Here is a 144,179-nt window from a genome sequence, read left to right on the forward strand (position 1 = left end):
TTGGCAGTATTCACATATTATTTGCATGCATATTTAGGGACATACATGTGTATCAAAATCCGTGGTGTTATAGCTGTGGAAAACTTTTCAAACACCTCATGGTGAAATTATTCAACCTATCTAAAAAGCTTTCTTTATCAAAATGTAGACAGTTTTCCTTTATTTTTACACTATTTTTTGCCTGTGTGATCCAAAAATACAGTTGTCCCAAATATTTTCACCAACTAGTCTATTCCTTTAAGTACCTAGGAGACATATCAATAACATTTAAATGTTAGGGCTCACAAGTTCTTCTTTTCAGATTTCTGGTGGAATTGTGCAGAATGAGGAAGATATTATTCAACTCCATCCTTAAACAGGCAACAAATTATGCCTAGATCATATCATGTTCCATATCTGAATATATACCACGCACAAATCTCCTATATTAGCAACCTGAAAAATAAATGTTAGGCAAATGTCCTTCACAAATTAGCAGAAGCAGAGAGCCTAAAATCTGCTATATTTTTATAAAGTAAATAGCCCAATCTAGTAAAAAAAAAAAACTTTTAATGTCATTTATGCTTTAATTCCTTTAATTACGTTATAATTCCTTTTTGAAATGATAGTGATATAGAAATTTGATCTGTCTGAATGTACTGACAAATGAAAGTCTTATGTAACTAAGTATCTCCATTTGGACTGGAGCTCTGTTCTCATCAGGACTGATTTATATGTTCACATCAGAGAAGTCTCCAATGCACTTGGAATAATGTGTTGTCTCTTTTTGCTGCATGAGCACATATGGTGTTTTACAAAAATCCAAGATGAAAAAAGTGTTTTACTACAGTGCATCACCAATAACCCATCTGTTCATAGAAAAAATGTGGCAAAGAGATTACACACCCAAACCAACTATTCTGAGTAGACTACATTCGAAATGTTGGTTGATGGGAACAAAACAAAACGTAACAAAACAACTTGTAGAACGGAAAAATGCCTAATATAGTGGTCAGCACCATTTACTGTCACTCAGTAATGAAGTGTATGACAGGCCATGATACCTTCCTCTGAATAAGGGAAAGATAAGGATTGCTTTTGGGATTACTTCCAAGCTCTATCAAGAGCTTTGGGGGGGGGTGGGAGAAATGTGAAAAGGAAATGTGACCATGAGATGGTGGAGTTCAGGATCCTGTGAGGAGGGAGCAGGGCAGTGAGTAGGATTGCAATGCTGGACTTCAGGAGAGCTGACTCTGGCCTCTTCAGGGACCTACTTAGGGGAATCTCATGGGGTAGGGCCCTAGAAGGAAGAGGGGTCCAAGAAAGCTGGTTAATATTCAAGCATCACCTCCTCCAGGCTCAAGATGGGTGCATCCCTCTGAGGAAGAAGTCGAGCAAAGTGGGCAGGAGACCTGCATGGATGAGCAAGGAACTGCTGGCAAAACTCCAGCAGAAGAAGGAAGTCTACAGAATGTGGCAAAGGGGACAGGCCACTTGGGAGGAATAGAGGGACGTTGTCAGAGTGTGCAGGGGATGCCACAAGGAAGGCTAAGGCCCAGTTGGAATTAAATCTGGCAAGGGATGTCAAGGACAACAAGAAGGGCTTCTTCAAATACATCAACAGCAAAAGGAAGACTAGGGAAAAGGTGGGCCCGCTGCTGAATGGGGCGGGTGCCCTGGTAACAAAGGATACAGAGAAGGCAGAGTTACTGAATGCCTTCTTTGCTTCAGTCTTCACTGCTAAGGCCAGTCCTCAGGAATTCCAGACCCTGGGGACAAGAGAGGAAGTCTGGAGAAAGGAAGACCCTCCCTTGGTGGAGGAGGATCGGGTTAGAGATCTTTTGTCCAAACTTGACATCCACAAATCCATGGGCCCCGATGGGATGCACCCACGAGTGCTGAGGGAGCTGGTGGATGTTATTGCTAGGCCACTCTCCATCAAATTGGAAAGGTCCTGGAGATCAGGAGAGGTGCCTGAGGACTGAAAGCAAGCCAGTGTCACCCCAGTCTTCAAACAGGGCAAGGAGGAGGAGCCAGGACACTCCGGGCCTGTCAGCCTCACCTCAGTCCCTGGAAAGGTGATGGAGCAGCTCCTCCTGGAGGTCCTCACTAAGCGTGTGGAGGACAAGAAGGTGATCAGGAGTAGTCAGCACGGATTCACCAAAGGGAAATCATGCTGGACCGGTCTGATAGCCTTCTATGACGGGATGACTGGCTGGGTAGAGGAGGGGAGAGCAGTGGATGTTGTCTGCCTGGACTTCAGCAAGGCTTTTGACACTGTCTCCCACCACATCCTCCTAGGGAAGCTCAGGCAGTGTGGGTTGAATGAGTGGACGGTGAGGTGGATTGAGAACTGTCTGGATGGCCGAGCTCAGAGGGTTGTGGTGAGTGGCGCAGAGTCTAGTTGGAGACCTGTAGCTGGCGGTGTCCCCCAGGGCTCAGTCCTGGGTCCAGTCTTGTTCAACATATTCATGGATGACCTGGAGGAAGGGACAGAGTGCACCCTCAGCAAGTTTGCTGATGATACTAAACTGGGAGGAGTGGCTGACACACCAGAAGGCTGCGCTGCCATTCCGAGGGACCTGGGCAGGCTGGAGAGGTGGGCCGAGAGGGACCTCCTGGAGTTCAGCAAAGGCAAGTGCAGGGTCCTGCACCTCGGGAGGAATAACCCCAGGTGGCAGTACGGGCTGGGGGTTGACCTGCTGGAAAGTAGCTCTGCCGAGAAGGAGCTGGGAGTGCTGGTGGACAACCAGTTAAGCATGAGCCAGCCGTGTGCCCTTGTGGCCAAGAAGGCCAATGGGATCGTGGGGTGCATTAGGCAGAGTGTGGCCAGCAGGTGGAGGGAGGTGATCCTGCCCCTCTGCTCAGCCCTGGGGAGGCCTCACCTGGAGTACTGTGTCCAGTTCTGGGCTCCCCAGGACAAGAGAGACATGGCAGTACTGCTGGAGAGAGTCCAGGGGAGGGTTGCAAAGATGATGAGGGGACTGGAGCATCTCTCCTCTGAAGAGGGGCTGCGAGAGCTGGGCCTGTTCAGCCTGGGGAAGAGAAGACTGAGGGGCGATCTGATCAACGTGTACAAGTATCTGAAGCGGGGGGGGAGTGTCAAGAGGATGAGGCCAGCCTCTTCTCCGTGGTGCCCAGTGACAGGACAAGAGGCAATGGGCAGAAACTGAACCACAGGAAGTTCCATCTGAACCTGAGGAAAAACTTTTTTACTGTGAGGGTGACAGAGCAGTGGAACAGGTTGCCCGGAGAGGTGGTGGAGTCTCCTTCGCTGGAGATATTCAAAAGCCGTCTGGATGCGATCCTGGGCAATATGCTGTAGAGGACCCTGCTGGAGCAGGGAGGTTGGACTAGATGATCTCCAGAGGTCCCTTCCAACCTCAACCATTCTGTGATTCTACGATTCTGTGAAATCTCAGGGCTGGCAGAACCTCCATTATTCTTTGTTTCCATCCTTAGGGCACCACAAGGTGATCTCCAGAGCTGACGTGAATCTAGGTTCTTTTGTACTTTGTCTGTGTTTCCTCTTAAGAACATTTAGGACCACTTTATTTACTGATGACTGTAGGCACTTTGGAAAGCCTGACATCATCAGCTTGAGAACCTTTCAAATATTAGCAGGTTGAAACTTCAAGTAGACCACAGAACTCCTAAAGGATGATAAGAAAAGTTACAATGAATAGCAAGTAAAAAGTTAGCTAAAAATCAGGAAAAATTTCTTGATCCTTCAGCCAAGTGCAGCTGTGAATTAGGTAGCCAAGGAAAACAGTGAAAACTCCTTTGACTACAAAAACTTAAAAACAAGCCAAAGAAAGCATGAGTAAATAAAATCTGTTTGACAATTTGCTAGATACCCCACATCTCAATGTCTTACGGTACTTTGGTTGAGGGTCAGTCTATACTCAGAAAGTTCTGCTGATACTGTCATGTCGACTCAAGATGCGGAAACTGGACCTCTTCTGAACACGGCTGTGGACATAGATGTTCCAAAAGAAGAGATCTGCTATTGCTTTATGTAATTCAGGGAGCTGCCAGGTAAAGTAAGCCAACTGAAAACATCTCCTATCTGCCTGATCTGGGTCTACAGGAGAAGCTCTGTCAGCGAAGGTAAACAAGCATAGCTGTTATATATAAAGTCTACAGAGAAGGCTTTACACACATATTTTTTGCTATCTAGTACTTAACCTTCCAGGGTAGGTGAGCTGTTCACAGGTGGTGATGCTGACCACAGATGGACTAACTAACCTAACCATAGGGGTACAGCATGGTACAGTGTGTATTGTGTTGGTGCACTAAATTTCACCTTACTTGTTAACACAGTAAAAATGTAGGTATTATTTTGTCTAGTGTTGTAATTCATCTTCAGCAGAACTACAGGTTAGTTTTTGTACATGAATGAACTTCTAGCCCTGGCATTTTAACATAATCATTTCTATCTAGTGGTGATTCTAGCAAAACTGGGAAAAGTATACATATTTTACACATAAGCAGTGAAACACTGGTGAGAGTTTATGAACAGAATGATGAATTTATAATCTACAGCCAAGTTATGATATACTAATGTAACAAAAGTTCAAAATTCTTTCTGCAGGCTAATGTATGTCAATAAACTGCTTCATAAAGTAATGAATGTTTGTAGTAATAATTTCATGGGTTGACTGCAATTTAATAGCCTTTATTTCTAATACAAGTTCATGAAGGGTATCAGTGGTAAACAGGTTGCTATATGAAATATGTGCTGTCAGAATTACTATTAAGCTGTTGTTGGTGTACTTGCGGCAGCTTTTTACATACTATTGCTGTGTATGTGAGGATCCATTTTTGTAAAACTTTATGCACGAATTAGAAGCTGGACAACTGAGATAGCTTTATTGAATCTTCTCATTGATCAGTTAAAAACTGCCATGATTCTGGGTTGCGTCAGTTTTTTGCCTGTCCAACACAAGTTGCTTCTGAGTCACTTTTGATTTACACAGTATGAATCTACAGATACTCACTTTGTATTCTTTCCCTCCCTTTGCCTTTGTGAACTTGGGGTGCTGAAAGGTGTCATATGCACTACCCAAGGGATTAATTTTCTATTTATTCATCAGGGATAAAGCAAGCAACATCTTCTTACACATAGACTTGCCAATGTGCCCTCTGCTCTAGGGCAGAGAGGATAATTCATTCCCCACGCTGTTGCTTCTTTAATAAGACCACTGATAAGAGTGAAAATCAGTGCTATTAGCACCCTTCTACTAAGAAATGGACTACAGATTTTTTGCCTGTGATTTGAACTAGTGACTTAAAGACAAAAGCATTGTATGCTGTTATTGAACCTTTGAGATATCCAAGTCAGTACTTAAAATACATACTAGTTTTGTATTCAGTTTGTTTAGGACACAGAGGAGTAGATGATAAATTAATGGATTTTTTTTTCAGTAGCAAAGCTGGTCAGAGCCGTTGCCACTGCCTGTTGCTGCTCGCTCCCTCCACCCCACTCCATCCATTGTGTATCAACAACTATTTGTGCAGTGAACCAAATTAAAAAACAGATTGCCATGAAAAATTATGGATGACAGCAAAGTGAGAGAGCTACTTAAACCAGTGCTGATGCCAAAGGAAAAATACTTGTAACCATGCTCTTGGTTCATCCTCTACAAGTTCAGAGAATATGGGCCTGAATGTTTATAAATTAAGTATACTGGACGTTACAATAATTATTCTTATATTCCAAAGCTTGTAAGATAAATCTATATAATGAAATAAGACATCATTCTACAACTGTTGTAGACTTTTCTGTATGAAAACAACACTAGCAAACAATAAACTGTTAAACTGGTAGTGAGGAGGAGGCAGCAATGTACGACAGTTAGAGCAGGAGACTGACCTGAGTTCTGACTCAGCTCTTTGTGCAAGTCATTTACGAGTGCTTCAATTTTTCCTTTAAAAATGTAAGTAAAGAAAAAATCACTTTTCACTGTTAAGAAGCTCTGAGCTGCAGAGAAGATGAAGGGAGTTATGTAAGTGCAAATTACTGTGCTTACTCATTTATATTAAGAAAACATCAGTTTTTCATTAGATGTTTTGCTTTATTCAGAAGAATGAGATCCATATCTTGATGTAGCAAGCCTTATTCAGCCCACTTAAATGACCAGAACGTGTGATTCATTCGCTGTGTGCAGCCAGTCTAGCTATGCAATGGCTTTATCTGTGCCCCACGGTGAGCTGCACTATGATCTCAGTCTGGCAGCCTAGGACATGATTCGTGCTTGGATGGGACACCTTTATAAATGCAAGCTACAGTCTTTTTGCTTCAGCAGGTGTCACATATCCCTGAGTCAGTATTGAATTAAGACCTTAATTCGGCATTAGAAAGCAGTGTGCTTTGGGAGGTATTCTCTACTCAATAATAAAGTAATACTGGGAACTCAGCCACGTGGTGTCCATTTTTTGTGGTGTTGCTTTATCAGAGATACACTTATTAGCTGCATAGCTATATCTAGTGATTGTTTTCTTTTAGGGAAACTGCACGTATTACAAGCTTTTAATTATATTATCTTGTCTTAATCCCTTTGGGAAGATGTATTGGGTTTCTACAGGTCCTGGCTATAAGACTATCCAGGCTGCTAATTCTTACACCGTGTGCCTGGCCAGCTTGTTTCAGAGGTTTGCATCCATTCCCTTGGTCTGTTCCATTTTTGTTACCATTTCACATCTCCATTCCTAGCAGTAAACCTGTTGGTTTACTCCTTTCTAATCCACTTTGATGTAACACTGTCCACTAACTGATCTATGAGTTAGCAACAACTGTCAGATAAGGTCTTGTTTTCAGGGCAGCTGTTGCCAGCTGTCTGAAGTGGGATTATCTATAGCGCCAATCCAGAACCATTTATCGCCTGTCTGTTTCAGGTAGTGACATATTGCCTGCAACATGTATATATTTTTTTTTAATTTACTATTCCGCATCCTCTGTAAAGTCATGGCTAGTAATAGCTGTCAACAGTAAAAATGAGTTGCACTTAATAGTATGTAGATAAGAGAGAGAAAAATGAGCAGAGAACCATACTAGTTAGGAAGGGGAAAGTGGTTTGAACTTACTTTGTGACCTGCCCCATCCAGACCGTATCTCAATCCTAATATATCAGAATAGCTTCAGAGCTGCTAATATCAGCTGGTCAAGGCTGAGAGGAGTGAGTCTACCCTTGCTGGTGACATCCCATTGACTTAAGATGTGTTCACTAGCTGGTGACAGAAAAACAATTTAGAAGCTCGAGTGAAAGCTCTGGCTTACCTAGGAATCCAGCAGTGGAGGGAGATGCTCTATAGAGACACTCAATGCAGGAGTGTAATAAGTAGATGAATGTAAAGCAGCATATATCTGGCCTATAAATCTCTAACACACGTGTTTCAGAAAAAGGGTTATATAAATGTGATGTGTTATCAGATTTCATCTAGTGTTATTTGATATCTTGTTTTTCAGTTGTTTATAATATAGAAGGTATTAGATGTGCTCAGTATGCTAACAAGAATAAGTAATGCTTACTTGTCATTTCCAGTGACTTTATTTCGGCATCCAAAAGTACATCTGGTTCTATGAATTATCAGCTCTTTCCCTATATAAAGCTTGTTGATCAGAGCAAATAACTTTCCTGCTTAATGCTTGCTGTGTAAGTTGTTGAACTTGCTAGCTCTTTCATAGCAAGCCTGGAAAAGTTTTAAAATCCAACCTAACAAAGGTCAAACACCTGTAAAATGCTCAGTGTTTGTTAACCTGGTAGCATTGAGATAACCTTGTTTGGGTTCACTGGTAAGGCTTTTGCAAAGATATCAGAAAGATGGCACTCCTTACGTTTCCTTTTGTAGTCTTGGGAAGCATTTATGTGTTATAAATACAGGTAGGAGCAGGAGCCAAGGGTCCTGATGGCTGCATTGGCGTGGTTACATGAAAATTAACAAAACCATCCATGATGGGATTCTCTGAATTTTGCATGACTCTATTTCTCACTTCTAGGACTGGGGAGGGGATTTATGTTTGAGTTTGGAACCCAGGTATAGGCAATTGCATTTGACTGTGTTAGTATAACAGAGAGTTTTGAACATGAATTAAGGCAGTGTGGAATTAAACAAATCTTTCAAATATTAATGCAGATAAATACACAAAGGAACCATGCATCTTATTTTCATAGATATTGTGGTCAGAAGTTACAAATGAAGTTCTGTATCACTCACCATCTGAAGTGGATTATGAATTGAATCCAAATCTGAGAGAAGGTTTTGTCTTGTCCTCCCTCATGTCTGCATTCGTGTCTGAGATTTTGTGAAGTCAGTCAGTTAACGAGTTTCAGTTCAGGAGGGTAATACAGGAGTGAGAAAATCTAAGTGAGTCCTAGGAAGAGCTCCATCCCAGGGGATACCAGTAGGTCTTCACAGGCCAAATGATCCACTGTGCAAGAAACTGTTCCTGACTGACATTGCTGAACACATTTGCAGTTGTTAGGCACAGTTGTAAGTTGTGAGGCTATTAAGTTGATCCCTTCTGCCAAACCTTTTGGACACATTTGGGGAGAAAAAAACAGTCTTCCTCAGAAGAGAAGCCTGAGGCCATCTGTCAAGGTTAAAAAATTGTAAGCACATGCACATGCCATTTCACTGACTTCTCTTTCATTTTTACTGGCAGCAGGAACATGTCAAATCAATATGATTCAAACATATCAGGCCACAGATTTTTGAGATTTATATTTTTGTTAGGCATACATATGTGTGCTCCTTTGTCCTCTTCCTAGCTCATTTTTTTCACAGTGGGAATTCTCTCAGCATATTTGGCGTGGAGGCACATCAGCACAGTACCACCTCCAGTGAGCATCAAGAGGCTTTCCAACATGAAGCTGTTGAATCTGCATGCCTGGAAAAAATAAATACAAGAGGGGAAGCACTATTCTGTTTCATCGTGCTGCTCGCTTTGGAGATCATTTCCCAGGCAGCTGTTTCCAAGAGGCTGATTGCCCCATCTCCCACACTACCATAGAGCCAAGCTGGCTCTGCAGCTCCCATGGCACCAGTTTGCCATGTCCTGGCACCCCGTGCCGGGGCATCGTGGCAGACTGTGACAGTGGGCCAGGGGTGGTCAGGAGGAAAGGGATTAGCAGTTAGGTAAATGCCCACAGAGAGACTGCTTTGTAGCAATTCTTTGCCTTGGGGGTGTCCTGGAGCAGCCACTGCACTGGAGGCCTAATTTATTGCTGCCCTTAGGATAAGTATTTCTGCCACCAGAAAGATGTTTGCTCCCTGCGGCTCTTAAGAGAAAATAGATAGGCACCAACTTCTTCTTTAGTCAGTTTTGTTATGCGTTAGTACACTTAAAGTGTATTTCTCTGCTGAAATAGCTCATGAGGACTTCTGAACATTTCAGTCAGTCATCTCCTTGTGTTTTGCTATTTTGTTTGCATTCTTGTATTGCTGTTTCTTTTTTTTATTGTTTTCTGTAGTGAGTGAAAGAGGTGTGTTACTTTGCACGCTAAAGTGGGTGCAGGCTGTTCTCAAAAGCATCACTTCAACATATTCTATGTTGAAGGTTTCCTTATTTTGTTTTATGTTGCAGCAAATTTTCCTAGTTTTACTGCTGCCAAATATTCAGCTATCCAAAATGCCTGTCTGCCTGTTAGAAGCTTACTTTGCGAAGAAGAGAACTGGCACTTAGCATTCATTCCAGCACAGACTTAAAAAAAAAAAAAAAAAAGGTGCTTTTTATTTTCATTTTCACATACAGCTTTCTGTTCTTTCTCTCAACCTAAAGAAAAGGTTAACTTTAGACAGCTGCAAGACAAATGTGCCACTTCACTTGAATGATTGCTGTATTATGCTTCCATCACTTAAAACAGACATTTTTCTGTTGACCACTTCATGTGAAGACCTACTTGAAAATAAATGAAAGGGCTTTTTTGACTAGAATTGTCTTTTTTTCCCCTCACTTTTCTTTTAATAGGGAAAGGAGGATAGAAAGTGGGAATAAAAATGAAGTAGAAAATGACAAACGACATCTAAATGAGTTGCATAGGAAAGTTAGCAAGTTCCAGGAGCAGGAGTACTGAATTAGGATCACGTGTTAAGAAGTAGGTATAACAGAATTAAAGCAAGATGTAGATTGGAAGTTCACATTTCTGAGGTATAACACAAAGGAAATGATTAGTGAAACAAAGAATTGAGGAGGTAGCAATCTAAGTTAAAGTTAATATCGGTTCAAGAGAGAGAAAATGAATAGCTAGGCTACGTCTGCTTGGACGGAGGTAGAGAAAGAAAGTGGTTTCTGATTGTGGTATGCCTTCCACAGGAACGCAGACAAACGAGGATCTGAAAAAGCTGCTACACTGATCGCAAGGCAGGAGGATTTTAAAAGTGCCTGTATTCTACTTTCCTGTCTTTGCCACCGAGTGCATAGACCCTGACTGATCCCTTGACAGCACAGGTTCAATGCAGGTATGAAAGGTGCAGGAGGAAAACAAGCCTGGGCTCTGAAACACGTGAACTGCTCGGGAGGCACACACAAAACAATGAATCAGATCTTTTGTGAGTAACAAAAAGCAACATTGGTCAGGGAAGGGAATGATTTCATTTACTTTTGCGGCTGCCTGGTGGTTCTGTTTAATCTATGGTTAAAGTAAAACCTTTGGACAATATTTCCAATGTTAGGTGCTTAAATGAAGGCATTTTAGACACAGAAATAAAGGAGGCCTGGTTTTGAAAGGCGATGACCTCAGTGAGGTTTACTGGTGCTATGTCAGTTCCCAGCTAGCTGCCAAAGTATGGATTTAGGAGCCCAGCCTTAGTCAGCCAAGTATGGAAAGTTTGGCCACAAAATCTGCTGTTGTAATCCGGGTGCTTTAAGAGTTTAGAACAAAGTTTTGGAGAAAAACATGATACAGGAGTGACTTTTCAACTGCTGTTGAACTAGCTGGGCTGATTTACCAGGTAATTCTGTAAGTGTATTATAACACTGTATCAGTATGTGGGTGCCTGACATGACTCTGATCGTTCACAGTTGCTTTAATACGCTCACCCTCCACTGAAGTGACTACCATGTAGTGATCCCAGCCCAGCAGTTAGTCTCAGGGTGGTGGGTGTAAGGCAGACAACTGAGCAATGCCATGTGAAAAAGGCAAGCCTCGAACTGGTGTTCTCCACTGCAGTGCTCTATCCCCAACCCAGCCTGCTTCTCACTCTACTTTTATTTCCCTGTCATCATGTGAAGCCAGCTGAGGTGTGTCAGCAGGAAAGAGATAAAGTAAAAAGCAATAAACCTTTTCCCCCAAGAGGTGGTCAAAATGACTTACTTATTCACTGCCCTTGCTCTGTATGGTATCTAGCATAGGCAGACATATTGGGGGGCAGAAGAAGGGAGGGGTGGTGAAGCAAAGGGACCGTTAATCTTTTTATCTGTTTGAAATCTGTGACCTTAGGAACACAATATGTGGCAATTTCTAGGTTTGCCTTCATTGCTTCTCTTTCGTATATTTCCTCAAATATTCTTTTATTTGTCTATACACGGTCATGGTATAAACAGCCCAGAGGGTAAATTAAATTGTTGTTTCATTCCTTGAATTTCATTTTATTTGCATTTTGCATTTATTTGCATTTTGCATTTATTTGCATTTTGCATTTATTTGCATTTTTTCCTCTGGAAAATAAAAGTTCCTGTAGGTTTCCCTTCTAATCAGAAGGAAAATGTCTGTTGACCTCTCTCTTTTGACAATATTGAATCATTAACAAATTAAGTGAAAAGATTAGAAAAAAAGAGTAGGGGATGTAACATTTAATTATTATGAGCTGGTACCATTAATTTACTCTACTCCATTAAACTTTGGCTTGTTAAAAACGTAAGATGCATCTATTTGTGAAAAAAGATTATAAAACCTTGTTGACTCATGCTGTTTTTTACATCATCATTGCAAACTTAAGTTGCAAAAAGTTTATGAAGCTTTTTAATAGGTGTTTCTGAGTTTTATGTGCAAGTAGAGTCCAGTTCTACACTTTTTAATATTTTTCAGTCTGAAAATCATCCAAGAATACTCAGCCAGTTAAAGTCAGCAATAGGTATGCTGGTGACCTAAGCAAAAAAAGAATTTGGTCCTTGGTAGACAATGAGCTATCTACACACTGCAATTCTTTGGCAGTTCTTTCTCCTTATAGGTTTCTAGCAGCACTATAAAATGACCTCACAGGAGTTATGAGGCCAGCTGCAGAATTGCCGTATTGAGCATGATATATTTGATCAATGAAAACTTGCAGTTGTCGTGCGATTACATTGGTGCTGCTGCATCTGGGCATGTTTTCCCTGACCCTTTAAATGTCCAGATTAACATGCTGCTTTCACATAGCAGCAATTGAACATCTCTGTGTGAAAGGGACTCGAGAAGGTAGAGAGCACTGGAAAAAGAGACCAAAGAAGTCTGAAGAGCAAATATGATTGTCATGTAAATAGCTGACAGGCTTCTGAGGGAGACATCCATACAAATGCATTAGCAGCCACACTGAATATCCTTCAGAGTAACTGGCTGCAGGATGTATTTAAGTACCAGTTGAACAGGCAGTTAGCCAGGATATGATATCCGTGGATGATCCCCAGGTTAGTCCTGTGATTTACAAGAGACAATCCCTGAGGTCCCATTTTGTAGCTGTTTCTCATCATCCAGGGATTTCCTTTGGATTAATTAAAAGATTAATCTCTGGAAATCCTTTGGATTTTCTTTCAGCAGCGTAAGGAAACAGTGAAGTTATTTGCCCAATTAAAAGTCTCTGTTTGACCTTCCACCTTGCTTTTAAAGTGGTGACTTGGCAATGCAAATATATGAATACTAATGATAGTTGTCATTCCTTCGCAGGCTCATCTATGTTTCATCCTCAGCTGCTGCTGCTGTGATTGAGATTGCATTTGTATTTAAGGTTATGTAAATACAGGTACAAATTGCGTACAGTGTTACAGTCCCTCATACCTCACCTACAAAACCCTCGTTCTGGAGAGCCTTCTTGTTAAACATACATGTATGAACAGCTTTCTTTTCACAAAGTCCTTCCTAGACAGTGAAGTACTGCTCTCCTTCACAGATTCCTATCAGAGAACCTTTCAAACAGCTGGCCACTTTAAAATCCTGCTATTGTCCCTACCTGCTACAGACAGCTTAGCTAACTTGGAACAAAAATGAGAGTCTTTTCGCTGGATTATGTGTTGCAAAAGGCTTTGGATTATTTTGTATGACTAGACCCCTTATTTATAACAAAGAAGATTATGGTATTAAGCAATAAAGAATTTTTGGACTTGTGGGGGTTCAAATCTTTTAATTAACTCACTAAAAACTTCAGGATAGAAGGGTCTTTGTAATATTCTACTGCAATTGATATTATAATAATTTAATTATACAATAATTATTGTAATAATTATTATAATAATTGGTACATTTTTGAACACTTCCAAAATCACATGCTCAGCCCCTCTGATACTCTAGGTGGCAAAACAAGTCCCACTGACTTCAAAATTGTACTGTGCAGATCCTGACTGCAGCACTGAGCCTTGTTAACAGGAGTCTACCTGTGCCTTGCATACTAGTTTAAAGAATGCTTGAGAACTGGTACATTTCAGTACTAGACATTATTCTGTTGTTATTAGCACTTACATATGCCTCACTACCTCACAGTCTTTCCATTTATTCGTGGTTATTTACATACAGGAAGTCAGATGAAATTCACAGTGGTTGAATAAGGCCCCCAAAGAGAAATTCATAACCTGGGAAGTTCCACAAGCACCAGGCTAGCATAGCTTTGTTTTCTGTGAAGCTTTGACTCATGGTTGACTATTTTTGACTTTTCCGTTGTGAGCTCAAGGTGAAACTTATGCCATGGAGGGGCTTTTGTCACACTCTTTCGTGTGTGCATTCTCAGGTACGTAGTAAGATGGGAACCTAAATGGTAGCATTTACTGTAAAAAAGGCACAAAAAGCGTTTTGTTCACCTCTGTGGCCATTTATTTTCTTTAAATTTGTAGGAATTGAACTATCTGTTAAACCTTTATCTCTCTGTTAAAGATTATTGAAATTGGCTGATTGGTTCAAATTTACGCAATGGAGGGAAAAGTACGGTGTAATTATACTCCTGTGTTTCCATACGAAACAGACCTAAATTTAAGTGGCCTGTTTTATAACATTGGTGCAGATTTAAGTATGTTCCAGCTGATGAGGTAGGCAGTACTAGAATCAGGCCCAATGTAAATGGGGGGAGAGGAGGTTATTTCCACCAAAAGGAAATCTGCAAGCATTGATGATGGCTTGTATAGATGAGCTTGGATGCATCCACAGGCCTAAGAGGAAGCATATAGGTCTCTGAAGCTCAGGAGGTCTTTGCAAGACAAAATTTCTCTCTTTTCTGCAGCACAGACTGTGAGATTAGTTAGAGGCAGAATTAATGGTGATTGAGCAGATAAATGAGGAACTGGTTGGGAATGAATGCAGTCAAGGAATGCTTAAACAAAAGTGTGATTAAATGGGTATCCAGAAGGGATAAGTACTTGAGTATTCAGTTTTTCACTAGGAATGAGATGGAATAAGTGCAGATGCCCTCCAAGAAACGCTATTACTTTGTTTATACCACCGTCAAATTCAGCTTGTGACCCCTTGCCCCACAGGAATTTTCATCCAGCCTTCCCTTTAATGAATTTGGCCTATACAGGACAGTAACCTGGAGAATTTTCTATTTACTTGTAGTAACTTGCAGCTAAGCCTTGTAATCTGCATTGCCTCACAGTGTGTTCTCTTCCTGTGATAGCCAGAGACCTTGGAATGATTTGAACTGTAAATAACTTCTGGGACTTATCAGATGAGAAATAGTGTAAAGAATAATAAAACTGTTACTGTACTTGATACTCTGAGAACTCAAAATTAGTCTCACCTAAAGTGAGACAACTACCTTTTCATGAAAAATAACAGCGGCTCCCTTCCCTGAGATGAGGATCCACGCTTTGAGAACAGATGGTGCTACTTATTATGCCAAAAAATCTGTAGTTCACTATTTATTAAATTGGCCAGAGAAGACCGTAAGACTGGCAGAGTTCTCAAATAATTCACATGAGCCATGATATATGGCTTCATGCTGAGCTCCCATTTACTCTGAGAACCTTTTACACTGTTAGAGAGTGGAATATGCATATAACTGAAAATCAGGCCCTCTGAGATTTTCCCTGTAACTGATTTTTTTTTGAACTCTGTCTCTATTTCATCCTTTGACTCCTTTTCATTCGGGCCTGTTCTAAGGTCATGACAGTTGCTCTATTATGTCCCCGGTACAGACGGTGTTGGTGTCTAAAGCTGGTCAAGTGGAATCATTACCGCTTTGCCTTCATATCTCTCTGGCCTTGCCCTTGAGTCCCTCCTGTGACTTAAGTATACAGTTCTTCATGATTGCTTTCCTGCCTTTTAAAGTAAATGCCAAAACTACCATGTCTTCAGTAGTAACACGCCCATAGTCTCCAGCAGACCAGAAAGCAAGTCTTCTAATTCTCTCTTGACTCATCCCCATCGTGACCCAATACCAGTGTGTTACCAGTGTAAGTCCTGTCTGATTCATCATGATAATTTTTCTAGGGCAACCCACACAGGTTATAAAGCATTACTGTTCCAGAGGAGTAATTGAGATGTTTAGATGCTTGGTATTTCTTAGGATTCAGCCTAGATATTAATCTTCTCAATTTCAGTCATCTTTTCAGTGCTGTAATATACCACGGTATTATGATCCACACAAAAAAAGAGGCCAAACTGAGCTAATCCCTGTGAAGCTGCAGCTTCTGGAAAGAAAAATTCCTGTTATTGATTTTGGGTATTTGATATTTCTGTGTTTTAGAGATTGCTCTGAAAGGAAGGTATGACCCTCAAATAGAAGTTTAAAGCACTTCACAACAGCCTGAAGTACTTGACAAATGCAGTTATGCATAACCCATAATCACTGTCTGCAAGGGGGGCCTACTAACTCTGCTCTCAGTTGTGAAAAAATCACAAACAGCATTTCCTTACGAATGTCTGCAATTGCAATAGTAAGGTTCTTGAGAGAGGCAATATATGCCAGAGGAATTAGAATTTAGCCTTATGTACGTTGACTGTCAAAAGATGAAATTTGTTAAATAGAAGCTATGCCTTTGATCTCTTTTGCATTCTCTGCCTAAGCTTCTCTTCTTTTTCCTTTTTTTTTTAAGAAAAACTTTCTGCCTTGCGTTGTATTAAATAACATGTTTGTGTTTTCAGGTTAAAGACTGAAAATGGATTTTATTACAAATAGATGTAAGTTTCCAGACAGTCCAGCTCCTTGAGCGAAAGTCTTCCGAGCCTATAAAGATCAAAGAGGCTAAGAAAATGTTAAGCTGGGGAAGTTATTTAGTGGTCAAAGTCCTAGATTTACAACCCAGAGGTTCCTACATAATCAGTTCAGATTTCCTTATAGTTCATTCCAAAGTCAGCCTGGTTTGAGGACCTGTAGAACAGGTTTGTTGAACTTCCACCTTCTCCGGAAATGGTATACAGAAGTCGGAGGGAAGGGAGAAAGGAGCCAGGTGAGCTAGCAGTGAAAGAGTAGAGGGGCTCACACTTAAACTTTCTAACTTTGCTTTCTGTGCAGCTGGAAACCATGTTTATCTCAGACTCATTAGCCCACACTACCCAGAAGACTTCAGAGAATTAGCTCTTTTGTTCTTAATTTAGATTCTCACCTACGTTGCACAGACACCAGGACAGAGCGGCTGTTAAAAGGAAAAAAAAAATTATTGGGATCTTGCCATAGGGGAAAGCTCACAAGGGGAATCAAATCTTCCAGACAGGACAGCTGATCACTGTCCAGTGGCAATAGGAGTGTCCATTGCAAAGTCCTTGTAGCAGCATCTTCAGCTGGATCAGAAGAGACTCCTCAAAGCATTGTTTTGCTCAGTTCTTATAATCCAGCTGGCTGTGGGCCTACATAAGCACTCTAAAACATGAATAATTCATCACTACTGATAGACCTTAACTACATAAAAACTCTCTCATAAATATGCTAGCTACTTACAAAAGATTGTTCTACATGGCCGTTTCTGGAGGAACCGTTTCTGTTGACTATTTACAAATGTCTTATCTCGGTATAATCTGATCACTTCTGCAACAGGGACACTTTGGGACATTCCACCCAGGATGCTAATCAACATATTTAGGCATCAAAGCTAGACGAGACACAGCAGTTGTCTTGGGGAGAATTTCTGGAACTGTCCAAAACTGCCACCATGAGGGCTCCTGTAACAGTCAGTCAGATACTTCATTATGAAGGTCCAGTCAGTCACCTAGTTTCAAGGTCTCATGTGTGTTGGGATAACTGGGGAATTCCTGGACTGCCTGAGGAATTAATGACTTGAGTGCACTTGGTGTGCATACTGGCACAGCCCTGTTACCCAGTTGCACCACAATTATAACTAAAGAATAAACTTAATTTTTATAATTGTAACCCATAACTGAAATCTCATAGCTCTTACCAAATCTACCTGTCTTAGGTGTGGGAGGTAAAAGGTGAGGAATAGTTTTCCTATTCTTGATGATAAATTCAGTTCTGAATTAGAAAGGCTTCTCAGCAAAGACTTTTTTTTAGCAAAAGCTCCTTAGGGCTATCAGATGTTTATTTGATCTCCTCCTAGATACTGGTGGAGACTGACTCCTCTGTTACAAGTTGGAGTATGGTTTTTGACATCTTTTCTACTTTGAAAGCAAAATATCAGTTCTGGCATACTTATTAACGCCTCCACTTTGAAAAGGAAAGAATTGAGACCATAATCTAGACTTCCATTTGGCTGTTTTAATTAAAAACATATTGAATCTTTCATTTCTCAGTGAGGCTGAAAGAAAACTCAAATTCAGCCTGCTCATTTTTCTACTGGAGATATAATTTATTAGGATGAAGTTAGCTTCTTCATCTTTGAGAATTACAGCATCCAATAAAGTGTGTTACTCTTGATACTCAAATTCCTTCATGAATACGTTTCTAAAATCAGCCATCCAGAAAATGGTCTCTCAGAGGAGAGGAGAAGAGAGGACAGGTCATTTGCTGGTATACGTCACTGTAGCATCACTTATTCCAGCAAAATTACACTGTTCTATGCTAAATAAGAATCTAGATTGAATTGACTATAGTTGGGAATCTAAGTCTGTATTTATCACCTGAATCAGTACCTAAAAACTCAAAAAGCTGAGCACCCACTGATCCTGGCACTTTGTCTTTTTATATGCGTGTATGTAAAACAATCATGAAAGGTTTTTATGGCAGTGCATTTACTTTTCCATCTCCAAATAATGACATTTCCGTGGTGGTCATTGTTATCCTCAAAGCTTTTATCCTAGCTTTACAGGACTTCTACTGTACCACACCAATGCTGACCTAAAACTATTAAAATAAATTGCTTAATTCAAAATAAAAGTAAAAATAATTCTCTAGGGGAACATGCTTCATTGAGAAGCATGACATCTGAATGGATGAAAGAATTCCTGATGCAACTCTTAGGGAGTAACTCCATTCTTTCATTCTGTAACAATTATCTTCTGAGCAGTACAACAGTCTTTGTACAGTAAGCTATGTGTGATTGCACAGGTCATGACATCAGCTTCTTATTTTATTACTTATTGCAAACACCATATGATGGGATCCATGCATTCCCTGAGAATACAACCTAATGGAAGTGGTTCTTATCTCACCTTCATGGTTGGCAACAGGCAAATAAAAATGGTGTTTCTTATCCTGATTCAAGGAAAAACCAATTAAAACAAGGTAACTCATTTTCTAATCATGTCTGAGTTTCTCCAGCTATAGAGAAAGTATATTCAGTAATTTATTAAAATGTTTCAGGTAACAACATCAAGTTTACTAGAATTAACAAATAAGGTATCAAATATGGTATCAGTAAAACACAACAGACTTCTTTAAGTGTGTATCTGAAAAGACACTTTTTTGTCACTTTTATGTTTGCATTCTGTAGATGAACTGTTTCTCTTACATGGCTCATACACAAAACTGACAGAAGTGAAGGATATCTGAGTCCTGGCTACCTAGTTATCTTAACTAACTAATATTTCTTCACTAAGCGTTTAGCTTCTGCTTTTCCATCCTTGTTATAACAAACATCTTCACGTCTGAAGTAATAAAATACCATGCATTCCCAAGGACAAAACCAGAGCTTAAAAAAAGCTCAAAAAAGATTTTGCACAGTTCACGTGTCAGACAAACTTGTACAGGCTCAAATTGCAAAAGAAGACAAAGAACAGAAATTCCTAGAGGTCTGTACACATGTATTCACTGAAGCTGTCTGTAATTCTTGAGTAATTTTGGTACATGTTGTACAGGCACAGAGGAAACAATGAGCATTTTATAAAAATTTTCTTTACTAACAGTTTGAGAACACAAAAGCAAGCAAAGACAATAAGAATTCTGCATGCAGATTCCAAAGCTATTTCAGTCATGGGAATAAAAACATGGGTCAGTCATGTTTTCAAGTAAGATATAATGAAGTGACTCATAATAGAGACCAACTACAAATTAGCATGATATTACAGTGACGTGGGTACTAAAAATGTGAGAATTATACACAAATGTTACTAAGTGAAAAAGAAATCTCAAATTCAGTTAACATTCTCTGCATAAATGTGTGTATATGGGTGTGCGTACACCACGTGTAGCCCCCCAACCACAAAAACATAGAAAAATATGAACACCATTTATTTTTTATTATAATGAGTCACCCTTTGCCCCCTCAAAAATTCCCATAGAAAGATGGGAAAGAAAGTTCCATCAAGAAAATCCAGTCACATTAAACTGAATAGCAAAACAGAACTGATTTTAATCTAGCAAAGAATTTATTCAAGAGACTCGCTTTCCATAGGCACCAGTTTTGCAACAAATATCATTCAAATTTGTGGTGTGTGGGGTCCCAATTCTCTTTTGTATGACTATATAAAGTTGCAGGAGTACTTCAAAAATGTGGTCCTTTGTAGGGCTGAGATCCCGCAGATCTCTCCCATTTGCTCCCAAATTTCTGGCTTGTAGGAGAGCTGCAAAATGATGGAAACCTAAGTCATGTCTCCATTTTGGTCCTAGAGTATCGAGCACCCTTCGTCCCCAGCCAGCACCACTGTGTGAGGTGACCTGCCACAAACTCCCACATTTCCGTGCTGCAGGAAGTATTGCAAATATTATTGCTACTGCACACTGCACAAGCTGTTCTGTACACGTCCTGGATCTCAGGGAATGACAAGATAACAAAGTGTTTTTCCACAGAGTGCTTGAGTGTGCACTTATATTTGGTATACTTATTTTGAAGTCCTGAGCAGAACTGTGATATAATTCATAGTGATAGCAATATACATTACAGTCTGGATATAACTCAAAATATCTAAGATAGAGATTATGTTTATTACTGATGTGGCTTCAAAATTGCATCAATATGGTTTCAGAGGTACTATAAACATCAAGAATAACTCTGAGACTTTAACAGTTGGAATTGATTTTTAGGTCTGGCTTTTTAGCAGAAGGATTCCAAAAGGAACATAAACTGATTTCTTGAACTGCATTTCTTTCTGTTGTACATATGCGCATTGAGCAATGCTAGACACCAAATTTCATTTTAAACAGGTAATTTTGTAATTTAGCTGTACACTACTTCGTCAAGAGGTAAATAAATTAGACTCATGGTTTTTATACAGGCAGTCACCCTAATATTTATGATTAAAACATTTTTATTTTCACTAACCATCACTGTGTGGAAGTTTGCAATTCTATACAGTCAGTACTTTGAACAGTAAGAAGCATTTTAAAAATGCTTTTTCTAAACTGAGTATCAAATAATAAAATTTTAGCTACTATCCATGAGAAGTAATGACCCAACTTACAGTAACAAAAATAAGCACCTTAGGTGATGCACATAACAAATGACTTTAATGTATTTCATCAAGATACTAATTTAACATGAATTCTGAGGAGAATATGGCATCTACTTAAACAAATCCATTAGCTGATCATACTGTAGGACAACTCAAACTGATCAGTAATTAGAAGTGGATGGAAGGGTGTATTCAAACGCATGGAAAGGCTTAGCAGGAACTTAACCAGTTCTCACTGAAGATCAGACCTGAGCATGATTTGAAGAATCTCAGCCTTGAAGTCTTTACACTGATACTAAAAAGTGTTGGGTTAGTCCCTCCTGCATGTTTGCTCTATAACTCTTTCTTCATTTATTGCAGCACATAACCTAGACGGAGAGTATATATTTTGTTTTCTTTGAATAGTACAAAGAAGAAAACTCATAGAGGAGGTTAGATTTTCTTCAGCTAATTGGGATATTTTTGAATTATTGAAAAAAAAATGTTAAAATAAATCCTTGTATTAAATTAGTTTAGGGTACTCCTTTTTTCCTCAGAAACTGAAAAGATTGATTTAAATTTCGGCTTTTGCATAGATGTGTATCTAAACGGGGAAACTGAGCATTGTATTTTGGAAACACCTACGAGAAATGAAGATGTAACAAGTGGCAAAGTGGCTATTTCGCCTGGGAAAGGATACATATAAAATCAGAGCATACCATGAAAGTGGATTCTATGGTGCAGTTGAAAATTGAGATAAATTGAGCAGATTAACATTGCCTGTCTGCAGCAGACTTGCAGTCACCTTGAACTTAGTGCTGGCCATGAAACGCTGGCAGAATCAAACTTAGTAAATATTTATTTAGCTCTAAGGTATTAAGACTAATCTCCTCAGTTCTCCTTTCACACGAATGTGAAAAAATTGCACATGCAAATTCTAAGTCACTACTGATAACCCAAGGGGATACAGAGTCATTTGTGCTTATAAAGGAGCTTGCATAAGCAGTTACAAAATAATTATATTTTTGCTGTGATGTAGGAGAAAAAGTTTGAACATTACAATGTGATGGCTGTTAACTGAATGGTGGAATACACTTCTGTACAAAGGCTGAGCATAGTGTGCCTGAACCCTATAATTTCATGGGGAGAATTTTGTACCGAGGATGCCTGTGCTATGCCCAGGAGCAAACACATGCTTGGTGGAGTTTCACTGGATCACTTTTACGTCAGCTCAGAAAAAATAAGTGAAAGAACATGGTCCAAATCCTTTTTTCTCCTACACCAACACAGCTTCTTTAATGTTTAACACTTGTATACCCTGGAATTGTGCCATGCATCTTAACTCTTCTTTGCCCAATTTATCAGATTTGTCTGTGGTGCTTCCATGCCAAAGCTCTGAAGCTCCTTGTGCGTTTCAGACACGTCCTCCAGATACTCACATCTGTGCACAACAAGCTCTGTCCCTGTAGCTGTCCTATTCTGCTTCTTCAGCACATTCCCAAGACGTAAGGAAATAAAGCCCACCATGCCTTCCCTTACAACTATATATAAAGTATGGCCTTAAGCCAGTCTTTCAGTAAACTCTGTAGGCTTTTGATGAGGGCCTCACTATGATGATGGTTCCTGCAAAGCTGCCTCATACCCTGTGTCTTACAAAGGGTGCAGGGAATTAAGCCAGGCTTCTTTAGAGCTCCAGCCTTATTTGTTGTGTAGATGCACTGCAGTTTTCAGTATGACGTTAGGTTAGCCATGCATTCACGCATGGGATGGCCACCTTTATTTCATTGTGTTGCCAGTGAACATTGAAAAGACATATTAATTGCGTTGACACACATTTGGGGGAGGTTCCTTCCAAAATGTAGCCACATCTAAATTGATATGCATACACTGGGTTGTTGACACCTGTAGTCATTACTAATGTATCAGTGCAAATTATGATTTTTTTTAGTTAAATAATTACACTAAAAACTAAGGGGAAGTATCATCTGCTCTCTTGAAATCAAAATGGACATTTTTACATTTTTCATTGAAATACTGTGTTTTGTTCTCAGATTGTGTACCTCTGATTATTTCTTCTTTAAAAAATATAGACCACTCTCCAGTGGAAAACATTGTTTGAAATGAAAAGCCAAAATGACTCATTAAAAATGTCAAAATAAGCAGTTGGTGTTTCTGAAATGAAACTTTTCAGGTCTTTTTATATTGCTTCCATATTTTTCAGTTGTAATTATTTGCCAAATTACACTTATTGGTGTGAACAATTCTGGTCACTTTAGAACTGTACTTTGTAATCACTTTTCCGGTAATTGAAAAAAAAAAAAAAGATCTATTCCTGCTGTTCTAACAATAAAGGATGAAAAAATATTTACTTAAAAATGGAGCAGGAACAATAGACAGTCATAATGGCTGAATAGGAAACAGTAATTCTGTTTCATGAAAATAATCCGGTAGACATTTTCCAAGCTGTCTGCTAAGTGTCTATACTTAACAATCATGAGTGCTATGTAACTACATCTAAACGCAAGCCCTTAACACCTTATTTAAAGCATTCCTTCAGGACCCAGGTTCAAGTTCCTTCTTGTCCGAGTTAGATTCTGCATTTGGATCTCAAACACCATATCCCCATATGAATATTTCAGTGATTTCTTTCTTTATCCGTATTCACGTAGCTTTCTCTTGAAACATCTGCTACTGCTGTCCCATGTTGTACACGGTTCAGTAAATAGGGCCTAGAGGTTTGGACAGTGGTTTTACATATATCAGCTAACTTTTAATCCTTGGGATGTCTCGCTTGCACCAGAAACTCCGGCCTTTTTGAAACTGGCACATACATTTTTGTGAAAAGGTTTGATTTAAATTCACCTACGTTTTCTGATTAAAAACCAGTTTTGTGAAATTTCCCAACCCGTTCTAGTCCAGGCAGATTAAGGCTTCTATATTGCTAAGATTAACACACAGACTGAACCCTGCATACATGAGTGACACTGTTGCGGTCATGCTAGCCATCAAAGGAAAGAATATGCGTAAGTCTTTGCAGGATTTGGTCATTCATAAGACCATTCATAAGTTACACCTAGTATACCTATTCAGATAAATATAGTCATACATAGGTAAATAAATACTACATAGTTAGAATGGTGGCTAGGTTACAATCCTAATTCTATTTTGCTTAGAACACAAGAAATGCTCCTCCAGTAACACATAACTATAAAACCGTAAATTGCTATCTTCTAACTTGGTGCCCTTAAAAGATATACTTAGGTATTAATGGCAAGGGACATATAAATATTTGAACTTTTGGTACGAATTTCTGCGTATAATACACCAAAATTAAAGACTGTAACATTTTTTCTTCTGGAAAAGAGTTGCAGAGTACATAATTTATAATATTTTCCACATATTTCGTATGTGAGAGAAAGCAATGTCTTCTGTTTATCCAGAGAACAGGCAGAGGCAACACCAAAGCCATCTTCTCATACAGCTTGCCAGAATGACAATACCCCAGTTCTTACAAAGGGTTTATCCTTAACAGTGAAACGCCTTTTTATTGTCTCTGTCAAGTCAATTTCCTTCTTCTTTTCTAAGATTATTTATAATAATATTATCAATAAGAATACAAGTCATCCTCATTTTGGAGAAACATTTTAGTTGGCTGGCTCTCTCGAAACTTGTAAACATGATAAAGTCTGCAGCTCTTTTTAAGGGGGGGCACTTCTACTCATGGGAGATTGAATTGACAGAACTAACACGCGACTGCAGGCCAAAAATGACGATCAGATATTGGAGTGAGTATTTCAGATCAGTCTCAACCAAGGATCTGTGGAGAATTTGATTACAATTGATTACACGTTTTTGTGTTATCCAGGTGTGAACATTGTCAAGTGTAAAATTTTCTGTCCTGGTGAAAATATCTGTGCTTGCAATCATCAGGTTGTTTTTTAAATCTCATTGAAATTATATATGTTTATTTGGGCTAATTTTTATGTTAGCATTTATTCTCAAACAGCCCCCCCAAAAAACATCTGTTAAAATCACTGTATTACTCATGTAAACACAACCGATTTATACAGCTTATCTAAAATACATGCTAGTTAAACCTTTCCAAAGCATTTTGCCATTATACAACTTAGGGAAAACCCTCAAATTCTGAAATGTTTGAAAGAGTTAGAGTTTTGGAGGGAGTTTTTTTGTGTTTCTAGTATGGTCGGGACTATTTATTGCTTTTCTGTATTTCCTGTCATATTTACTATAAGTTTCATTATATTGACTCTCAGGAAGAGGAAGAGTATTCTCTGAAATTGTTCTCTAAAATTAACGTAAAATAGATATTTCAATATGAAATGATTAAATTTAAATATCCAGCCCACACAAGGCTAAAGGCAAATGACACAGTCTCTAGTGGGGACGTGGAATCTTCTCTGAAAACACAGTCCATGGTCTGGATACTACCCTTCCTGAACCCTCTGTAGCCATTTACACAGACAAAGTGCAAATGCTACCAAATTTTTATCATTCCTCTAAACTAGAAATGGCTGCAAATGAAGGAAGTGGCAGACGATCATTAATTCCCCAAACTTGTTTCTAGCCCTGCAGAATCACAGTATAATGAGAGTTAAAAGTTCTCACTGATGCAAAACTGAATACTGCCTCTGCCGTGGTGCTTTGTGACTGGACAACTCTGAAAGAAAAATCCGAAAAACAGGATTTGTGAGGTTCATGTTGGCACCGTTCTTTCTGTTCATCAAAATGTTTAGAGAGATTATCGGAAGTAAAAAGTGAAACAGGATAGCATCTGGCACAGAAAGATCCTTAAATAACATTTGATAGGCTATATACATGAGAGAAAGCGTAGCTTTTCGGCTGAGAAAGAATTCCAACAAAGAAAGAGCTTAATTTTCCTCATGAATTTTTGCCATTTTACCTATTACACCTAGGACTACCTCAGAAAATAAAGAAATAATTGCTATTTTCCTTTCAAGTGCAAAGTGTGAACGGTTTTGTTCTATTATGCTATATTCCTTCCACAGATTAAAGCCTCAGAGCTGTAACTATGTTTTCAGAACAAAGTATGTGTACATGAATAAATCAGTAAATAAAAATGATCATCCGCTGCAGGGCAGATGTTAACAAAGCGCTTACGGTACAGAAGTGAAAATGATATCAAAAACATTTGCAAACAACTCTGGGATTGGCAACCACCAAAAGCCAAGAGTTTCATATGTAATGCTGGTACTTTGCTCCAACTCAAATGTATAAAAAAAAGAGACACCATATGCTGAGGGGTGGGAACGGGGTGGATATACCAAAGTAAAATTATGTAGAGACTATAATAAAATCACTGTTGCAGAATTGATCCCAGATGACATGCTGTTGAATGTACTTGGATGTAAATGAGATGACAACAAATATATAATTAAATATATAATTAGACCTTGGAACTTGCTGTTGAAGGATATTATTGAGCATGCTACTAATCTTCTGAGAAATATTAGCAGGTGTGAGTGTGTGGGCAGGAGAAATACGTCTTCCAACCCTTGTTTAGCAAGGTATTTACATGTACATGCAGCCTAGAGCATGTGAGGTTTTCTTGCTTTTAGCTGGGTTCTTCTACTTAAAATTCCGCATGTATTTAAGTCTTTTACCAGTTAGGCCTGTATTCTTTCTTGATTGTGTCTATTAAAGGACGACATTAAAAAGTCAGATTCCTCGGTATTGTGCACCTCACATAAAATATTCCTTTAAATTGATTTTTTTAGTGCAAGCTTAAACTAAAACCTTTGTATTTCAGTTGCAGGGTGGTCTGTTTTAGATTACTTACTCCTTTCTGAGTAGATTTATGATAAATGAAAGGAAAAAAAATCTCAGGCCTTGTGAACTCTCAAAGAAGGTGTAGGTGTACTCCTTCCCCTTCCTCCCCCAACAAATATAAATTACCCCAAAGGTCATTTTTGTAGGATCTGAAAATATTTGTGAATTTGAGACAGTTTCCGGCAAATGGTGGAATGTCTCGTTATGGAGAACTGAAACAAAGAAACAGTAAAGACTTCCAAAATGAAACATTGATACTTCACATTTAAATGATGCTTTTGATTTGGAAACTGACCTAATTTGCAGAGGTTAGAAATGTTTATAAAAGCCAAAACGTTGAGCGTTTTTTGGCACAACTGAAATTACTTGTCTTCTATATTTTGGCTGGACCACCAATTAAAAATCCAGTATTCGTGTGTCGTTAATCTACACAGATTTTTTTGTTGTTATCAATTTTAATCATGAGTTGATTTCTAGGTGAAACAGCTATGTAACTGCAATTTGGATGTAGTTATTATCAATGCAGGGTAAGCACTCTTTTTCCTTACAGGAATAAGAATATTTGTATCCGTATAAACGCATCTTTCTTTTCTGTAAGGAAATAGTTAAAGCAAAGTACTGCAAGCTGCTTATGTAGATGAACTCTTCAATAACATTTTCTACATGCAAATTTGTAGCGGTGTACTTCTCTTGGTTTGAAGACGTACCTTGAGATAAACCAATGAATGCTCGTGTTTAAGCAGAGGCTTAGAGATGTTGTATATGCCTATGAGAGCATCTATCTGTTGAAAAACTCTGTAGAAATGAAGCGTTCTGTGCACGGAGACTAGTTTTTAAAGTTTAATAAGGTTCCTTCCGGTTACAATTTTTTTCCAAAGATCAAAAGCGTGTAGGGGTGTTCTAGGCTACTTTTCTCAAGCTGAAGGTAGAAAGGTAAATTCGGAACTCAATTATACAATTGTAAAACTAGTTGTATAAAATTAATACACATTTCTCTTTGCCACTCATAAAGTTTTAAAAGACTTGATCTGTAAGTGATTTAAAATATGCTCAAAAAATCATCCAGCGGCTGAAACCTTTATTTAGTTTTAGGCCAACACTAATTTTTATAGACATTCAGAAATGTCTTAATACAAACTGCAATGTTCACTGACTTAATGCATCAGAAGCCTACAGATATAGTAAAGGTGATATTTTTCTAACTCAGTTATGTCATGCTTCAATCTTGCACAGGTTTTTGAATTCACGGAAGTCAATGTGGTTTCAAGTACAAAACATGAATGCTAGCAGCAGGGATATAGTTTGTTACTGCAGTCACCTTCTGATTGTACTTTGATGCATCTTTCATATATTACAGATCCAAGCCATATTCTTAAGACACATGCAGACATAACTTTTCTTTGTATACCCCACTCACCATATTATGGAGTACCTGTGGGGTTTAACTATCAATGCATGGAGGAAAAGACAGAGGAAAAACAAGAAAAGTAAAGTAATAAGATGACTCCATTTATAGTGCTTAAAAATCTCACCAAAATGTGCCCATTTTTAAAGATAAGAGTAAGCACTTTAAAGGAAAATATAATGACTTTAGGGAGGAGCAGCTGAGAGGATGAGGAGAGTAACTCTTAAGAAGAGCAAACTGTAACAGGAAGTTTCTGTGGAGAATACTAAGCCTGCTCCTCCTCTCGTAATTAAGTAAAGCTGGTGTAACAGTACTGACACTGATAATGAATAAAGTTTCCCTTGGAAATGAATGTTAAAACTCCCTTTTCCTTGAATCAGCATCCAAACTCTTACTGAGTATGTGGTAACGTTATTGAATCGCGACAACGAAAAGAACATTGTGAAATGTATGTATGCAATATAAAATTGTGACTTCATTCGGATATGGTGGTTTTTGCAGGAACTCATCTTTGCTCTTTTTGACCTTGTAGAAAAGTAGATTAATTTCTGTTTTCTTTAGTCATGAGGGAAACATTTACTGGACAGGAAGAAACCTCTTACACAGTACCAGGACTATCTTGTGCAATAACCTGCATTCCGTCTCCGCCACTTCATACCATGCAGAGGCTGAAGGAAGCTCAACCCCACAGAGCAGGTCAGTGGCTCTCTCTTGCGCAGGGAAATCAAGTAGACTGTAGAGGTGTGACTGGGAGGGTCTTTGTGGCTGCTGAAGGGTTCATTGCTCAGGGCAGGGAAGTGAGACTCGGGTAGAGGGATGTCCAATTGGCACCGAGCTGGACTGGCAACACCCCAGGTATCTGGCTGGTAGTTACGGCTGGGGAGCAGCCCCAGGGTGAGCGATACAAAAGGTATGATTTAGCTTCCTACCTCTGCTCCATCAACTGCTCCTCAGCTGTAGATCAGGGTGGGGGCCCTTGTGTTTCTTCCAGTCTTTGTAACTGTACCAGTATACTTGTCGTTCTGAGATGTGGTAACGCAGCCTTTTCTTCCCCCTCTCACTCGCTCCCTCTCTTTCCCCGTCTTGTCCACCTGTTTCTTTCACTTTTCTTTCTCACCTTCCTGTGACCTCTTTTTGATCAACCCAGGTATTTACAGATTGTGTCTAGAATGAAATGTGGTAGTTCTGGAACAAAATATGTGCATTGTGAGTTTGTCCATACAGACATATATAAACGAAGGGTATGTTTGTATTTATTTGGAATAAAGTATCGCAAATATGTACGTGTATACCCAAATAGGTGAAAGAGAGAAAGAGAGACAGGCAAGAAAGCAGACATACAGAAAGAGAGCAAGAGACTACAGTAAAGGGAAGCAGAGCAGCAAGAAAACAGAGAAAGCATTGTCTGATTTGTAAACATTATTTCAAGAGGAATCGGTACATTTTCTGTCCTCTTTCTCAGTGAGGTAAGTGGCAGCCAGATCTAACTGGAAACAGTTCCATTTCCTTGTCTATTATTTTTGTCTCTCAGAGATGCGCGAATTTAATTATTTGGCTGGGAGTGTTAAAACCTTTTGGCTGAGACAATGAGAATCTCAGTTTCATTGGAGCCTGGATGATACATGTTTCTGACTATGGGTGTGAAACAAAATGTTGGGGGTGATTATCGTCAGTAAGTGCATTACTGACTGTTTTGTACACAAACAATGAGCTTTGGGACTCTGTGACTCTGCTGAGACACACAGATTTCTTGCATAAACATATGAGAGCAGGGCAACTCTGTGTACAAGAGAACCAAAGTTTTCCAATTGTAACATGCAGTAAAGAGGGAGTCAGTTACCTAGATTTTTCCTTAAAGGGATAGTATGTGATTCAAATGATTTAAATACGCCATCTTTAATAAATAAAGTATTGGGCAAATGGAATTCAAAAATTTCATATACCAGGCAACTGTATGTTATTCTTGGCTAAGCTTGCCTATGATAAAAATCAAAATATTATGATAGATTTTCCATGAGACGACAACCCAGATCATTTTACGTCATACTGCAGGCAAAGAGCTTGGAAACATAAGAATAATTCAACTTGTACAACACATTCTTAATGTTAGCCATTTCTTAATAACGGTCATGATTATAGAGCATCCTGGAACCAAAGATTCCTAAGCATATCCAACACTATTAAAAACATAATTAACCAGCAATAAGCTGAACTTTGTCATGGGGGGGAGTGGTCTAAGCCCTTCCCAAGCAAGTTCATGGATGAGCAGAGCACTGAATCCGCTGCTGGGTCAGGAGATGTATGCACGGAAATATGCAGCCCACGTTCCTTGAATCCTTGGTCCTGCTGGAATTGTTGTCAGTCATGCCTGCCACACAGCCTGCACAGATGCTTTTCCATGGCTTTTTAGACAAGGATTTGGACAGGCACCTTTCTCCACGTAGCACAGAAAATACTAACTGTGTTTGCAGTTTTGCTGAGGCATGTACAGAGACACAACTAGTCTGACTTCAGCTGTAGGAATGATACAGGAATGATTTCACTTGCCATGGTAATGCAAACACCTGTTAACAAATCACAGAAACTAATAACAGGCTAAATATCACTCATGCAGCTGAAAGTGTGTGGATGTCTTGTTTTGTGTTGTTTTGTTGTGTGTGTGTGTGTTTTTTAAAGGTCATAATGGGTGGTAGTGCACAAACATTGCTAGGGAGGCGCTATCACATCCATTTGAATGGAAGTGAGAGTTTTCAAAGCAGCACATTGTTCTGTTACAAATCTATTTACAAATTCCCACTGAAGTGAATAGCCCCTCAGTCCAATGGGAATTTGTGCCGTCACTTCCAATGTTACGCACGTAAGTTAATTTCACACTGCTTCAGAGCTTTGTTTTCAAATGACCAGAAGGGTTAAGGACTGAGAAGTAAACGCTTGCCAAACACCCCAATCCAAATTAAGGGTAAGGGCTTCTTTTATGGGGGGAGGGCAGGTGGGTGGACAATGACTAGAGCGAGAGAAAAATACGGACTGGAAATAAAGTACGCTCTTGTATTTCTAGAGTTTAAAGACACTTTTGAACAGGACTGCTGCCAAGTTTGGAAGAACATCTTTTTATGGAAAAATATGCCAGTAACAATGGATATAAAAAAACTGAGCCAGTGTACCCTATATACATGCATGCAATATTATGCAAGATTAATTGTTTGGAGCGTTGTACGTTTCAGAGTGTCCTAAACATTGGAGATCCAAATTTAGCCTTGATACCGCGAAGTGAATTTTCCTTTTGTATCACATAGTCCCCAGGATGCCTGATTACAACAGTGCTGAATCTGGCACTAGAAGATGTTACCTACAGATTGGGCACAGTTTTGTTTAAATATGACAAACTGCATTTGCTTCTGTAGCCAGCATGAATAGATGTATGAATTTTGGTGCTGGACCTTCAAAACATTTTAAGAGATTTAATGCCTTTTGTTATTTTGGAATGAGAAAAAATGAAAATTTTATAGCAGATGACAATTTGATTATAGTTGTCAGAAATAGGATTTAAGGGTTGCATTCTCAATTACGCTATGGCCTCATTACATTTCCTGGCCAGATTAAGAGTGCCTTAAACTTGGTGTAAATGTTATTATGAAATGTAATTTGCTTCTACTGTTAAGTGAGGGACTTAATCTGTGTAGTACTTGTCTATACAGGGAAGTGGAATAATTACACCCAATTAAAACATCTACCTGGAATGTAACAGCAGCAAAGCTGTTACTATAGGTACGCTGATCAATTTTTTCCATGTAAAAGGAATCTTAGTATAAATAGAAATTGGGCTGTAATGATGAGTTCAGTAATACATTTATCTAGATTGATTGGCATACTGGAATGTATTAGTTTCCATGGAATCAAAATGGCAAAGATTCTGATAACAGAGTAAAGAATCAGACTTTGAAAATTTCAGCAGAGTGGGAAAAACACTGAAAATAAATTCTTCAGCAAGTACTTTTTTTTTTTCTTCGAAACAAACTGTCCTAAATTTGTTTGCACACTTTTGGACAAGATCCGTTGTACCGCCTGAGCAATCCTGATTCCTAATGCTAGCGTTAATTGACATGAACAGAGTTATTTATTAGCCAAGGACCAGACTTAGGGAATGCAACTGATTTCACAAAACTTTTAGAGTCCTATTGGTTGCTCATTTGCATGCCAAAACGTTGATGAATGTAGAGTGCCCATGGCTGCTAACAGTTTGCCTCTGGTAGCTCTTTTCCCGAACTCTGTTTTGTTTCATAGTTAGAGATTAATGAGGCCAGTTAATTGGCAAACATTCAGTGGTATCTGGAAGAATATGGAAGAATGTGAAGACTGGATGAACATACTGTTGTGAGCATCTGATAAACTTAGCCGTGCGTAGCTTTGAGAGAAACTGCTGTTCACGGCTGCTAGTGAAGGAAATGGTCAAATGTCACACACTGCACTGTGGAAATGGAACCTATCCCCAGGAGATATCTCAGCAGCAGATACAACTGCTCAGTATTTTCTTTGAAGCCTTGGAATGACAGTGCATCCGGAGGAAAAAAAAATACCAACACACGGGTGGTAAAGAAGTCAGGCTCTCAACCCAATTCTTTAAAGCCACTGTGTTTTGATATCTGAACGCGATTTAGGGATACACCCACTGGCATTGTGCCCACATAACTTTTTTTTCAAATAAGTGCTGAGACACAGCAAAGAAGCTGCATTTCTTGGAAAAGTCACCTGTAAGGTGACCTTTAGAAGTCACCTCGCTTTGCCATCTGGCAGCACAGGGATGCAGCCACGGCTGGGGCATCGGCTGCTCCAGTCCAAACAGCTCTGCCCTAACAGCCGACAGCCTTACCCAGGGACAAGCTATGAGCTGTGCCACAGCCAAGCGCCTCTGCGGGCGTTGGTGTGGCAGAAACTCGCCCGTCTGTCCCTCGCATCCCTGCAGGCTCTCTACGGAGGGCCCTATTTGGTATCTCTATGCGATTTCCGCGCAGGCTTTTTCTGCTGCCGGATGGTTCAGACCCCTTCGGTCTGCCAGCATCTGCCTTTGGCGTTACCGACTCTCGCAGGCTTAGGAGGAGGGCCACCTCTTTTCCCCGGGCTGGCGCTCGGTGCCGGAGGTTCCCCCTCGGGTGCCCGGGAGGTGCGGCGGCAGCGGCCGGCCGCGGTGGTCGGGACACGCCGTTCAGAAACGGTTTTGAAAAGGGCAGAGTAAACGACGAGCTAAAAATTCCGCAGAGTTGACGGCGAGTAGAAACGAGCGAGCAGCGCTGAGGGCGGCGGCGAGCAGGCGCTTCCCCGCGCCTGACAAGCGGCCGCAGGTGCCTGCGGCTCCGGCCGCCGGCAGGGCTCAGGCCGGCGGGCAGCGCCGCCCGGGGCACGGCCGTGCCGCCGCCGCCGCCCCCTTTCCCTCGCCCTTGCCGGCCGCGAGCGGCACCGCCTGCAGCCCCGCACCTCGCCGCGCCGCGTCCCGGGCCGCCCGCTGTCCTCCGCCGCCGGGCTCGGCGGCGGCGCGGGACGGCGGCCTCGCGGAGGGGCGAGGTGGGCCGGAGGAGGCCGGCAAGAGGCAGGAAAAGCGAGAGCGGCGAGGACGGGGCAGGAGCGGGGGCGGGGGGAGGCGCCGCGAGTCAGGCCCGGCCGCCGGGGAGCGCGGCGCCCCCGACCCGGCTCGGGCCGGCTGCGGGCGGGCGGGGGAGGGAGGGAGGGAGGGAGGAGAGGGGCGGGGCGGGACGTACCAACAGCCCCTCGGGGGAGGACGCCGCGGCGCCCCCTCCCACCAGCTCCTCGGGCCGGCCGCGTTACCACGGGGAACCCCCCCCTCAACCCGGCGCGCCGAGGCGGCTGTGATTTCACAGAGCGGGGCGGGGGTGCGGCGGGCCGAGACGATTCGCCGCGGGGCGAGGGGGGAGGGGAACAAAGAGGGAGGAGGTCGAGGCGGGCGCGCGAGCCCGTCCGCGCGGCTCACGCCTCCCTCCTCCCCCAACCCCCCCCCCGCCCCGCGGCGGGGTGGTGTGGCCCGCTCCGAGGAGGGCGGGGAGTCGCGGGCGGCACCTCCCTGCTCAGTGACACACGCACCGGGCGCGGGCAGGCGGTGGCGGCGGTGGCTGGGTAGGGAGCAGGCGAGAGCGGGCTGGAGCCGTAGCGGCGGCGACGATTAGGAGCTGAGCCCGGAGCATGGCAGGGGCCGAAGAGGCTGTGGAAGCTATCGCCGCTTTCGCTCCTTCGCCGGCTCCTCCCGCCCGCCGGGAACTTTTTCCAGCGGCCGCCGCTGGTTCCTCCCCCCGGTGGTGGTGGTGGTGGCAGCGGCGGAGGCAGCGGCGACGGTGGCTCCGCTCGGCCGTGCCCCCCGGGCCGGGACTGGGACTGTTGGGGCTGCTTTTCTCCCGCCTCTGCTGCAGTAAGTGAAACTTTTCCCTCCTGGCGGCTGGGGCAAGGAGAGGGGGCGGGCGGAGGAGGAGAGCGGCGAGAGAGAGAGAAATCTGAGCAGTCTCGGCCGTGCCGGGGATGCGGGCGCGGCCGGGCGACGCGGCGGAGTTGGGGGAAACTTTGTGAGCGCGCTCGGCGAGGCGGGGTGGCGGTTGCGGGGTGGCCGCGCCGGGGACGGGGCAGGATGGCGGGTCGTGGCCGGGATTGCGCAAGCTTTTTTGTTTGGCTTGGTTTTTTTCCCGGCAGCGGTCTCCGAGGGGGCGAAGCCTCCCCTCCGCAACCCCCGAGAGCGGCTGGAGCGGGGAGAAAGATGAGGAGGGGACGGAGCGGGCGCCCGCGAGACGCCCGGGCACTTTTCGTCCCTCCTTCCTTCTTTCCCTCTCCGGGAAATCTTGCCGCCGCTGGGACGCGCACTCGCTTCGAGGCGCCCCGGGAGGCCGGGCGGGGGGCGAGGCGCCCCGCGGCGCTGGGGCGGGGGCAGCGGCGGGGCGGGCTGTTTGTGCCGTGTTGTGGCGCCGTTGCCGGGAGCCGCGGCCGTTGGATTCCACTTGTCGCAGCGGGGACCGTTACGCGACCGTTACGCGCGCGACGGGGGGCGGCGGCGACGGGTGGGTGTTGGGGGGGGGGGAGAAGAGCGCTGCTCAGGCTGCACCGGGCTCGGGTGGAGCCTCCCGGGCGGCGGGGGCTGGCTGTGCCCCTCGCGAGTTTGGCGTGTGTTTGCCCCTTCTTGGGGGGGCCCCTGTGCGCCGCGGAGGCGGGCCGGCAGCGGGGAGAAGTTTGTCCGCTGCTGTCTATGGCGCTTTTTTGGCAGGGCTGGAGTTTTTTCCCCCTTCCCGCCACCCCAAAGTCACAGACGCTCTGCGGCTAATTCCCTTCTTGAGCGGTGCACGTTCCACTCCTAGGTGCAGAAATTCACGGCTGCTCTTGAGCTTCTGCTTTTGTTTTATTTCTTGGGTTTTTTTTTTTTTCCCTAACCTGCGGGAAAGACAGAAGAGTGGGTCTTCATATGCGTAGGATTCATTTCGGAGGAGGAAGAAGCTCTTTGCTTCTGATGCTGTTGGCTTGCATAGTTTTTCACCTAATGAGGGTGAAATTGGTGCTAGTTACTGTAGGCTGATGGTTTTAGAGCTCTTATCTTCTTGGGAAAATTGATCTGTGTACTTTAGATCACCCTCGAGCAGCTGGTACGGGGGGACACTACAGTGCAGGGCCCCCGTGTGGTTTGATGTGACCAGACGTAGAGAAATCCCCCTCCTCCAATCACACACAGCTCCTAGTTTGCTTTTTATTACTATTTTTTTATTATTATTTATTCCCCCTCCCCCGCTAGGAAACAAGCAAACAAGGTAGATGTTGCAAACCTAAATCAAGGGAGGATTTTACTGCATGAAAAGTGGAGTGTGTAATGTCATTTCCACGGCAGTGGAAGACAAAAAGAAAGTGGAGTGGCTGTTTAAAGGGCAGGTTGAAAGCCACCCTACCGTTCCTTACCAGCGCAGTAAGGAGTAGTTGGCAAGGATTTGCTATTATAGGATATGCTGTGCCCTCTTCCTCTAGAAGGAGGGAGAGGAACAGTTCAAGGAAGAACTCTCTGGAGGCTCGTAAGTGATATAAATGCTTCCTTACACTTACAAGTCTTACCACCATAAAGCAATGGTATTGTATCTGAGAAATGCTTTAGCAGGGAGGGAGTTGAGGCACTGCTGCTGTAAAATTGTGCTCTTGCATGTAATAGTCTCCCCCCTCTGGCAATGATGTAGCTTTCTGAACAGATGATTGTTACTAATTTAAGTTTAAAAACATGCATTTGCTGAAACAGAACCCTGTAAAATAGCATATGTTGTATGTATGCTTAAAAAAGAAAAGAGGTTTAGTATGAATCCTTATTCTGATGGTGAACCTATAACTATTTCAACTTACAGCTAATGTACTTACATAAATTTTGGTGAGAAGACAGACTTATCCTAGTTGACCTGAATAATAACTGCAATACTACTTATGGTACAAGAGTTTTGCAGGGCTGGTTGACTGTCACATTAGTCAAAGATTTATTGGTGTGCTTCTTTAGAGAAGATGAACTGTGTATTAGGGAAGTGGTCTACAAGTTGAATTGATTAGGCAGAATTTGTTGCATACAGCGAGTATGTCCTGGCTACAGGATTAAGTCCCTATGTTGAGGGCTTTCTTGATATGCTAGCTGGTGATACATGAGGGGGTAAGGGGGGGAGAGATAATTACTGATTTAAAAATAAGCTGGATTTGACATGAATACATATGAAATAAATTCTACTTTTAAAACATATTCCTCACAGATTCCAAAATTAATCTGAGTTAATAAAACTAAAGCAGTTGAGCCCATATGAAGTCATATTACTGCGAGGTTACTTCTACAGCATCCCTTTATTTTCAGTGAAAAATGCTAAAATCGACAACAGATGTTACTTTTTTTAAGGGGGGGGAGGAGCTCCGATGGAGGAGGGGGGGGGAACTCTTCCCCAGGTAAAAACTAAATAAAACTTGATTTCAAGCAGCAGAGTATGTTCATGCAGAAATGTCTGCCCTGAACATGAGCAATTCAGACTTCCCCTGCCCTGTGTTTTCTGAAGTCCTGGCAGAAATACCAGGTGATGGAAATCTAGAGTTCATTTGCACTTGAAATAAATGAAACAAAGCCTTTTGTTTTCTTGTATGTTTCCTAGAGCTACTTGGCTGCATGTCTTAAAATGTTAAAGAACAACAGTTAATTTTCCCATGAATAAGCTTTGGAGCTGTTAGCTGATAACAAGCACTTATTAGGTGGTATTCAGCTTTATTTGTGGCCAATTGACTTTCTTAATATTAAGTTTACTTAATACATCTGAACGTTTTTAAGGTTTGAAGACTTGGTGTTTGTAGTGTTGGCAAACGTATTTCACTAGTGCTTTTTTTTTTCCCTTCCCTTTGTCCAGGGTGATCTTTGCTCTTCTGAGCTGAAAAAGCTGTTGCAGATCTGACATAACTTTCCCAAGCTATTTTTACATATGAATGTAAAGATAATGGTAACAATGAAGTTAAGAGCATCCATATGCTGCGTCATGCAGTAGATTACTGTTTTAGACTCGATGAGGGCAATTCAGATGTCACTTCCTGGATTCTTTTTGGCATATATGAGCTTGACTGATAAGGCTTCAGAATATCTGCCAAAAGTTGGAATGTTGCGTCGAAAAAATGGGATTTTTCCAAGTGTAAAACTTTGAAGTGTAGTCTGTAGATAAAAACAGAAGCTTAAGGAACTACTGATGACTCTTGGACTGTGAGGTAAGAAGAAACAGTTCTTGGTAAACATCTCAGTGTTTAGATTACATTTTTTTCGCTGAATTTTCCCACAGTTTTTTTTCCTTATCTCAATAACTGCCACTGAGCTTAAAGGAGAGGGAGACAATCATTATAGATTTTTAGAAATGCTAGTGCCATTTCACATAAATACATTTTAAGCATTCTTAGAGGTTGACAGAACCCAGAATTGCTGACTGCTTTTGGTCACCATTGTTCCTGTCAGTAAGTTTATTCTCATAACCCTAGCAAAAGCAAGAATTGAAAACAGCACCGCCAAAAATGCAAATGGGAAAGCTTCAGTATAAAATCAGATTAATTTTCACGCAGTCATTTTGAGTGAAAGCTAGAGATGATGATTTTTTGAGTTGTAGTTCCTCAGAGAACTATATTAAAAAATCAAGGAAAAAAATGAAGGGGGAAGAAAGAAAAATATGTAGAATCTGAAATAACAGCAACTTTTGGATTTTAAATTAAAATAGAGCTGTTCTGATGAATATAACTCCTTTTAGTAAAGAATATCTATAAACTTCAGCTTAATGTGTTGTATGTACAAGTAATTCTGCCACTTATTTCTCTGACAGGGGAGAATGTACAGAGCTTATGAAAGCAAAAGTACTGCACTCTTGAACTCGCAGAGATGTATGGCATGCATAAGAAATTATAGCAATCTATAAAATAACTGAATATGCATTGTGGCAAGTATTTTTCAGCTATGCTGTATCAGTGAACCTGTGTGCTACTGAATAACGAAATCCTTGTGATTTCAGTGCCTCATTAGTTTGCATACAGTGATACGATTTTGGTGAGCTGTTGAAATATGCGTGAATTAAAGAAACTAAGCAAAATTTAGAAAGTAAAATGGATAGGGGGAAAAAGTTCCAAAATGCATTTTCAGAGACTTTGAGGAAATACTTACCTTTCTTTTCAAGTTGAATTGTTGGCTAAGTTTGGTGGCTTAATGAAGCTAGAAAAACAATTATCTGTGGGCCATATGTTTTTAAATTCACATTGAAAAAATTTCTGTTAAAGCAGCCTGGAGTATGGAACTCCAGAATAGTGGGAGTAGAAGAAGGACAGCTAAGTGGGTTGGATCATAGAAGTGTGAAAGCTGGATAAATAGAAGTCTACTGTATACAAAAATGGAGTTGTAAATAAAGCAAAGAAAATTCCCAAGTGACTTTTGACCGGTCTAGTTCCTAGGTGACTAAGAACTCGAGCCGTGATAAAATATATTGAAGCTAAGCAAACAAGGTACTACCTTAGAAATGAGAAAGCGTGGTGGTACGTTCAAAAACACTATAGAACACATTTTTTATTGTATGTAAAACAACAATAACAACTAAGGAATTCTTGTTTCAATATGTTTTTAGAATATGCCATGGAGAGAAACATACTTTTTAAGCTTTGTGTGAACCAGTACAACAATATTCAGAGAAAGAATGGGAATACTATAGAAGGTATTTTAAATAAGTTAGGGAGAAGGGGATATTGGTGAATTATCCTGGAGTCAAGGTGGTGTATGAAACCCCTGTGTGAGGAAATTATTTAAATAGAGCAACTGCACTGGAAGAAATGAGTGACCTCAAATAGAGAGTAAAATCTAGATTGCTTGATAATTGGAGAAAACGAAACCTAAAGCTTGTCAAGCTCGTACTTTAGAACAACTCAAAACATTATGTTGTGCAGTTTTGGAACAGGTCTTAAGCTCTGTTTCATTGTGGTAGGTCTGTCGTGTTAGAGATCACTTAGGGTGGGGTACTCATGTAAAATAAATATGAAATAATAAAATATGGATGCTAGTGTTCTAATAAAATTACTACATAGGCTTATTTTTGACTGTTTTTAAGCTTTAGACTTTTTCATGCATGTTTTAGCTTTACATGGAAATAGTATGTTAGAGATGCTCTAACTGGAAGAAGTAGTGTGAAACTTGCAAAGACAAGGTGAAAGCAGATGGCAGGTTTTATACCTACCAGTGTTGCAGTAATTGTGAATTTTAAGATGACTAGGAGATGTGAGGATGCCAACTGTTGATTTGACTCCTGGTGTGCAAGCACTCCTGTATACATATGGAAGTTAAATGTAATATTACTCAATTACTAACAACCGAACACTTTGAGGGCTATAAAAGAGTTGTGATGGTTGTTTAGCTCCTTTTTCTAGATAAAGTTGAGAAAAGCTTCTTGATTTAAACAGTACATTTCTCTTTCCTGCCTCCTTAAATAATAAATAAATACTCTTATATGAAGTATGAAGATTGTTTGATACTGGACCAAAGAGGACCCTGTCATGGTTTATTTCCTGTAGGATTAAAGAGCCAAATATCCTATTTAGGAATGTAATCAAATCTAGGATGTTCTTTCTCCTGCCCTATTTATGTAATATTTTTCCCTAGAAGATACTAAGAAACGTACAGTTTGTGAGGGTCGTCTTTTTTTAAGCAAGAGAAGCAAAAATATGTTGCCTTTACAGAGCCTGCATGTGAACTGATTGCCTGTTAGATGCCGGTGTGATTCGCTTCTACAATAGGCAATGTCACAGGTATAAATGAATCTACTGTAAAAGGGGGAAAGGAATTGGGGATGTGTTATTTCAGTGAACAGGGGATGGGGCTAAAGCCTGGCACTTCTTCAGCTTCAAACCAATCTTTTTTCATGTTGCAGAACCTGAAGTCCAAGTTTCAGTTTTTAAAAACAAAACCACTAGAGAATGGAGGTAGGGTAATGGAAATACAAAGCTTGGTATATAAACTGGTATAAATTAATCTTGGTAAGTGCCAGCTGTGTGCTGTGCTGTAAGTGTGCATCTTCCCCCCCCACCCAAGGTCAATGAAGGTATCTGTTAAAGCATGATAAACTTGAAGAAAATTACTTTGCATCCCATGTTGCTCCAGGCTCTTGCCCCTGGAAGTAATCCTGAATCTTGTAGTTGAATGTAACCATGGGTGTTTCTGTGTCCAGACTGCATTCTGTACTGGAACCTGTGGCAAGTGACTTGTTAGACAAGGCCATTGAGCGAGCTGGTACCCATTGCTTTACACAGTTACTCTGCAGTCATCTTACATTGTCTCTTGGAGGTGAACTGTGTGGTAGCTGATCACTTTGTGCTAGTGCTGGTTGTGTTTTTGCTTGGACTACTTATTTCCAGCTTTCAGTGGCAATGTTGCATTGAGTCAGGATTATCTGAACTAATTGTTTTTTTCTTTGACTGTGACCGCTATGTTTACTATGGTATAGATGCTAGTGCAGAAGTTTCTGTGAAGAATTTTCTTAGGAATCTGTTAATTGGATACTGACCAAATGGCCAGGTTTTCTTATCTGTACTCAAAGGTGCCATTATCTAATTACTGTTGTTTTATTTATTATGCTGTGTATTGCTGAGGGTGTTTTGTTGTTTGTGAGGAGGGTGTGTGTGGGTGTGGCTTTTTGGTAGTGTTTGCCTATACAAGAATCAGACTCTTAAAAGGTACTTAACTTGGAGAGTTGCATTCAGTGCCTCAGAGATCATAAGGATTTGAAATACTTAGTGCATTTTGTTGATGGGATGTGAGGGAGAGAATTTTTGGATTAGGCATGAGATTGGTTGAACTTTATCGTTAGGAGTAAAGGGTAGTTAAAACTCTTCTCTGTTCCAAGTTAGAAAGCAAAGGCATTGCCTGGAAAAGAGTATTGCTTTAAGTATAGGAAGAAATCCCAAGAATACCTGAGAAGGGAAGGGTGGGAGTAGCCTGAGCATGGATGAAATGCAAGGGAATACATGAGAAGCAATTAAGCAACAAAATGAACAATAATAGATGATATCAGAGAAATGGATTACTGTTTCCAGTCCATGAAGTGAGGAGAGATGAAAAAGGAACTGAGATTCTGTTTAAAGTAAGGAATAGCAGCTGTTGAGTTGGCCAAACCTGTTGTAGTACTCGTGTGCCAAAACATACTGTTTCTCTGTAATGTCAAGAAAGCTAATCAAAAGTTCAGGCTCTACCCCATTTTGCTTGTCAGCTGGCAAAGTGTCCAGAGCGTGCTGATTGTATATGAGATGACCTGTAGCCAGGAGCAGAATATTATTTGAAGCTATATGAGACCTTGATCAGAGGTTTGTGTTACATGGATATACTGTTATCACTCTCACAGCTAGCTGTATGGGTACTAAAGCTGCTTTTAAGGGAAGCTGTGTGAGGTATCTCAATTTCTGTTAGGTGCTCTCTGGTGTTGATGGCCTACCTTTGAATAAGCTTACAACAAGAACAGGTGTGTCTGTTACATGAACTAGATAATGGTACACATTTATCATGTTTGTGCTTGCAGTTCAAGAATGAAGTGCCAAAGTACTACATAATCATATAGAATATTTTCATATGCACCTGAAGATTTTTGGTGTTGTGGATGGATTTAATAAGAGACTTCAAAGGATATTGCAAAGTAGTAATTCGTTTATGGGTACAACTTCTAATTCCTTCTCATTTATTATGTTGTGATTGTAGTTATACAGCAGAGAGTGAGGGAGTTGAGGAAAATGAGACAAGCTGATTTTCTTGGGAATGCTCTACATTTCTGCTGGAGTATGGAGCACTGTAAGTTACATTGAGGGGGTACATGTGTATCTGAGGGTATAATTAGTCATCTTATACTCAGCATAGTCAGATCATGGTTTTTTAGGATCACTGAAGAATAAGACAGGCCTGTGAGTTGTTAGTGAATTGCCAGTGCTGGCTGCTAAATTAAATGTTTAAACCCAGGCTTGTGGTGAAGAACTTCAAGACATAACATAACAACTTCCAATCATAATAAACTTTCTTGTGTGATCTGGTAGATGAGTGCCTCAAGAGTTACTTTCTTCTTGTTCTGTTCAGCTAATTACCTTTAAGGCATGGGGCTGTTTCAAATGTTAAATCACAGGTAGGTCTTTGTCCGTGAATTTCTAATAGCATAAAGTTAAGAAGCAAGGATAAAAGCCTTTGAAGTCTTTTAGGCTTCAGTCTACATTCTCTGTCATTTACCTGTGTTCCCCAAGTATGGGAAACTGATCATTTGGAACTTTATGGCTGTATGTTTTCAAGTGTAGATTTCTTGAGTTAAAATACCAAAAAGGTCACTATTAATTCAGGCAGTGAAAAATAACAAGCTTCTAGATTATTTTCTGATCATCTGTCCAGTATTTCTGTGGTGTTTCATCTGGTTTTCGGGCAGTGTAGGGGAGCAGAAGCAATTTAAATGTTGTAATGTCCCAAAATGACATGTTTTCACCTTCTCAACATGAAGACCAGTCAATGTTGGTTTGTCTTGAGTTGACTGGAGTACTAGGATTATGCCCAGCAGTAGATGGCTCTTGCTGTGTGGTTTTTTTTTTTTTCCTTCCCTATAAGTACTTCAATATCTTTATGTATCTAAAGAGAATCACCAGCTTCTCCTTTTCTATTAGTCGGTGCCTATATAATGTGACAGTTCTTAAACTTGTCCCCAGTATCTTTCTGGGGTTGGTGTGAAGAGACGTGCTTTCCTTAAAAGTGACTGCTATTTTAAATACTTTAAATACTGCATTACCACTGTAATGCAGTAGCACGTGCAGAATTTCAAAGTATTGCAATAGCAATCTCTTGCCAGAAAGGGTACTTACCAAAAGGTAAGTAAAGACTAGTCAAACAGATCTCCGTAGTAGATGTGCAAAGAGATGGTAGAGGAAATGGTTATCTTGATGAATTTAAGGGTTGATTTCTGACCTGTTGTTTTCGCTAGCCCTTGGGTTAGAGGATTATACTTTAATGCTTAGCTTAGTGTCTCTTAATCCAGTCTCAGGAGGACATTCTCTGCTTCCTTTCTACTTGCAATAACACCCATGCAGCATCTGATTAAGCTGAGTACTAATTATTCCTCAGACAAGCACACTTAAGAACACACTACTAGGTGAAGGGATGCTGGAAGTAGGACTTCAAAAAGTTGAGCTTGTGTTTGAGCTGGGTAACTAGCCTTGTTAATTTCTTGTCAGTGTATATCACCTGGTAAAACAGTAGTCAATTTAATCAAAGATGTTAATGTAAATATCATCAAATGCAGGGAACTTCTACATAGTAACAGATATAATTGAGGCATCATAACTTCTAGCTTGTACTAACTTAACCTGGGATAAAAATTTTTCAAGCTCATTATATGAGAATTGTTACTATGATTCTCTTTTCCTTACTACTTACCCCCTTGACCCTTGCCATAGTAAGAGTATACTTAGTTGACTCTGCTAATGCTCTAATGCAGTTAGAGGTTGGTGAAGTAAAGGTAAGCAGGAGTCAGGCTTAATTCCATCTTTAAGTGTGTTTGTAAAATTTGGATTATAAAAAAAAAACTCTAGTTGTCCCTTGTCCAGTGATGCTACTGCTGTGCTTTAAACCTTTGCATGCACTTTTAACTTTAAAAGCTAAATTTTCTTTAAATGGAAACAGTGTTGTTATGACTTGATTAAGGTACTGAGACTTTTAAAGAGCATAGTTGGCCCTACAGATCTAAAGAAATCAAACATAGCATGTTCACAACCAAATTCTCATTAATCATTTTTAATCAGATTTAAATGTCTTTGTTAAAAGTTTTCATGGGTGTTTGGTAGCTGAGACAGCATTAAATAATTCACCTTTGGTAAGTGTAGCGTACCAGCAAGTGCAACATACCAGTTTACTCGGGATATTCTACATGGGAAGAAGTTTAGATGTCCTTCTGTGTAGCTGGGTTTCAGGAGCCTGTGGTATCAGAGATAGTTCAAGCTTCTGCACACAGGTGTTTGTCTAAGGCCACTCTTTAAGTTCGCAGCTGTAAAAGAATAAGACTTTGAACTACAAGTAGGTATCCACTGTTGATGGGTCCAAGTGTGCATGTAAATATTTAATAAGCCACCTACTAACAAATCAGACTATAGTTTGTTGTAGAAGAAATTATTTTGCGTAAGGCTCTTGTACGATCTTCTAAAGATTCTGCTGAGAGGGCTCTGCCACCCAGAAAGATGTAAGGACTGTGGAACTCTATGGGACTGTTAGTGAAAGTTCACTCAGTGATATATTTTGAGAGCGCTACTCTACAGCAGTGTTTCCCAGGCCAGGTCTCTTGATTCTTAGGGGTGTTAAAATTCATGTGGCTGCAAATAAGATGAAAACTGAAGTAGGAAAAGGAGTTATGCTGTCCTTGCAATTTGAGAGCCCTTTCTGAAAAGAGATCCTGTATTGATTGCTCTAAATACCTAAGCATGGCTCTGGACAAAGGAAGAACAATGAGGGTTATTTACCAGACTTCAATAAGGCTTTCAACAAGTACAAAGTCCAGCTGGAGGCCTGCTACTGGTGGCATTCCTCAGAGATCAGTGCTAGGACAGTTTGTCTTCATTCTAGCCCATTTTTCCAGATCAGTAATGCACTTCCAGCAAGTTTGTGGATGATACCAAATTGAGAGGAGCAGTTGATACACTGGACACTAGGGCTAATTGAGGGGGATGCCTGCAAGCTGGAGAAACGACTGGCAGGAACCTCATAAAGTTCAACAAAGGCAAATGCGGAGTCCTTCAGGGATGGAACGACCCCATGCAGCAGAATAGGTGTGGTGCCAACTTGTGAAAAAGGAGCCCTAGAGGAAGGGGTCTGGGTGTCCTTGTGGATGTGGATCGGCAGTATGCCTTTGTGATGTAAAAGGTAAAGTGCATATGCTGGGTGGTAATAGCAAAAGTGCGGCCAGTAAGTTAAAGGAAGCAATTCTCTTCTGTGTTCAGAGCTTGTGAGACATCTCCTGAAGAGCTGTGTCTGGTTTTGTGCTCTCAAGTACAAGGCAGATGTCTCTGCAGTGGGCCACTAAGACAAGGAGGCTGGAGCGTGTGGTGTGTGAAGAGAGGCTGAGAACTGTGTTTTTTCATCCTTGAGAAAAGTCTAAGGGGAGGAATTTAATTGCTGGCTACAACTGCTTAATGGGAAGTCATGGAGCCAGACATGTACGGGGAAAAGATGAGAGGCAACAGAAACAAGCTGCAACAAAGGAAATGCTGATAAAAATATTAGCGGTGTTTTTTCCACAAGGAGAGAAGAATGAAGCACTGAAACAGGTTATGGAATCTCCATCCTTGGAGATATTCAGAACTTGATCTGACTTCTCAAAGCAGGACCAACTTCGAGTTGGGATTGGACTGGATAACATGCAGAAATCCGTTCCAACCTAAATGTCTCAATTTTGTGCATAGGTAAGCAGGAGCTAATAGTATAGTTGCTAGCCCTGGAAGAAAAGCGGAAATAATAAAGGAGTTTTTCTTCTGTTAAGCTTAAAATGTCTGAAGAAAAAAGCATGAAACAAGATTTTCCTATAAAGCAGTTTGACTGGATCCCATTGTTAGCTCCTAATGTAAGTAATAACTTTTAGAGAATTTCTTTAAGAAACATGTGCTGGCATTTCTTCTGTTAGTTCAGTAAGTAGCCAGTAAGACCACTGTTTATGGCACATAGCTCAGAGCAATGCTGGCAGTGTTACAAATACTAAAAATGTGGTTTAGTGGTAAATACAGCAGCTATTATACAGCATTATGTGCTTAGCTATCGTCTAGTTAGGTGTGGGTCTCACGGAGGGGAGGGTAAACTTCTCAGGATAATTTGCAGTGGATTGTGGCCATAAGAGCAAAAAGAAAGCAAGCAGTGTCAGAAATGCAGTGGTTGCTGGCATCCTCCTAACTTTGTAATGTAACATGACTTTGTCAGAGCTTGTCGTGAACAGCTGAGATTTAGACCTTATATTTTATGGTTTGTTGCTCCACACAATTTGTCCATTTTGCATTTCATGATATGGATGCAGTTGTTAAGCATTGGCAGATAATCAAACTTCACAAAGAAATGAACATGTAAAGTTAATGCTTTAGCAGTCAAAAGCAAGCTCAGGAAGACAACGCTTTATATAGTATAAAGTACACTTTCCTTTCTCTTCCCCCAGATCTCAGTTATTCCTAGATTTGGTGCTATATGCTTTACAAGAAGTGTGTGAAAATAGGCAAGACTGTATTTAAAAAAAAGTGAAGAATTGGAGGAGTGACTTCCTGCTTACAGGTGCAAGGACTTTTGTAGGGATTGAAGGTCTAGCTGCCTTCATGTAGAAGGATGTTGCACACTAGTGCTCTTGACCAGTTTTTAATAATTCTGTAATTCCAAGTTGGGAGGTACAGTTGAGGGAGCAAGGAATGCTGAATGCTTAAGACTGCTTCTATATGCTTAGCAGAGTTTCTGTTCATTTCCTAAAATTTGTTTCACAAAAAAAAAACAGGTGCTTATTTTAGGAAATTCTGATTTTTTTTTTGTACAGAATTTTGTGCTAATTTTTCCTCAAGGTTTCTGTAAGGACAGTTTGCTTCCACAGCACCAAATGATGTGGGTGCTGTCTACGCGTGCCATGTTCTTTTCTTCATTAAAAATCATCACTGCTTCCATCATTGTTTGACAATAAGTTTTTGCCTTAATCTGCCTGTGTAAAAAATAATATTCCATTAGCACCATATTAAAGATGTCAGTACAACAATATTTTTTTCCATTGGTCTCATTCCCCTGAGTGTCTCAGCTTTTTTTTAAGTTCATCTGTGCTTAGAATTTAATTCTTGATCAAGCTTTATGGGAATTTCAAAGCCATTCAGTATGACACGCAATTAAATATGTATGATTGCCTATCAGTAGTTGAAAACTTAAAAGCAAAGTAGCTCTGGTAGTATATGCTGCAGAGTTGACTTTCTGGTTGATCTGTTAATCTGTCTTGTATTTATACTTAATGAACTTACCTGTATAAGACAAAGGGAAGCGGTCCATGTAGTCTTTATTTTGTTTTTATTGGCTATTACTGCCTGAATTGACCAGTGCAGAAATCGACCTTTACCACCTTGGGTAGGTAAGATCAGTTAAAAATCAGAAGATAATGGCTTAGTGGTAGAAAGCTTAGTAACTTAAATGATCAGGCTTTATTAGATCTTCCATGAAAACACAAGAAAGCTAAATGGTAATTGTGAAATCCAGAAACTGATGGTTAGTTGTTTCTTGGAGTCCACAGAATAAGGCAGACTTAAACTATTGGTAATGATTAATGGAGAAATGGATTCCTAGAGGTGTGGCACAGCTTGTGACCAGCAGAAAATACCTAAGTGGAAAAGCGCTTAAACAGAGGTAGAAACTTTAAAGGTTTAACAGTTACTGTGTAACAAATAATGACCTGCTGCTACTGCTGTAGGTCTATTAGTAGGCATCTGCACACAGGAATACATTAATTCTTGATTTAGACTTCTGTTGCTTCTCATAGCTAATATGTAGATTCTAGCTGACCACTGAAGCTTTCTTGTTGTGGTGCAAATAGTGGAACTGGGTCAAAGTGGAAAATGCTTGAAGGATCAGGTACTGATGCTTGATCACTAAGATTTCAGCAATTCCAACCCAGCCCAATTACTTTATTACCGTATTACTGGCTCTGAGTTATCTGCTGTAGGATTCTCTTGATTGCAGTCTGAAGTTATAACTTCACTTGGATGTGGGGCTGAAACATTTGCTGGTTTACACTAAAGTGAGAAAGAAAAACAATTCTTCATTTTTGGATCTTTGCATGATATTTTATTGGAGGAACTGTTAGTGTGAGAATGAAGGCTAGTAGTAGTAGTACTCCCCAGGAACTTCCTGTGGTCTTGGTACAGCCCAACAGTAGGGGAAGATTGACTCTGAGATTACTAGGACTTTGCTGCAGAAATAGTGGACTATTCCTAACATCCAGCTGCTATAACAAGCAAATTTTCATCCAATCATGTTTGTTTTTTGCTTATCAGATATTACTGGAGAAAATGGTAGCTAGAGTATTTATGTCATTACTGGGTTACTTTAAGTTCCAGTGGATAGCTTGTACGGTGGAGGTAGGGAAGAAGACTGTTCATGTGTATACAAGTCATGTCCTAATTAGATCATAAGTACATCCCTTACAGTAGAGAGGAACTAGTGGTGGGAAGGCTTTATTGTGACAGTACCTCAGTCAGCTATTGCTTCCTGTAATGTGCAAGATCAAATTTTGGTTTGCTAATTCCATGAGTCATTCCTTCACCAGTATCTGCTATGCCTATCAGGATAGTGCTGAATTCTCTGCCCTTCACAAAAGCAGTAACTCAAAGGTGTTATGAAACTTTTTTTATGTTTAAAAAAGCTTTCTGTTTTAGGATTATTGGCTGCTAGCTGGGATTTGCAGTGATGAGGGCATATCTGGCCCTTAAGATGTGGTCTTAGCACTTTTATTCATCAGATAGAAAAAAATAAAATTGCTTAGTGGTTTCTTCACATGTTTGCACCTAGGTTAAGAAGCACATGAGTAAAAAAAACTAATGTTCTGTAGAATGGACTTAGTGTCCTCACAAAAAAGAAAAGGAGGGTGATAATTATCAGAGACCCTCTTCTGGGGTAGGGGAACAGCAGTACCCCTCTGCTGAGCTGGCTTGGTGTCTTGAGAGGACTCCTCCTTTCTGGGCACTTGATTCCAGGGTGTTGCAGAGAGACTGCTGAATCTAGCCTTCTGACTGCTGCCCTTCGCTGATATCCACGTGGTCACCAATGAGTCTACTTGGGAATAACTGAGTGACTAAAGGGCCCAGATTGTGGTCTCAGCAGTAATCCCAAGTGAAAGAGAGGCTCATGTAGAAGTGAATGCATCTAGTGGCTCAATGCCTGGCAGCCTGGCTGCTGTTGCAGGCAGGCCTTTGGCTCCTCTGACCACTGGATCCTCCTTGCGGAAGTGGCTTTGGCTCCTCTGACCACTAGACCCTCCTTGAGGGAAGCAAGTGGACAAATCCATCAAAGTCATGTGAGTTTCTTTTTCCGCAGCCTTGTGAACTTGTGGGAGGGCTTTAAACTAGGTTTGTATGTCTTTGAATTCTCTCTGTTCTGAAGATAAGTGAAGGCATGAAAGGCGATGAAGTGTCCGGGGGACGTGATGGGGAAGGCTCTATCCTTCCCTCTATGAAGGCAGCCCAAATGGGGGCCCATCCCTGGTGATGTGCACAGATGCACCCAGTATGGGAAACAAATAGGAGGAATTGAAAGTCTGTGTACAGCTGCAGAGCTATGGCCTTGTTTGGATTCCACAGATGTGGTGGGTTAGCTTGCATGACTGGAGTACTGCAATTAGCTGGAGTCATGCTTTTCAAGAAAGGCAAACCAGGAAGGTGAGGCATTGCACTAATGTGCTGAAAAGCAGCTGAAGTGCATGGAGCTCTGCCCTTCAACAAATGATAAGCTAGTTGAAAGATTATGGGTAAGGTTAAGAGGACAGACCAAAGCAGGTGTTAAGGGCCTGCTACTGATGGCCTGATCAAAAAAAGTAGAAGCCTTCTTTAGGCAGCTCAGAGAAGCCTTGTGATCACAGGCCATGCTGCGTATGGGAGACTTCAAGCAGCCTGGCATCTGATGAAGGAGCATTAGGGCTGGGCGCAAGTCATCTGAGAGAGTTTTGGAGTGTATTGAAGACAATTTCTTGATGCAGGTGATCATGGGGTGACTAGGGGAGAGATGCTTTGCTTACTGGGTCTGTTATGCACGAGCAAGGAAGAACTGGTTGAAGATGTGAAGGTCAAGGGCAGCATTGGCTGCAGTGGTTTTATGAGTGTGAAGCTTGAAGTCTAACAATAGTAGAATCATAATGCTGAACTTCATAAGGGAAGATTTTGCCTCATTCAGGGATCTGCTTATCATGTTCTCATGGGGAAACTGCCTTGGTCAAACAAGCTCAAGACAGTTGACTTTCCTTCAAGGGAAACCTCCTCAGATTACAAGAACAATCTGCTGCAGCGTGCAGGAAGTTCAGCAGGCATGGCAGAAGGTCAGCATGGATGAACAGGAAACTGTTCACTGAGCTTAAATGTGCAAAGGAAATCCACATAAAGTTGAAGCAGGGATGAGCTGACCAGGAGGAGTATAGAGATGCTGCCTGAGAGCACAGAGATGGAGGCAGGGAAGCTGGGTTGCAGCTACTGCTGAAACTAACAAGGGATACGAAGGACAACAGCAGGGGCTTCTCTAACTACATTGGCAGCAAAAGAAAATCTAAGGAGAACGTGCCCCCACTGCTTGATGGGGCAGGGACATAGTGAGGAAGGACATGGAAAAAGCTGAGGTATGTGATGCTTTATTTATCGCCTTGTTTTTCACTGGTAAGTTTGGGCCTCCCTATTCCTGGAGCATACTAGCAAAGTCTATGGAAATGTAACTTTATCTATCATAAAGAAAGGTGTAGTTTGGGAATGCTTAAGCTGACAGACGTGTGCAAGACCATAAGTCCAAATAGGATGCATCTAAGGGTGCTGTTGTCATCTGTGAAAGATCATAGTGACTGGGAAACTAGAAAAAGGCAAGTGTCGCTTCCTTCTCAAGGACCCAGGGAGCTACAATCTGGTCAGTCTTGCCTCAGTCCCTGGGAAGATTACAGAACAAATCTTCCTCCAAACCATTTCTAGGCACATGAAGGTCGGGAAGGTGGTTGGCAATGGCCTGTGCAGGTTTACCAAGGGCAAATCATGACTAATCTGATTCTCCTGCAATAGATGAGTGGCTGAGAGATCAAGGGGGGAAGAGCAGATGTTTCTTACTTGGCTTTGGCAAAGCCTTTGACACTTGACTCTCATAGTATCCTTGTAACCAAACTGAGATATGGGTTGGATAAGGGGCAAATAAGGTGGACAGAAATTTGACTGGATTGTCAAACTTGAAGGGTGGTGTTCAGCTGTACAAAGTTCAACTGGTAGCTGGTTACTAATGTTATCCCTCAGTAGTTGACACTGAGGCCAATACTGTTTCATATCTTCCCTAATGACTTGGAAGATAGGATAGAGTGTGGTCTCAGCAAGTTCATGAATGGTACTAAACTAGGGGAGTAGTTGACCCACTAGAGGATGGGCTGCTACTCTGACCTCAGCCGGTTGGAAAAATGAGCTGGCAGAAACCTCATGGAGTTCAGCATTGGAAAGTGCCAAGTATCATGCTTGGACTGGAATAGCCCCATGCAACAGCACAGGCTCAGGTCCAACTGGCTGGAAGGCAGCTTGGCAGGCAAAGACCTGATGAATAACAAATTGAGCATGGGTCAGCAGTATGCCCTTGCTGGGCTATATTAGCAAGAATGCAGTCAGCCAGTCAAGGCAAGTGCTCCTTCTGCTCTGTTTGGCACTGATGAGACTACCCCTGGAGCACTGTGCTAGTTTTGGGGTTCCCCAGTACAAGGGAGACGCTGATGCGCTGGAGCAAGCCGAGTGACAGGCCGCTCCAGCTGATACCAGGGCATGGGAGGAGGGGCTGTGAGAGCTGGGCTTGTTCAGCTGGGAAGAGGGAAGGCTGAAGGAAGCCCCCGTTGCTGCCTGCAGCTGTCTCCTGAAGGGATGTAGAGAAAACAACCAGACTGTTTCCAGAGGTAGGGGACAAGCACAAGCTGGAACATGGGAAATTCCAATTCAGTATAAGAAAAAAATACCCCTCCGCAAGAGAGGTCGGGCACTAGAGCAGATGGCTAGAGAGACTGAGGAACCTCATTGTTGGGAGATGAACTGAACTGGATGAGGCCCTGAGCAGCCTGGTCTAACTGGACCTACTTTGAGCAGGACTAAGTAACCTCTAGAGGTCCCACACAATGTATGTTAGTTCATAATTCTGTAAGTTAGTATTAGAGCTTATTTGCCTTTGCCAATTGCAAGTGCATTGTGAGGAAACCTGTACCTAGGACTTCTCTTGTGTTTGAGATAAGTGGTAGCTAGGCTGGAGATGATGAATACAGTTTTTGCTGCTTCCAGAGATGATCTGTTGAGCTCTTTGGAGACATCACAGGATTTCTGTCAATGTATTTTCTCTGTTGGCCAGTACAGATAAATAGCAAATTCTAGGACCTGGGTATTCTGCATGCCTGGAAACAGTGAACTAAGTCCACAACAGATGAAGAATCTCTTGCTGCTAATGATTTATACTCTGAGATAGGCTAGGCAGCAATTTTCTGGAATAGTCTAGCAAGCCACATGTTATGGGTACCTTTGTGATTAGTACAGCAGTGTATATACCTATCACTCTGTAGCAGAGCAGTAGCTTCCTAGATGGTAATGAAAGATACTGGTAAAGTATAAGATTCTTATGTCATTATTTGCTTTGTATTGCATTTTTGGTTTCTGATTGCAGTTGCTGTCTTGTATTTCTGTTAGTTCACGTAATGGTAACTTCATTATATGGTAGTGCTGAAACAACAGACGCGTAACTTAGGAGAAAAGTTGAGTGTGCATCTCCTGAAGCATCAATCCAAGTTCTTGCAAGTTTGTGGCTAGGTGGAAAAGTCTTCTGCTATATCATTGATAACACAGATTTTTGAAATGAATCAGGAGTGATGGGCAATACTTCTCCAGACTGATGTGATATTTAGCGTGCTGTCCTGTTCTCTCCCCCACCCCATTTCCTTGTTCCTTTTAAAACAAAGGCAACAAAAAGGAAACTTAAAACATGTAATGGCAGCAAGTATTGTGATAGCATTAAATCTTTTTTCAGGTGAGGACTGGAGAGGTTTGGAGTCTGTGGAAAAAAGTGTGGAAGAGCATATATCTGACCAAGCCTTCAGTTAGCAGTCATTGGTGGACTTGTTACGGTCTTTCTCTAGAGGATCTTCATATGGTGGAAGCTGTAGCTCTAGATGGTGCTGGAGGATAGTAATACTTGTTCATTCCACTTGCTGGAGTATGAGATGTCCTAATTCAACATAACTTCTTGGTGCTCCAACTAATTTGGAATAAGGGTGAATTGCACAGAATTATGGATGGTTTTTGGGTAATGTAATTGGGTAATGAAACAAGCTGATTAATTTTTAGTATAGATAAATATTAAGTGATGCACATGAAGCTTCCTTTGTGGAAGAGAGCAATAATCTTAAATTCACTGTATAGTATGGTCCCTGAGCTGACTTTTTTGTAACTTGGAATCAAGACATTGGGTCTTTGGTCAGTTCCATGAACTGATGCTTTCTATGTTGGTTACCTTTTTTGAAAAAGAATGTAGGGTCCAAATAAAGTGTTGGAGTTCTTGAGAAAACAGAACATGCTGTGCTACTACGTAAATAGGTTGTTTGCCCAATCTTCAAATATTCTATGCAGTTTTGGTTCCCTGATTTAAAAAAAAAAAAAAAAAATTAGGAAAAAACACAAGCTCTCAGGACTGTAGTAGGTTCAGAGAAGGGGGACAAGGATAAAAGGTATGGAAAGAGGCTTTTATGTAAGAAATAATGGGTAGGCTAAGACTCCTCAGTTTAGAAAATGTGGTTTTTGGGGGGGGGGGGGAGGAGAGGGAGGGATATGCTGGGATCTGCAAAATTCTGAGTGGTGTCATCAGTGTGCTAGGAGGAGGCAGGTTACAAACAAGGTGTTTTTAAAACTGGCAGTAAGACCTCTGGCACTCCTTGTCATGATGATCTCCAACAGGAGATGGACAAGTACTTAGAAACCAACTGAGAGTTAAACTGAAAGTTCACATCAGGCTTGGCAATTCCTGAGCTCAAAGTATTAGGAGGAAATGCTTGCCCTGATTTCTCTCTCCTTTCTCACCCAGTTGTTTCCTGAGTGTCTGCATATGACTTTTTCTTAGTGTTTTTCCTTTTTCTTGGTGAGGGCACAAGTGCAATTTCCCTAGTATGACAAGTTATGCTGTTGGTTTTCCAGGTGGTGGAAAATTACAGGGTTCAACAGACCTGGAGTGCAGGCCACACTTTGACACTGAATTTTGTAGTCACTTTGCAAGCTTTGGAAGCCCTCTTTTCACCTGTACGGTCAATTGTGTAGGTAGTCCCTCCCATGTCAGATGCGCCTTTGACTTAAGTGCTGCTCTTACCTGAAGAAACATCCTTTTGTAAGCCTTACCTTGACTGGGCTGTCCTTCATTGGCACAGCATGGCTGAGCATCCTGCATTTGGCTCCCAATGTGAGAGAATACAATGGAGAATACAGAATACATCCAGAATGTGGATGACACTTATAGCAGCCTGAACAGCTCATGCCTATCTCTGAAGTTTGGAGTCAGCTATAAGCTGCGCTGCCATAATATCATTATTCTGGCATCTCTTTTGAACATAATGAGTAGTGATGCCAGTGATGGAACTTCTGGACTTAGCTTTGAAGAGCCATATTAGAACTGAAACCTTTTAAAAATGAATTGTTCTCCAGTGATTTTTTTTTTATTTTTGAAAAATGCACGTTTGTGTCTCCACGTTAATCATTAAATGTGTTGTGTAGGGTACTTGGTAGCAGGTGATGGGGATGACTTAAATGGAAATGAAGCTTTATGTACTTAGCCTGTAGAAGGGGAAAAGGTTAAGTGCTAGCTGACTAAAACTAAGTGACATGGTGTCACATCAGATTTCCTGAATGAAATTACTACCATAATCTTGAATTTATGACTCTGCAAATAAATGGAGAAATGAAGCCTTTAAAATACATTTTAAGCAACACTGAACTTGTTACAACCCTATGTTCAGAAACTTAACTTTTTTTAATGAGCACATTCAGAATTAGTTACTTGTCTTAAAATTGGAGGCTTTTAATTCTCCAAGTCTTGTTTGTGGTTGAGGAGGAGAAAGCTAATCTCCAAAGAGCGATTTGAGTATGTCAGTCACTCAATTGTGGACAAACTGGTGGCAACGGATTTCTTGTGGTCTCAGTTGTAGAGCTTTGAATAATTTAAAGCTTTAAAAATGCATAACAAAAGCTGAATACTTACTTGTGGATCAGGATACAAGAAATAAGCAGTAGAAAAGATTACCTTCTGTGAGCTGGCTTTTCCTTCTGCAGTCTTTTCAGAAGAGAAACAAAAGCAGCTAATGTTGGAAAATGGTGATTAAACAACTAATTGAGTAGGTTGAACATAATGTTCAAGTTAAATGCAGTAGACTTGAGGGTGAAAAATAACTGAAAGTGCTCTGTCTTCACGAGCAAATATGTGCCACCTGAAAACACTAGTGCTCTTGAACACAAACTTTAGTTTTTGTAATTAAGTATATATATATATTTTTGAAGTGCTACTAGCTATGCACTAAAAATTGGGTGGCTAGATGTCTCTTGAGTTAATTTCTTTGTTTCTGGTATTTTCTTCACCTGTAACTGTTAGTTCCTTGATTTGCAAAGCAGTTAGGAGAGGCTTGAAATACAGGTTTTAAAGTATAGCAGCTGGTCTCTAAGAGGATTGGGGAACAGAAAAAGCTTTTAAGGGCAGTGTAGTCTGAAACCCCCTCAAACAGACTAGTGAGGTCCAGGAAACTAATGATCATGAGAGCAAGCACTGTAAATGTGGAATAGATTGTTAGACTAAGCTCATGAGAAGAGTGTGAAACTGAATCCTTCAGCGTAGGTATCATATCAGTTGATAAGAATTTGAAAGAGGACCAGGTTATTACTTAATGAAGTTATTAGTAATCTTGTAAGAATTAACTAGTTAAGGTCCTTGAACACAGATCATGCCTCTTCCTCAATGCAGGATCAGCTTAGGTTAGCTTGATGGATAACCTGCTGTAGACGTGGTGAATGCTTACTGATTTGACCAGGCTGTTTGGTGTTTTTTTTCCCCCACTTTCTTAGTGTCAAAGACTTTAATTTCATGTTTTGTTGTTGTCAGTGCTTCAGTTTATTTTTTTTATCCTGCCCTTCACAGGCATACTTGGAATAATCCTTCTGTCTTTGCATCGGTGTCAGTACTGCAGGACCTTTATTGGGTCCCTTCTTTTTGAGAACAAAGGCCGGTTCTTTCAGTCCTCCCATGTAGGTTATGTTTTCTAGGCCTTAGAGCAAGCTTTTGTGCTTTCACGCTCTGTAGATAGCTGATATTGGAAGTATGATGTTCAAGATGAACAACTGCAGATGGAGCCTTACCAGCGTTGACTGGATGAGAAAGTTTACTTCTATATTTTTGTGTTCTAGAGTGGCACTTTCAGTTCTTGAGAAAATAACAATCACTTGCCATAACTTTCAGAACCTCTTCTGCTCTTCCCTAACCAGTTCCTTAGCATCCTATAATTGTAAGTTATACTTATTCCTGCTCACTACTATTCTAATTTGAACCCGTTAGAACTTGAAGCTTTCCTCTCTGTTTTTTCAGGGTTTCCACTGGCTGACTGGGAGGGATTTATTACATGTAATTTCACTTGAGGTTTTTTTTTGTTTGTAATGTGCTTAGTTAGCAGCTCCACAGATATAGAACAGGAGCACAGCGCTCCTTTTGACCTCTCACTCACTCTTAAATGTTTTCAGTTTTATGTTTAAACTGGATGCCCTGTAAGAGGACTCTAACCTTTTTTCCAGGTCAGTTTGTCAGGACTATTGACTCTTCTATGTTTCAAGTGATTTTGGAAGATTATCTAGAAGTCTTTAACAAACATTCCTGTCAAAGGTTTGAGTAGTAACATTAGCAATTGCCTTTTTGGTCTCTTACTTTTCTTGTGGTGTGTTTATACCTATTGGTCTTGTACTCAGGATAAATTAATTTAAATGGGAATGTGGAGCATTTTGTGTTGTTCAGGGAGTGGAGGTGGTATATATTTCTATATGTAACTTTTGAGCTACTTTTTAACTCTTGCTACTAGTTTTTGAGGAAGTGGGACTTAAAAGGAGGAGTTTGGAAGAGAATTTAGTCTTGAGCCTAACCCACTTTTTGGAAAAAGGGTATTTTACTGTCTTGCTTCTTTCCCTTTAAAGAGATTGGGAGGTTTGTCTAGTTAAACTGCAGATAGAATGTTCATCACAGAAGACAGCTGAAAGTTCTTCTAGCTTGCCGCTCTTACTAGTTCAACATGTCTTGTAAACATCTGAATGCTTAGTATCAGTGTGAACATGAATGTCTTAATGTGCTATGTGTTAACATGCATAGAAGATTATAATGCAGCAGCTTGTAAAATGGACAGTGATGTTAACATGCTTTAAGTAGAAATTCCAGAGGAAGTTTTAAAGTTACTAATGCTTTGCCAATGTTTTTGGTGGGTAGCTGGATTTAAAGCTTGAACTTTATAAATTTGACTAAGTGTCCTTGACAACTCAGTTTGAATCATGACTTGTAGCTTTCTTCTGGTGTCTTAGATTGTATTTAGTTTTCTGATGCTTGATAGTAAAGGTCTGTAGAGCATGCTGGGAAGCAGAGTCTGCAGGGACACTGTTTCTATTGAACCTGGAGGCAGTGAGACTAGAACAGAAGCTCAGTTAAGTGTGAGGAAAAGAGCATGTCCCATGTGCAGTAGGGCTATTGCTTTACAGCCATACCTGACTTTTAAGTACAGAGATGTGGAATTTTTTTAAGCATGACTGTATGAGTTGGGCTCAAGCTGCATTAGTATAATACTCAAATTTACTGTATTTTCCTTGACTTCCCCTTGCGTTGGAGTAAAATACCTCTTACGCTATTTCCTTGCTTTCCTGTGATGAAAATGTCAGAAATCTTGTTGATAACCAAACAATGTTTATTATGGCTCCACAGAGGTTTGAATGCCTTATATTAACCCATTTGTGTTGGGATGAAAGTGTTCTCTCCAGTACCGTGTTATCTGGTAACAAATGTGGTTGCTGATCTTTTCATTTAATATCTAAATGTTGATGCAGCAGTTAAAGGAAAATAACGAACTGTCCTTTCCATCGGCTATGGGGCTTGAGGAAGTCGTCGAACACCAACCTCTAGGTAGAATGGCATGATACATTGTCAATGCTACTCTTAGGATGAGAAGGCAGAGGTTCAGAGGGTGCTTTGTGGAATTTGCAAGTACTATGATACCGCTTGACTGAAGAGCAATCTGTCTTGAGCTTGATGTTCTGAATAAATCCCCTGCTTCAGTATACTGCAACAGTTAATTTTTGATTAAGACAATTCTGAACTTGAGGCTGAACTTCTCCTGCTTTTTCAGACTCGACCAGTTCTTGTGGCTAGTGTCTACAACTTGCAGGTCACTTGAAGTCTTTTACCTTTGTGAAATTTTTACAGCTTTCTCCTAGAGAAATTATATTCCTCTGACTATATATAAACTTTGCAAACATGTTGGTTGTAATCGTATGGAGGGGAGCTGCTCGTATGTGTACGAAGAGCTGAGAGACTGGCATTTGATTTTGGCCCAGTTGTAGGTATGAAGAACTACTATTCAGAAGTAGCAGTAGTAGTAGTGAAAAAAGTAGCAGCGTGGATCAACTTCTTAAAAACAAAACACCACCCCAAAAAGCGTACCACAGTTCAGATTGTGGAATTGTGGTTTGGCTCCTGGGTTCCTCATTTCCTTTTGCTGTCAGGTAAACTTAACCTCTGGATTCAAAAACCTGAGTCCTTTGAACTCTACTAAGATTTAAGAAAAAAAAAAGGAAAAAAAGAAATGGACTAAGAGATCTGGCTAATGCAGGAAAAGGCTAAGAGGATTTCAGTAGCTTTGACTTGAGACATAGCAATTGAATAATCTTATTTCACCAAGGTTTTTCTTTCTGGCAAGCTTTTACATGTCTGTTAATGCTGGTGTGATAAGCGCTGAACAAGATTTTAAGAGTTGCTCTTGTAAGAGGCATATAAGATACGTGTAGTCCGTGTGTTTAAAAAAAGGGTATATATCTTGCCAAAAAAGGCAAGTGGAGCTGAGTTCTGGTAAGTCTAGTTGTTACGAAAACCCAACCCCATCCTATTTCCCCTCCGGCCTCAAAATAAAGTTTGATTTACAAAATGACACAGTCCTTTGGGTGAAGATTTTGTGGCAAAGCAGATCTTTGTGAGGGAGGGGAGGAATAGGACTAGGTTACAATAATATCACTTTGGTGTAAGTGCAGTTTTCTCCAAAGGATTTGCTTTGATCAGAAACTAATGTTGGAACACTTTGAATCAGTTATTCTTGAATCTCTTTGGTTCTGATCTTTTACGAACAGTAATTTGATCTTGGCTTTTTGAGGCTCAAAGACAGATACTGCCTTTGTGATAATTTAAGCATGTCTTTTTCTAGAGCTTCCAGTTCAGATTTTTGGGCTTGTTTGCTGCAGTGTCTCTAAGTGATTTGATGCTGCAGCTAACCAGATCTTAAACTGCCAGTAGAACGTGTGGCTGTGTTTCTGTTGTCTCTGTTGTATTACTACTTGAGCTTGATGGGAAAGGGGAATGAGCCAATTCAGAAGGCTAAATTAGGAGAAGCAGGTGGATTTTGGTAGGATTGGCCCTTCTTACTGCACTACCTGAGGAGCGGGTAGCTTTACTTCACTACCTCCTCCTGATGCAGGAGGAGGACAGCTGAAAGAGTGGGACTTACCTTTCTGATGTCAGCTAAACTGACCTAATAATAATGTTTAGCCTGACCTTGAGATTGTTGTGTGAGCAGTTCTGCTGACATAGCAGCTTGCTGACACCCAAGTGGGATATGCTGCTTGTTCTTGCTCTTGGCTCTGCTCTTGACTACGTCTTTTCTTTTTTTCCGTAGTTTTGTGCATTAATAAGCACTAAAGCCAGATGCCTCCATGAGAGGAATAACCGCTGAGGTAGCAAAAATTCCAGATTTTTCTGCTCTTCTGCTGTGTTATTTGGCTCTGTCTAGTGGGAAGGGTTGACAGCTGGTGCAAGATAGTGGCTGGAAAATGGAAATGCAATCCCTTGGTCTTGGCAGTGGCAAGCTGTTAAGCAGGCTGCAGTTCTGTAACAGGTAGCAAAATGGATTGCTTTTGTAGTTAGACTTGTGTGTGTATCTGTTCCATACGGAAAATCTCTATAAATCTTCTGTTTGTTACAATGAGTAACAAGATTGAAAGTGTGGAGACAGCTTGATCTCTCACTTCAATGTGGTTGCTTTACTGTAGTAATTATGTTTTAATGACCCTATTTTTCTCAATATCTCTTTTGCAGCTAGTGAAACAAGTTTGATTAAGAAATACCTCCAGACAACTTTGTTTATCATGATGAATATCTGATAGCTCCAGATTCTGAGGTATTTAACACTAGAAGTGGATTTTAGGGGAAACTTTGAATCTTCAAACTGCTTTTTGACTCGTCAAGTGATGCTGGCTAGCATATTGCTGTTTTGAATCATGCTCTTTGAATGGTGTGAAGCTGCAGAGCTGGTGAACTCAATGTATACATCTGAGCAAAAGCTTGATTGGTCAAAAAAGATGAAATTTAGTCTTCATCTGAAATTAAATAATCACGATTAGCTTGTAGAATTCAGAATGATAAGATACATTTGCAGTAAATGACTGCTTTTTACATCCTCTGAGTAGGTACAGTTTGGGATAGAGAAGAACTTTCTCAGTAGAAGCTAAGGATGTGGACTATCAGTGTCTGCACACAACCAGAACAGTTACCTGTGAAAGAGGCTGAGATGCTTAGTAGCATGTTTGCAAATAGAATGGAAACTAAGTGTGTTAAGCTGTAGATCAACTGAGAAGCACACAGTCTGTTTAGCCTCTGTTAGCTTTAGACACAAGGGAATTTTGTGACTTGGACATGAAGTGTTACTACTATAGATAAGATCATTGTATAATAAAAACATCAGTTAGTACATAGGGATTTAGCTAAAATGGAAATGCCTAATGGTACCAGAGATGGTAATACAAGGCTGCATGTGAAATGGTACTGGACGATCTCTTCTTGATGAAACAAGATACATCCCACTGTCTCAGAATCTGAACAGCAGTATGAATTTTCCTTAAAGGACAACTTTACAGGGGCAAATGCCTAGCTGACCAGTACAGGAAAAAGGAATTCTAAGATGCTTGTGAAGGCTGAATGATATGATCAGATTCAAAGGTTTGAAATCATTGGAATTGGGTTCTGTCTCACAATGTGATGTTCAGGTAATTTTGACCCACCAGTGAAACCCAGCTAGCAGTCTTTAATTAGGTGGGTTCTGTGAGAAACTCACAGATGTTTCAAAGATGTCCTGGAATATATAACCTATCAGAGCACACATGCCTGAGAAAATGTCCTAGCTTCCAGGTGAGGAAAAGGGGGGGAAAAAATCCACAACTTTGTCAAATTTAAAGAAAAATCTGAAAGTTTTGTGGAGGCCTTTTTTGACCTGAGACGTTACAAATGAAGATCTCGGTTGAATACAAATTTTTTTCTTTAAGGGGTGTTGATAATGATGATGAACAAGGACTTCAATGCTGAAATGCAAGAGCGTCTAACCAAAGAAGGTCAGATTTGATTTTTGCATTCCAAGAGAAGAAAGTTAGGCATTATGAAAACACTAAATATATTTTCATGCCTATCTCGGATAAATTGAGAAAATGAATAATGTGCCTTTGAAGTGTCTTGTTCTTCAGAATCCTGTGCATTATAAGCCTCTAAAACTATTTTTTGAATAGATGTTGTAGCTGCTGCTCATGATGCAAGTACACTCTTTGAGCAAAATATTGACTCTTGAATGGAAGTATCTATAGCAAAGAAAATATCTATTTTAAAGAGTTTACCATCATAAAGAGCACTGAATATCAGCACAGTAATTATCTGTTAGCTTGAACTATTACCTTGATTGTTCATCAACCGAAGTAGTTAACCAAATGACAAGAACTGGACAAATAAATGTAAACCAGAGATTCTATTGCAGATGGAAGATGTGGATATTTCCTCTTAGGCTTAGGAGGGACAGGGTTGGCTAATCTCTATGAATGTTACAGAAAGGACAGTCCTAAGTATTATCCAGGTAGTTAAAAATGAAGCAATCTCTGGGAGTTGGAGGAAGGAGAAAAGAGCACATGGTTTGTCACTTTAGACAAGCTCTACAGGTTATTGGTAATATTACATTTGTTATCTGTACTGTTTGGAGAAGCAGCCTACTGGTATGTTTAACAAGTTTTCTAGTTGTAGTCAATATATTACAACATAATGCATCAGATTATTATTTGAAGTTGAATCTGTACATGGAGAAGACAGATCTTTTAGTCTGTAGCAGAACTTCTGGTTTCATTAAAGCGTGTATTAAATTTTGCTGTGAAAATAGTAGTTTACCACTCAGAGCATCAGCCTGGGCTCTCGGAAATTATTTAGGTAGAGATGATGGAGCGAGATCAGAGCAGGTTAGGCATTACGGGCCTGATTCGAACACTGGACTGAACTGGGACTCAACTGCAGCAGCTGGAGAACAGACTAGAAAGTCTCCATCATCATGAAGCAACTTTAAGTCTTGCTTTCTTACATAGACTTTTGTTTAGTTTGGAGCAAAGAATCTGACGCGTAATCATAGCTTGTGACTTTCTTGCTTTCTAGTCTCAGATCCAGCATTTTGAAGCCTAGCAAGGTCATTCAAACGTTCTTGGTGTTTACCATCTTGCAAAACTTAACAATAAATCTTTCATTTTTCTTGTAGACTTTAAGCAGTATCTACTTTGTTCATATAGTTCTAATTACTAGATAAGTTCCTCATGTTCTGTGAAACTCTTAACAGTATTCTGAGCTGTCAAAAGGTGAAGCATTTCCAAAGAAAACTTAAACATTGATTTTAAGATGTGGGTTTGCAACTGAAATGAGAACGAGCATCTGCAGCCTCAGTAGAATATTCTGTTGTCCGCAAATGCGCACAGATGTATGCAAAAAGCTTTGCTGTTATACTGCACTTGAGTATCGTATTGCAGAAAAACTGAAAAAAGATCAAGTGTCTTGTATATGAAATCCTATCCATAGAGCTATTCAAAGTTTGACTGGAAAAGGTCCTTGAGTGTCTTCAGCCACTGGATCAAAATTGGCCCTGCTTTGACCAGCGTTGGACCAGACGATTTTTCAGAGGTCCTGTCCAACCTAAACTAGTCTATGAAGAAAAACCTGTCTCCCTTGCTTACCTGAAACTGATATTTTGACTTTCTGAAGTTCTCTAAACTATATGCTGTGGGGGGTGTTTCAAGAGATGGATTCCTGGGCTTAGGTCTTAAACCTGTGGTGAAAAGTTGTAATTAAATGGGAAAATTGGTAGCCTTGTAAATAAGGTACATTGCAGTTGACATATAATGAAAGCTAACTCTCCAGTTAAGTCTCCAGACTTCTGTTTTTTTGAAAAAGCATCCATGTGAGTATGCTGTGTGGGCAGAACCTACTCAGTTATGAAACTTACCATTTACTACTCAAAGCAAGTTTTTTTCCATAGGAAACTTTAGGAATAGTAGTATGTGTTTCTACTGATATTAGTGATGTGGTTATCAAAGGAAGCCTTAATATCATGTATGTTTGACATCATACAGCTTCAGAGATTCTCAAGTGTATAGTTATGTGGATAAGATGGCCAGTTCTGAGTTTGCGGCTGGAAGATGAGGCAGCCAGAAGACTTCTGAGTGGTGAGGAAAACCTATTTAGTAAATGGATGGAATATCAGGCCAGAATTGTTTGGTTTCGTAGGGCTTGGTAGCTTTTATTGGCAAAGTCTCTGTAAGATTCCATATGCTTGTACACATCTCTAAGCCATAACCATTTAAAGCTGCTGACTTTCTCCTTTTTATGAGACACCATAGAAACTGTCAAGTTTTGATTCTATTTCTTGATCTAAGCCTGCAATTGACTCATAGTTTCTTTTAATCACAACTTTTTACAGCACAGCTTTTAGTAATTTTTAGAAATTTCTTCTCGTTGACAGCTGGGTCTCTTGAGGCTGATTTTTCTACATATTAGTTCCTCAGTGTTTAAGAACTTCCTTGAAGATAAAGTATTACTCTTATAATAAGCCTTGCTTTATAGTTTAGGGAAGCTCTTCAGAGTCTATCTTAAACTCAGCCAGTCTCATACATCTGCTTTTACCCCCCTTCCCCCCCCCCCCCCAAAAAACTATTGTGAATGAGTCTAGTAATACTGTAGTAGCAAGAATAATGTTATAATCTTTGCGGCTCTCCCATAATCATTGTTAGATATGTAATTTCAAGTTAAGTAATTAGCATAGATGAGTGGATTTGATCTTGTGCTTGGAGTATTCTCATGTTTATCTTGTCTTCTGATATGTTTTTAATTTGATCTAATAATCTGTTGGTTCTATTTCTGTTACTGGAAAAGCTGAATGAATAAGATGCAACTAGTTAATGTTGTATAGCTGCAGGCATGCTTAAGGTTTGTTCAGTCACGTCTGCAAGTCTTGAAAGTAGCAGCAACACAAAACTAGACTGAAAATATTGGTGCAACTCATGTAAGAAGTAACACAAAGTTCTCATGGCAGAGTTGAGCTGCTAGAAATATTCCTTGGTGAGAAATGTTTTATTTTTATGCCTCCAAAAAAGGAATAGTTGAGTTGATTGAATATTGAACTTCTAAATGTCCTCTGGCCATCTTGGTGTAGCTAAAGCCTCTAATTATTAGAAGTAGCTCAGTCGAAAACTAGTTTTAAAAGGGTACAAAACAATTTAGGTACGTGCCACTAACTAGAATGACCTTTCTGTTAAGTTTGGTACCTTTCCAGAAGTCTAAGAAGCTTTAGCTAAACTTACTTACAGGGCTTTTCTGTCCTAATAAACTTATTGCAGTTGAAAGTACAACTGATCATTTTGTGAAGACTCAGTCCAAGCTAGTCTTAAATATTATAAATTGCCTATTTCTGAACAAGAAAGTGTGTTTTTTCTTTACTGAGTAGCAGAGAAATGTAACTTGCAAGCCTTTTGAGTTTATAAGGTAGAAAATGATAGTTAAATTCCCTTTGAGGAATACTCCTCTGTATGCATGAATGTAGCTGTGGGAGATGGACACAAAATTTAGGCGGAACTTTACCTATTTTAACTAAGTGTTTAGATAGTTGTCCTCTGTCCAGGGCCTATCCCAACAGTATGGATCAGTTGAGGCATGCAGAGACTGCCAGAAATGCTCTTTTTCTTTATTCATGGATTACTAATATTAGATTTTCTTTATCTGAAACTCAGACTCATTCTGACTTGAGTTTCATGGTCGTTTTTCTCCCTCACCAAGCCCTTCTAGTGACTGGTCTATCAATAATCTTGAGATCAGTTTCTGACTTAGTTTGATTTATTTATGCAACTCAGTGTTTTCATACTGCTGGCATTAGGATTTTAATACTGAAGAAATCTATAGCTGAATCTCTAAATCACTTGCTTAGATGATTTCATTGACTTAGTTATGGTTTGAATGCTGAAAAATCAATGGATGGGAAATGGAAAGCTTTCAACACTGAACCCTTTTGTAGAAGCGTGTACAAATTCTTTTTTCTCTTGAACGCATGATTTCTCTTTTGTTGAAACCTTTAATTAAAAAGGTGGATAATGTCTCAGATTGCATGACTTCATGTATGTGAAAGTTGAATGACTAAAATTTAGCTTCTAGTCTAGTTCCTGGGGTTAACCCCCTGGGTAATAGCTTGAATACTGGCTTAACAATGAAAGAGAAAATAGGAGGAGATGAAATAACTTATTTAAAATGTAAGCACAGTAAAAATAAATGCAGCATAGTGCAAGACTGTGATTCTTCCATCGTGTGAATTTACAGTACTCTAAGAAAATGGATGATTGAAGGTTCTGGAGCATCTGTCTTGGCCAAAACAAGAGGCATACTTAAGATGTAATGACTAGTGTGGGAACAAAACTGCTTTCTCTGAATTTTCTTACTTGAAGGTAGCTGATCTAAAATGCCGAGCTCAGAATGTAGTTGCTGCTGAGGGAAGTATCTTAGGTCTACGTTAGAAGTACATTAAATCTTAAACAAGCAATGACCATATCTAGTATTGCATTTTACTGTCTTAATACAGAAGGAAGAACTAGTATGAAAACATTGCACAATAATGTAGCAGAAATATTGCACAGTATGTTTTGCTGGAAATGAGAATACTAAAGCTAAAATTGAATTATTAAATTGACTGTCACTGTTAAGATGAAATAATGTGGGAGCTTTTTTAATTGTAATCACTGGTACGGTATGTGGTAGAAGTCTGATTTATGCATGTCTCAATGTTTTCCATTAGGACTCTTTATCTCTTGGAAGCAGAAATAACTGCAGTAATCCAACTTTAATTTTAACCTGATGCCCTGCATCAGTAGTCAGACTGCAACTGTCCCATTTCTGATTACTTCCTGTCCCCCCACATTAAATAAGAATACACCCAACACCTATCTAACCACCAATCCAACATCTATCTAGTTAACTTTTGGAAAAGACTGATAGACCAGTTGAACAATTGTCAGGTTGTTTTTGTAGAATGTTGCATCTTAATGACAATGTTCTTTGAAGAATGATTGATCCACACCTTACTTAGTGGATCCAGATGTAGTTTCAGACCTTGAGGTATAATTTTATGTTGCTGTTCAGAGCATACTTTTGTAAGGTCAAGATATATTTCGACACTGATGCAAATCAGCTAGAATATGGTTTTTCAGAGGGAAGTGGGGCTTCCCTTTAAAAAAAGTAAGATAATAGCTGAAGAAGGCGTAATGTGAAAATTCAAGAGGTATGACATTCTTGTGTACCAACTAATGATTGCTTTGTTTTTAGATGCCTTAGCTGGACCAATTGTTGATTCACATGTGACGGCAGTTTGGGGGAAGAAAGTTGCACTGAAATGCATAATTGATGTAAACGAAACAATTACACAAGTTTCTTGGGAGAAGACACATGGTAAAAGTTCACAGACTATTGCTGTTCATCATCCTGAATATGGAATTTCTATTCAAGGAGAATACCAAGGAAGAGTGTCATTTAAAAATTACTCGCTTACTGATGCAACAATCATCCTAAGAAATGTAAGCTTTTCTGATGCAGGAGAATATATTTGCAAGGCAGTTACATTCCCCCTTGGAAATGCACAGTCATCAACAACTGTAACAGTACTAGGTAAGTCAACTTTTTCATAAAAGGAGATTAGATGAGTAGCACAAAATTCTTAGTGAAATTTGCAATTTTATTAATATGTTGCATTTTACTCTCTAACCCAATGGCAATGCGAAGATGTATTCACCGGTCTTTCATAGCAGCCTTCTTGATATTCTTATTTCATCGAGGAGACTTGTTCAGGGTCTTGCTTCTTGATTATCCTGACTTTAAAAAAAAAAAAAGTTCATTTTGGAATTTGGACCTGTCAGTGCTGATACTAGAGACCTGTGTGTGTGCTGAGAAGTTGCTAAAAACATTGTTAGCTACCACCTTGCCTAGGTTTCCTGACAATTACGCTGTTAATATGATAAATTATTTTAACTGCTTGGGACTGGTTATATAAATTGCTGTCTGCACAGTGTAAATGTGAAATAAAGCTATCTAACTCACTAGTGGGAGGTGTGGGAAGAAAGGGGGGGGGATTTAAGCCCTCTATTCGTTGTGAATAGTCAAAATATGAAATGTGTACAAAGCTAAGGTTCTCATTTCAAGCTGTGCAGAACCCTAAACTAGCTGAATCTTTTGTTGTGGTGAAATGCTGTCATAAAGGACTAATACTGAATCCCAGGTAGACTTTCTGCAGTATGAAGTTAAATGGTTATTTATCTTGTAATTTCAAAACCTATTAATTTGTTCTTTATGATAGCACTATCTCCATATAAATAAATGTTACTTCTGTATCTGCTATGAATGATCAAGTGGCATCTTATTCAGCTGAAGTGGCCCTTGGTCACTCTAGTTTTGTAGATAAATGTGTGGTTTGGGTTCTTCTTGGTCTTTCTCCTCTCTTCTTTCCTGGGTAGTGGAATACCGTACAAGATTAATCAGATGGCTGCAGCATACTATGTAAACTGGATTTCACCACAAGGTGGGGCAAAATAAACACATCAAAGCAAATGACTCTGTCCGATTTGAAACAAGTAACTTGATCAAAGACGTTCCAATTTGAAACAAGTAACTTGATCAAAGATGTTCCATGTGATACATAGCATGCAGCTTTATGACTCTTGCTTTTCTACCTCTCTTCCACCTATACTGCAAGTGGTGTTATGCTTGTGGCTACTATAACAGTCTCTTGAATTCAGGAGGAAGCTTGGACTTGCTGCTTCCCCTTGTCTGTTAATTCGCCGTTATTAGGAAAATTTTCAAATCTTACTAGTATTCACGTCTGTCAAACCCTTCAAGTTTTAGGTTTACAAAGAACCTGAGGAGCCACATACAACTTGGGAAAGAAATGTATAGCCTGTGTTTTTTGTCACATTTGAAAATGCAGAAGGGCTGCAACTTGCTTGGTGACTTACATATATGATCAAAAGTTGCAGTCAAAGTAGGTAGAAAAGTATTGACCCTACACTAGTCTTTATCATAGCTCTTTTCATAGCTGATCATGGTTGCTGGTGAGTTGGTATCCACCTTTGAATTACAAAACCCAACTAATACTTGCAGATACATTACCCTCTCTTCGTCCCTCTCTTCCCCCCCCAAAATTAGTAACGAACTTACATATTTGGGAGGCATAAATCTTCTACAAAAGATTAGCTGCAGTTCTGGAGGTGGGAAGAGAAGGGGGGAAAGAGAGGTGTAGTGTAAATTTGTTTTACAAGTCAATCATCTTAGTTATTCTGTTCCTCTGGATGCTTTCTGAATACTGTTTGCCTTTTTCTCCTAGTTAGCAGTTGCTTGACTTGCATGTAGAAATGGGTAAACCTCTGTCAGACTTGCCTGCCTTCTGTGGCCTCAATAGAGCGCTTTCCTTTTGAGAAAGTCCAGCTATACTGACATCTAGACTTAAGCAGAAAAAGTAATGGGAAGGTTAGCTTTTCGGAGTGTATATGTAACTGAATGATTCTTGAGCTTTACAGACCTGAGCTCAAAAGTCCACAAGTCATCTCAATCTTCAGGCATAGAGTAGTGTTTCCTTTCAAAATTACCTGATGCAACTTCGTGGTTTATTCTGACTACATTCTGCTGCTGTTCTAAAAAATCTCTCCTGTAAGTGAAGAGAGAGAAATTCATATCCCAGGACTGAAACTGATTATTTCCAGTCCGAGCAGCACTGCATTTCTCCCTGGTCCCTGCCCACTACTATTCAGTGAGAAAGTAGTTTCCATCTATAGTGGGCGTACTTAACTTCATCTTGTAGTAGGTATTTGCACATTGTAAGGCAGAGACACAGAAGACAAGCGTAGGGGAGAATACAACTGCAAGATAAAAATATTTCATCTACTGCAGCACATTAATCAGTAAAGGCTCTATTTAGAACCTCTATCTTAAGCTATTTAAGCTTAATAGAACCTACTACACTTGGTGACAGTCCTTACTCTCAATTTTCTTGACTTGCTGCTTCATGTTATCATATGGAAATTCGCTGCAGAAGAGGTTAAATCATATAAAACTGAAAATGCTTTTGGGGACAAACTGATGTATTGACTTTGTCTAAAACTCTGATTCTTCAAACTTCTCTTAATAATCTAGGGGAAAAAAAATTTGAAGACCTGTATGGCAAGCTTCTGACTTGGTGTTCTTTTCCTTTCTCAAGACAGTGATTTAAACCAGTCAAAGTGATCTTTTGAAGGCAAAAGAAATGGTATATGGTGGGGTAGCTTGCAGAGATTACATGTTTTATGTAACAAACTTATCAAACAGTGTGCCTGTAAGACGGACTGAGTATTTCCATACGTGATTCAGCTTGACTGCTACTCTCTTACTATGCTAGATGTGTTAGCATGGATATTGATAAGGCAGATCTTATTCCAGCGCATGCTAGCTGTTACAAATATCAAGCAGGATTTAGCCTTTAAAGAAAATGAGCTGCTCAGATAAGGTTGACAGAGGTAAATGTAGGTCTGTCAGCCTGAATAAATCCCAGACACACTAATGTAGGAATTCTTACTGTAAAACTAAAGGAAGATGCATGTCAGACAGTATGGAAAATGAATTGTCAGGCAGTTTTGATGAAGTAGTTGTGTTTGAAAAGTATTGGTGGTTGAAATGTACACATGCTTTTGAGGTACTGTGCAGTACCCTGGGCAAAAAAGAGTTTCAGGTAGATAGCACGTACCGCAGTCAGTTAAATTAGTGAACTGACTGATATAGGGGGGAAAAAAAGAAGTGAATAAAAGAGTGACTTTAGTGGGTTAGATAAATCTTATTACGCAGATATATAAGGTCATGATTTTGAGGGAGAAAGACAAACTAAAAAGTAGAAATTCTCTTTTTGAAAGAAGTTATTCAAGTATGTCTGCTGTGACGAAGAAAGGACTGACAAGTCCCAGTGTCATGCTGTGGCGGGAGAACTAGTGAATTTAATAGTGAATGGCAATAATACTGTTTATGCTGTAATCATGCTAGTTCTATCCAGAATTCCTGTGCACAGTGGTAAAGAAAAAAAGAACAGAAGCAGTTGGAAAAGGTTTATGAAATACTTGAAACCTGAAATAGAAGAAGCTTTTTGAGACCCAGGGACTTAACACAAACTCGAGGGTCTGTCTTTTCTGGATAGTTTGTTGTCTTTCTGTAAAGAAGTGTAAAGACTTGGACAACAAGTGGTCTCTGACAGTCTGTGTGAGCATAAGGGAAAGCGGGAGTAAGGGAGCTCATTAGGTAGTGAAATAGTGGTCAGGAATCAGTAAATGGATGTGTAAGTTAGGTGAGACTTTTCCAAAGCAGGTAGCTGCAAGATCAGCTCCCTTACTTCAGCCACCACTTCTTCATACAACTCAAAGGTAACTAATGCTATGAAGTTGCTTCAGGCTTGCATGACTGTTCTTCTCCTAAGGTGTACAAACAAGACGTCCCATGTGCACTGACCGTTTGATAGCCTATACCCATTAATCTCTACTGCATTAATTATTTAAAAAAAAAAGTTGCCACTGCCCTTTCTCTTGCATTGTGGGAGCAGGTCCCTTCTGCTTTTCATCTTTGTAGGATTTGTTTTCTTCTTCCACGGTCTAAACTTTGCCCCCGCCCCCATCTTTTTCAGTTGATCTAAACAGAGCATGTTTCTACTGAGTGGCTGAAGCAGCTTCTCTAACACTTAGGGAAGTTGTGCTCCCCCTCATCTCTCATGCTCCTCTCCATGCCCCTCCCAAGAGCAATAGAAGTCTATAGCACACACTTCCAGTATGATTCCATTAGTCTCACAGCACACTTAATGGTCCCAGTGACTAAAGAGGGCTGCTACAAGAGTCTATATGTGTAGTTATGCTTTCAAAAGAAGCTTAGGGTAATCTTTGTTCTGAGTCGAAAAAGTAAGAAGCAACTTCAGGAGATGCCATTATATCCTTGAACCCGAGGATTCATTTATGTGGTGTTTTACTGATAGATTGACAACTCAAAAGGCTGTAGAATGAGTAGCTGGATTCCTGTTTTTGTTTCAGTTGCTGGAACAAAGTAACCCTGAAAGAAAAATAGCTCTGATGTAGGTAACCCAACAGAAGTTGCTTTGCACCTTGGTCAGTAATATGTGGCTCTTTGATCATCCTGATCGGTGGTTTGTAGTCCAAGATTCATGACTCACAGGAAGATGTGATAGTGGAGATGTGAAGCATAACTTAAATTGAAGCATAGAAACACTTTGGACCTGGAATAAGTACACCTTATAAATAAGGCTTTGAATAGTTGAACTTTGTCTTTCACAGAAACCTAAGACTAAGAACTACTCAATCTGCTGAGGCTGTCCAGTCTCACCGATTTCAAATGACACTTGAGACAGTAAAATAACCTTCAGAGAAGTTAAGGTTGCTTTTTAAATGAGCCTACATCCTGTTCTCTGGCTAGTATAATTTAGTGATATTTGAAGGCAAATCTTCTAACAAGCTCAATAAATGAGGCAGCATATTGAATAGTCTGCTTTGGGTCTGGAGGTCTCGGCTACCTAAGTTCAGAGCTCATGTTAACTTATGTATGCCCTCAGGAAGGGGTTGAGGAGGAGTTCTGGAGGTGTCTACTCAATTTAATTTTGAGGAAAATTCAAAGGAATAGATTATACGGAACTGCTGTATTTCCAGCTGGAAAGATTTGAGTCTAAAAGTTCTGACTTGAAAAGCTAGTGATAGCTGCTAGACGATTGATTTCACTGTGTTGGAGGTCCTGTAGCAACAGGATTGCTTTCTTCAGGAATGCAAATCTGGTTTTGGGGTAACTTCACAAATGGATATCTTTATGCTTGTAAGACACTAAATGTAACTTTGAGTGTTTACCTCCATTTCAGTAATACTGAAGATACAGAGCCTCTACAGAGGCTATTGAAAGGTTACTAGTAGTGATTTAGGGGGAATGAGGGGGTAATGTTTAGGTTAAATCAGTCATCAAATTGTGGGTCAGGTAACAAAGCTATAAATGTCAAGTTCTACATGATAGGTTTGAAATTTTTTTCAAACAATAAAATACTTACTATTTACATCAGGTGCTATATGCATCAGTTAAAAGAACCTATGCTTTGTTGTAAGTTTTAGCAATTGGTAGTGTTGGAGAGCAGGGAGTCAAACTTTAAAAGAAGTTCTGCTGTGAATATTTCAGATCTAGAAGACTGAATATAGGACTTTGCAAAATAAATAAAAACACTGTTAGGTTTACTTAATGTTAGGGTCACTTACAAACTGCAGAGGGTAGGCAATCATTCTCTATTCAGGGAAAGTGGAAAGTAATGCTGCCCACCTCACCCCCAAACAAACTTTCATTTGGCAGTGAGGTGTGTACTTTAAGCACTTGGTATAGTTTGGGCATAGAATAGAAAACAATTTTTTTTATGGGCCTATGCATTTAGTATATGCCTCTCCTTTTGGTGGTGTTGAAGAAATAAAAAAGCAAATACTGAGTAGTGTTAATGTATAACAGAAAGCAATCAGACAGATTCTGGCACTGGATTCACTCATCCAGTTACCAGGAAGTAGTTGTTACCCAGTTCTCTCCCGAAGTATTGCTGCTTAGAGAAGTACCTTGCCAGCAGTTGTGAACTCTGTTCTATTTCATTATGAGATACGTGGGTCATCTTCAAGCTTTCTAAAAGAAAAGCTGTAAGCTATACCTCTACTTCAAAAAGCAACTCCTACGGGATATTGAAAAGTATGCAAGTGCAAAAGTTGCCTTGGGTTTGTAATTAGTGAGGGCTGGCCCATTAATGTGGGTTCTAAAACAGCGTGTTATGTAGTTATGGCTTCACTTTGGAGGACTTTGATAGCCTAATTGCATCAGAAGACAAGGATTTCTGTGATAGTTCAGTATGCTCCTGGGGAAATCTGTGTTCTAGTATTGATAACAAGTGGGCCATTCTAGAAAGCAAAATTTTAGTTTGTATCAGAACCAGCAAATGATCTCTCTGACTTAAGCTGTAACTGATGAAGGGACTCTTACAGGGCTGAAACTGACTTGATAAATAGAAAGCAATTTTTTTAAAAGCTTTTCTGACTGCTACTCTCAACAGTAGACTTCAACATCAGGAACTCAAATGTCTTTTAGATATTGTGCTCTTTAAGCCTTTAAACTTTTGGGTGAGGAATGGGTGTATAAAGAAGTTGGGTTCTTCCAGTGGAGGCTTTTTTGAGTCTTTGGTATGGTATTGAGATCACATTTTTGACCTCTGTAGAGGTTAGTAGAGAGATCTTGCAGTTTAAATTCATTCATAGCTGTCATTTCTAATGCTGTAGAGAAGGAGCATGCCCCTCTGCCTAACTTTTGGCTTTTCTCCAGGCTTGGCCTTAGATAATTTTCTTAAATGCCTTGATGCCTTTTTTGCAGTCAAAAATTAATAAAATAGTAGGAAAAATACAATATTAGGACATCTAGAAATTAGTTCTTCCACAGCATACAGTATTGCAAGTACTATCCTCTGGCCTGATGCCTAAAAAAATTAAGTACCTTGTTGAAGAGGTGGGGGGGGGGTTCCCCCCTCTTCCCCCCTCTTCCCCCCTCTTCCAACATTAATGAACATTTAACCACTGCTGTAGTTAAGGTGGTTGACCCATCTCTGAATATTACTGGCAAACTAATAATACTCATAAAATATAGTAATCTCTATGCATAAACTGTTGACGAGCCTTCTGTGATAAACTTTTGTCTACTACAGATGCATCTGCTAGTAGTAGTTAGTAAAAAGAAGGCTTTTTCTAAGATATGCTGGGTTTTTTTGTTTACTGTGTGACTTTCTGAAGTACTTAGTTCAAAAATATTCTTTATCCTTGCTGCTTTGTCACTTTTGTATTGATCCTGGTGCCCCTCTGCCCCCAGTCAATTGTGGAAGCTACTTGGTGAAAATAGCTGGGTGAACAGATGACATTTCTATAGCTATATGATAGCTTGAAGCTAGAAGAAGAAAGAGAGCCTATGCAGCATCCCCTTCAAAAGAAAAGCTATAATGACTTAAATGACTGGGTTTTTTGTCTTCTGGCTACCACATCAGTTATATAATCTTGTACTTCTTTTCCAGCTAGCTAACAAAGAGTATGAGCAGTGAAAGGATGAGGGTTAGAAAACTTGGTTAGAAGCAGTAGGTTTTTTAATTGGAAATCACATAGGATTCAGGTGCAAAGACATTAGAAAACCAGCTTTCATTTAATTCTGCTAACTTGGTACAGTGGAGATGATGAGAGGCAGCATCCTTTGAAGGCAAAGTGTAATTTTTCTGATCAGATATCGTAAAAAAGACAGCTAGTAATGATCTGAATCTAAGATGTATGTATTGACTGGTGGTGGCCTTGAATACCTAAAGGTTGTGCTTGCTTCAAAACTAGAAGACCTTTTGTAAAATAAGGTTGACAAAATATTTTCAGCTCTTCCTTGGACTTACCACACAAATACAATATCATTGACTATATAACAGTTAGTGATCTTAATGCATTTGTACCTAACTTTGTCCCTAAGCATGTCATAGATGTGTTAAGGCTAACTTTCACTAACTTGCGTTGAGCCATGAAGCACATACTGACTTAGGAAACTACACTGAAGTGCTACAAACAGACACAGAAGCTGCATTAGAATGTTAAGTGCAACATAGGTGAAAATGTTGAGAGAGTTTGCATGCATGTGTATACATACGCATACATACACATAGGCTTTTTTACAGGTTAGTAAGTAATTCCTAGTATTCCAGCTTTCAGCTTGGAATCAGTTCGTATTGCTGCACTGACTAGCTAAAGCTTAAACTCTTAACATCCACTGTTAGCTTTGAAATGTCACAAACTGATAATATAGATGAATGCTTTAAGTGTAACGCTTAAAGTGCAGCAGAATCCAAGGCCTTTTTTAAATAACATTATAGTTTCAACCTAGCATCTTAAGCTGTCTATGTCCGACGCTGCAACTGGAGCACTGTAGTTGCTGTTTTGAACCTAACCGCTTGGGAATTCTCTGATGCATTGAATGTGGTGAATGAACAACATTAAGCTTTAAGGAGTGGGTGAAGGGGAAGGGTGTTAGCAGGCCGAAGAATTATACGGCTATCACCCTTGATCTATAACTTGATCTTATTTCTGGGATATCCGATTAGCGTGGGCTTTTGCAGATGGATTAATCTTGTTCAACTGTTTTACATAGCAGCAGTTTTGAGGATATAGAATCTTTCCTGTTTAAATATACTTTTCTTTTTTCCCCTCCTCTCCAATAGTTGAGCCTGTTGTGAGCTTAATGAAAGGACCGCATCCTCTGATAGATGGTGCAAATCAGACAATAGCAGCCATTTGTACAGCAGCCACTGGAAAACCTGCTGCAGAGATTGACTGGGAAGGAGGTCTTGGTGAGATGCAATCCAGCTCTACTTCCTTTCCAAATGAAACTGTGACAGTTGTGAGTCAGTATGCTATAGTTCCGACACGATTTGCAAGAGGAAGACTTATAACTTGTATTGTGAGACACCCAGCTTTGGAAAAGGAGATAAGATATTCTCAAGTGTTGGACATACAGTGTAAGTATTCTGTAAAGTACCTACTACTCAATACACATCTTAACCACGCTCTTTATCGGGTATGCCCTTTGTGGAAATGAGATGACCACATACTGCTTCAGGGGAAAGAAAGGAAAATGAAACTGTATAGAAAAGCATGTAGTAGATCAGCCAGGAGTAGAACCAAGGGACTGTGCATTTAAAAATTATAATACAATTATGATCTAATTTCAGAGCCAGAATACTCTTAAGCTATTACCTTTTGTTTTAGAAATTCTCATGGGTAAACTTCTCATTCATATTTAATTTTGAAAGTTTACAGATGAAATAACAAATTTAGCTGATCTGTAAACTGTTTAGTGCTTTAATGTCAGCTGATGTTCATTCGAAACAATTTCAGCAGTATTAGAGGAATTCTAATGGAGATTCATGTTTATGAGATGTCAACTTGAAAATGTCTTATGAGGGATAGTAAGTTATTTTTCACATTATTCACTAAGGTTTTCCCACTCTAATTTGCATAAGGAAATGAGGATATACTATATAAAATGCTAATTTGTGGTATTGAGCATCCAGTTGCTCATTTAATTCAAACCTCTGCTGTTACTCCAGCAAGTTTGTTTCTTTAAAGAGTGCATGAATACAGGTCAGATGACTTATCACTCCACTTAGCTGAAAGAGGCTAAGACAAATAAGCTTTAGGCATATGTGATCCATTTTTCGTTAAACAATGCATATGGGACCAAAACGAACCATTTTCAAGTGCTTCCTTTGATACCCTTCTCAGCAGTGTGCTGCTTTGCAGTGTTTTGAATCTTAGAAGTTTGTCAATTTGATTAAAATAATGGAAATAATCAGGTTTATGCTTTCTAATCATTACATTATTATTATTATCTGACTAAAATCTCCTGTGGCTTTTTGTTCTGTTTGGTGAAGCTTTGTTTAGTTCATGAGAGCTCCCACTTGGAAACGAGACAACCTTTAGTGTTGTATTTCACCTTCCTCCATTTTTGGAGGTGACTGATGCTGTTGAGGACTTGAGACAACTTCCTTGTGTTAGAATTTTAATCCATAGAAGATGAGTAATTTAAACTTCTAAAGCATGAGTACATGGTTATTGCATTGGGTGCACAACTGTATTTTTCTTAGCACAACTGAGAAATCACATGGATGAAAGAGTTGATTTGTACTGTCCTGTTTTGTAAGATGTTACAGCAAATTTCTAGACTGAAGCACGATTGGTTCAAGAGTACAAATGGTTGTTCCCGCTGTTGCCTTAAAGAGTGAATAAAAGAATGAAGTTTTACCTTTAAAGTGAAAAGAGGGGAGCAAGTTAATCTTACCTCAGCACTAGTTCCAGATGAGTTTGAGAACTTGCCACATAGCTGTGTAGTAAGAAACAGAGCAGCAAATGAGAAGCAGAGGTTTTATGTCCAAGTCTTGGTTCTCAAGTCTTCTGTCATTCTTTCCTTAAGCTTACAGCTTTTGCTGCAACTCTTACTACTCCTCTGCTGTAATTCTGAGTCTCACTGGCTTTTTTGTGTTCTGTGGTTTCCGAATATTTCAGCCAGGTTTCTCCTGCATATCTGAAGTAGTTGTCTTTTCAGATCCATGGCAACAGAGCCCCACTTGATAATACCAATGGATAACTGTCCTTAACATTTTCAACCAGTGTTTCTGACCTTTTTGATCTCCTAATTACCTGGCTTCTCAAAACACTATTTCTGATCCTCTGCTACATCTTATTAGTGAGAAATAGCTCTAACTTGCCTTTCCCTACTTTGAAGGGCATTAAACCAGTTCTCCTCTTCTGAAGGCCTTTCATTTTCCCAAAATGCAGTATGCTTGCCACTGAAAACACGTAGTGGGATATTGACGTCGTTTAAAGTAACTTACTGTTCCTGATCTAATCTACTGCTGTATGTTATGCTGTAGCTAAGAACTGTATTTTGTTTTGTGTTGCTTTTAAAAATGAAACAAAAAAAAGCCTCCTGTGCCATCAAGATGACTGTTATAGTCTGTTTAAAAAAGAAAAAGTGATTGATAGGTAAATCTTTTTTTGGTAGATGCCCCAGAAGTTTCAGTAACTGGCTATGATGGGAACTGGTTCATTGGAAGAGAAAACGTTCAGCTCAGATGTAATGCTGATGCAAATCCATTGCCAATGGAGTTCATGTGGACCAGGTAAATATTTATAAAAAGGGACTTGCTGCTTGATTATGGCACTGTAAATGGTATCTCTTTGTTTACAGAATACCTGATTTGAAAACAGGGAGTGTATGACCTGTATTGGGTGGTGATGGTGTGACCCAGACTCTTACAAGGAGAAAGATGCAAGAGTATGTGTATGTATGAATATGGGTGGGTAGGTAACTTGTAAGTTTACAAGCCTGAACACTTTGTCATTACTTTTAGGATAAAATTAATCCAGTAGGGATCCAACTGTTAGTTCTTCAGTTCTGTTTTATTGTTACTTAAAAGTTGATTGTAAACACTTGAAAAGACTGTTTGTTATTTGCTTTCTAAGATCTGGACTCTAAAGTTGAGATGGTAAATGCTGCTTACTGAATTAAGGAATCTGTCAGGTTTTTTCAAGAGTGCTCAAGTAGTTGCCAAGACAGATAAATGCAGTGTTTTGCTTAGTGATGCAAACTGTAGTTTGAATGTATGGGGGGATGAGGAGGAAATAGGAGAAAAGGACGTATTTCTTAACAGCTGCATGTCATGAATACATGGACTGGATGGCCTTATTTTGGCCAGACTTACTGCTTTGCTTTTGCAGTTATTGATATGTTTCAGGCAAGAGACAGAGGGAGACAATAAAAGTGAACATAGATCCACAGTCTGTTTTGTGAAGGAAAAAAATGAAATAAGCAGCTGCTTAAAAATTATTTTGATGCTAGTTGAAATCAAGGAAATAACTTTCATAAGGATAGCATAAATATATATGTAGTGATGTTGCAGTGCTGCTGTCAATAAAATCACAAGGAGTATTTACTGATCTGAAGCTGTATTCTATTTCCTTCCTTTTCAATGGCAGCTTTGAAGATGGTAACTTAATTTTGTAGAATAAAACTAGTGTACCTTTTAGCTTTACTAAGCAACAGCAAAGCCTATCCAAACAGCTGTACTACAGCTCAGAGAAGACCATTTGGGGGCTGCACAAGAAAGGTAGTTTAAGCAACAAACTACCTCTATTGAACTTGCTTGGTATCTTACTCATTTCAGACTATAATAGCATCTTAGAACTGTCAGCCCCAAACTTCTTTGTTCCTTGGAAGCAAGGGTGGCATCATACTTGCTAGCATTAAAAAACTTTTGTAATAAATAATATACAAAAATACTGGTTTTATGTGTAAAACATCTCATGTTAGAGAGCTTAAACTAATTGATTATTTTGTAATATTCCGTAAACATGTACTCTAAAATATCAGAATACTTGATTTGGATCACTGATATTAACTTTATATGGCAGAAGCAACTCTGGGCAATGACTGTCAGCAAAATAACTGGAGCCTTTAAATGCAGTTAGATCATTGGCTTTGGGATGAGGATTTATGGAAGAATATTTGTTAGAAGCTTTACATGTAAACAGCACAGGTTGTTCATAGCACTAGCACCTGCTTCAAATAGGAATGTCTTCCAGAGCCTGCACTGGTTGGAGTTCATGTGTTGTTGTTCACTGTTAAGCATTCTTTCTATTTAAGTACAAGCATTCTTTCTATTTAAGTACATGGCTTAGTGTCATGAGTGCCTTTTTACTTTCAGTATTACTTATGAAATCATACTTGTTACATGCTTCTGAGACACTGAGATCAGGTTACCAAATATTTGAGTTAATACCTCTTAGCTGTTCTGATAAGGGCAAAATAGGATGCAATAAAGCAGTAGACTTATGAAATTACGTAAGTGTCTAATGGGGAGTAAGATGCATAAGAGCCTAAGCTAAAATAAAGTTGTTTCTCAAACGAATGAGTTTAGGACTGAAGAGTGATTTAACAAAACTTTGAAGCTGAAGTCATATAAATGAGTGAAACTGGAGTCTGCATTTATGTATGTGATAACACGCATGCATGCATACACACACATACCCTACTGAGTACATAGTTTAGTGTTTGGCAGCTCTGTTAAAATAGTCCTGATGCCTCCATCCTTTCCTGTCTCTCTGTTGTGCTTGCACAGTTCTGCAATCACATGTAGAATGCCTCAGGGAAATGATACGTTTGGAAAAGTCATGTGGTTGGAAACAACTTTTTTACTAAATATTTCCCTGAATGTATTTCTAAGCAGCAAATTCAGTTATATTCCCATGCATATGGGAAAATGATGCAGGATGAAAAGGGGTGGGTTGAGAGGGAAGAAACTGCTTGAACTCTTCCCGAGAAATGCTGGTGCAACTGCCCAGTAAACGAAGCTTGTACTGGCAAAAACGTTCTTTATCGTGATGCCTCAACTGGCTAGATAACCATTACAGTGGTATAAAGACATCCTACATTGGCTGTTAGTTTGTAAAGCTTGAGTTGGATGGTTCCTTCAAGTTCTTTTGAGAAGATGTTTTCTTAGTATTTTTAGGAGTGTTTATTTTTAAGTATCTCACGAGTGCTAGCCAATTTTGCATTGAAGTTGTGTACCAAACCTCCTAACGTGAAGGGCTAAACGTTCAAGTAGATATTGAAAATATTCAGTCAAGGTCCACTGAGAATATCAATATTAAGTTCAGCAAAACTTCAATCTCTGGATTACTGCAAATATTTTCTATTAGATACATTTAGATTTTAAAGATTCACGCTTAAAATATATCCGTTTTATTGTAGATTGGATGGACAATGGCCTGAAGGATTGCTATCGGTCAACAATACTCTGCAGTTCAGCAGCCCATTGACTTACAACTACACTGGGACTTATATCTGTAGGGTGACTAATTCCCTTGGTCAGAGAAGTGATCAGAAGACTATCTACATATTAGGTAAGTCTTAGGTAAAGACAATATGTTAACTCAAACTTTTTTGTCAATAACTGAATAAACAAACTGAAGAGCTGCTTGACATACTAAATATTGAAACATATTAATTGTGTTAAAAGGAATTAAAAGTACCAAGTTGAGAGCTACAGTGAAACTTGGGATTAAATTGACTCTTCATTAAGAGCAATGTGCAGTGGAAGTTCTCGGGCAGACCTGAAGTTTTTCTCTAGTGCTACTCATATTACTTCCTCTTGGTAGGTGAACGCTTAGTTTTTTTCCAGTGTTAACCTGTATTTTGGCAAGACATACCAACTGCAATTTGTGATAAGTTGAAAAACAGACCTTACTGAGAGGGGAGCAGCCAGATACAGAAAAGTCAAAGATGCTCTGCTTCAAGGTTGTTAGGGTTACATTGGCATGCTGGCATTCAAAAGCTAGTTATTTGTTGCTGCCTTCTCTCAGGATGGAAGTATACATCATAAAGCTATCTCATGTAGAACTCTCACTTGCTCATCTACTCGGTGTACATGGCAGATTTGTCTGTTTAGTGTTACTGCTGCTGGTAAACTTCCTCATGTCTATTTAGCCTAATACACTTTATTTTACTGTGGCAACTTCTTTGTAAGGATGTTAAAAGTTCACTCAGAGCACTGTGACTTAATAGGGTATATGTGGGTAGAACTGTACAAGTGCAAAAAGGTTTCTGTGAGTGGTTAACTACACTGATAATACCTAGCTTGATTGAAAAGTGCTAATATATTATCAGCTTTTAAGGGAAACCAATACAGAGATGAAAACACACAACACAATGAAGTTTTAATTGATGGTGTTCTTCGATAAGTTCTTGACATAAGCTATTCCACAGTGTGAAATAAGCATCAGAGTGCATGTTGACTACCTGTTTCCACTCATGTGTCTTGTAAGTAATTTCTTAGTATGAGTATAGAAACTAAATGTGAGCACTTAAGGTTGAGAAGAGAATGAAAACTTAGGACTGAAGTAAAGGTACAGAATGTTTGAAGCTGCATGTATCGATTCATATTTGTTAACAGCAGTTTTGGAGCAAGAGGTAGTGTTTCAGACCATCAGACTGACGTAACTATGCTGTGAGCCATTCTGAAAATCAGTAGGTTCTAGTTAACTGTCTAGCTAATTGGCTAGTTAACTGGAAACGTATAAATACTTTGAGACAGTGGAACTAGTTGTAAATGGAACTTGCAAATTAAATTTTTAGCTTTTAAGACTACTGCCATTGATCGTGAAAGTCGCATCTGTGAGAAGTCACTCTAAATATCTGCTTCCAATAATTCCTGTGTGTATAAGAAGTCATGACTGTTTTAACAGCCTTAACAATTAATGCTTCTTGCAAAGCAATAGTCGTTTAAGTAACATAAAGATTAAAAACACGTCATTAAATACAATGAAATATCCCCCTGGAATGTAGCATTCAAAGTCACTTAAATTCTACTGTTGCTTTCTCTGAATACAGCTCTGTCCTCAGCCCTGTTTTTCTACCTATAAGGGGAAGGGCATTTTCTGAAGTCTATCACTTTACAAGTTGACACTTCTGTGAATATGATCCGCAAGTAGAACTCATGCTTTTCCCCACAGTTGTCATGCATGAAAATGTAAGTCTTATTTAAATATTAGTTGCAGCCTTTCTTAACATACTAAAATGAGCTTAGTATGAGTTCTTACATGACATTTCCAGAAAAGGATGAAGGTTTATGTGCATTGTTTAGGGGGTGGGGGGGATACAACACCTGTACCATTATCAAAAAAAAAAAAATATTAAGGCCCTTTTCCTAGAACTCTAAGAGTAACCTTTCAGTGTGCTGACTAGCTCTTCGAATAACTGAAAAGCCCTTCATGATGCAGGACTGTGGTAAATAAGTATGAAATAGCAGGAAACATCCATTTTTTTGAATAATCATTTAGATTGTCCTACGGAAGAAAGGAACATAGACTGCTGTCAAGAGTACAAAAGCAAGATTGTAAAGTACTAAACTTTGTTAGCTTATTCACCACCTTAACACTGAAACTGACTGAGCAGGTAGTATTCATTTAGTAAGGATGAGCATTGGACTGCTGTAGGTTGTGGTGTAATCATTTAATTAGCTTTTTTCTTACCTTAGCAGCTATTTTCCACTGTATAAAACCTGGCAAAAACATAAAATTCAACCTGGAAGCTAGCAGACAAGCTATATGATCACACCCTCTTGCAAATATTAGTTATGAAGCTGTCAAAGAAGACTTATGAAGTTAGTCTTTCTGAACAGTCATGGTGCTGGTAGTTGTGAAGCTACTTGACTGCTCTAAAGAAGTAAGCAGCTATTAAGCTGAAATGTGTTGGAGGACTGGATTGTATTCTGAGGAGGGGGGAAAAAAGCATTTGGTCCTAACACGCATTATTTAAAAAAAAAAAATTCGCACACACAACTTGTTATTTTAATAAATTATGTTGTACTCCTGACACTTCATCTTAATACTCTTACAGTGGTATAGGGAATTGTGAGAAGTAGTTGACATGGATTAAATGATAAATTCATCAAGCTTTAGTTACCAGAAATAATGTCTTTGAATGGGCAAGGAAATACTAAAATGGTATTTGAAGGCCGAGGCGTTTTTAAAGCTGCTTTTAAGGCACAAGTACCTTCACACTTTTTCTGTTCAGAGATGTAAATTTAGGAAATTTTCTCTTTATAATTATCCAGCAAAAGCAGGTCATGCTTCTTGATCACAAGAATCAGATGTGATCCATTTTTGTTGGAAGTTCCTGGTTTAGTCCCACAGCAACAGGATTTTCAAAACAAGCTATCATCTTGGTATGTTAAACACTTGATTTCGTAACGTGGATTTATTACTTAAGAAATTGAACTTTACTTTCTTGGCTCTGTGCTCCTACGCCTTCATACTGCTTACTGTCGCTTCCTCCCTTTCCATTTGCAAGGAGAGATGATCTGAGACTTGCGTTCAGATAGGAATGCATTTACCTCCTCTATCATCTTCTCAAATGACTGCTTTTGGAAGAGACTGTTTATTTGCTGACAGTAAAGCCAGCCTCTGTTAGCCAGTGATCCCAGGAGTACTAGAAAGATCAGATTTCTAAACGCAGAATCCTTTGAGTTGGGCCACCTTTTCATAAGGTGGGTGTTGTCAGGGTTAACCGAGTGGAGGTTTTTTATTGCTTTTAATGTTGCTTATGTGTAAAGCTCACTGGAGAGAGCATTGTGAATGCAGACATACTTGTGTTCTATCACAATATATTTAGATGGCTGTTGAGGAGCGCTTTTTTTTTCTGCTGAATAGAATGTCCTGAGACCCTCTTTAACTGTTAACTTGTGTGCTGCTGTTATGCAGCCTTTGAACTTTAACATTATTTCTGAATACTCTTTGCAAGCTTGAGATCATGTTCGTGGTAACAGTGAATCTTCTTGTGTCCCACAGAAATGTCAAAATGCTCTACTTGGTGCAGGGAAACTATCCCAGGTTGGAATTACAACAAGCTGTCAAAATGAGCCCGTAACTTTGAAAGATATGGTCCGTTGCTTCAGGCTGATCTCAGTCTTCCTGTCTATTCATGCTGTCAAATTGGGGCCAGAGGCTGTGAGTGGGGAAACAACCTGAAGATGATCATAAGGAAAATATTTTTCCTTAAAGCGAGTGTGGAGCCTACACACACAAGATGCTTTTGAGGAGGTTTGTGGGGAGGGTTACACAGCATCCTTACCTACTTCCTGACTTGAGGATGTGAATGGTTGGAGAAACAATAACTTTCTAAGCCATTAGACATACTTTAGACACTTGGAAAGTCTTTTATGAAAAGACTGCTTTTGGTGCTGTGACAGTTTCAATGCAGAAAAACTTCTGTTGTAAGAAACGGCTATTTTTTGTCTTGACCAGCTACATGGAAAAGTGTTGTCAACCACTTTGTTGTGGGTACTTAACACTATCTAAGAGCAACTTAGCAGCAATAACAGCAGATTAAGAAGTAGAGATAAGTATACCTGTGTGTACGCACTCGATCTCCTCTCTTTAAAATTAGAATTGCAGAAAATCAGATCTTGTTATTTGTGCAGAGCCAACTGACTTTTGAATTGTAAATATGATGGCTGCTCATTTTGCAGACTGCTAAGAAAGTGGTGTGAGAGTTGAAGTATTGTTTTTCCTTCAACAAAAAATTCTTGAGGTGATCACAAACGTGTTTCATATAGCTATTGGACTGAGATTCTCATTGTCGTGGCTGTAGCTTTCTGACTGTTATCTGCTAGCGTTCAACAAAACAAGAATTTTGCTGTGGAAGGCATGGAATTCATAGTGCAAACTTACGTCCGAAGCTATTCACTGTAATTGGAGCTTTTGAAAGCTGTCAGTCTTCTAATCGAATTCCTATAAACATCACTGCTACGTGTGAAAGACAGATCACTAATCTCAGTCTACCTACGGTGGGGGAGTGGAAGGGTGAGAGGGGGAACCACTCCTGTTGATCCCAGAGATGATCGCCTCAGATGACTGACAGCAAAAATCTCAAGAGGATGGCTATTGCAACTGTTTTTTCTCAGGTCTCAGTCCTGTTGCTTTTTTGAATACATGATTGTTGATGCTCTTCACTGGTTCTTGCCTGTGTTGCAGAATAAGACTGTAATAGCAATGTGATCTGTTTACTAATGAGGAACTAATTTGGAGTCTGAAGCAGAACAAATAACTTTTCCAGTTCTCTTTCAACCTCCTCCTAAAGAAGTGTTATGGTGCATCCCACCTCAGATTAAATGGCCTGATTAAGACTGAAGATGCTTCAGCTGTGTTCTGTCTGGTTGTAATGAAATTCAAGTTCACCACTACAGAGATGCATTGCTCGGGCTGCAGTTTTACTTTTTTTAGCAAAACATGCAGTGATACAAGTTTGAAAATCTAGCCTTGGTAATTAATTGAAAGGAGTCAACCAATAGCAAAGTTGTATTGTGCCCTTCCCCTATTTTTGTAGGCTTCTACAAAAGGGTTGAGGGGAAAGTGCTGCTTTTTGTTGTTACTTTTTGGAGGGGGAAGGCAAGGACGTAATTCCTTTCAGACCACCGAGGTTTCATCTAGGGCATATGAGGAGCTCTCTACAAAGCACTAACAATGATCAGAAGAGCCATCTGCAATGTGTGATGGTATTTCTGTGTTGCAATATATAGATTAGTGAGTGGTGGTGCATTTGTGGATACTCAGGCCTATCTGAGGTTAGCAACTTGGTTTAGGATTAATTCTGTGTGATTGTGGAGAACTCCTAATTTGTGTGTCTGGGATGTGGAAAGGGGTCTATAGTTCATCTTTTCCCTCCTTCCCCTCCCCCCAAAAAAAGCTAAATCACCATTAGAAATTGGCAAAGTCGAACGTTGTTTAATGACATGGCATTGGATAGGAAGTGGTGATGGCCTATAGCTGATTTCTAACTCTATTGCCAAAGAGATCATGTTTACTGTACTTTGGCTTGCTCCAGTGGCCTTTGAAATGGACTTTTCTGAAGGGTGTTTCAGGGTGCATCCTGAATAAGAACCTACAGTTTAATGGAATTTGGTACTCTTTTTCTGATGATCACAATAGGTGTGATCTCATTTTTAGGTCCTGTGGTTAAGTCTTAAATATTCTATTTTGAGGAATATGGTCTTTAAGGATGGTCACTTTAATCTGGAAAGGGTACTTGAGGATGACCTGATCTCTCTGACCTGAGAATTTTAAGTCATAATTCTTTCAGTAAGGAGGAAGGTGCCGAATGTAATTGACCACTTAAGTCTTTCCTGCCAAATGTAACTGAGGAGTTTATGGATTGTGATTTGGAGTGACGTATGGGGTTTGAGTTTTGTTTGTTATATGGGGGGAGCTAGACTTCATCCTGTTTTTTGGAAGCAAACAGCCTTTGACTATCAGTATTAATGCCTGGCAACTAGGCCAAAGTACCTTTCCCTCCAAGACTTCATTTCTGTAATGCCGAAAGTGATAACTTTATCTGAAGGAGATGTGTGCCAGTGTTTAGGATTTTCTTCCTTACAGAAATGGTCACTTCGCTCCTAAAAGATTGCAGATTGGGCTAAATCTAGAATGGTTTGTATATTAAATTCACTCCATTCTCTTTACTCAAGTGGTGGATTATATATAATGGTATGCTTGTTGTTCTCAAGGCTTAACAGAAGTTGTCTGAAGATGTTGGTCTGGTACTAAGGATTGCCCATATGTGTCTCTGACTCTTCAGCTTCTATCTGGATCAAGAAGAGTCATTTAAGAGAAGCATAAAATTATCAGACCCAAGTAGGGCAAAGCTCCTATTGAGAGCTGATACTGGCTTTCATAGGAAATGTCTGGAAAATATATACTAGAGGGGAAGCTAAGCATACTGAATAAGGACCTTGGTGCTTTTTTGAGTGGGTGTTAGAGCTTCACTTGAGGCAAAAAGAAAATCTTGCTTTATTGGTTTTAAAAAAAAAAAAAAAAAAAAGTCCAGCTTTCCAAAGCCAGTCCTTAGTAGTTTATTTTTTTTATGTATGGTAGCTGGGTGAGTTTATTGCTTTTGCTTCCTTCTAGTTTCTTCATTTATAAGTCTGTCTTATTTTAATGACGATGGTAGGTATGTAATACTACCAGAACCTTTTTATGGGTATTAACTTGTCCTTATCTTTTGGGAGTAAATTTCATAAGAATTTGACTGGTGCCTGGAACACAGTTAAGAGCAAAATAAAAATAAAGGCACACTTAATTACCTAAACATGAAATTTGTCAGAGTTTCTGTAGCTGTCAGCTCTGTGGCCTGCCTGGATCCTTGAGTATATTATAAGCTTGTGCTACTGCGTGAACTGCCACATCAGCAACATAACTTTTGAAATTTTACTAAGATTCCTGGTCTTAATTGTTTCCACTGTTATTTATTCTTTGGGAAACTTGCTTAGTGCAGGAAGTGGGAAAAGTCTAGTTTTCCTTTCAAAAAGCTCTGGGTAACTTCACAGATTCTTAGTAGTAATTGATCTTTTATGCTCTGTAAACACTGCAAAGCTGATCTTTAATATTGTCATTCTGCAACAATAAGTAGTATTGACACAGATGAACAGTAGAAGTATTTGTTGTTACGTAGACTAGGAATACATATAAATGAACCCTGAGTTTAAATTACATTTGAGGTGAATTTAAGATTAATATGTTAACTAGTGCTTGAAGATAATTCAGCTAGACAACCTGACACCTGAAGGACGAAAGAAAATGTTTTAAACAAAATGTTTCTAAAAAATAGCGTTTTAATTAAGGTATTACGGATAGAGTATAATTGCCACTGTCTTTATTTTTACATAGGTGATGGCTAAATTTTCCAGGAAGCAAGTGCTACATACTTGAGTGAATTTTTAAAATATAGAGGATGATACCTAACACCTCAGTATTAGAGGAGAATAGATGAATCACAAAGCCAGTTACTTTAAATAGAACAAAACTGGATATAATTATTTCTGGTCCTGTCTGAAATTGTGTACAAAGCCAACAAATCTTGTATCCTGAAGCAAATGTATTTTCAAGGAAGAGAGGTTTGAGTTTAACTTATTTACCTATGGATTTGTAGGATGTGGGAACCCTGGTAGATTTGGATTCATAAATCTCTACATCTCTGTTAAAGTGTGAAACTCATCACTTTAGGTCTATTTTTACTAAAATCATAATCTGAATTCCTTTTGTTCATTTTGATTATGCATCTTGTTCAGTTTCCTATCCTCTGTAGAATTAATATCATTTATGTGTAGATACCTAACAAATCACCACTTCTTTTACATGGTCAGGTCATATAATTATGCTTTGAAAAATCTATACAAAGCTTCACTTATGGCAGGTTTGCAAGTGTTGCATTCAGCAGTGAGGTGCACTTTGAAGTATGATTTGTATTGGTCATGACAAATGTGGCAATTCTGTCTGGTATGAGAGAACTGAGTAACTATCTCTCAATAGTAAGATTAAAAAGTATGTTTATGAACTTTCAAACTTAAGATTTGTCAAATAACTGGAAGTTTGACCAATCTCTAGTTCTATTATTTTTTGTGTTGGTAAATTTATGTGCCTCTGTAACATGATAGTAAGAGTTCCATAAAACTTGCTTACGTTCATTTAACTCGATAATAACATGGTGTAGTGAACTAGTTGGCTGCCCATGTAATATTCTCTCTAAAAGATACAAGCTACAGTAACATGTTTCGAGCTTTACTGGTTTTAAAACTGCCTTGCGTTGGGCAAGGCAAAATAAGATTCTTTAATTTTTTTTATTCAATGCGACACTAATGTAGAAACTGGTGTTGTATGTAACACTACAGTCTGGAATAGTTTCGAGAATCTTTCCCATTGTCATCAGCCCATTGCTTGCCATCCTTGTCTTAAATGCAGCTGTATAAATCTCCAGTTGATGTAAAGAACACAGGGAAGAAACTGACCGCTGGAGAAGCCCAGTAGCTGGCAATCTCTTGTTTACTTGTATAGCCTGATGTGAAATTGGTTGATGTTGTACTGTATTGGGGAGTGAATATGGAAATTTTTTTTTTTGCACATGAGGAATCAAATTACTTTCAGGAGGAATGCAGGATGGCATTTTTACTTTAAATGTTTCAGGTTTTTTATTGATTAAAATCTTGAAGACTCCTTACTCAAGTATAAATAGTGTTATTCTGAAATTAAATTAATACATGCCATTTTTAATTATGCTTCCTTCACTATTCGCAACCTGAAGCGGTGTAAGTTGTTCTAATGCAACAAATATTTTTGGAGAGAATAGCTTGAAATCAGTAGTTCATGTGCTGCTGACTTAGCACACAGTTTATAGTTTTTCATTCTTAGTGCCTGAACAATTTCTGAAGAGGGGATTTGATGATAAATAACTTATTGTGCGGCGTAATCAACTTGATCCAGTATTTCTAACTGCTGACTGGAAAGCTATGGGGCTTTTTTTTGTAATTGATTGTGTTCTCCCATGGGTGAGGTAAATGTAAATGTCGACTTCTGAGCAGAAAAGCTCTATCTCCTTACTGTGAGAAGCACAAGATGATGACTTAAACATGATTTCTCCCCCATACTACAAAGGAGGCGCCTTATCCTGCTGTGCAGCATAGCTCTAAAATGCACTGAAGCGGGTTCAAAGCCTGTGCAAAAATGTAAGAGGCTCATTTTGTAGTACCATGAACTTGAGAATGAAAAACTATTCTTGTAGAACGTATATCCATCAACTTGGCTTTCTTATAAACCCTTAACTGATTTAGCTTGCATTGACATTCTGTGCCTTTTCTGTCTTGTCTACTTCTTTGCTCTTTCCATTAGATCCTCCTACTACTACCACTCGACTGCCCACGGTTCCCTGGCATCCTTCGACTGATGGCATCACAGGTTTAGCAACAGAACCTAGAATAATAAATATCCCAACATCAACCTTGCCAGCAATACAGGAAGACACTTGGGGTACCGTCATCGGTAGTGCGGTGGGGGGGGCCCTCTTCCTCATACTTGTCAGTGTTCTGGTTGGAATTATCTGCTATAGGAGAAGACGGACGTTCCGTGGTGACTACTTTGCTAAGAACTACATTCCACCATCAGATATGCAAAAAGAGTCTCAAATAGATGTTCTTCAGTCAGATGATGTGGATTCTTATCCTGACAGTATAAAAAAAGAAATAAAACATCCAATGAACAGCCTAATATCTAAAGATTATTTAGAAGACCCTGAAAAACCAGAGTGGAACAATATAGACAATATTAACAGGTACCAGGAACGTTATGAAAGACCAATGGATTATTATGAAGGTGGAACATTGGGAATGAAATATATGGGTGGTGAATGTTATGATGACAATGAAGAAGACTTTGTTTCTCACATAGATGGCTCGGTAATATCCCGGAGGGAGTGGTATGTGTAGTAACCACTGAAAACTATACTTGTACCTACAATTCACTTCATTGGCTGGTCACTTTCAGATTGTTTATACTTACACGTGAGGAGGAATAAACTTTTTGAATTTTTTTCAAGCTTTTTATATTGTGACTTGAGAAATGGAAATGTTGAATCTGGGAAAATGTATTTGAGCTGCTTTAATTTTTTTTTAAATTTTTTTCTCCCAATGCTGTACTACTGTTCAAGATTTGAATTTTAATGCAGAGTGCTTATATTGGTCTATGTCAGAGGTAACAAAGGCTAAATTAAAGTTACCATTCAAACTTGATTAAGAATAAGAAGTGGCTTTCTTGGCTTTCTGATTGAAAAAGAAGTTTACCTAAGACAATGATCAAGTATAATCTTTTGGGGCATTTAATTTGCAGATCTAACATCTGTAATGCAGAACAGTAAGTGAGTTACTGAAATCTGACACCATCGGTGACAAATACAATGCTTCTGTATAGCAACTACTCTACCAATTAAAATAAGTTTCAGCAGAATCAAAACTTTATTTTTTAGATTTTCTGCACAAAAATGAATACCTCTTATCATTTTAATGAGCCTTCTTGTAACTATGTACTTAAAAGTCATTGCACTGAAAATAAGTTATCTATGAACAAGACTCTGAGGAGTAACTGTGTGAACAGGTCAAAGGCTTGTCTTTTGAGTAAGATGAAAAAATATTTTTTATAGTCTTTGATTTCTAAAAGCTTATGCTAACGTGTGTATACATACATACAAGTGAGGTATTTTGTTAGGTCTGTGTTAGGCATGATGTCAAAACTCATTACTGAATACAAGACTCTCTTTGCAAGTACATGTAATAGTTTTAAAGACCCGTTAATGAGGCTTTGTGGGAATCCTAACTGTGAATATGAAAGCTGGAGAACTGAACACAGCTAGGAAGAAAACTCCAATGGATTTCTGAGTTGGAGAAGCGAGCAAGCTTGCATATTTTCCAGGATGCCAATAACACTGCAAGCCTGTGAAGAGGTGTTATAATGTTTACTAGAGATTTTATGACCAGTAGTTAAAATGGCAGTTTTGCACTACTTCTGGATAACAAGTTTGAAAAGTTACAATGCTTGCTTCAAAGAGGGTGACTAGAACTTCAGGTTACTGGTAAAAAAAGTGGACGTTGCGTTGCCACTTCATGTAGTAAAAACATACTATGCAACAGTGCAACTACCGGATATATGAAACAAAAGTCTAGATATACCATGCAGTCTCTGTACCGCAGTGGATTTGTTTTTCCCTGCAGATAATACAACTGATTTAACAATAGGTGCTTGTTGTTTAAAATGATATCATATGTGGGACATCTGTTTTGTGATCTGTAGTAGTTCTACTTTGTATTGAGCAAGTTCAGCAAACTAATTCTGCTGATTTATGTGGAGAGGAATTGAAATGAAATAACTCTAGATGAATTGCGGTACAATGATAAATTCAGAATTAGAAAGATCAGTTCTTTTGAAGTGCCGTTTTTAAATGTCTAGCTGGAAAAATAAAGTTTATAAGGCTATTAGTATTTGAAACCTGAAAAGGGAAAACTGCCCATTACATTTAAAGTGAAATGGACTGCATAATTATGGCTGCTTCATGAGTATTCATGCTGGAAGTTCTTTTCTATCCTCATGGTATTTGGTAGCTTTACAGCATTTAGAGCTTGACAAAAATAGTTATTGAGTGTTGTAGACAATACACTGTGATCGCATATGACTGCATGTCTTCAAAAAAAAAAAAAAAATTAAGACAACAGCTTTATTTGAAATTCAAATGAAAAAACTTCCCTAAACAACTAAAGTTCATATTTGGATTAGCTGAGCACTGGTACATGATTGACCAAAGTCTCAAGTACAATAGCAAATGATATTCTATGTATCAGTAGTTTGAGTGCAAATTCAAAGAAAGGAGTTGAGTTTCTTGTAGAAGGTTCTGATCCAAATTATTTCTGAAATAAAAGGGATCATGCCTCTTAAAACAAACAAACAAAAAATACTTGATATATCATCTTTAAAAGATGGTCCTACTCGGAAATAAACGTAACCGTAAACCTGTTCTCCACATGAGATATCTTGCTTGTGTCTCTGTGGATTTTTGAGGGTTTTTTGTTCAAAAAAATATTTAACTACTATTGGTGGAGAATTTGAGATGTTTTTGGAGTTGGAGTTGATAATAGGCATAGGGCTTACAAGTGTTGCGATGTTTTGTACGTTATATCTGCTGTAAAAAGAATTGATTGTAAGTACAAATGGCTGTTGTGTGAATAAACTTTTGTTATATTCTCCAATGTAGGTAGTGTTCAAAAATGTTTGAAAGATATATTCACAAAAGTGAAGGTGAACAGGTATAACAAAATCAAAAGTTGGGTAAAAGCAGCTAAAGAAATTAAACCCCTAGGACCGGCTCTTTTTAGTATTTCTTCTGGAAGACCCTAAGCTTACAAAACAAAAAGCTTACTGGCTTTAGAAACAATTTTTAAAAGGGTGAACAACTGAGAATGATAAGTAGGGATAGTTGCTGTCTAAACAATTGCACATTAAGCACAGCTAATACAATAGCTAGAATTCATTTTCTTAAAATTCGCCTTGTTTTCAGATGCTGTAGCTTTGCTTTAACCATATTTATTGGAGTAAAACAAATTCCACCTATTTGTGACCAGCTGGTCATACATTGCTATATAGTTGGCACCATATCTTAGGTGCTTTCTGACTTGTTCAGCTTGGCAAGATGGTCTGGGTTTCTGATCAGTCCTATGGTTAGACTGGTTTAATTTTTGTACCTACTTCTTTGCCAAAGCAATTCAAAAGCAAATTAAGTGAGCACTGTAATAATTGCACTTCAGTTCCTATACATTGCTACTCTTGTTCTAAGAGTACCTCTGTTTCCTGGTTTTGAGAGAGAATTGAGTGGCTGTTGTCATATCACCCAAAACCAGATTCAATGGCCAAACTTTCGTTGCGCTTATAATACTTGAGGGTGTTACAACAGTATTGCAGAACTTACCAGAAAAGGGCTGCTAATGGTCTATCAAACCGAAGTACACTAGGAAATCTACAGGCAAGAAACTCTTCTAGTGAAGCTGTAATCACAAGACCAGTATCTTCATGAATTTTGGACCTAATGCTGTTCTTCTGTTTCGTGCTTAAGCAAGATGGCATCCAGTGTAAGCACATCCAGTGTAAGCACATCCAGTGTAAGCACATCCAGTGTAAGCACATCCAGTGTAAGCACATCCAGTGTAAGCACATCCAGTGTAAGCACATCCAGTGTAAGCACATCCAGTGTAAGCACATCCAGTGTAAGCACATCCAGTGTAAGCACATCCAGTGTAAGCACATCCAGTGTAAGCACATCCAGTGTAAGCACATCCAGTGTAAGCTAAACTTGAGCCAGTTCATGTGCCTAGTCCTCATGAGAAAAGAGGAACTGGTTTTTTAGGTATATAGGGTAGTGTCTGACAGCAAATGAAGCTTATGTCAGGAAAGCTGTTTTCATTAAATATATTTCCTGAAATAGAACACTGATCACTTAAGATGATAGGTTACGTCAATTTTGGAGTGAGTTAGCTTCCTGCTATTAAGGTATCAACATTAAGGTATAAAACCATAGCTTAACGGAAGAAGTTAGGGGAAAAAAAACACTTAGTTCCATTATTTTGTGTTTATCTAGTTTTTATTTAAACAATTCATGTGAGTTCACCTCACTCCCGTGAGTGTTCTTTCATATGCTGTGAGAGGGCAGGAATCCCTTTATCAGATTGGAAATGAGCTTTTTCCAAAATCAGGAATGGAAGTAGGGTGACATTATCCAGCTTTCTGACACAGAAGCTGGACAGCGTTTGAAATACAAGTAATAGATGCTTGTTCTTGTTTTTGATACAGTAGTAGAGTGTATAGCTGAAAAGGCTCCTAAAATTCCCTCTGCTGAGAGACTGAATGGAGGAGGATTGAGTGGTATTTGGAAAAACATAGTATATGATTGTTCCTGAAGGAAAATGATGAAAGTATACTGCATAAAAATGCATTACCAGGTATAGAGCTGAGTAAACTTTAAGCTCCTTTGCCATTACCTTTCTGATCCAGTAAACAATACAGATCAGAGCAGTTGTTCCGTATTTCTGCATGTTTACCTACATTTTGCAGGTAACAGTTTCACTGAAGCTAGTACGAATTGTTAGAGTTGGGTGACTTTGTGATAAGCCTGTTGATGTAAATATGGATAGTTTGCTGGTTGCATATAACACTCAGAGTGATGGTACTGAATTAAAGCTTGCTAGAGGGTTTCAAACTTAGTCTTGTGAAAGACTTTTAAATGTTTATTGAATTTCTAGCATAGTAGAAGGGTGACTTTTAAGGACTGCCACGTGTTAATTCAGTATTACAGTTGTAAAACATAAGGATTGACGATGTTGAGGTTAAACCAAAACTACTTTAATAATAATCTCTTCTTCCCCCTAAAGTGAAAGCAAATTACTGGAGGGAGGGCTCAGTGTTAAAGCTTATTTATAAAAATGACTTTTTTTAATAACTTTAAGTCCTAGAGATGACAGATGGTCTTAGGGGCTGCTTTGGTAAGTGTAAACCAAGCATTAGTGGGTTTGCATGTTCATTGCTTGTAGCAGTATATCTTCTTCTTTGATTCTAAATTTGTTTTCTCTTTCTGCAGATTTCAGTAGCCTTAAAGAAAGATTGCAAGTAGAGCATAGTTATCTATATTTTTTGAGTTTAAAAAGCTTGCTAGCTTGCTCATGTAAGTGCAAAGCATGTGTTCTGTAACTGCATCTTGCTTTGAAATTGAAAATAAAAGCATGCAGCTAGTATTTTCAATTAAGAAGTAGTCAATGAGATTCTTGCAAGGGTATTAATTATTCCTAAGCTCTTTTTTATTCAACCAATTTTTGAATTGGGCAGCTCAAACCAAGACGCAAAAGTGATAGCGCAGAAAGAAGACTCCTACTTAGTGATACAAGGAAGAAATGTTTCTCAGAGCAACGCTGAAATATGAGTACTGAAAACATGCAAATTTATTTAAAAAGTGTAATCTATGCTATCGTGTTACAGATGTGCCATTTAAGCAGACATCTTCTGTTGCTGTAGCAGGGGCTGTGATTGGAGCAGTCCTTGCTCTTTTTATCATTACCATCTTTGTGACAGTGCTGCTGACCCCAAGGAAAAAAAGGCCATCCTATCTTGACAAAGTGTAAGTATATATTGGATTTCTTAATTGGAAGAAATATGCAGAAAACTCGTATTTTTTTTCTACATAAATACTTAAAAGATTGAGTTCCCATAGAAACTGTTCAGTTGTCACAGTTCCAGGGTAGCATTTTCAGAGCGTACAAATGATACAAAATCACGTCTTTCTGAAAAGAAATGAGGAAGCTAAGCATGACTTAATAGGTAACATAATTCCTTCAAAAGAAGATTTGGGAAAGAAAATCACTTCCAATTTGAACTGGAGAGCAGGAGGAGAAGTATATCTTGTTTGTTGCCGCAAACACTGTAGGCTATTGGTTTATCATAACTGCGGGCCTAACATAAGAGTAAATCAAACGTACTTTGCAAGCATTGTTGATGTTAAAATATTCCTTTCATGTGCTATTGCTGACTGAAAGGTGCGTGTTCCTAAACGTGCCCTTTGGGTGGTCTGACTGCTAAAAAAAATATTGAATTGACCCTTCAGTTGGAGTTCGCAAACATGGCTTGCCATACTTTGTTTTTTTTAAATACAGGATTGATCTCCCACCCACTCACAAACCATCTTCTTCAAATGAGGACAGAGCATTCTCTGTACCACAGAAAGAAGCCACACTTCAGGTGAGTGAGTGGTTATTTATAACCTTAAACTGAGGAGAAGTGTTAACTTCACTTTTAATTTAGCCTGGTTTTTGTTTCCTGATAATGCACAGAGTCTTTCTGTTGTTAGTTCATAACCAAAAAGTTTTCTTACCTTTTGGGATATCTGAATTTTATGTTTTTGGTGTTAATGTGATATGTAAATGTGGGGGAAGTGCCAGATAAATCCTTTTTGGGTCTCTAATAGCGTTATAGACTGCTAATCTCGAACCAAAGAAGCTGTAGATGTCTGTTCTCTAAGCACCTTAGAATTTAATGATTTTCATGAATGACTTTTAATATTTGGAGCAAATATATTTGATAAACTTCACGAGTGACTTCAGCATGATCTTCCTTGCTAGAGAGCTTCTGTGACTTATAGCAACAACTGCCATTCTTTAGTTACTGAGGTCTGAGCGATGGGAGTATATTGGAATTTTGGCTTTTATGTGGGTAACTCATGGGACTGTTTTGATTCTCATGGAAGATCACTAAATCACTCTTAAATGCTTGCAATTATGTGACTTTCAATTTTTATCTCTTGTCTTGAGCTGATCTTCATCAGCTCTGTGCCAGATCTGTGACAAGTATTTGAACTTTTAATATGCTTCCATGAGTAGCTTAATGAGATCTGAAGTAATGCTGTCTAAACAAGGAATTCGCCTGTGCTTTCTTCTGTGTGCTGAAGTTCCTCGCCAGCGTTTGGTGTCTGTGTGGCTGCGGTCCGATCTAACTAGATCGGAGAGCTAATACACTAGGAAGCTGATTCTAGCAAATGAGAAAGTTAAAATAAGAGGAGAGAAAGGGAAGGAAGGACTGCTTTTCTTAGCTGGAGCATGGGCTGGCACTGGATAGGGCTGCTTGTGAAACTCCAGGTGAGTTATCTGATTGAATGAATTCGAAATGATTCTTTTGTACCAGGCAACGCAAAAGTACCTGTTTACAGGAGATAGCTTGAACTAACAGTATTGATAATTACACTTCATATAATAAACCAGTCTGTTTATGAAGACCACATAGATCCCAACTGTAGCCCCAAGTGTGATTTCGGTATACATTGAATCAGTCGGTCTGATTTTAGATTTCTGCTGTCACTGAAGAAAACATTAAGCATTTGTTCTCAATATTAGCGAGAACTTGACTGTAATTGTTCTTAATGGATTTTTTGTTCCATCTTCATTAATTCATATATGACATGTGAATATGGTCTCTGCATCACTGTATTATCTCTCTCACTCTGACTTCCTAACAATCACAGACAAAATCCTGAGCTTTAAGTATTTTGGTGAAAAATTATCTTGCCTACAGAATCACAAGACATGGATTATTGTAAAAGATGTATTTATGCATGTGTGGTGCTGCTAGACAGAAAAACAGTGATGGAAGGAAATGCAATTTTTTTCTCTTAACAGGGCTCTTCATAAAGTATAGCGCCTGTTGGTTTCCTTCTGTGAACTCTGTCCACTATATCTGAATTCTGTTTGGTGTTTACCTATTGTGACTTCTGCACTGATAAAAACGCTTACAATAAAGGAGCTAAGAAAAGCTGAAAGTGACTATAATCCGTATGTTGAACATAAGATGCCTTACTAAAAAAGGGAGGAAAAAAAAAAAGTAAATAGAGGAAAGACCCTAAACAGGCTGAACTGAATACTTGGGTCCCTCAAGTTGGATGAATACAGTTATAAGCTGTTTTGGGAAAAGGAAGAGAAAGATGATCCAGTTCCTTTTCAGGCTAGGTATTAACTATACTTTATTTAAAAATCATGGGTACTGGCGTAATACTGTTAGCATGCATGTTCTGTTTCCCTTCTGTGGAACTCTGTAAATATGAAAAGAATTGGCGCTGGAGGCTTATGAATCTGCTAATAATGTTACTCATAAACACCACGTGCTGTTTGTTAATGCTTTAGGCAAGAGCTTCCATTTAATCTAATAGAGATAAGTGTCAAAGTACTAGCTTTAACCAAGAAGTTATGGTTATGTTGTTTTGATGTAATAAGCCAGCACCTGAATAGCTGTAAGGAGGGGAAGGAAGTGAGTAAGCCCAAGAGTAAGCAGCTTGTCATGATGTCTTCTTGTCCTGTTTGACTAAAACGCTACTAGCCTTGGAATTCATTTCTAATGCTGTTTGAATAATGTTGTCTAGACATAAATGAGAAGTATGCTGCTAAGCCTTTTTCTGGGTTGTTCAGATATAAGCTTTTGGTTACAGTGAAAGGTACTGCAGGGGAGGGGTTGCTGCATTGTCAACAGCAATAGAAAATCAAATTCGATTTGAGTGCAAATGATAAGCTACACAGAGATGCAAAAGTGAAATGTCTTCTGCTGTTCAAAAAGATAATTGGATTGATTGAATTTAAGCTGTTTTCATTAGACTGATATATTTAATATGCACATTTTTTAGTTATTACCTCTACAGCTCTTTTCCAAGTCATACACAGTAGCTTTTTTGGATCATGTGAATTATTTTTAGAGCTAATGGAATTGAAATTCTCTTGTTTGTTTCAACAGTTAATGTTTAACTGAGATTTTTACCCGTGCCTGAGTAGATAGGGATTGGTATTAAAATAAAAGGGGGATATTGTATGTTTAGTAACACTGGATAACAAATGCAGAGTAGATTATGAAAAGCATTTATGTGCTGCTGCTAAATAACAAGCTTCATGTATGTAACTGAGTATTCATCACCATGATATCTCTACGTTGATATTTGTGGAAGCCAATATATGAGTTTCTGTGGCTCACTTCAGAATCGCAAAGAGCAAGTTCACTTGTGACCCCAAAATAGTAGGGCAGAGGTCCAAAACAAAGGAATGGTTAACAGAGCAAAGAAGAATGACAGTGTAAATAGTTCTACTGCTTTCAGTTTTATTTACTGTGAAGACTGTAAAGTCATCTTATCTCCTTTTTTCTTTTCACTACAAAACTAGTGCTTTTGTCTCTTTTCCTAATTGTCATGTAAATGCTATATTGTTACTCAGAGCTACTTTTTGCGTATAATGCTAAAGATTAATGTCTTTACTGAGCAGCATGAAGGTTATGTCCTTGGTGACAGAGGGATGTTACCGTGGCAATTCAGTTTTGAGGCGAATCAACAGGAAGCTGAGCAGTGGAAGGATTTTAGTAGCTTGAAAAGCTACTATGGCATAATATTAATTAAGGGAGTGGGGAGAAGGCACTAATTCAGGCAGTCTTTTGAATTATTAGTTAGATTCACTTTTCAAAGTGATGTCTACTTTGCTGAAAAATGGGACTGAATCAAAAATACTCTTTGACATTGTGAAGGATTAGTTATGTGTAGCTTGACAGGCCCCTCCAAAGGCAGAGGGGGAACTGATTTTTGTATAGTACAATGCATGCTCAGCGTTCTCAAAGCATTGAGGAATCAACTGGGCTTTTTGTCACATCAGAAATAAAACTGGAGAAGGGAAATAGTTATTCTAGGCTAGTTATTCAAGGCTAGTAATTCTAGCCTTGGGAAGACTGACTTCAGACTTGCGTCTTATAAGACTAGTAAAGCTAGCTTGTCGAATGCTGCAGCTCTTTAATGATAATGTTTGCATTCCTACTCAAAACAGAGAAGATGATGGTGAAATTGTAATAGCATAAAAGCATAAAGCTAAAAAACACCCTTTGTGAATGGTGATATTTCTGGATCAGATTTGAAAAGATGGCCCATAGTAGTGCTGAATCTGGCATAATAGGGATTCATTATAGATTATGACTCTTGTGGACTCCGCTCATTGTTTTCCTAATGTTCTTAATACAGGTGAGACTCTCTTCTGAAACGGAAGAGAAAGAATTATTATTATAATTTACTTTAGACTGAGGAGCTGTTTAGGCAAACAAGATTGAATAGAAAGAAGCACAAAATGCATGCAGATGAACTCATCTATATTAATGAAGGACCTTACAATGGAAGAAATCATTAACCTGATGTGGACCAGAATGAGGCACGAAACTGATTTTGTTAATGGACTTTGACTGTATGAAGACAATAACATACTGTCTGGGATGGATGCTGGTAAATGAGAAGTGATAGATATTGTGAGTTGATGCAGTATTGTTGTAGTTGGATTTCTGTATTGGAAAGGGTAAGAAAATGTAAGATGAAGATGTTAGTGAGATACTGATTTAGCGTTTCAAGGACTGTTTGAGAAGGAGCATGTTTAGAGTGAAACAGTGATGTATATAATCCCTTTATAAAAAAAAAAAAACCTAAAAAATACAACTATGCAAACTGTTGTAAGCATCAAAGCAGAAAAACACAGGTATGCTATGTCCTTCTGCATCTGAACACTCTTGTGTAGACCACCGCCTGTTTTCTTTGACAAAATGTAATGGTTTTGAGTTTTGTCACGCGCTCCACGGCGGTAAAAGGTGCAACTCCTTTCTCTGACAAGGGTTTTGTGTTTTAATGCTGTACAAGAAGATCTCCCTGATTTCTAGTTGTAGTATAGTAAATGGACCCACCAGAACTTGCTCTTCTGGTTTCCAGTGCTTGTCTATGTCATGTGTAAATCCACTGTTGGTAGAAATTCTAGAGCAGGCAGATTTCCTGTCCGTGCCCTCGCCCGCCCACTGCCGATAACATTAGCCTTTAATGATAACGTTAGTGTTTTTGTTCCTCACGTGCATGTGTGGTGAATTCATGTTCAGCAATATGTCTCATTCTGGTAAGTGATAAGCAACATATTCTTGAAATAAATCTACAGATTGCCTTCTAGTAGTTAAGGAGCAAAAGCAGTAAGACTCTAGAAAAAATATTTTACTGGAATTATGAGGCAACAAACTTGATGAGTAAGACTAGGAGAAATAGGTCTGTGAAGCAGTGGAAAAAACTGTTGGAGTGGAGAAAGGATCATAGAACACAGGTTTTTTTCAACTTGTAGTTCACAGTGAAGGTGCAGGTCAGGTTAAGAACTAAATAACTCAGTATTACTTTAAAACTTGAACTAAGTAAAAATGTGGAAAAAGAAAAGGGGAAGGAGGTGAAAGCATGAAAGATTATTGAGACTTGAAATAGGTTTTCTTCCTCTTGTAAGATTAGCAGCTTAACTACCTAGTATCTTAGCTACCTCTTCTGCAGTATTGAATTCTGACTTGCTTCTGCTGTAACTTTTCTTCTTTCAGAAAGAAAATTTTGCTTCACAAAGCCAGTACAGAGAGAGAGATACTGGGAACTTGCAGTACCTGGTAAATAATAAAACAGATTAAATTCTGGGCCAAAGCTTTGATTTTTATCTTGTTCTTAATATAATTTTGCACAGATATTTTCCATGAAGAACAGAATTTGTCTATCCTAGTCAATAACTGTTGGATGTGTAGGTTTGCTACCCATGAAATGAAACAAGCGTGTATCATTCTAATAACTTGTATTTCCTATGTAGCTTTGACTAGCTTCAATACGGAAACACTAGAACTCTGAAGTTATTACTGAATAAAATAACAAAGCACAGGAGTGCTGACAGACGTTTTTGTAGCTTGCTTTGCTTTTTAGAGTCAGTGAGTCTTAAAATCTACTTTCCTTTTAAAATAAAATTTTGAGGCTAACCCTGAGGAGCTACTAACAGTTTTGTTTAAATTTGTTTTAGTTGTTAGAGTTTTTAAGGTCATGTTTCTTGAATCAAAGGACTATTCTGGAGATCATGCACCTTTTACTTTACTTTTATCTTGCTTCTGTAGCAAGAATGGGAAATGCAGGATCATTAACTATGAACCTGACTAATTTTTGTGTGTGTGTGTTTAGAAAGCTGTGAATGGAAGGCAACTTAACTGCGAGGCTGAAGAGCCCCAGGAACAAGAGAGTCTTCAGCAAATGTACCCTGCTTATGAGCAAACATACTACAAAAACTGGAGTAGCAGACACCATCAGAGCTCAGGATCTGGAAGAGTTTACATCAATCCAAGGGAGCATTATGTGTGATTCTGTACTTGGATATCAGTTTTAATATGTGAAGCTTTTAACACTTGTTGACTGTATGACCAATATGTCCTAGTGATTTTCTTCTGTAAAAGAGTTGATCTTTTTTTCCTGTGGGAAGAAATTGCATGGAGAATTTTGTGTAGATAAACTCTGTGGAATTTGTGACTTAACTGGCTTCTAGTGTTTGGTATGCATTTGTTGTTTTAGTACAATATCAGTCTGCCAGAAAAGGAGTCCTACCTGGTTTTATTAACCTCTGTCTTAAAATGTATGAATTACAGATGAATTGGCTGATACATGCCAGAATGTAGTTAGACTACTTTTTCTGGTTGTTTCTGGGATTGTTCTCTCTCCCTCCTCCCCCGATGGATATTTTGAATGGAAATTGCTATACTGATTTAAAAGTGAGTAAATAAGAGCAAGTGAGCTGAATTCCTGGTTAAATGAGCAGTCACAGGCTGTGAATTGGTTTTTGTTGCATCTTTTTAGAAAACTTAAGATAACTATTATTTTGACTGGCCACAGCTATTGTTTTCTCCACTACCTCTCCCAGTCAAATGAACAACTAGACTACCTCTCTACTACTGGTTTGTTTCATAACATACATGGTGTGCCTTCCCAGCTTGTAAAAACTGAAGCAGTTTACTTACCTGAGAACCTTTTTGTTTCCTTTTATTTTGATCTTGACTGCCAACTGATGTACTTCCTGACTGTAGGTCTATATGAAACTTAGTTGCAGGAAGCAGATTGCTAGACTGACAAAACTCAGAAGTGTTTCACATGTAACCGCACCTTACCTACAAATTGCTATTAGCTGTTTGTCCAAGGATTGCTCCTATTTAAGCATTGCAGAGTTTGCTGTTGCTTGGTAATAAATACATTTCATTTTCTTTGTTTTCTTCTCAGCTTGCTGGTAAAATTGCTGCCTGGCATATGGTCTTACATCTTAGCAAGAGAAGGAAGGCCTCTATATAGGCTTTCAGCACTATCTTTTAATCTTAAATTAGATGACAATAGTACTGTGAAGAAATTAGTGAATGTCCTGATGTTGCCAGTGCTAATAGTGTTCCTGATGAAATTCTAAGGGTGCAGGTAATGGTTGAAAAACATGCTCAAGATCTTTTCAAAAGAATCCCGTTTTCTTTGAGAGTAGAAAGAAATATTCTGTGAGTAAAAAGGGTCTATATAATGTATTGATGCAAAAACGGGCTCATGTGGCAATCTTAGAGTAATTGAAGACAGCAGGAAGTAAGACAGTGCATAAAATTTGCTGAAGAAGCTTGACCATAAATGCTAGAATAGTGAATTTCAGTCAGATGACCCTAAGATTAAACATGGAGAGGAATGACTGTTTCATACTAAACTCGTAGTTTTTAAAAAAAAATCACTTGTGCAATATTAAGGTGTTTTCTCTAAAGACATACTTTGATTTTTCAGGCAGAAGGGGGGAGAATCATAGTTGTACAAGTAATAGAACTGAAAAGCAGTATAATTAAGTACGCTGCAGACAGTGCTGTTTTAAAACCTGTATTCGTTGCCATCATTGTCAAGTTTCTGGTGTTTAAAGTAAATCCGACAATAGGGATAGGTAAGTGTGTAGATTATTTCAGGTAGCGGCTGGAAGCTCATGGTTTAGGTCCGTGTATTATGAACACTGTACAGATAGACATTGGCTGTTCTCTTGCTGAGCAGCTTAACATTATATGCTGCTGATGAAGTTGACTACTGAGCTAGTGGCAAAGGAAAAGGTTGAGGAGAAAGACTGTTTCTGGGGAGCTTTCTTTGAACCGTTGTCAACTTGTCCTTCTCAGATGGACCGATGAGCACCTACATTTAAATGCTGAGCAGCTGTTTTCAACTTTCAGGTCTGTTCCTGTATTTGAGATCTGAAGAAGGATTTGTGTGCCCCAATAATTATATTTTCCAGTAATGTCAGTTTAAGTTGCTACCTCTTTCCACAAGTGTTGTATCACTTAACACATATGTAACGTGTTACCGCAGCGCAAAAAAAGCTATTATGAGAACATGAAAAGAAAACACACTGCCTTGGCCAAAAATTAAAAGAAACAGAATGACAGAATGTCGCGATGAACTATATCACTTCAAATAATTTAACCAGTATCACTGAGCAAAACTTAATTTAAAAAAAAGTAGATATGAGTTACACTAAATTCATTAGTTCAGTGTGATCATTTCAACTCCTGTGATGTTGGCAGATGATCCAAAAACAGTTTTTTGTCTTTAGGTTTAGACTTCATTCTTCTACCAATTTCTGTTCTTATTGACAGATACATTTTAGTTTAAAAAGTTGAAATTGGGAGGAAGGAGGCAGAAAGGGAGAATGTCATCAACAAAGTTATAATTGTGTTGTTATCATAAAATTGTTTGGTTCTGTTAGCTTTCTGTATAGCGAAGTATTGAATTGCCTTTGGAATTTGTAAAAGTGCAAATAAGACTATTTAAAGAAAAGATGTAGTCCAACTATGTTGCTCAAGTTATATGAACAAACTACAAAAAAACTTGAATTGCAAGCTGCCCATCAGCCCATAGTTTGTCCTTAAGTAATTAGGGAAATGTATTAATGTGGTTATTACCTGTAAGACACTTAAAGGGTTTTTGGTAATATATTCAGGGAAGTTTAGAGTATTAAGTTTTCTGAAATATTGCCTACAGTCTTAGGTTTGGGTGGATGTGGTGGGGGGCACTCTAATGTAGAATTCTCTGAAGAGAACAGATAGATATCTACTAGTTAGGATTTCCCACAGAAAGGATTGTTCATAGAAGTGAATTAATCTACCTTTTTAAGATGTAGAAAATAGCTTTTTATTTTTGTACATCTTCAAATGTTTGTGTTTTGATTTTTTTTGAATAAAAGCACTCAAATTAGAAGTTTTTTGTATGTTGCTTAGACTCTAAGATTCCTTAAGGTATGAAAAATGCATCCACCTTCTTGATGGTATTCTCTTCATCTCTGGTTCTATCTGCAGAGCATGTTATATTTTTCTAACAGTGCCACTTCTGAATATCTATGGTGGTGGATGCTGATTTGAGATGCACTTTCAGCGTTTGTTTTATTTAACTGGAATGTAGTACTTCCTGAAGATCTAGCCCTTCTAGGGTTTAAATTGACCACCCAAAATCACTGCTGAGGGAGGTAGGGATGGAGAGGAAGAATCTTAATTCATGCTTCTAGCTTTAATAAATACGAATTGTCCTCTGCTCAAGTATATTTAAAAATCTACAACCTTAGTCTAGTCAGTAAAGATATAAATGCTTTTGGATATGATACAAAGGATAAGCAAGAAAACTTTTAGACAAGGGAAACACTACACAAGAGATCACTAGAGGCTTGTTGCTGTTAGGTCAAAAAAAAAAAAAAAAAAAGATGTATTGGGTGTATGAATAGGCCCAGCTTGCAGAAGGCCCAATAAAAGGATGTAGTAATTCATAAAGAGGGAAGGTTTTCATCTCTAGAATTGTTAACTTCAGCTGCTTTCTGACAGCCTTGTTGCTATTGCCTTCTCTGAATGGTATGAATTTGAATGCAAAATGCTATAATGTTTTATAGACAAGTGCTTAAAACATGGCATTAAAAATGTTACCATGCTATAAAACTGAAATTACTTTTCTTTGTGATCGAATCAGTGTGGTGATGGCTTTGCATGTGGGTGCTGTCTGTGTAGTAACAACAAAGATGAAATTGTTTGTCAACTTAGGTCACTTCAAAGATTACTGACAATGAGAGGTAAAGCTCTAGGCATGCATGCAGTAAATGATTCTGAATAAACAAGGCGCTTAGTAGCTCTTAACTGCTCAGCTGCCTGGTGAGAGGGTTTTAGGAAATAGCTACTGCTTCTCAGTAATGGTAGGGTCTCTTAGCTGCAGCAGTTGCTCTTCTGGCTCTTACCTTTCAAATAAGGCACTCCTAGCAAAGACTCTCATTGGTTTGTCGAGTCCTTTGCGAGGGAGGGTTTGGTTACGAGGTATGGTTTTTCATTTTATGTCAGTATTAATCCCTGCGTTATAAAAATCGAACACTTCGGAGAATAAACGCTTTAAAACTTGGTCTTGGTGTAGATTGTTTTGAAGATGAGGCTAGTTAAGGCAGATCAAATTTCTAGGGGGAAACTTAACAACTTTGAAACAAGAGACTGAGCACTGGGTGACAATAGTATGCATGTGCTTTCAGTTCTTTTTTTGTGGTATGTGTCTGGAAGACTGAGTTTGACTTTTGGAAACAAGATTTTTCCAACGGCAAAGCTAATGCTTCATTGCTGCTTCACATATAACACATCTTACCAATGTCCTCAAAACACTGAGATGGAGATTAATCAAGTTAAGCTGTGTTTTTAGTACTATATTCAAAGGAATGTTGACCATTTTTCATGTGACTAGTGGAGTAGAACCCTGGAATAGTAGGGAGATGTGCAAGAACCTGCTTGGCATAGAAAGACCTAAATCACCTGGCCAGTTGCTATGAAAGGTTATAGATAGCTATGTTCTAATGAAGTGCTAAAAAGTCATGTAAGGGATATATGGTAAACTGTTAAGGTGATGACAGCTGGTGAAAAGCAGAAGCTGAAGAGTGGTTGAATCTCAACAGGATAGCACATGTTTGAATCCTGGGAGGTTTCCCCACCTTGGAGTAAACGGCTTAGAAAATTTGATTATATTGAAGCATGCTAACCTTTATTCTTCTGGTGTTTGTTTTTGGGTTTTTTTGCCATACTGTGTAATTAAGTTTACTTTTTTGGAAGATAATTGTCAGCAGTGAAAAACCCATCAGCGAGGAGTGATTTCACTTAAAACAAAACAAAAAAGTCTTTGAATTGACCTACTTGTGGAGCGTCCTATTTCCGTAAGGACTTTAGGGATTTGAAATTTAGGCAGCTTTTAGGTTATGCTGTTCTGCTCTCTGCTTCCAGTATCACCAACTACTTTTCAAAGTAGAAGCCTATGATTTGATTCTTTGTCAAAAATTAGACTTCTGAAGTGCTTTCAGATCAAAATATTGGTTCAAAATTTTAGTAGACCTCAGAGTTCCTTTCTGACTGAAAGTAAAGGTTTGATATCTGTGCAATTATAGAAAAGTGTGGCACTCTTCTTGGTCATTGACTTTATACCTTTAGCTGAATCATCCTGAAGGAAAATACATAAAAAATAGATTCTAAATCTTAGTAGTAATTATTCAAACAATGCGAAACCTAGGTAGAGATATGTGAGGCACTTAAATCCGCACTGAAACTTGCTTGGGACAGCTTTTTCTAGTCTTGTTTTTTAATCTTAACTTGACATGAATTTTATTCTGTACCTAAATATAGAAACTTCAATTGCCAGTAGAAAACAATCTCTCTGTAAGAGCCTAGAAGTCAAGCCGTGATCCTTCTATCTCTTATGTATGACTAGTACCCAAGACTATATAATTAGCGTTTAGCTCACTGTTTTAAGACCGAGTCAGACTCCAGCTTGCTCACCTATGGATGACTTTGAATTTATTGTGCAGGGCTACACGCAGAGAATACATAAAGTTTGTTAAGTATATAAAAACGTCAGTTTAACTTAACTGAGTATAGCCACTGATAGGTTTTTATATTCCACCCTGAAAAACACTGTTCAACTAGGATAAATCAGAATTATAATCTAACAATGAGTACACAAGAAATCACTTTTTAATGTTGATTTGCAACAAGGAGAAGTTTAAAGAAAATACTTGCTGTGTCACTGCATCTGAATGTGCATCTGAATGTTCTCGTGAAAACTTACTTTAGTGTTCCTAATTAAAAATAATACTGAATTTGTATGATGCCTGTGACATCAGAACATCTTGTAACTTGATAAATTAGATCTCTTTGACCAGATCCTTCTCTGCCACTTCTGCCTCTGCTTCCAGGCCAATGCTGTATGGCTTTAGTCTAAACGCTGGGAAGTAAATTTTCTTTTTTTTTTTTGCCTGTGTGAAAGCAATAATCGGGCTGCATCACTGAAGGATTGTGAGCCAAGTATTAGAGGTGTTGCAAAGGATTTGACTGTTTCCTTCATTGTCCTATTCCCAAAGCTCAATTTTACTTGTTACTCTGCCTTGGATCTCTGAAAGCTGGCTTCTGGTGATCTTGCTGTGTTAGATCTTGACCTGTTAAAAGATCAAATGTCCTCCTAGCTGCAGCCAGTGATGCCCTATTGTGTTCCTTGGTATGTGATCCGCCCCTGCAGGAGCCCCAGCTGCTCTCTCCAACCACCATACTGTATTGGGCTCACCAGAACAAAAGAGGCCACGGATCTACACTGCTGTTCTGGACTGCTGTTATAAACTTGGAGTGATTACTTTTAGTGCTATCTGCTGTGATGAGAGCTTCCTTGTCACAGAGGGTAGATGAAATAGCTAGATTTCAGTTGTCTGTTTGAACTAAATCAGCTCTTTTAAGACGAAGCTTCAGCTACTGACGTGGCTGCTTCTGTTAGGCGTAAAGGCATGCTCAAGTTGCCCGAGTTAAATCCCGTGACTAACAAAGTTCTCTTCGGCTTTGCTGTGAATTGATACGAAAGAGACGGATTCGTGTTGGCACCTAGAATGTCTTTGTATTGGTCCAGGTAGCTTTAAAATCCTAACCCACTAGACAGCATCCATTGTAGACTGGTTGGTCTAGATAAGCTAAGCAAATAGGCAAAAGGCTTAAGGTGTTACCTGTGGAAGATTTCTGCTATTTGTTACTGATGCTTATGACTTGACTTAACGTATCATCTACTATCAGGTGGATCAGCTTCCGATTGCCAAAAATATTGCTAGAGGCGCTGTGTAGAATAGCATTGTTTCACCTTACCCAGTATTTGTTATTCCAGAGGAAATGTCTCGTGTGTTTGCATATGCTTTGTGTGGTCTCTACAAGCACTTCTAAAACTGGCCAATAATAACTTGGGACCCACGAGTTCCACTACCTTTACATAAACTGTCAAGGTTCCTGGTGAGTCTGATGCAGTAAGCACTACTAACCTAAGCCCTAACGACTGATCTTTGGGAACTCTTCCAGGCTTGACTCAATACCTTAAGCAGTATGGTGCAGGTGTACCCTCTACATACAACAAAGTTGGCAGCCTCTAAAAAGTTGGCAGAGCTGCGTGGGCGTTACCAATGGTGCGTGTGGACAAAAAGATGATTTTCCAGAATCTCTCATTCCAGGATTTTTTGTTTTGAATAGCTGGCGAGCCTCTAGTGTCCTTGGTGACTTTGTAAACCTAATGGATTAGCCTTTATGTAAACTAGAATCAAGTTCAGCCTGCCTGCCCCCTGCAATATGGATCTGCCTGGTTTTTACCCTTTAAAAGGGAACAAATCACAAAAACAGTCCATAGCTTTAGACATTCACAGTTTGTTTTGTTTAGTTTTGGAAGGGATGTTAATTGACTTAAGGTAATTCAAATTGAAGACATCTCAAATGCCTTTAAAAAATAATTTGTTTCTGCTAATTCTACAGTTTTCCGGTACCTATATTCCTCCTACATCTGTAGCATTCTTTGCTCAGTCACCTCAAACTTAATCTTCCAACAGGGAGAGGATGCAGTATCTTCCCTGGCGTTGCCTTCCCCTTAATATTCCTATCTAAATATTTTCCACTAATACACCTAGTTAGGATCTTAAGGAGAAAAACTTCAATGTGTTTCTAAAATGGTGAATAGGTTCTATGTTATACTGCACATGGCTCTGAGCCTCTGGCTCTGACTTCTTAGGACAGCGATAGCAAATTTTAAACCCTAGGTAAAAAATGATTGATATACAAAGTGGTATGAAACTTTCTCCTCTTTCAAGTTCTATAACTTCAGGAGGGATGTGCTATATATATATGTGTATATTAAACTACAAGAAATTTTAAGAGTGGAAAATGAGAAATTTGTCAACATTAGCTATCCTCTTTATAGCTGAAAAATGATGAAGATGCAACACTGCAAATAGTTAAGTGGTCTAAATTTCAGGTGACAGATGACACTTAAGCAAGAAGGAAGGCCAATGTGGAGCGAAATATAGCAGTAGCATTTAAAGCACTTACATGCTGCTTTCAAGATTCAGGACAGCTAGTGATGTAGGATGTTTGTTAGTGAGATTTCATGACACAGTATCTTCATCTCATGGTGACAGAAATGAGCCTCTAGCAAAATAAAATAGTAGTGTTAACCAATCAACTGAAAAGTATTATTCTTTGCCAAAGCAGTGAGTGACTTCTCAGCTTTTCAGTTTTCTGAATCCATCTTAAACCAAATGTGTGACAGTTGTCTAGAAAAAGCTACTCGGTTGCTGATGCGTCCTAATAGCAGAGGAATCTGGTTAGTTTGGATGTTGATGCCACTTGGCTGAATGTTGCCGGATGTAGTATAAAAAAGCTGCTCTTTTAAGAAAGAGAGGGACTTAAGAGTTGTCATGTTCAAATTGTGTTACAATGAAATAACATCTGTTATTACATCTGTCAGTATACAGATTTAATAGCTGCATAGCTATCCTCTAGCACATCAAAAGGTTCTTCTAGAAAGCCAAAGATGATCAAGTTTCTAGTGTCACTGATCAAGCTTCAGTGCTTAATTTGCACACCAAGAGTAATTGACCCTGTGAATATCTATGTGAAATAAAATACCTAGTGGATACTTGTAACCAGAAGTCTTGATTATACAATAAGTAATGGAGTTACTGTATTGGGAAACACCTCAATCATTTAAAATTAACTAAGGAAGTCAGTTCTCTTTATAAGAAAGACTGAGGAAGGGAAAAAGAAACTACTCTTATGATACCAAAAGACAGAGTGGCAATTTAAAGTAGAAAACTTAAACTACAGCTGAATAGCCATAGCAAGTAGTGAAAGTAGTTTGTCTTGTGATGACAGCTTCAGATCTCAGATGATCTTTCTCTTGCAAGAATAAATTATTTTATAATTTGAAGAAAGCTCAGGGCTTTGCAAGTCTTTATTATAAAAGCTCATCAACCTTTGTGTCTAAAGACAAAGCTGTGGGAGGCAAATACGCACAGATGGAGGTGAATGGGTGCTACAGATGCTCACTGCACCTGAAATTGTTCAGGGCTACTTAGGACCTGCTCCAGCACGAGCAGGCAAGTACCCTCTGAGATAGTCCTGAGATGGCTTGCATTAGGAGGAGGTGAAACCACATGGAGTCATAAAGGTATTAAGATGTGGCTCTGTTTTGGTTTGTTTATTTTTTCCCCAGCAGTAGATGTTTTATTTCAGTTCACAGCATAATGTTAATAGACAGTATCTTAATTTGAGTAGATCCAACTGTTTTTTTCTGGTCCCTGAAGAGACTTTTAATAGAAGAGAACAAACAAATCAAAAGAAAACCCACCTAGGTGATGTGCAAATTGTCTGGAATCTGAAATGTTCCCTTTTAGTGATTTACGTAGCCAGTGCAGCTGATGTGGTATCTCACTGTTACTCTGGATGTGTTGGACAATAGTCTGGGAAGTGGCCACTTACCAGCATGTCCCCCTGCACAGATTTGATAAACTTGGCAAGGAGGGGAGGATTCTTCCCTCCTTCCCCCCATCCCATTAGATGCACTGAAATCACCCATAGCTCCAGTTGGTCAATTTGCTGCTAATACAAATATATTTTTTTATAGCATCCACTTGTACCACATGATCATAAATTTTTTTAAAGATGCAGAGTCCACTTGTACCACACAGTAATAAATATTTTTAAATGATGCAGAGAACTGAGTGAAATAAAACTCTTTTAAACTTCCTACGCACCATTTGTATAGGACAAGATTCTCCATTTCTTAATGCATATTGGTAGGTCAGGAAATACCTGTTCCCTCTCACAAACTCGGTCTTTGTAATCCTTACAAGTTTAGTTGTACATGTAATAACACACAACAGGAAATATTTGCTGACTTAAATAGTTTATCACCTTTTGGAATCCTCTAAGAAATCTGAACGTTTTTGATGTTTCTGCCTTAAACTATTTACTACTTTCTGTTCAAAAAGATAGAAATACTACTTCTCTGAATTTAACTAAACATTTTCTTTCCTTGGAGATGAAATTTTCTTTTGAAAGATTAGATGATGTGGTCTCTACTTGACTGACATAGACATATTTAAGCAGCCCTAAACAGGACCTCTCTGTTTAGGGCTTGTTAATAACTCCTCTTCTTTCCTTTGTGACTTTGAGCATGAAGTCTGTTTTCTGAGCTTTGCATTTTGTATAATTCTGTGTATTTAACAAGTGTGTATGTTGCACACATCTAGGAGGGACAGTGTATGATAAATGGGCATGTAATTCATTTATTGATTCTTCATCAGGTGCATGATAATTGATCACTTTTGTAATTTGGAGTTCTTGGCATATCTGATATTTTCTGAAGATGCAATAATATGTGGTGCAAACTGAAAAGAGGGAGGAGGAAAAAAAAATGTAGAAAGCTGAAATGTGCTTCTACACAAGTTCTGAAAGCCTGTTCTAAAGACTATTGCTAAAGTGCTGCTACAGTTTACTGGAACACTAAACCACTAAACGAGAGACTAAAGAGAATAGTGATTGAGGACTACTGTGCATCTTGATAGCTCTCACTCTGTCTCAGGATTGCTTCAGTCCTGTCAAACTATATCTCACTTTGACTGATATCAGTAAATAATCACAATATAATCTGGTTCTCTTCACTACAGGTGTTCTTGAAACCTTCGAAAACTCAGATAACTGTCTTAAATGCTAAATGTTCCCATAGATTAAAAAAAAATAATAGAGCTTTTTAGATTTTTCATGCACATTTTGGGCTCTAATACCAGCTCATGCTTCCTCTGCTTCATAAATGCAGATGGATGAAAAGTTCTGGATATTTATGCAGACTTGCAAAGCTAACTCTTTGGTAAGGCTGGCATTCCTTTTCATTGGCGTTGTACACTGCTGTGCTAGCAGAACATCATGACACTTGAGGAAGTTGCCATTTGAAATCAGTCGGTCAAGGGGTAAAAAATGGAATTTAACTGAAGTGTAATCTGTTGCCTAACCCTGAATAGTTGGTACATTAATAATAATGAGTTATTTTTTCTGCTGTTTGGATTTCCCCTACCAAGGATTATATTCCCTAGCTAGTCCCTGAAATTAAACTTTTTCTTTAGACAAATGTATAAGGTAGCTTTTTGAGTGTTCCTCTTTGAGTTGCTTTGCTGTAACCAAAATGTTTTTTGTGGACAAAATACGTAAATGAACACATCGAGCTAATCGCTATAACTACCTATAATAAGCTTTATTTATCTTCAGTTGAAACCACAAACATCAGGTCAAAATGACAATATTTTTCCAGTAGGACTGTATGGTTAGCTGCAAAACAAAGTTGACAATTGCTGCAAGGTACACAGTCAATGCTGCTATTCTCATTAGGTCTGTGGCTGTCTGGCGTAACTACTGAGTAGTCTGCAGTTAGATGTGTGTCAATTACCTGGTAAACTGAATAATGGAAAATGATGTGACTAGTGTGATGCCTTGACAACCGCCCCCTTTCAAGAGAGTTGTGTCTCTTCAGTCTGGGATTTGACAATAGCTTTGCTCATCTTTTTTCCTTATTAGCTAAGGATGGGAACTTTGCATGTGCTTTTGAAGTTCCTTGTACCAAGGAAATCGAAACATCCCTTTGTTCCCCAAATTGCAAACCTATGAAAAGCACAGATGAAACTCTAATGTCCCTTGAAATAATTTGCCCTGATGTTAAGCTTTTTCAAATGAACCTAGGCTTCTTTTTAGTCTTTGAAACCTGAAGATGCGTGGTTTTATTGATGAGTGAAGCGCTGTTGCATCTCAAACTCTGGGCCTTGAGCAAACTTTGCATATCACGTTACAAGAAAAAAATATTTAAATTGTCTTGGAGGTGAAATAGGTTTCAGTTTAGTTCTATTCTGTTTAAAGTTTGTGTTCTTTGTCAGCAACCTACCTCACTTATATTTATTTTTAATAGCTATGTCTCAGAAATGTGTTCTGCTGTGACGTTTCCCAAGTCTTAACGTTTTTTCTAATGTGTTTCAGTGTGTCTTGGTGGTAAATAAAAATAATGGTCTAGCTGGAGAATAGATTTGTTGTTCAATTATACGTCTGTTGATAGTGCTGTTTTTTCCCTGTTTGCATGCTTTTGTAAGGTGTGCCTTAGGGTGACGCAAGGAAGAAGTGAGGAAACAATGAGTCTGTTGCATTTGAATGTGGCACCTTCAGCACCTGAAAACAATATTGTGACTGACTCTTTGTACATTGAAACATTTTCAGCTGCATGCTGTAGTCTGTCACAGGTAGAGTGGCCGTGAGTCTACCCAGTGAATGTCTCTGAAGTTGATAGAATGCCAACCTTTTTGTTAGTATGTCGCCTGTGCGTGCGCCATATTGAGTGCATATTGTTCATCCCACAAATCCCTATTAAATACTGAGCCGGGCTACCTGTCAGAGTCCTGAATCTACTTCTTTGCTTTTGAAGCTCACCATATAGGATGTGAAGGTAATTAAAGGACTATTTCCTTTGCAGTTGCTTGCAGTCACAAGTGGCTCCTGAATTCTTATGGACTGACTTTTAAAAGAATGAAGATGATCTTGGTGAGCACAGCCCAAACTGACAGGACACTCTGCTCTGATGGAGGCATATATGGTACAGGAATAAGCCTCTGGAGCCTGAACTGCATTGATGGACTGAATTTACAGACAGGGAGGAGGTTTTCTGAAAGAGATATGTGCTAATTCTAGCTGCATCTGTGTACTTTACTTTTTTTTTTTTTTTAAAGCTTGTCATCCTTAATTGCTGCAAGAAATGGATCTGCTCTTGAGGTCTATTAAGGATGGCTTGCATTACTGATGACCCAGCTATATATGTTTTGGTACTCAGTCCAGCCGCTTCATCCTTCGCTGGGCCTACATGACAGTTCTGGACATGTTAGGTGTATGGGTCAGCTAATTTGCTGTTTCTATTCAGGCTCCTGGTGTAGGAACGGCGGAGCAGGACTTCACAGCTACTACTGCAGGGAGGCCTTCCTCTCAGTCTTTCTAAAGAGATGTATCTGAATTTACGCTAAGATCTCATGGGCTTGCTGGAGACAACCAAATCACTACTTGTGGAAATTGTTTAAAGCTCAGACATATATTCTTGCTAAGTAGAGAGATATGCTCCTTCAGAAGAGAGAGAAAATATACTAGCACCATTTTCTTCAGATGATCTCAATGTCTCTGCAACTGCTGATTAGATTTCATGACCCTCTTTTCTACCTCTGTGTCAAATAATTTATATCCATATTTTCCAAGCATGAAAAAAAGAAGTGATAGGAAGCCTGTAGATTTAGTCTCTAGCATCACCTTACCTAGGTACAATGGAAGCTTGAAATGTACTTTTGTAACTATAAAATAGTTAGAAAAACTGCTTTAAGTCCAGTCTTGTAGCTTAAAAGAACATGAGCAGATGAGGAAAATCTTAAGGTTGTAAGGTGTTTATAGAATTTGAAATATTTCTAAGGTGGAAAAACTTTTTTCTTGATCAGCTGATTCACATTCCTTTTTTTTTTTTTTTTTAGAATCATAAAATAATTTACAGAATCACAGAATGGTTGAGGTTGGAAGGGACCTCTGGAGATCATCTAGTCCAACCTCCCTGCTCCAGCAGGGTCCTCTACAGCAGATTTCCCAGGATCACAACCAGACGGGTTTTGAATATCTCCAGCGAAGGAGACTCCACTACCTCTCTGGGCAACCTGTTCCAATGCTCTGTCACCCTCACAGTAAAAAAGTTTTTTCTCAGGTTCAGATGGAACTTCCTGTGGTTCAGTTTCTGCCCATTGCCTCTTGTCCTGTCGCTGGGCACCACGGAGAAGAGACTGGCCTCATCCTCTTGACACTCCCCCTTCAGATACTTGTACACATTTATGAGATCGCCTCTCAATCTTCTCTTCTCCAGGCTGAACAGGCCCAGCTCTCGCAGTCTTTCTTCATAGGAGAGGTGCTCCAGCCCTCTAATCATCTTGGTAGCCCTCCACTGGACTCTCTCCAGGAGTGGCATGTCTCTCTTGTACTGGGGAGCCCAGAACTGGACACAGTACTCCAGGTGAGGCCTCCCCAGGGCTGAGCAGAGGGGCAGGATCACCTCCCTCCACCTGCTGGCCACACTCTGCCTAATGCACCCCACGATCCCATTGGCCTTCTTGGCCACAAGGGCACACTGCTGGCTCATGCTTAACTTGTTGTCCACCAGCACTGCGAGGTCCTTCTCGGCAGAGCTACTTTCCAGCAGGTCAACCCCCAGCCTGTCCTGCTGCATGGGATTAATGGCTCAATGGGCCAAGTTTCCTCAGCCTTTCTTCACAGGAGCTTGTTCATACAGCTTCTCGGCAGAGCTACTTTCCAGCAGGTCAACCCCCAGTCTGTACTGCCACCTGGGGTTATTCCTCCCGAGGTGCAGGACCCTGCACTTGCCTTTGTTGAACTCCAGGAGGTTCCTCTCGGCCCACCTCTCCAGCCTGTCCAGGTCCCTCGGAATGGCAGCGCAGCCTTCTGGTGTGTCAGCCACTCCTCCCAGTTTAGTATCATCAGCAAACTTGCTGAGGGTGCACTCTGTCCCTTCCTCCAGGTCATTGATGAATATATTGAACAAGACTGGACCCAGGACTGACCCCTGAGGGACACCGCCAGCTACAGGTCTCCAACCAGACTCTGCACCACTCACCACAACCCTCTGAGCTCGGCCATCCAGACAGTTCTCAATCCACCTCACTGTCCACTCATTCAACCCACACCTCCTGAGTTTACCTAGGAGGATGTGGTGGGAGACAGTGTCAAAAGCCTTGCTGAAGTCCAGGCAGACAACATCCACTGCTCTCCCCTCCTCTACCCAGCCAGTCATGCCGTCATAGAAGGCTATCAGACTGGTCCAGCATGATTTCCCTTTGGTGAATCCGTGCTGACTACTCCTGATCACCTTCTTGTCCTCCACATGCTTAGTGAGGACCTCCAGGAGGAGCTGTTCCATCACCTTTCCAGAGATGGAGGTGAGGCTGACAGGCCCGGAGTGTCCTGGCTCCTCCTCCTTGCCCTGTTTGAAGACTGGGGTGACACTGGCTTGCTTCCAGTCCTCAGGCACCTCTCCTGATCTCCAGGGCCTTTCCAAGATGATGGAGAGTGGCCTAGCAATAACATCCGCCAGCTCCCTCAGCACTCGTGGGTGCATCCCATCGGGCCCATGGATTTGTGGATGTCAAGTTTGGACAAAAGATCTCTAACCTGATCCTCCTCCACCAAGGGAGAGTATTCCTTTCTTCAGACTTCCTCTCTTGTCCCCAGGGTCTGGAATTCCTGAGGACTGGCCTTAGCAGTGAAGACTGAAGCAAAGAAGGCATTCAGTAACTCTGCTTTCTCTGTATCCTTTGTTACCAGGGCACCCGCCCCATTCAGCAGCAGGCCCACCTTTTCCCTAGTCTTCCTTTTGCTGTTGATGCATTTGAAGAAGCCCTTCTTGTTGTCCTTGACATCCCTTGCCAGATTTAATTCCAACTGGGCCTTAGCCTTCCTTGTCGCATCCCCTGCACACTCTGACAACGTCCCTGTATTCCTCCCAAGTGGCCTGTCCCCTTTTCCACATTCTGTAGACTTCCTTCTTCTGTTGGAGTTTTGCCAGCAGTTCCTTGCTCATCCATGCAGGTCTCCTGCCCACTTTGCTCGACTTCTTCCTCAGAGGGATGCACTGATCTTGAGCCTGGAGGAGGTGATGCTTGAATATTAACCAGCTTTCTTGGACCCCTCTTCCTTCTAGGGCCCTACCCCATGAGATTCCCCTAAGTAGGTCCCTGAAGAGGCCAAAGTCAGCTCTCCTGAAGTCCAGCATTGCAATCCTACTCATTGCCCTGCTCCCTCCTCGTAGGATCCTGAACTCCACCATCTCACGGTCACTGCAGCCAAGGCTGCCCCCAACCTTCACATCTCCAACTAGACCTTCTTTGTTTGTTAGTAGAAAGTCTAGCATTGCATCTCTCCTCGTTGGTGTCTCCACCACCTGGGTCAAGAAATTATCATCAATCCTCTGCAGGAACCTCTTTGACTGTTTGTGCCTAGCTTGCTGTCTTCCCAACAGATGTCAGGGTGGTTGAAGTCTCCCATGAGAACCAGGGCCTGTGATCATGAGGCTACTTCCAGCTGTCTGTAGAAGGCCTCATCAATGACTTCCTCCTGGCCAGGTGGCCTGTAGTAAACCCCCACGACAGTGTCACCCATGTTAGCCTGCCCTTTAATCCTTACCCATAGGCTCTCACCTTGCTCTTCATCCACCCCAAGGCAGAGCTCCATACATTCTAGCTGCTCCCTCACATAAAGGGCAACTCCACCACCTCACCTTCCTGGCCTGTGTTTCCTAAAAAGCACATAGCCATCCATGACAGCATCCCAGTCATGTGAACTATCCCCCCATGTCTCTGTCACTGCAATGAGATCATGGCCCTGCGACCGCACACAGATCTCTAACTCTTCCTGTTTATTCCTCATGCTGTGTGCATTGCTATACAGGCATTCCAGAGAGCCAGTCAAGCATGCAAGCTTCCCAGGAGAGGTGCAAGAGGAGCCTCCATAGCCATGTCCCATGCTGTCTCCCTTGGCTGTATGCACCCGCTGGAGGCATCCTGACTGGAGCGGTGTTTTACTGACTCCCCTGCCGCTATACCACTCCCCTTCCCCCATCTTGCCTAGTTTAAAGCCCTCCTTACCAGGCTGGCCAATCTGTTGGCAAAGACACGCGTGCCCCGCTTGGTAGGGTGGATCCCATCGCTCCCCATCAGCTGTTGATCTTCAAACAGGGTCCCATGGTCATAAAAACCAAAGCCCTGTTGCCAACACCAGCGGCGCAGCCAGTTGTTAACTTGGAAAACTTATCTACTCCTCCTCCCATCCTTTCCCCTCACAGGCAAGATTGAGGAGAAAACGACCTGGGCTCCCAGACCCTTCACCACCATTCCCAGAGCTCTGAAGTCCTGTTTGATGGTTTCCAGTTTGCCTTTTGTGTCATTAGCACCACATGGAAGATCAGCAATTTAGGTTGGGAGGAATGTCTGGAGATGAACTGGTCCAACTCCCCATTCACGCAAGGCTAGCATCAAAGTTGGATCAGGTTGTTCAGAGTCTTGTCCAGTGGAACTGTGATTATCTTCAAGGACTGAGATTTCACAGACTTTCTGTGCAACCTGTTACAATGTTTGCTTATGATCATAGTGAAAATTTTTTTTCTTAACTCTTATCAGAATTTCACTTTCTGCAACATACCAGTGTTGCCTTTTGTACAGTGAAAGGACACCTCTCTGAGGAAGAGTTTGGCGCTCGCTCTCTCTAACTCCCCATTAGATAGCTGAAGATGCCAGGCATCTCCCCCCACCCCTCAGACTCCTCCACGTGAACAGCCTCGGCTTTCTCAGCCCTTCCCCGTACACCACATGCTCCAGCCCTGGCCGTCATAGTGGCTCTCCCCTGGAATTGCTGCAGTTCATTAAGCTCTCTTGTATAGGCATGGCCAAAAATGGACACTGTTTTCCAGATGAAGCTCTAAAAGTACCAAATAGAGGGAAGTAATCATTTCCCTTTACCTGCTGACTTCCCTTTGGCTAATATAGCCCAGTAGGCAGTTAGCCTCTGTTGCTGCAAGGGCATGCTGCTGACTCACGTTCAGCTTGTTATTCACTAGGACCCCCATGTCCTTTTCTGTGGAGGCCAGCACTTGCTCTGCCTTGTCTTGGTTCCTGTAATTTTTTTCAGATATGGATCACTTAAGTTTTCTGTAGCTGAGGAAATGAATCCTGCTATATACTTTAATACATGGAGGTGCATGTGTACCGTGCACATAACTATGATAGGTAGCGGTAATTAAACTTTGGCCTTCATAAAAATGTTGATTCTCTCATAAGGTGAAAATTTGGTTTGTGTTTTGGCCGTGCTGTGGGCTTGTGGTTTTCTTGTCATACTACGGGTGTACTGTTCACTCTTTGCTGCCATGGTAGTGAATCAAAGGTTATCTACAAAACAAGCAATTATCATAGGTGCAGTTTGCGATGAGCTCACTTATTTAATAGTGCCTTTAATACTATTTAATCATCTCCAGAGACCTGCTCTAACTAAAACACTTTATTTGGAAAAAATATATGTATTTGTAGGAAGAACAAGGAGAAATGATGCAGTCACACTTTGCTCCTGTTTCTTCATAAATTCTGTATAATGGACGGGATCACTTCAGTGAGTCATTGCGTAGTGTGGCTCTTTAACGTGCAGTTTCTTAACAGGACAACTTCTAGTAATGGCATTGATTTATGAATCTAACTAGTCATCTGCCTCTATCAGCCCTTTTTGTTGGATAATTGATTTGTAACTAAGACTTCTTATGGAAATGGTGCGTCAAGTTTCCAGGAAGCCGTCCCTAACACAGTTGTTATACAAAACTCCTTGCACAATGAATCATCTTTCAACCTGTTATTCTGAACCTGCTTGATTGTTAATATGTTCAGATCAAGGGGGACTTGCAGAGCAGTGCAGCCTGACGAAATAAATTCTCTCTGCTTTCCTGCAGAGTCTGAGTCAATGGAGCACTATAATTCAGAGTTTATGGGGAAAAATAGCCATCTTGAGGGCCAGCGGTTATGACTGAAAAGAGGACAGGACTGCTAGTTGTCAGAACAATGACTGCTCTAAATCTTCCTGTATGCCAAGTCTAGTTAGAAAAACAGCTGCCACTTCCTGCCCCAAAACAGAAAGAAAAAAAAAATCAGAAATCAACATGGTGGGATTTGGTAAAAAATAGTGACTGATTTGGCTTTAGAAAGAATTACCTGAAAGGGGAGTTATCATTTGCTCCAGAACTGAAATTTCAAACTACTTTTCATTTTTCTCTAGCTGTTGATCCAGTCTACAGTTTCTGAAAACACAAGATTTTGGTGTGAGACGTGTTCTGCAAGTAAAGTAAAATTTTAAAAGTGCTATTTGCTACTTAGGGCTAGCAGCTTGGTACAGTCTGAAGTAGACGCTGTCACCAGCTTTGTAATGGTAGCAGAGCAAGATGACTGTTCCCAGATTCTGCTAAGGCTGTGTAACACTGACAGTGCAAACGGGCTTTTAAACGATGTGGCTGGATCCTCATCCCTGAAAAAGGGAAGAGGATTAGTTTTATACTCCTAGTTAAACACCCTAATGTTCAAACAGACTTCTGCCAGAAATACAGTTGCATATTATTTATGAACCCAGGGAAAATTGCTGTTGGAATTGGCAGCAGCAAATTAAAGCATGTCTGCTGAATTACCCATGCTGTAAGAGAAAGCAAAAAGAATTTGGGCTACTCTTTGCTTTAGATTGGTTTAATAGATGTTACACTAGGTACCTCTCACAAGTGCTACTAAGTGCTTACTGCAACTTTGAATTTTTTTGTGTACTCCTAGATAGAAAAAGTATACAAGTAAGCAGTGGCCACTCTTCTCAAAGAGTATGAATGCTTTAATCTTCCATTTTTAGACAATGGATGGATCGAAAGCCTGCAAGGCAAAACATTTCCGTGTTTGAGCAAATGCCTGAACTCTAAAACGTTTGTGACTAGGGGAGCTGGATATGTGAAAAATATCCCAGGGAAATCTGCTGGGATATATGGTCTACTCAAGAACTGCAAATGTAAGACTAGAAGGATCTGCCTGGCTTTCAAAGTATACTTTCCTGCTCTCACATCTAGTTGATCTTTTATTTCTGTTTGCACAGTGACTGAGCTTCATCTGCAAAGCTGCTGTTTCATGCCCATTGCTTCAATTGAAAGATTATTCAAACCCCTGACAGCTCTGCTGGCTAGACTTTCTGACTTCCAGTTTACAGGCATTTGTTGCAAGTCTGAAGTGTTTGCTGTTATGATAAATTTGTCCTCAGCTTGAGAAGTTCTTCTGCTTTCTGATGTCACTGTTATCCTCTCAATGCATCTGTAGACAGCGGCTGTATTCCTCCTTGCCCTTCCCTGTGTTGGATTAGACAAGTTGAGCTTTTTGCTGCCAGTAATGCCAAACTATTGAAAATAACTACCTAAGAGAAATAGTTTCTGGGCCTTCCTCTGTCACAGTTTATCCTGAATACTTGTTACTTAGGCTTTCAAATCTCATAGGAAATATCCTGTCAAATCCCTACCACCACCTGTGTTTCAGCTAGCAGTGTTTTTTATTAAAATGTAGATGAGTTTTCCTTTCAGGCCCATGGGAAGCAGTGTGTGGCTCTCTCACCACATGTGGTGGTATTGTAAATGTTCCCAGTGGCTGGCAGAGTAATTAACCTGGCGTTAATTACTTGAAGTGCTATTTTTGTAGAAAGAGGATACATAATATGAACACTGAAGCATTAGGATGAAATTAATTCCATCAGAGTGGCCAGGAAGTCCTGCAGAGAAGACTTCTATTGCACTCAAAATCCTACCAATTAGTACTGTGAACTCTTTGGGCATTACAAGTGTCACTGGTTGGGTAAGTCGCAGGTTGAACAGAGCACCTAACAAATTGGGCGTTGTTGGAACGCAATTGCCTGTTTGCTCCCACTCGACATTCCTTTGAGGTCTGCCGGAGGGACATGCTATCTGGTGAGTAGTCAGTAATTTGTGCGGATTTAAAGCCTGAAGATTTTTGCATGTGAAATAGATTTTCTGTGTTTGCACTCAACAGAAGCCTGGAGTTGGTAGTCTTAAGAGGGATGGTGTTCTTGCATGAGACTTTTTTAACAGAAAACAGCAGAAACTGAAATATCTTTTTCTTTTTTTTTTTTTTTTTAACTCTAACTCACTTAGACAATTCTACTATTAATAATGCACAAGGAGGAACAAACGGGCTCCCCACCACCACCACTAGCACACTAGCATTATGCACAGTAAAGGTAGACAGTGAAGAGTGAGGGTTATCTTGCACCTCAGAGTTGTAGGTTTTCTATGTTTCACCCTGTTTGGGACAGGAGAGCTGGAGACTGGTAGTGGCATGCACCACTGTGGTTTGAGTTCTCACTGATGTGATAAGAAAGCACAAGTCAGAGGCCACCAGATGTTCTTCTTGTCTGCTAAACAGACACCTTCACTAACTCTACTGTGAAAGACTTGCAGAATCCAGGGTGGAAGGTGCAGGATCAGTAAGGAGCCACAAGACCAAGGATCATGCTGAAATGGGAGGATTTCTCCTGGTGGAGATGTTTGACTTTTTACAAATAAATAGTTGTTTGCCGGACAAGACCGCTATCTGGTGGGGAGAAAGCAAGATTTCTGTCACTGCTCCAGTGAATTTCTCAAAACGGAAAACCTCCAGAAGGAAAAGCTGAGAGCCAGACTGGAACAGGCTGGCTAGTCAAAACACTTGTATAGCATGCCTAATCCCCATGTTGAAACATCCCTGCAGCAATGGAGGCAAAACAGGCTTTTGAAGATGGGAATTTGGGATTGTTCCTCTGCTTCCTCAGTAGGTATTCTTATTTTATCTATTAGCTGATCTGGGGGTTGCATCTCCTTACAAAATAGCAATAAGTCCCTGATACATTGCAACTTAAAACTCTTCCAACATGGAAAACCCTTTCCAGCCCAGGTATCACTGTGGTAGTTTTGTCTGGTTTTGCCACATCAGTTTTCTTTAGGGCTTTGTGGCTGTTTAGCTGTCTGCTGCTAAGCACGTGTCACTCTCCAACTCAGAGGTGCCCGTATTTCACTGCTGAGTGAGTTATTAGATGTCCTGAGTGCACTTCACAAAATATTCAGAATGTCTTGGGATCTTCCAAGATAGAAAAGAGTCCAAAGGTTAGGTGCTATTTCTTATTACTACAAAATAGTAGGTGTCAGAGGCATGATTGAGCAGGCACCAGGAAAAATTAAAAACAAGCAAATCCTGCTGCAGTGTGATGAAGAAGAAAAGGCTCCTCTGCAGTGGTCCACCTCTGCTTAGGTGAGGATGGACTCTGAATTCTTATAAAGCCTTTGCCATGCATTTTTGTCTGGTATTTCAAGCATGCTCAGAAAGTGAGTCAGCACATGACTAAACAGTGACAAGCCACATAGCAGAGGGCCAGCCAATTACTGGTGAATGCTAAATCCGCTGATAGGTGAATCACCGCAAAAGTTAGGCAGAAACTACTGTATCTTAGAATTTTCAGCCTGAACTCTCAGCCAGTATTGCCAGATATTTTGAAATGTTAGGGTTTGTGGGTTTTTTTTCCTCTTTGTGAAACTAAACTCTGCAAATCAATGTTGCCATGGAGAAGCACTATGTATCCATCAAGGGCAGACAATGAGCTGATTAAGTGTAGAAATCTTGCTGTAAGAGTGATGAGACCCCCAGGATATACAACAATTGCCGTTAAAATCAAATATCTAGTTTAAGGGAACCAGTATTGCCCTGAATATTATGTAGTTCTGGCTCATCAACTATACTAAATGGGAGTTTAGGTAGAGATGGATGTGTAATGGAGGGTGTGGATGCTCAGCTACTTATCAGTGAAAAGACAAATCTGACAACTTCCATTTTCTTGTACAGGTATAGGGATAAGGAATTGGGGGAGCGGGGAATAGCACTGTTAGGCCCAGAAATGTTCTTGGGTCACAGTCTGGTCCACTGAAGATACTAGGGAAAAAACCTTTTTTTAGGTTTGCTATTCTAATATTGATCTAAACATGGCATCTTAAAGAAAGGAACTTGCTGATTGCCATGTGATTTCTACCTGATTGGTCTCCCTTTTTTTTCTTGTGAACATTCCCTATTCAGTTTTGGCTACAAGAAGCCTTATTCCTCTCTTCCTATCCTAATCTATTCATTGAAGAGCAGCATGTAGCATGTTTAGTTATTACCCTACCAGAGGTGATGTAAAATATTTCGTTCACAAAATACATAAAGAAGTCCTATGCGGTTCCCCAAACTAATTCGAAGTGTGATATCTAAGCATTTTAAATCCTGCCAGCATGAAAACATTGTGATTGGGTCTCACATCAGGGGCATGGCAGAAATCTCAAAAGGCTGGAAATAAAAGATCAAGCTGTTTTCATTTTGAAAAGCAACTTACAGTTGCTAGCAGAAAGCAGTTAGGCAGGGGAATCAGCTTGCCTCACTCTGCGATGGCTGAGGAAGACGGGAGATGCTGTGCAGGGCGTGTGGCAAGTGGGCGGGAAGGAAGCTGCGTGCCCTTGGGGGTCCTCTGCCACTCCGAGTGTGGAAGCTCATCAGTCAGAGCAGAGAGCTGCATTTCTTACCTCATGTTGGGAAGTGCCTTTGAAACTAAGACCTGGGCTTTTTAAAAAGTTTGCAGGGATGTGTTCTTCCAGGATATAAATCTAAAGTAATGCATGTTGTGCTTATCTAGACCTGGCCTAAATCCCCTGTGTCTAAACTCCTGCACCTCAGTAGGAAACGTCAGTCTGTGGTTTCAGTGGAGCCTGGATTGGAAGCGGGGAAGAAGCAGGAAAACAAGCATCTGGACCTGTCACTAACTGATAAGCAATTCCAACTAATCAGAAGTCCTGCAAGAAATTCCTCACAGTGTCCTGGCATGTTGAGCAGGACATCCATATGGCTCTTCCGGGTGCTGGGTAAGCAGTTTACCCAGCCTCACCAAAGGTACTTTTCTGCAGCTGCTGTAATGTTTGAGGTTCATTTTCAATTGTAAAGATGGATTTGTAAATGCCTAATGAATCTGTCTGGTCCCCAGCTGTGTGTGCTGCTACGCACACAGCTGACCTGTGTCAGCTCTCTAGCTCCAGAAAGGAAAATGGAAACAGGGTGCTATGAGGGGCTTGGTGGTCTTTCCTGCCCTTCCTGGGCAAACGGAGGAGTGCCTGGGAGGGATGCTGTATGCAGCAGGGCAGTGTTTGCAGTGAGCATGCAGAAAAGGGTGCTGTGGACAGGACTTGAACTTCAGGGCAGAGGATATCCTTATGATTAGCATCTGTAGCAAGTGCCTTGATTAGGGACTATTGATTTGGGGGAAGTACATGTAACAGGGAGGGCAATTCTGCTGTGCATAACACTGCTAGGTCGGTGATGTGAGCCCAGGGTGGAGTGCATGCTGACTGTGATTTACTACAGGTGGCAAAACTGTTGTGCTTCTGCCCTCCTCTGCAGTGGGAAGACCCGGCTGCTATTGTAGTCAAGTTACCAGGCTGCCTTAACCAGTGGTTTGAACCAGTGAGGCAAATGATGTCCTCTCAAGACTGTTGATCATACTGGAGCTTGGAAAAACTAGTTGATTTGTAGCAAAGTAGAGCTAAGGGGGCGTGTAAGGAGAGCTGGCATTTGCAGAACAGCAAACTTTACTATTTGTAGGTCATCTTAACCTCTGATAAATTGCTTTGACTGTGAAAAAAGGAACAGCAGATGCCTCTTTCTAATAGCTGTCTATTTTCTTGCCCGCTGGTTGCAGCAGTGCTGAAGGGAACCTGCCAAAGGGAGTGCATTTACACAGGACTGCTGTTCCTTATTCTGCGTTGCAATGAGTTCAGGTGCTAGGAGTGGCCCATTGCTCGTATGACGCTGAGAAGGACGGTGCTCAGGAAAACAATTTATTCAGTCATTGAAACACTTTGGGGGCATTTCAGCCACCGGCACAACACTTAAGTGCAGATGAGCACATGAACAGAATGAGAAGCCTGCAAGAGGAAGGTAGAAAGAGGTTGCTACTTGTGCTGAGAGAATAGAGACAGTAGTCAAATCAGCAGATATAAGGAAACCGGGAAAAGGAAACTGGAGTTGCAACTACGCTAGGCAGTGGATTGGTAGGGCAAAGTGTTTATATTGACCTTTAAACAAAATCAGAGGGTTTCAGATAAGGCAGAGTGTTGGGCAGTATGTGCCCGGAGGCTGATATAGCCTCTGTGCTATAGAGATATACCAGCAGAGAAGAGCTCTGCTGGATTCAAAGCTAGGAGTCAGCTGCCCTAGGAGAGCTCTTTAAGAGCTTTTCAAGTCATGGTAATGCAGTGACAAAGGGAGGTTGCTGCTGTTGTCTTCTCAGACAAGGTTCTGAGAGAGGTTTGTACAACTGTGACTTCCCAGGGTTAAAACAGGTTCGTCGCCATCTCGCCACACACCAGAGAGGTCTGGAGGTCACCGAGCACCCTCCTGCTCCTGTCCAATGTCACATCAGCTCTCAAAGTGATCCAGGCAGCTAGAAGGCTGACAATGATCATCCATATGAACTGAAAGTGCTCAGGGATAATTAAGGTCTGGCCTTACATTGCATATGCTCGTCAAAGATTGTTCTCTGCAAGACTAGATTTGCACGAACAGGCGAGAAAAGCTGACCAGAGTCCTGGGGTGCTGCGTATTAGCAGACAGATTTCTCATATAACCAGGTGGAGCCATAAAGATGTTAAGGTGGATATGGGGGGGGGGTTGTTTTGTTTTTGTTTGTTTTCCAGCAGCAGGTGCATTATTTGTGATTTTGGCATATTTTTAATAATGTCTTAAGTAGCATCTTAGTTTAAATATAATCAACTTTTCCTAACTACTTCTTCCTGAAAAGCAAAGAAGCCTCTTCAATAGAGAGAAGAAAGATATTTAGGTGGTATGTGAATAGGCTTGGATCTGCAGCACAGAGATCTTTCCCTCTGCAATGAAGCAAAGGTTTCTGAGTTCTGTTGGTCATCCATTAATAAATATGTGGCATTTGGAAACAGGATATGTTACGACAAGATAATCTTTTCTCAGTTTACTGTGGAATAAAAGAGGAAGTTGATCTTTTTTCCTCCTTTTAAAGATACTTTTTTTTTTTCCTAATATACAATTCCTCATGTATCTTTGGTAGTGGGACTGTGATCCGCTCCCTGGGAACACTCAGGACTTAGATATATTCTTCAGTGTTTTTGCCTTATGCAAACTGCTTAGACCAAAATTAAAACAAACAGTTTTGTCTTTCCCTGTAGCTAACCAGCTTTTTATAGATTTTTTCCACCCTCCTGCTCTACCTCCTCCTCCACCCCTTTCCCTGTCCCAGCAAAAATCAAACAAACTTCTTAATCAGGTTATAGTCTTACTACTCCTACTGCTTGATTTATCACTGTCATATTTTGTTGCTTTTCTCAGGCAAGGTGTCATTGCTTGTGCTTTATTAGTCAAACCTCAGCCTTTTCCCACAACAAGTTGTAAACCTCTTCTACCTCTTTGTCGTTTGGTGACTTTGCTCAAGATGAAATAGTTACTTTAAGCCCGCTGCACTAGAGGCTGCTTTTGAAAGGGGCCGTACCAGTCACCTCCTTGCCCTGACTGCTTTGCTACCCCCATGCACCATGTTCATCTTACTGTTGCAACTGACAGATGAGTCAAATCTGATCTGATCATGTATATTTTTGAGGGGGTTACTTTTCGGTTGGATCAAACAGTTGAATTGATTTGCACTGCAGCTGCCTGACTGCTCGATCCAGTTGATGGGAAACAGCAGGAATGTCGAGGTAGAAGAGGAAATAGTGGGGGAGACACGTCACCCCTTTGACAGCAGCCGCCTGCTTGCCTGGATTAGGCATGTTCAGTCTGAAATCTCCGATGTTGAAACTTGTCTTAAAATTAACAGATTTACTTAGTCAAATCCTCTCAATAAGGTGAATGCACAGCATTCTTCTTGACAAAGACCAGCCACAAATTAACCCTTGCTGGAATGATTGGCCCTCCCTCTTTCTAGGGAGACTACTAATTACTGAAACAAACAATAGTGCGTGGATTTGAGAAACAAATGTCTACAGAGTTAAGTCCATCTAGTTAAGCTAGCAGGAAGGAAGATGACATCCATCTCATAATAAAGGCATTTTATTTAAAGAAAAAAAAAATAGGGGGAAGAGGAAGAGAGGAGGCAGAAAACAAGGCAACTAGATGTCCAGTCATTTTCAATAATTTGTGTAAAAATCTCTATCTCTGCTTGAATTTGAAAATACTCACTACTTCGGTAGCTCTTTAAATAGTAAGAGGACTAACAGTGGGCCAGGTTTTCAAAGTAAACAAGCTCCTCTGGTATCGACAGTCTGCATAGATTTGTGCTGCTGCACCTGAGAGGTGAATCTGGCCAGGAAATGCTAGGGCAGGCATTAGGCTGAGTACAATGAGAGTAACAAATCATACTGTGCAAGGGCAGGTGAAAATAAGAAAGTGAGACAGAAAAAAGTAGTTTGCATAAGCAGCACTGAACCTTTTCAGCAGTCCTGACTCCTTTCCTCATGGAGGCTCAGCAGCAGAAAAGCTAAGAGCCCATGAGTGGCCCAGATTTATTTTCTCGTGAAGAAGCTGTTTGAAGCTAATTGGAAATTACAGAAAAGCTCTTTAGAGACTGCTGGTGTCACTAGATGATGTGTTGTGCTCCGTGCGTTGGATCTGAGCACAACCTGGCTACCTGTGTGGGTTTGATTTAAACTTCTCCCCTCCCAAAGAAACAAATCTATTAACTTTGTGTTTGGACGTGAATCTATAGCAGTTGCTCTCTCTCCCCAAAGCGTAGCAGAATGATCTCAGAAGTACTCGGGGAACGATGGTAGGTGATTGCTATTGTGCCAGATGCAGTGGACCCCATGGGTGGTGCTTATGGCAATACTTCAGCACCTCAGAAACGTGACCATGCAGCTGTGCACCAAAATAGCTGCTTTTTGTCAACAGCCCTGAAATACAAGCTAACCAGCATGGCCTTTGCAGCACAAATCGTTGACTGGTAGCGTAGCTGTCCTCTAGAAAGTTCTCCTGTAATCTCTGGTGAGGCTTTTCCTTCACAATGAAATAAGTCTCAGCTGAGTGCCTCCTTTGCTATTTCTACTGCCAAATTATTTATTCACCTCTTGCATTTATTTGTCCGTCTGAAATCCTGTGTTAGCACGTATTCATCAAGGGAGCTGCCTTTGTTTAGTCTGAGCAGCTACCACCCTGTTGTCCGCATCCAGCCAGCACCCTCTTTCCTGGCAAAGAGCATATTTTCGATGAGGTTGTGTGGTGTTTGTGTCCGTTCCTGTCCCCTCTACTGGTCTTTTCATTAGGCTCAGAAAACATGAGCAAAGCAAGCAAAAAATGTGGCACTGAGTAGTGATGGAGTTGCGTCCAGACTGGAAATAGCAGTTGGGTTTTGTGATACTTAAACAAATGTTGGATTCTGCAAAAGGCTGAGGCCCTACTAAATTCATGTGCATCAGTGTTCTTGTAAATTGATTATGATGGTTATATGGAAATGCCAGGAAAGGAATATCTGTGAAGGACAGAGTCTGACATGTGAAAACTCACTCTGGTGTTATACTTAAAATGAAAGCCCGCTGTTTGGCTGGTATTGATTGTAACCGAGGCCCTTCAGGATAAAATTGGTGCTGCTGTTGTGAATCCAGCTATCGGGCGCTTTAGTGCTATGAGGTTGTCCCAAGGATTTTTGGTCCAAATTCTAAGCCTATTTTCTAGTTTTATGCTGGTTTATGACATGATACAGGTCCACCTACCTAAAGCCACCTACCTGAAAGCTTTTTTGCCTTTATTTTTCCATGTTCACTTAAATATTATTTTAATAGCCCAAGTGGCTGTACCAAACTCTGCTGTTTGTTAACGCTAACGTGATGCATTGTCCCCACTAGTCAGCCACATCCGTTCTGTTTCCATTTCCTATGTCAGAATGTGGGAAGGACAAATTTCCGTATTGTAAGTTCCTGAGGACAGTGATCCTCCCACAGCAGGAAGGTGTTCAGCCTCTCATGGGAATGCTGTCGCAGTGTGAAGTCAGCAGGAAGATATCCTCATGGATGATGCAATGCGCAGTGTGGGGTGCTTCAGATCCCTAGGTTTTGCATCAAGGCAGCTTCACGTGTGAATTGTACGCATTTTTCATCGTACTGCTGCTGTGTACGAAGACGTGAGTAAAATGAGAGCTTAAGTGACGTAGCTTGGGGGGTGGGGGGAAGCAAACGATGAGCTCCGAGTTTGTGTTGCTCATGTGCTGTCACTTGAGCGCGACCTCTACCGGCAGGTGCTCAGAGCTCGTGTGGGCTCAAAACGCTACTCTGAGGCAGACCAACAACCTGTGTCGGTGTGGAGGCTGTAGATGGCACGGGGTTGCCGTTGCATCGGAGAGCACCTGGAGCGCTTGGCCTGTTCTGTAGATGAAGATAACGTTGCATATGCTGGCTACCTGCAAACTCTGTTAGGTGATGAGTAGCTAAAACGAGGGAGTTGATAATCGACACCACATGTGAACTGTCAAGATGAGATACCTCAGACTTCCTACAGTTTCGGGGAGTTTGGGATTTTTGTGGGGTTTTTTACGGTTTTTTTTGCTTGTTTGGGAAAGGTGATGCCATCAACTAAATTTCACTTGGCATTCTGAACATACTATTCGTGTGCTGGGCTTGCAAATAGAGTAATTTCTGTACAGATACTAGTTTAATTCTCTTCTGAATACACTTATTCTAGGAAGGCAGTTGGGTTATGTTTTTTTCTTTTCATTTGAGCTAAAAACAATTCCCTAGTAGAACAGGAAATGGGGAGAATTATACTGGCATAGAAATGTCTCAGAATAGCTTCTACCTGGAGTTAGCAACCTTTCTGCTGAGCCAGATAATATTTTGCCTTCCCAAATTATAGCTGAAGCATGCCCGTAAACAGCACGGCGAGCTGGCAGGTTGCCCCTCGCAGAGGGAAGGTGGCACTCAGCAGCTGGCCAGCGGTGCCTCGGGGCTCCCAGGCAGCGGGAGCCCGGGACGTACCCAAAGCTGGAGGTGGCCACCTCTCCCAAAACACCACTGCTTCCCATGGCGCTGCGTGGCGTGCTGCTGCCACCAATGCGTGTGCCCAGCACAGCCTGCGAGGAGCGCAAAGTCCAGAGCCCGCTCTGGCCCGCTCGGTTCCCGGGTTATATCAAGAGCAAACTGCTGCGTAGGGGAACTTGCCAAAAGTACAGATCTTGGAGCTCGTTTATGCGTCCACCTGTGCGGTTGTGAAGTCAGACGTGGGCACCCAAAGAAACTAGTCGGAGAACTAATTTTTGGGGAGAAAGGTAGATTTTTAATTTAGTAAAAATAAGATTGTAGCAAGTAATTGGGAAGTTCAAGCATGTGGTAAAAAGGATGAATCATTGTGTCTAGCTTTTTAAAAATGATTTTATTAATACCCCATGCATCTTGACAAAATCTCAGGAAGTTTTGCAGTAGTATTTACTCTGTCATATTTTCAGATCAAAACCACAAAATTAGAAATTCTAAAGCTTGTTTCTAATGGCTATTCCTGACTGGCTCAAAAAGGATGCTAGTGAGCTAATTTTATTCAGAAGCCATGGTCCACAAATGCAGGATGCTGATTAGTTATAATATTATGCTGATGACAATTGATGAGGCATGTCAATAATCAGATACAGGTCTGAACAGATCCTGATATAGCACATAGAAGAAACTGGAGAAACTGAAGTCTGTTACCAAGGCATTGATAGTACAGCTGGTGGAATACAAGGGGAAGCATAACAAAGTTTGAAAATGTTATGTCAGTAAAACCCTATTTTTGGCCCTTACAATGACTGATCTGACAAATAATTCAGTAAACTACTTATTCAAGCACGCGTTGCTGTGTAATGCACGCTAGTGCCAAGGCTTGTCTGCTTACTAAATGAGAAGTTTTATTTTTGCTTCAAAAAGTCAGCTTGGATTTAGGGGGCTTTTTTTGCCCTTTTTAAAAAAAAAAAAAAAGCTTTATCTTCCCTTTCCCCTTCTCCTCCCCTCATTGGTAGAAGGGGGTATAAAAGCCCCTTCCTGAGACTTTTCTACCTCAGAGCATGGCTCAAGGTATCTAGTGTGCATCCAGGTGCAAAGTGAATGGATAGCAGGAATCACTTTTCTGGCATGGTGTAGAGGCTCAAAAGGAGTGCTGCGTCTAGGCAGCAGCTCAAGAGTGGCCGAGTGAAGCGGCGTGGGTACGCAGAGAGGTCTTGGCTGCCTATTGCGGGTCCAAGTCAAAGGAAAGAGGCTGCTGGTGGATCTGTCCTGCAATGCCTGATAGCCTCTAGTTAAAGAGGAAAAATGAAGTGCTTCTTGCAAAAAGCAAAACAAAAAGCGTGGAAGAAATAAAATCCAAATGTAAGTCAGTAAAGAGAGAAAGTGCTGCTGGGCCAGCTAGTAATACAGTGGTAGGGGCTGGAAGGGCTGCGAGAGCTGTAGCTGGGTATCAGGGTACTTCTCGGTGAAAGAACGTCCCTGCATAAACAATGAGGAAAAGGGCTAAAACGCAGACTAGTATACCTTTATTGGAATCAGTATTTGCCAACCTGGCTAAACATTAGGTAAATGAATACATGTAAAACACTGTATCTATTCACTTGGCTTTATCTACTGACATCTTAAGTGAGAGGGATTGTGTGGACCCCAGAGATGCCCTTGGTGCCAGTTCTTTAACTAATATGTCTTACAGAAAGGCCAAGGGCTTTATATAGAAACCTTTTCTTGAAACTCACAGAGAGAGAATAAATAGCTCTTGAAGTTAATTGCATGGTTTCTTTAGGTGTTGTAACCATCTGGAAGAAAGAGATGCATGCCTCTAAGCTTCCTTAGAGGATGAGACTTGCCTGAATCTGCCTCCATTTCTACTGCTTGAGAGTGGCAAGACTTTCTTCCTTCTTTCGTAGCATCTGAAGAATTTGAGCAGGATCCCAGATGAATAAGAAGACTGAAGTGAGCCTGTCTCCCCAAAGTGTTCGTCCCTGTAGACTGGCTGCTCAATGGGAGGATGGCATGGTTATGGGAATGTGGATGTCCTGGAGGACATAATGCAGCACAGTTAGTCAGCTGGTACTCAGAGGCTACCACTCCTGAAAGGCAGAGCATGTTCTCTGAAGAAGTTATGATCTCTATATAGATAGGTATGATTGTATTGAAAAATGCTCTGTGTGACTGTAAGTAGCAGATTAAGCCATGTCCTAGACACTAAGCAATGGGAGGCTTCCTTGCTCAGCCAACTGGTTGCATACCATAGTGTTGTTATTTTATGGCATATCATTCAAACCACTGGCCTGTATAAGGGAGAGGCAGAACGGTGATAACCTTCAGCAAGTTGTTTTAGACCGTAGAGAAGTTACTTTGGGTGTCATGTGAAGTTGAAAGGTTCAAAGGACTTATGGGTGAAGAGTGTCCTAATTTCCACACAGGAGCTTCACTGACTGGAGAGAGATCATGCTCACCAGATAGCCGCATTCCTCAGTAGGTCAGAAACGTTTCTGATGATGTTTGGTTTTGTAGATATAGAGAATAAAAATTATTACTAAAGCATTTTCTTTGAAGCTTATTTAAAGCATACATCTCCTTGTGTAAAGAAAAGAAGGATGTCAAGGCAATAAGACAAATGTTAATCATCATTTTCCTTTTTGGTTCACTATTAAGCAGCTGTCTTACTCATTGCTTCATTTCCCCTAGGGGCCAATGATTTGAAATTACAATGTTTTTATAGCTGCATCTGCCTTAGCCCACTTTGGAAATGTTAGCTTATTAGCAGGAAGCCGCTCTAAAATGCTCCACCTTACTTGTCTCTGGCTCAGCACAACCAGTACGCAAAGACAGCCTGGATTTTTCTCTCTGATAAGCAGTGTAAGTGAGGACGGCTGTTGAGCTGTTTGCGCTTGGGTCATGCAGCAAGGAATTTGGGCCACGTGGCATGTGGTGGGTTGCAGCTTGGCTGGGAGCAGTCCTGGAGGATGAGTATTATCCGTGTGTGGGAGAGTCCATACGGTCTGATTGGAAATTTCATAAGATCGAGTTGTCTCATAAGGTTTCCATTGTCTGGTTTTTTTTCCGGCTGGGCTATTTACACTGAGATCTCTTCTTTCCTTAGAATTACAACACAGTGTTTCCACCATTACTTTCTCCGCTCCTCCACCCCGTGAATTAGCAAGGATGTGCATAACAATGGGAAGTGAATTTTTGACTTGGCAAGCCTTCAGAGACATTTGGGGTTGAGAAAGGGATGGAAGTGTATGTTCAAATGAATAATCCTGCTTTTTGTCCTTGTTAGCAGTGGATGCTGTCAATCTGGTGCTGCGTCTGAGGCTGAAGCATAGGAACTAAGCACAGTATAAGCGTAAGGCCATACCAGCCAGATAACTTACTGGCTGAAATGGGGGTCCTCAGGGCTTCCCATGTGGAGACGGTGTAGTTGAAAGTCTGAAGACAGCTTAGGATGCAGACAGTCAGGTGTTCTCAGACTCACCAAAAATACTGAGCAACTTAAACAGAAGGCTGTAGAAATAGTGCATCGGGGAGCGATGGCAGTTGCTCAGTTGCATTGAAGAGTTTTCCAGCTACTCCCTGCCATTCTTTTGACACAAGTGAATTATGCAGAATGTCTCAAGGACAACTAAGAAGTACTAGTTATAGCACAGCATACCTGCTAATCCACCCATGCTGCTGTTGGCTAGGCACAGCAACTACACATCTTCTAGACACATATCACTGAAAGCGTTCACAAAAATGAGGAATCACTTTCCTGCACTAATGTGCATGTGCAGTCTAAAATTGCAGACCATGAAAATATAGGCTTGGGTTGTGTCTGACACAGATACTTGAGTGAGGACTACTTGTTCAAGTAGAACTTGTATTGAGGCTTATTTCTGTGTGGATGCTCAGATCAAAACAGAGCATCTGTCTTGGTTATGTGAATATATGCCAAACGTTAGCTAGTTCTGCAGGAGTATGGGATCACCTTATGATCCTTAGTCTTCCGCAAGCTGTGCTGTGTGTTGTGCTTGACATGGTGAGGACACAGCGCTGCAGGCCATGTTGGGGATGGAAAGGCATGTTCTCCAGTGACTTTCTTTTTATTTTGGGGGCCTCCACAGATAGTTACAGGCAATTATTTGTTTTCAGAAATTAGCTATTTGTGGATTGCCTTCAATATCCTACTGTGCGGCCCCTTCAACTTGTACAAAGGGACTGTTTTGCCTGAACATGCAATTTTTTCTGTCAGAAGGTAATAACATTTGCTTTGCTAAACTACGCTATACTTGCAGTGTAGTGTGTAGAAAGTAAACTGTTTCATTTATTTGAAGAAACCTATTTCATTTGGTTTATGTGGTTAGGACTTGGCTGAGTTTTTCAAAAACCTAATTGACTTAGATTCACTGTATTTGGTTTCTGTGAACGGTGGTTAGTCTAGATAAAGAAGAGAAAAAGCTGCAAGTACTTTCCAGGCTTCAGAAATTGTTCAAGGCCCACCCCCCAGCTATCAGGAGAGGAAGGTGGGCCAGTACCTTCCCTTCTACGTCCTACTTGGAAATGGGCACTGAGGAAAGGCTCAAAAAGGCTCAGAAAAGTTTTTTGTGCTCTGCTAAAACTGCAGTTCAGTTTTTCATGGTGAATTTCAACAGAAGCAATAATGATTAAAATTTGGCAGCAGATTTGTGTAAAATGAGGCCTCAACAAAGTGATCCTGATTCTCTTCTAAATTATGGCAGCTGTAAAACTTATGTGGATGAAACCTTGTCATAATGAGGAGCACAAATGACAAATGCATCAATGAATTTTAAACATCTTGAACGCAGCCATCGGCAGAGTACATGGTAATTGGCTGGCTAACAACTGTAGTAGGTGTGCCTCCAGGAATATTATATATCTGACTGACTTGTACTTGGTGTTTCTAGAGCACCCACTTCTAAGGAGCTGTACAGTTTCCACAGTTCCAGCTGCTAAACTCGTAAGCCTCAGTGCTTTCAATCTGATCTGCATTTGCAGAAACAAAAACAAACCCAATGATTCTCTGAAGAAAATGATGCTAATTAAAGAACCTGGTACATTTACTTCCCTTCATAGCTAGATCTGTATTTTTTTCTAAATGGTTGTTTAATTAGCTCTCAAACATTTACTTTGCCTATGAAGGGATGTAATTGGCCTTATGGGACTGGAAACAACACTAAGAATTGCACACTACTTTTGAATGCCTGTGGCCGTGTGCAGTAGTTGAGGACATAGACTTGATGCTTTGGAAAGAAGAGGGGGCCTATTGGTTGTTATAGCCCTGTAGCCCGGTAAAATACAGTATTGCCATTGTTAGAGGCTATTCACCTTGCACTAACTTTGCAAGGTGAAGCCTGTCAGGCTTTGTCTGAACTTGTCTTGGGCATCCTGGAGCTTTGTTTTACTTTATTTAGCTGCAACAGCAATTTTTCTAACAATCAGGTAGCTATTGCCTAATTTATTTTACTTTTGCTTAGTTTTGTATCATCGTTGCCTAATTTATTTTACTTTTGCTTAGTTTTGTATCATCGTTGTGGAATTACCATAATTTTTTATACAGATAATTGTAACAAGTAGATATTAGAGTGAAATATTTACAGCCATAGCATAATGTTGTAGTGTAGAGGAGTATAGGCACGGTAGATAGATAGCAGAGGCCTCCAGAGTGGGGACACAGGACGTGGTGTAGGGAGGAGAGGCATGGGATGATAACAGCGGGGGCGGAGGGTAATACTGGAGGCCCCAGAGCTATCAGCAATGTGGCCGTGGTGAGTTAAAGAACTGCAGAGATGGAGATGGACAAAAGTAGTTTTAGAGGTAACAAAGATAAGAAGTACCCGACGTATATAAGAAGCTCCATATGTACCAAATTGGGATGCAATGTGGAGCTGCAGATCAGTGAAGAAAGAGTAAGGTATAAAAGCGGGTTGGAAAATATACGAAAATAGTCCATTGTGGACCCTAGAGAGAGCAGGAAGTAACCATCAACATCGTATTCCTCCCAGCAAAGGGGGAGAAAGCACCCCATCGTGAGCACCATGCTCCTCCCAGTAAAGGACTTGGGACACTGTTGACCCACTGCGATCCCATCCCCACCTACTTGCTCTTGGTGCTGTTGACTGTGAGCCAGCAGGGCAGCAGAAGGGTGAGCGAAACACCTGAGGTGGCTATTGTATAACAATCCTTAATTGTAGTACTAGTGAGATATGTATCATGTTAATTAGGCAATTTGGACTCTGAATGTTAGTATCACTGTAACTGAAATGTAATAACTGTTTATCGGATTTTAGTTAGGCTGCTAAGGCTTTAATTAGACTCAGATGAATTCTTGGCTTCCCAGATGAGGTGTTTCCTTTTTTGCCTGTAATAAGATCTTGAATGTAATAATGTGTCATGTAGGTACTACAAAGATTGAAGAACGATGAACGTGTTCATAGAGAGCAAACAAAGGGCTATACTGGCGCACTGAAAGAAATCGCAGAGAGGAATACACAAAGGCAGAGTAATCTTCATCCCAATGACTAATGATAAAGTACTTGTGCTATGTTACCTATGTTATTTTAGTAATCTCCTGAAAAACCCAATAGGAGGTGTTCCTGGCGACATAAGAAGGAAGCCAAAAGAAATAACTGCTGTCTGAAAGAATTTTCCTGGGTTAGGTAAAGCAGGGATATGATGAGGGGAAAAAAATGCTCAGTTGAGATAGTTTACATAATTCATGCCAGTTTCTGTTCTTAGCTTAGTTCACAGCTGATTTGCTTCATACTACGTGCAGGGAGGAGAAGCGCTGAAGGTCTGATTCTTTGATGTCCCCAGTGTATTTTTGGTAAATTTTCCCAGTTGGCTAATTTGAATGATGTGATGGAATTGGGAAGTTACCACAAAGCTGGTGTCAACTGATGCCAGCTATTAATGTAATCAAAGCCAGCAGACAGATCAGGTACAGCCTAGTAATAACATAGGGAGCAGCTCTGAAGGAGACTCAGTCCAGCCTGGTCCACATTGCTGCTGACCTCTTTGAGATGTGCTCCAGACCACATAGCGCTCTCCTGAAAGCACTATTGAAAATAACTTCCAGCGGCAGCAATATTTTAGGACAATTCGAATCATTCGTATGTGTCTTTACCTGGTGCTGGCAGTTGAAATTACTGAGGGTTTGTATGAAACAATTTTTAGCTACATATTGTGATGATTTCTCAGCAACAATCAAAGCCTGTTGTGTTATTTTGCTTGGATGTTGTGTAAAGGCTTAAACTTTTCAGGGGAACTAGTTTTATGCTTTGTGTTTTACTGGCTTTTACTGAGTCACTTAACTGAAACTGATGATTGTTTCTGAGGCTGTAGGGGTAAAAGGCTGCTCGTTTACCTTGCAAATATTGGAAACTAATTACTATTTCTATTCATAATATCTGATCTTGCATTTGGGGAGTGTTTTATCCATAGGCCATAAATAAAAATCTCAAAATAAAAAAGGGACAACTTACCAGCAAGTGTATTCTCATTAGTCTTCAGGTTGTTTATGTCAGTGACAAGGTAAATGTGGGAGTATAACTTCCAAAAATACCTGAATGTTGTCTTGCTGGTTGCAGTTAAATAACATTTAATTTTGGCTTGCTAAAAAACTTTAGCATTTTAAAAAGTGTTAGACTAAATTAAGATTTTTTCATCATGGAAAATTATAATGTTTTAGAATTATTTGAGTTTATTTCAAAGCAAATTTTTGGGGAAAATATTTATGAAATGATTTGATTTCCTCAAATCTGTTTTCTTTCTTCCCTCCCTCCCTCCCCAAGAAAATATTGTCAATGTTAACAGTGGTAGGTACCCATCAGTAGCACAGTAGTGCCTACCAGTTTCGGTAAAGGTTAGCAATGCCAGAGGCAGAGCAGCAAGCCATGACCTAGCTGGAACAAAAGAATAGAAATGAGATTGAAAATGACGCAGAAAGCTCCTGTGGCTCCTTCACGGCGTGCCGGCACAGGGGTAGCAAGTTGAAGTCCTGTTGGCCATGAGCATCGTTCCAGGCCTGACTGCACTGGCTGGAGATGCTTGTGCGTGAGACCCCCACACTGGCTCCTGAGTGAGTGGCCCTTGGGGGGAAGGGGGAAGAGGGGTCAGTGTAGGAATGCTGAGCATGGGCCTCCTCCTTCAAGGAGGTGGTGGGATGGCAGGAGTGGGTCTAGAGGCCTCCTGGCCTGGTAGCACCTGCCATACCCTGGAAACACTGTGGCTCACCGAGTGAGAGGATGCCCCACTGTGGGAAATGGGAAGGATCCGCCATGCTCTCAAATGCTGAGCCCATGGTGGGAGTGACTCGGGGTTAAACTCGATGTGTGCGTCACCAGGGTGAAGGGGATAGATAGTGGTACTCAGGGCAAAAACCCACCGGAGACCCTCTTTAATCTAGAAAGGAGCTCTTACTTCCTGGTGAGGCATCTGCTTCACTTTCTGAAGTTGGCAGCTACATTGATCAAATGCATGTTTTTGGTGCTGCAAGAACGCAGTTTTGGAGAAAATGGAGTTGATAAATGATTATCAATCCCTTGGAATCCACACATGCAGGTAAGTGGTAATTTGGTCTCCTGCATTGCATGAATTATTCATGGATTTGTAAGAATTTATAGGTGGACATTTGAATGATTCTTCTGTACTGAGATGAGATGAACCACTGAAACAAACAGAATACAAGATACAAAAAATCTACCTCTACTTAAAGCACAAGTGAAATATCAAGACAAAATTCTCATCATAATTCTCATAATGATTTTACCGTTTAAATTTTAAAGCTTTGGGCCTTGGTAATTAATCTAGTGAATTTTAGCAAGGAGAATGTATTTAACATGATGAAGAAACACTTAAGAAAATAGTAAAATTTAACAGGAATGGATGAACTCAGTACTCCCCGGCGGCTAATGTGATATAGACGTATTTTTCCCCTACAGGTAGTTTCCTGCAGAAGGTGACTCTGTCTTAGAGAGAGGCGATAAGACTGTAAAGTATTACACTGAGTCTTCAATTTGCTGATATAATTGATTTATTTGTAAATAACAACTACTTATGTTCTAATGACATTTCTGAGGATGTGAACGGTAGCGCATCCCACTACCTGGATGACCCTTGGCTTTAAATTCCAGTACATGACAATGACTGGGCACATCAATGAGGGGATAGAGGGAAACCAGTGCATTGTATAATCACTGGTGAAACAGCGTTGTTTGTTTGAGTTTGGTAACAAATCCTGCAAGGAGCCAGAGGAAGTTGTGACCAAAACATGGGGATAGATTAATAGAAATGCCTTCATCATTCATTACAGTAATAGCTTTAATATTTTTAAATCTAGCCCTTTGAGAAAAGCTGGAATGTGTGAAGGTGTCTATTCTCTTCTTCCTCTGGTCTTTGTGAGTCATCCCTTCTATTCTTTGACACATGAGGACTTCAGTGATCCACAGTTCAATTGCTGCTCCTCCTGCTATTACTTTTATGCTGTTTTAATAGAATCTACTTTGCTTAGAGGCTATGTGGCTGCTCCTATTCCCCACTTCATCTTCTGAAGACAGGAATGCCAAATAAGCAACAGTCATGATTCTTGGAGGCCTGTGGGAATGTGTTAAATCAGAGACATCCTGGATGACATGGACTTTCTTTCAAAATTAATGCTGTATGGAGCATTTAAAAATTGAATATGTATATCTTATAATTCTATATAAATAGCACAACCACCAAATGGGAACAAAATTTGGGAAGTCTTTGCTGTTGGAAATAAGCTTTCTCTGACAGAAAGAGATAGTCAGGCAGCACTAATGAATCGGGGTGCTGAAAGACTGAATTTCCTTTTTAAGCATGGGGATAAGAGCTTTTTTAATCTCTTTATAGCATGAAATCCTACTTCAGGTTAGACAGATGTGTTATGTTTACACTTGCACTAATTGCAACAAAGGTGAGTGCTACATTGGATAGTGTAACCAGAAGTATTACTGATAAAGATGCATGGAGGCAGTCTGCATTTGTGCTTACTACTACTTATTCTTCAACAAGAATATTATATCCAGATTTGAATATCACACTTTCAGAAAGAGAAGGACCAGTGGGAGGGAGACTTGAGGAGGAAAATGAGATGACGAGGTCTGGAAAATCTCATTCATGAGCACCTCAGAGAAGAACAGACTGAGAGAAAATGCAGTAATAGCCTTCAAATAAACAAAAGGATATTGCTATATAAAGGTTTTTTTTTTTTTTTATCTCCATGTCTATAGTGGATAGGATAGGAGCATCTGTTGCAGCAGAAGAGAATCAAAATGGACTTGAGTAAAGCTTGCTAGTGATCTGTAGTAAAGCCTTAGAGAAAATGGCATGACAGGCTGTGGAGTCTACGCTAATGAAAGCTAAAAATAGGCTAGGCAAGAATCTGTCTAGGCTATCTATATTTAATAGGTATTGCTAACTCTGCCTTGTTGCCTCCAGTCCCTTAAAATATGATAGGATATTTCTAAGCATGTGTGTTATATAATATATTTTTCAGTTAGAATATGATTAGTAGATTGTGTGTACAATTGAAGTCATTTGTCATTAAATTACCTTTCTGTGTTCTTTTAGTAACAGTATTACATAGCTATAGTATGTGAAGGCCATAATGAGTACTGGGAGTTTAGCTGGTTAGAAAAGCCTGGAGGAAGTCCTCATGCTACCAAGCCTACAGCCTGAATAGGCAGATGAAAAATGTGAGGCAAAGTATAATCATCATTTTGGCAAATGGTGATGTTTTTGTGAAAAAGACGTGACCTGAAAAGGTGTCTTTTGAATCCAGATATCAATTTACTGTATCTGAGTGGAAGAAACTTCCAGTAAGGCTGGAGATGACAGGTTTTTACAAGGTTTCTGTCTGTTTAGTGATGGATTGTAGCTGAAAAGCTTAGCAAACTTGATCTCAGAGAAATTATCTATCAGGAGAGATGAGAGAAAGGAGGCTTTCCCTGTAGTGAGTGAAAAAGGGAGCCGTGCAACTCAGCCATATGGGCTCTGTGCTTAGTGGTGGTTTGGCTCTGAAGGGGACATCACTCTCCAACCTATACAAGCTCAGGGACAGCAAAAAATGCTGATGTAACTGATACTGTCATTATGAACAGTCTATTTGTCTAGAGCCTGACCCTTTTAAACTTGGCAGATAGAAAAACTCTCTAAGGAGAGCTGAGTGACTGACAGACAACACTGGATTTTTAAGTATTTCTGATAACCCTTCAGAGTTTGGAGTTCCTTGATACCACCTTAATTGCAAAAGCTATGCTTTGAGCATTGCTTTCAATTAAATATACTTACCTACTTGCTTCCTGACATGAGGATTTCCCAACTCCAACTGCTGAGT

General features: G+C 40.0%; 1 protein-coding gene across 4 annotated transcripts; it reads left to right on the plus strand.

Annotated features, from left to right (window-relative positions):
• The first annotated feature begins 33,987 nt into the window (after window positions 1-33,987).
• Window positions 33,988-106,042, plus strand: NECTIN3 (nectin cell adhesion molecule 3). Of its 4 annotated transcripts, XM_068908339.1 has the most exons (9): window positions 34,017-34,489; window positions 67,244-67,582; window positions 76,224-76,520; window positions 78,566-78,683; window positions 81,314-81,465; window positions 96,451-96,589; window positions 97,122-97,206; window positions 102,361-102,423; window positions 102,977-106,042. In XM_068908339.1, the coding sequence occupies exons 1-9, from the start codon at window positions 34,267-34,269 to the stop codon at window positions 103,151-103,153; spliced, it is 1,593 nt and encodes a 530-aa protein (XP_068764440.1). In that variant the 5' UTR covers window positions 34,017-34,266; the 3' UTR covers window positions 103,154-106,042. The 4 variants fall into 4 exon arrangements, with proteins under 4 accessions (XP_068764428.1, XP_068764440.1, XP_068764449.1 ...); XM_068908336.1 differs by lacking the exons at window positions 34,017-34,489; window positions 96,451-96,589; window positions 97,122-97,206; window positions 102,361-102,423; window positions 102,977-106,042 and adding exons at window positions 64,023-64,104; window positions 66,504-66,557; window positions 90,778-93,677; XM_068908327.1 differs by lacking the exons at window positions 96,451-96,589; window positions 97,122-97,206; window positions 102,361-102,423; window positions 102,977-106,042 and adding an exon at window positions 90,778-93,677 and having other exon boundaries at window positions 33,988-34,489.
• Window positions 106,043-144,179: the final 38,137 nt, after the last annotated feature.

The sequence above is a fragment of the Struthio camelus genome, chromosome 1, assembly GCF_040807025.1.
Source record: "Struthio camelus isolate bStrCam1 chromosome 1, bStrCam1.hap1, whole genome shotgun sequence".
Lineage (NCBI taxonomy): Eukaryota > Metazoa > Chordata > Aves > Struthioniformes > Struthionidae > Struthio > Struthio camelus.

Excerpts from the sequence above, each read along its gene's own strand:
- NECTIN3 (XM_068908327.1), top strand. The coding sequence starts at position 34,267 with ATGGCAGGGGCCGAAGAGGCTGTGGAAGCTATCGCCGCTTTCGCTCCT. Across the intron at positions 67,583-76,223 it reads AACAACTGTAACAGTACTAG|TTGAGCCTGTTGTGAGCTTA; the intron begins GTAAGTCAACTT and ends CCTCTCCAATAG. Across the intron at positions 76,521-78,565 it reads TCAAGTGTTGGACATACAGT|ATGCCCCAGAAGTTTCAGTA; the intron begins GTAAGTATTCTG and ends TTTTTTTGGTAG.